General features: G+C 44.1%; 1 long non-coding RNA gene across 1 annotated transcript; it reads right to left on the bottom strand.

The window, feature by feature from the left end:
* Positions 1-69,592: 69,592 nt before the first annotated feature.
* On the bottom strand, positions 69,593-93,170 carry LOC123373626. The gene is made up of 3 exons (XR_006580788.1): positions 93,124-93,170; positions 69,798-69,902; positions 69,593-69,715 (listed from the first exon to the last, which is right to left on the bottom strand). It is a non-coding gene; the product is annotated as an uncharacterized LOC123373626 (long non-coding RNA).
* Between the last annotated feature and the right edge of the window lie 51,009 nt (positions 93,171-144,179).

Below are 144,179 nucleotides of genomic sequence, written 5' to 3'. Positions count from 1 at the left end.
GTTTACAGGTAGAGATTAGCTGAGGGAATGGAGTGGCCAGAAGGAGAAATCCATTAAATTGAGTGTTCTCCACAGAAAAACATTGAGAGCCTACACTACAAAGAGAAAGAAACAACACCTAAGAAAGCAAAAGGAATATCATCCACAGATAGCAGTTTAGGTGTAATTTTGGAGACCTTCTAGCACAGGATGCAAGTGGCACTGTGATCTATGACCTTACATTATTTAGATCTATACATTAGCAGAGTTAAACCCTAATTTTACGTCTTGAGGTACGGTGAAAACATTCAGACACATCAGATTTGCAGAAACAAAGACCAATTCCAGACAACATGGAAACTCAGATTATTTAGGATCCCAAAAGCTGGAGTTCACCTGTACTGAATAAAGTATTTAAATATTTTGCTCTAAAATATATATTTCCATTTATAAACTTTCTTTTCAATAAAATGTTTCTTACTTATTATCCTCTCTCTCTCAGAATCTTCAGCAAGTATTTCAGATACTAACTCAATAGCTTCAAAACAGATGCTAAAGAATTTAATAAGACTATAGCTATGGAAAAGGGAAGTTACAATAGTTCCTTACAATAGATGGGAGAATACACAGATTTCTTGCTCAAGTCTGCTTTGCCTGTCTTCCAGACATGCTATGTTTGTTTTCCTCACCCATTCCTGCAAGTGATTTATTTCTATTTGTTCCATGAAAACTCAACCTGGCAAAGGTTCACACCAGAGGCACTCACACGACTATCAGAAAGCACATTGTGGCCTGGCTCTATTTGCACCTATCCTGATGTGACTCCCTTGACTTCACTGGAGCTATGCTTGGTTTACAATGGTAGAGTGGAATGAAGCCCTGTATGACTTGGCTAGTGTGGCATACATCTAAAGTATTGAATTGCAGATGTCAAATACTCAAAGGACACAATTAGCCTTCAATCCATATGCTGAAGATGTTCACAGAAACACAACAAAATATTTTGGAACAGCAAAAACATTGACACAAATCAGTCTGTTCATGGGCAATTCAAAAGGGCCTAATAATGGCACCTACGGAAGTCAATGGAAATATTGCAGTTGACTTTGATGGACACTGGATCTGGCTGAAATGGAACAAAGGGATAAATTCATTGAATAAATTGCATGTGAATTAACTGCCCAACTCTAATCTTTACCAGTTTAGCCATACTCTTTGCCATAACTCAGAGCTGCTCAGAGCTGAATTAGATCTCAAAGATTAGCGGTTTATTTGTCACTTTTAAAGAGCTAGCCGGGAGAGGCTGGGAGCAGGAGTCCATTTATAGCTTGATTTGGGGCTATTTTTGCAAATGAATTAACCCACCTCTGCTTTTTAAATGAATAATTAGCTAGTTAATTGAATAACCTGGTAATTCAATGGGGAATGGTTATGATTTCTCAGTGGTGGGAATTTTTGCTGCTGTACTGTGTGTTCCAGAGAAATCCTGCAAAACGAAAACAAAACAAAAGGCGAAAAAACCCTATCTGCAAAGATTTACAGCACACTCAGACAGCTTTGGGGAAAGTGTGTGAATCCAATGATCATCACACTTGTAAAACACAAGCAGATGGCACACCTGTTCTCATCTTGCTGTGAATATGCATTTACATTCTAGAAAAATGTACACATGCACAGAACTGTTCCTAAGGGCATGACCCAAAGCCCATTCAAATCAACAGAAAGATTACCACTGACTTGAAATGGGCTTTGAATCAGTCCCTGGACACACAAGTTGTACCCACTTCTAGATTTTCTGTGTTTCTATATATGACAGTGCTGATTCTTAAAAAGACTCCAATATTGCAGGTACAATTAATTGTGCCAGTGGTTCTATCTGTTTTGACACATACTGCTCACGCAAAAGGTTTCTGAACCTTTCATGGATCTGGTCTGTTTTGAGATTTTAATGAGACTTGAAACCCAGGTGAATTTCTTCAGGCTTTGAACTTCATTGTGAACATTTCATACAGCTCTAATATTTATTCCTGGGAGGAGCGAATTGTCTCATGCAGCTCGACAGCAATCCCAGAGGCCAAGTGAGGAGATGCAAGAGAGTTCAATCCAGTTCTCCTTGGAAAATTTGGTGGAAGTAATGATTTTAAAACAAGGAATGGATAAAAGAAGTTTGCATAACACAAGACAACGTGGCCTTTTCTCTTCAGTTTTGCCCAAGTTTCTAACAGCATCTGATCCAAAAGTATTCAGAGACTCAAAAAACTTAAATAACCCAGAAATAAAGATATTATTGATTACAGTTAGGATCAGAAGCAAAATGTACCACATATTAGAATGGTATCAGAGAACAAGCTTCTGCCCACTTTGCAGAAGAGAGGTCCAGATGAGTTCCTGGACTTTGGGCTGCTTATCCATACAGGATTTGAACTGCAAATGTTTGGAGATTTTGCCATCCCTAATTAACATGGTGGGGACCAGAGATGTGTGAGACATAGCCCCCCGTCCCTCCCAGCAAAAAAAAAAGTGTGAAGCCACAATACACCTGTGCCTTATACCGGAGAAAACTAGTCTGAAGAGGGAGTGAGAAGTAAAACCTCAAACTCTTTAAAAATAAAAATGTAGAGGAAAGTTTCTGTCTCTCCTTTGAAATTTTGCAGCAGGGAAAGCTGGATTTGGTTAGTTTATGTTACCCTTCTGCCAGGTGAAGCCAGCAGCAGCAAGGGCCAGGTTCAACATCTAGGGGTTCCTTTTCACTATTACAACACAAAACCGGCCTGAGCCCCCATCCAGTGACCTGGGGCAATTACGCACCATCCCCTGGGCACCTCTAAGAGGCAATACTTCCCCTCTCACAAGCACAAAGTCTGAGTGTAGCAAAAACTTTTAATAAAAGGAGGGAATTAACTCAGCATTAATTTGGGAAAACACCGCAACTAGGGTTCATAAACATAAACCATGAGCAAAAAACTGCAAAGTAAGTTGGGCAGTGTGCTTTTCCCCTCAGAGTCTTGAGTCCAGCAACCCCAAAGTCCCTTTTATGTGCCCATCTCTGTACCCCACTCACAGTTGCAGCCCCAGAGTTCTGAAGTTCATCCGCAGAGTTCACCTCCCACCATAGATGGAAGGGGGGTAAAAAGGCACCTTACACACTCCACTACTAGGGCATTCACTTGTTGCCCCACCGGCCTCTCTGTAGGGCTCTGCTCTGGTCCTCTTCACCAGCCACCCTGCTAGCTGCTCACCACACTTCTCCATCAGCCACCTTGCTTGTCACTTGCTGCGCCTCTCCACCAGCTGCCTGGTCGCCAAGATGTCTTCAGGGCCCACCACTGAACACACTCTCAGTGATTTCAGCTGTTAGTGGGGGAGCCTCACTGCTGGTGCATACTGGGCAGTCTCTTGAAATAGAGACATTGTCCCAAAGTAGATCTAATACTTAGACCTGGGTATCAGTGATTTCAGCTCTGCAGTATGTAACAAGACTCAATTGAGTCTAAATTATCTCTTTTATTATACCATGGAAAGAAGAAGGGTCAAATGGTGTCTAGGACCCTTAAACAGGGCCCGGCACAGGCACCCACCCTCTCTCTCTCAACTCATGGGCTTTGGAACCCATGTCCCCTGCCTAGTAAGTACCATTCAGTTGATGGTGAGTCCCTCCATCGGGGTATGCCAGGTATAGTTCTGCTGCCCTCGGTTCACACGATAAGGATAACAAGGAGTCCGGTGGCACCTTAAAGACTAACAGATTTATTTGGGCATAAGCTTTCATGGGTAAAAAACTTCTCTTCTTCAGATGCATGCTCAAATAAATCTGTTAGTTTTTAAGGTGCCACCGGACTCCTTGTTGTTTTTGTGGATACAGACTAACATGGCTACTCCCTGTTACTTGATACAATAAGGATAACAACCCTTTATTACTCCTGCCCCAATAACAAGGAGATAGGGGATCCAACACCAGCCACAAGTCATCACTTGGGCAAGCAATCCCATCATGCTGAGCACCTAGGCAGGGTGGGTGTGTCCATGCAAACAAGATCAGCTCCTGAAGTCCTTTTCCACAGCTCACCACTAGATGTCAGGGGAGAGCTCATTCAGGCTCTGATTACATCTAGGTAATAAGCAGTAGTGTGTGTACATTTAACTTGAACAGAATTCATGGCATGATAAGGACAAAAAGAAACTCCGGGGACTAATTGCTTCACTGCAGGGAACTGATGCTTCTTAAATTGCTTAGCACCTGGATTTTAAATCAGCCCCCACTCACTACTAATTAATGCTGATGCTCAGTTGCACTTGGTAGCAAAACTACAGTTAGAAAGGGAGTGTTTTCAAATACAGGCAGCATGTTGGCATTGGTGGTTTATTTAAAGAAACATGCTCATTGTGGATTATTACTTTCAAGTGGCAAGTAGCTAAAATTTGGGCTACAGATGATTACACTGAAAATCAAATAGACAAATGCAGCTAAAGGGTAACACAGGAAACTGTAAATATTTTTCCCCAACTTTGTTTTCACTATGTATTATGGATATCATTATAGCTTGATTTGTCCATTATGATGACTAAGAGCAAGTGGCATTCCCACCCTATTTCAAATGACCTTATAAAGTGTGTGTCAACTTCAGATTTATCTCCTTTTTGAGGCTTGGCATACCGGGTATCTCAAATAGTAGTAAAAGGACATAATAAACCGCTCACACTTTCAAATTTTGCTAACACAACAAACTTTTGGTCAGCTTCTCATGCAATGCCCCATCTGTTCATAATTTCAGGGTTTAAGGTGAAGTTACAGCAGAACCACAACTTCCAATATGGAACCCTCTTTCTTATTCAGTGCATTCTCTCTGTGGTTATCTTTGAGTCCTATCAATGAGCTTTGATGACTGAACCATGCTCTTTATTTGTACATTAAGCAAGTTAAATATGGAGGTCAATGGAGGAGAATAAATATAAACACATACATTGTTACATAATATTACACAGTCAGTTTGCTAGCTATAACTTTAGTAATGCTGGAAAAACATATGCAACTCTTAAGGTCTAGTTTTCAAAGGTGCTGAGCACCTGCAACCCCAACTGAAATCAATTAGAGCTGAGGTGCACAGCAACCCTGAAAATCAGACACATAGTGACAGTACTTAAAGTGTGGATATGGGGGTGGGGGAGTTGTAAGGGGTCATAATCCCAGAAACAGACATTTTTTAAAAAATCATGCTGGTCGCTGAGAGGTGCCCTTTAAGCACAGTCTTACCAAAGTTGCTGTTTATGATAGACACCCCACCCCCACACACATACTTTAAGCACTGTTTAATAGCCAGGAATATCTGAATGACTCCTCCATCACCTGTTCACCAAAAAACTAAACCAAAGAGCAAACAGGACAGCAAATGAGTGAACAGGCTAGTTTCAATTGGACCATCCAGGGTATGAAGCACTGACTAACTCAAAGTAAAATAGAGACAGATTATCAATCCAAATACTTAAATCTTTCAGAGATTAATAAATGCAAGGATGATTCAGAAAAGATAAATGTTGACAATTCTTTAGAAACAACGATCTCAGACAAGTACTGTACCAGTGTCATATAATATCAAAAATAGGAAAGAGTCAAAAGATCAAGTGGGAGGAATATTCAATATTAATTAAATGAAAGGCACATCTCTATGCACAGAATAATGACTTAAATGAGTTTTTTTATCACACAAGCCAGTACATTGTGAAATATAAGGAGAGGAGGGCCTCGGGAAGGAATTACATAGAGAAATAGAAGTCTATGGTTATGGGAAGGTTTGTGTGCTCCACTAAGTGTAAAAATGGGACCCAGGGAATTATAAACCAGTCAGCCTACTTGGAAAGGTACCAAACACATTTTTAAACAATCATTTGTAAGCACCTATAGGTTTTATAGGATTATAAGGAATAGCCAGCATGGATTTGTCTAGAACAAGTCATGTCAAACTAGGCTAATTTCCTTCTTTGACAGGGTTATTGGTCTAGTGTATAGGAGGGAAGCAGTAAACATGATAAATCTTGATTTTTAGTAAGGCTTTTGACATAGCCCTATATGACAATCTCATAAGCAAACTAGGAAAATGTGGTCTAGATGAAATTACTATAAATTGGGTGCACAACAGGTTGAAAGACCTTACTCAACAAGTAGTTATCAATGGTTCACTGTCAGACTGGGAGGGCTAAATTAGTGGGGCTGTATAGGAGTCAGGCTTCTATTCAGTACTATTCAATATTTTCATTGATGACTTGGATAATAGAGTGAAGAATATGCTTATAATATTTGCAGATGACACCAAGCAGGTAGGCAGTGCAAGCACTTTGCAGGACAGGATTAGAATTCAAAATGTCTGTGACAAATTGGAGAATTGGCCTAAAGTCAACAAGATGAAATTCAATAAAAAAAAATGCAAAGTACTTCACATAGGAAGGGAAAAATCAAATGCATACCTACAAAATGGGGAATAACTGGATAGGTGGGAGTGCTGCTGAAAAGGATCTGGAAGGTATAGCAGATCACAAATTGAATATGAGGCAAAAGCATGATCCAGTTGCAAAACAGGCTAATATCATTCTGGGGTATATTAACGGGGGTGTCATATGTAAGATACAGGAAGCAATTGTCTTGACCTACTCAGCACTAGTGAGGCCTTAGCTTGACTACTGTGACCAGTTCTGAATGCCACACTTTAAGAAAGATGTGGACAAATTGGAGAGTCCAGAGGAGAGCAACAAAGGTGACAAAAGGTTTAGAAAACTGGACCTATGAGGAAAGGTTAAAAAAACTGGGCATAATTAGTCCTGAGAAAAGAAGACTGAAGGGGACCTGATAACAGACTTCAAATATGCTAAGGCCTGTTATAAAGGGGATGGTGATCAATTGTTCTCCATGTCCACAGGTAAAACAAGAAGGAATGGGCTTAATCTGCAGCAAGGAGATTTAGGTTAGATATTAGCAAAAGCTTTCTAACTATAGGCATAGTTCAACTCTGAAATAAGTTTCCAAAGGAGGATTGTAGAATTCCTATCACTGAAAGTTTTTAAAAACAAGTTGGACAAGCATCTGTCAGGGATGGTCTAGGTTTCCTTGGTCCTGCCTCAGCGTAGGGGGCTGGACTTGATGAGATCTCAAGTTCCCTTCCAGCCCTACGTTTCTAAAACTGATGTATGGTAAGAAAGAGAAAAACAGAGAAAATCTTAGCATATAAAAAATAACTATTTTGACAAGTCTTTAGGGCATAAATCTGAGAGCTTAATAAATATTAGTTAAACAAAAGAACCCTGTGTGTAAGGAGCCTATATATAAGTAACACACACAAACAGCAAAAGATAATGGGCCTCTCTCATAGGGTCACCATCTCAGAGCACCCCCTCATAGCATGCGGTGGCTCTGCAAGTAACCCATCCTCAGTTTCCCCTGCTCAGAGCTCCTCAAGACTATTTCTCTAACACTCTTAGGCTAATACCTTCCATTTCACAGGATAATTTCTGAATATTTTCACACCTCAAATCACAACAAAAAGCTCAATACCATAATTGAAAAGGTTCAGGCTTCATCTTCTTCTGTGACTCCAGGCTCTTTGTCAGTCTCAAGCATCCTTCAGACAGCTTTCAGGCTCATCCCCCGAGTCCCCTCCCACAGTTCAACAGTTCAAATAAAGCAATAATGCAAACAGCGTCCACCCCTCCCAGGTTTGATGAAAGGCTCAAATTCCTGCTGGGTACTTCCCATCTTCCTGCCACTTGTATGGGACAGTGGTCACAGGGGTGCTTCCCTTGGCCTTCCCCTTGCTCCAAAGCCGACTCCTCCCACTACTCAGGCCTCCTGGCTTTTGGCCTGTCTCCCTAGTCCCAGACTCCCTTGCTCACTCTCAGGCTGTGAGAGCCCCATGTTTGTGCGCTCTCTGCCTCTTTTCTGACTAACTCTCAGACTTAACTCACCCAGTCTCCTTCCCTTTAGGGCCCACGTGTCTTCTCTTAAGCCCAACAGGGGCTCAGCTGACTAGTGACAGGTACAGTGTTCCACAGGCACCAACTTTCAGCTTTCCCCAGGGGTGCTCCACCCCCGCTTGGCCCTGAGGCTATGCCCCCACTGCGATCCTTCCCCAAGGCTCCACCTTCATTCTGCCTCTTCCCACTCTCATCCCACCTCTTCCCACCCTCGGTCTGTTCCCTCCCCCAACCACATCCATCCTCGCTCTGCCTCTTCCTGCCCCCACTCCTCCTCCTCCTCACCCAGTGCCTCCTGTCCACTGCCAAACAGCTGATCGGCAGTGGTCAGGAAGCACTGGGGAGAAAGGGGGAGGAGCTGATCGGCGGGTGGCTGGGGGGTGCTGAGCAGCCACTATTTTTTTTCCGTGGGTGCTCTAGCCCAAGAGCACCCATGGAGTTGATGCCTATGCATTCTTCCCTCTTAACAGGCCAATTCCATCCTGCCACAGTCATATTTTTTTCTGTTACATCAGGAATAACTCCAGCCATGGGTCCAGTTCCGATCCCATTTATGCTCATGTAACCAAACTGCCTTCAAGGGAGTTACTCTTGATTTGCACCAATCATAGTCAGATAAGAAACCAACTTCACCTGTGTTCCAGATGGCGTTTCAAAGCAGGCAGATGACCTTCAACCAATTCTCCTGTGAAAAATGGGGAATGCATTGGCCTTAGGATCTACTCTCCAACTGGGGTAGAGAAGGTCAAAGAAATGGCTTCTGGGAAGTACATAAGAATGGCCATGTTGGGTCAGACCAATGGTCCATCTACCCTGGTATCCTGTCTTCTGACAGTGGCCAGGGCCAGGTGCTTCAGGGGAAATGAACGGAACAGGGCAATTTTTCAGTGATTCATCCCCTGTCGTCCAGTCCCAACTTCTGTCACTCACTCATCTATTTAAAATTTCCCTGACTTTTAAGGCAGTGAGTTGTGGAAATCTGTATAGCAATCACACATTCAGATGAACTTTAGCTACGATACAGCAGGCTCACCAATGTTAAGTTTGAGTGTTAACAAGTACCACACGCATATGCTATGAACCTAGCTAAAAGTGTGCATTTCCAGGGGTCAGACCCAGAGCCCACTGAAATCATTGAGATTCTTTCTATTAATTTCCATGGGCTTTTGAGAATGCCATAGACTTTAAAAATTATGGATTGGACATGTTCACTATGCAATTTCCATATGTTCCCAGTTAACTCAAACATTTGTTTCACCCTTTGCACTGTTCCTCCATGTAGGCTAATCACTGATTGATGCTAGCTTTCACACTTTCACCATTTTCACGATACCAAGTGTAGCAGGGTGGACCCCTGCTCCTGGTTTGAAGGGGTTTAAAAGCGGCCTGGGAGGGTTTGAGAGCTGCTGCTCTCAAAGCTGGGCTGATTGGGGAAGTAGCCGCAGCTGGGCCACACCCCAATCAGGCCACAGCTGGCCCCTATAAAAGGCTGTGAGCCAGGAGCCCAGTCAGTCTCTCTCTGTTTCTAGAGGGAGATGGGCCTGGCTGCAGGGAACTGCGACAAGGTACCTAGGGTGAAGCAGGGCTGGGGAAAGGCAGAGGAGCTGGGGAAGCTCCAGCCTGGAAGGCCCCAGGTTGCGGCCTAGCATAGGGCAAAAGGTACTGGGGCTTGCAGGGGGCAACCTAGGGGTAGGCCAAGGCAGCAGGTCCAAACTCCCTTTGCTGATGATGAGTACTGGACACTGCAGTCTGCCCCAGCGAATGGGAGCTAGATAGAGACTGGGCAGTAGCCAATACTGAGGCGAAGTGGGGATAGTAGGGTGGGGGTTCCCCTGGGAAGGGGAAACCCAGTTTAAGGTTAAAGGGGCACCGGGGTCCTGGGAGGGACACAGGGCCAGTAGAAAACAGGTGGATCACTGGCCTGCAGAGGGCACTCCCGGGCTGGAAAGAGCTAATTCCCCAGAGTCACCAGCAGGAGGCGCCGCAGGGGTGAGTCGAACCCGTTACACCAAGTTAGGGGAAAAAAGCAACTTAGCATTTTTTTCTAAATATGGGGAAAGTGTAATTATTTTTCATTCAGACTTAACTCATAATGGGTCTGATCTAATGACCACTGAAGTCAATCAGGAGTCTTCCATTTGCTTCAAGTATGTGACTGGCCCAAATTTTGCACAGGCTTTAGGACAAAAAAAAGACTGAAAAAATTGAATCCTGCATAGAAAGTTACATACCAACAGGTGAGTGTTTTGGAAAGGTCAGATGGGGCAGAACAGAATTATAATAGAAACAATTTTGCAGTTATAACTATAAAAAGTTAAGACACTTTGAACTGTTATACTTTTATTTCTCTGCAATTATTTCTTTTTTACAAGGAAGGTTCAGAAACCTCAAAAGCAGCAAGTAAAATAATAATGCCCCAAATGCTGAACACAAGGTGCAATGAGATGTAAAGTCAGATATGTTCGTGTTCAGTGCACCTTTTTACCCAGTGTGCTGGACAGTAAGAATATAGTGCAGAGGGGGCCTAAACCTTACTTCCATCCAGTGCAGAAGACTACACCTACAATGAAATTTCCAAGAGCTGGCTAATTTGGAGTGTTTCACTCTTGGGGTGAACTGTAGACACCTGGGAGATGATTTCTAGAAGTTCCATGCACCCACAAATCCAATTGAAGTCAATAGGAGTTGCAGGTGCTTGGCTTCTCTGAAAATTAGGCCTAGGATGTCTCAAGTTGGGCACCCAAAGGCAACCAATGGCCAAAACTAATGGCCATTTTAGACACTTTGGCTTTTAGCCTTTCTTGTGCCCATGCATAAACTCCAAATTGTCACTCATTGCCGAATGGACCAAGGCTTGAATATTTTGTTTCCCCAAATGTGCTACAGTATCAGAATTAACCTACCACGGAGGTTTCTTTGTTTTAAATCACAGGATCATGTGACCTGGCTTCAGTCAGTGCCTGGGCAGTCAATAGAATTTGGGATTACAGTGTATTAGCCTTTGCAGTGATCAAAGGTGTAAGACCATTTAGGTCAACCAAATGGATTTGTTTTGCCGGTCCAAGCTATACATGCACACCCATGTATGTCTATATATAAAACCATCTGTATAGCTATCAGGGGCCACACACAATTTTATAATGTATAAAAATTATACACACACATTGAAAAATATATTGACATTGATTTGTTTATTTCTTTCATTTTTTTCCCTTTTACAGCACCATGCTGAGCTTGAAGAGATAACAAGGACTCAGTCACATTCACAGCCTCAGCATAAAAGAGCCCAAAAAGAATAATTTAAGCTTCTCTTGAGTGAGATCATTTAATGAATCTTCTAGATGTTAAGAGGTTTTATACGCTTTTTTAAAAAAAAATCATTTCCCAAATGCAGTGCCATGATATTGCCTCTGAGAGCTAAAAGATAAAGTGATACACATATGCTGAACACATGGATATGAAGGCAGTGGTTACCTTGGCAACGACAACCATGTAAAAACCTTCCTTTGCTAAATTAGAACACTGAATATTGGAGAAAGTATATTTTTTCAGTCTTGCTTGCAAAATAAATTATTATATTTTATTCCCATATTTTCAGATCTTAGCCTTGCTGTAGTTAATCCATGCTTGGTTTATCTCGAAGTTGTAAGTCACACCCAATCTTGTAGCACTGGTGTTCTATTGATTTCTTAATTCAACGTTTTTTTTTCTCTAATCCAAATAAAGTTGCAAAGGTATTTGGACAGAATGAACTTCCCTCCATACTCTACTTTTTATTATTAATTATTATTGTTATTAATATTAATATTCAAATAACTCATACATTGCAATATATTTGAAAATAAACTTTACTTCCTTTGAAAGGTTTATTGGCAAAACACTCCTAAATATAAAGATGCATTTAACATAAATATACTATAGAGAGAGATTTTAAAGCAATTATGGGTAAGATTTTCCAAAGCACCTAAGTGGATCAGGAGCAGAAATCCAAATCAAAGTCAGTTTGTGCTCCCAAGTCACTTAGGTGCTTTTGAATATCATACCCGACAACCTAGGGAAAAGTTGTTCCTCTCCTAACTCAACCACCTAGAGAGAATAAGGTACCCCAAATAAGCATATATGATGTAACTGGGGACAGAGTGAGTGGGGAAGAGAAGGATCCTTGATTCCACCCCTCCAGAGTGCTGGCCAGCAGGCCAGCCACAATGAACAGGGAGTAGTCTACTGCTGGCCAAGGGCAGTAGCTAATTACTGCCCCCTTGGAGCAAGATGGGAACCAAAGAACAAATTTATGCCTCTTACAGTCACCGAATTTATTCCCCATTGTGCTCCTGGAACAGTGTAACTATGAGTTGCCCCTTCCTCAGGGCAGATTTGAGGTTACTAAATAGGTTTTAGAAACCAAGTACAGGCATCAATTCACTAAAATTTGTATTAATGCTTCCATCTTATGATCATGTAAATTACTTATGATAATCCTGCTTCTGTTTTGTATGGTATAAACAGCAGCTATGATAATCTCACATTATTTATGATGCTATCATTCATTCATGGACATGTTAAAGTACCATATTAGCATGTACGTTCTGGCCAGCTTGATTTGTTGATAGACAAAGGAATAACAGGGTTACATCTTTTAACTTAATTGCCAGATTTACATTTTTACCTTAATTGTTTATTGTATTGTAATTTGCTTTCATTATGTTCTACAGCATACCAAGTGTCTTGGGAGGGAGATGCTTTATGAATACAATTATAGTATGCTAATTATTAATGATTATTAATAAGTTTTAGTCACAAAATCATGGTTACAGAATCATCCTAATTATGAGCTAGATAAGCCTGAGACATGTTTTAACTGCTTTGTTGTCTCATATCATAGCTAGAGAGACAGAGGGTCATCATGTCCAGCCATGGCTCTTAGACAACTCAAAGCCACACCAGTTAGGGGGCTTAAACATAAGGAAAAAACACACACCAATTTATAACGACCACTGCAATAATGAGCTGCAGGCAGATCCCCATGCAGCCCAGAGTATCCACTTTGGGGGTGGAGTGGGCAGGATGTGGCTAGCCCCCTCTAGCTTCATGGAGGTAACATGCAGGCCTGGGGAAGAGCTACATCCACAGATGTGTGGGAGGTGCACCTGCATGATGTCACAGCTCTTACATAAGAGAACCTCAGTGTGGGCAAGTGCCCATGGGAGGCCTACGTACAGGGAGTGGTCATGGGAAAGGGGCCTCAGCAGAGAGAGTATTGCCTGTAATACACTTTGGTACCTCAGCAGAGATGATGTTATCTGAGGTGGGGTCTTCGTACCTCTGTGGAGATGGTGTTCCCTGTGGTCAGGCCACACTAGAGATGGCACTAATAATCGGATTTTTGTGCAGTAAAGAAGTTGTTTCTGATGAGGCCCTGCCACCTATGCAGGGAGGGAGGGTTGGTACTGGATTTCACTTTGAGGCCTCGATGCTTGAATGGAGAAGGTGAAGCCTTTGAGCCTCCACCGATTTAAAGGGAACCATGCTCAGCAGTAACAGCCTGCCTGTCCCATATGCCTGCCTGTAGTGAGGCGGTGTGGTTCCCCACTGCCCCAGAGAGGGACGAGTCCTTCCAGACGCTGGAGTGGGCGGAGCTAGGGAGCTCTGAGCCCACCCCTCAGAGGGTCAGGCAGTGCCCGGAAGTATAAAGGCTCAACTTCAAAACTTACTTGGGAGACAGCCACCAGGGAGGCCAGACTCCTCCAGCCTAGACCGTGACTGGGAAGCCCCCACGGCCCATGGTGCACCCAAGACTGGCCCAACCTGCCCTGTGCCCACTACCCAGAGGAGTTGCTGGGCCTGCCCCACACCACATACCTGGAGGCAGGGCCGGCTCCAGGGTTTTTGCCGCCCCAAGCAGCAAAAAGAAAAAGCCACAATCGCAATCTGCAGCTCTACCGCCGCTGCTTCAGTCTTCGGCAGCTGGTCCTTCGCTCTGAGAGGGAGTGAGGGACCCGCCACCAAATTGCCGCCGAAGACCCGGACGTGCCGCCCCTCACTGTTGGCCGCCCCAAGCAGCTGCTTGCTGGGCTGGTACCTGGAGCCTGCCCCACACCAGCTACCAGGAGGAGTTTCCGGGCCTACCTCTCACCAGCTACCCCAAGGAACTCATGGTACTGGATCCCCCCGGAGGACACCGCCGCGACCCAGATACCATAAGAGGGGGAGTCTGGAAGTAGCCCGGAGGCAGCCGACCCTGGTCTGGCTGCAGCACTGCTAGAGCCCATTTCAGTGTGTTGTGGCCAGGAGCCCCACTGACTCAGCAACGGGTCTTCTGCTGCTGCTAGGGCCCTGGGCTGGGACGCAGTGGAGTGGGAGGGCCTGTGTCCCCGCTGCCACCCAACTCGCGGGTGGCAGTCTCCCCCTCTCCCAGGCCTTTTGGAGGCCTGGGCTTATTGCTACTGTTTGTACTACCGCTGCTGCCCCTGACTGAGCGCCTGACTCATTGTTGCCCCACCGTGACCAAGGGCCTGGGCTTATTGCTACTGTTTGTACTGCTACTGCTCAGCCCCTGCCTGAGGGCCTGAGAGCCTGATTCATTGTGGCACCGCCCTGACCTAGGACCCAGGCTTACTCTGCTTATTTTTGCTTCCATAAGGGCCACCGAGGGAGACTCCCATGGCCGGACTAATTCCCCCAAGACATCAACAGTGCGTAGTGAGGTGGTGTGGTTCCCCGCCGCCCAGGAGAGGGACGAGCCCCCGGCTAATCTCTCTACACAGCCGTGTTGTTCATTCTTGATAAAGCTGCAGCCTTGTTTTCTCCCCTAAAACAAGTCTGTGTTGCTCACTCATGGAGTTCAGTTGGCAGCACACAATGCCATCAAATTTTGCGATACAAGCATAAAATTTGATGAACTGACTCTCCACTACTCCTGTTGCCAAGACGTGTGTGAATGTACTGTCAGTATCAGTTTAAAACTTTCTTATTTCCAATTTTTCATCAATTAGCAACTGTTTATAAATCTTGTTTTGTCGGTGTGTTTACTTGATCAGACATCATATTATTATGCCATTTAGCCCAGAGTTAACCCTTTGTGACTACGAGGCTCAATTACTGTAATTTCCATCCACCGGTGCTCATCTGCTGGTTGTGGATTGTGCAGAATGCAGCAACAAGTCTGCTGGCACGTTTGAGCCACCGTAAGATATGTTACACAGTCTATATAGGATGATCTTATGCTGACGAAAGGAAGGTGTACAGGGTAACAAAATCTGAAAGCAACAGCTTATATCAAAATTTTAATGGTCTCTGTAGGTCAAAAGAAAATCCTGGGGGCTACTATAGAATGTCATTTACAATAACCAATGCAATGGAGACTAAGATGGAGTTCCATGCTCATCAGAATAATTAGTGCCAGCTTCCTGGTACAATTGTAAAAGCAACAGCTGTTAATTCATCTTGAAAGCCCTTCAGAGAATCTTTTCCTACCCCTACACTACATAGAAACGTTAAGTACGTTAATAGCTGTTAGCGTCCACCAGCCTGCAAATCAGAAGTACCAATGTTTGTATATATGATCAACATTTGATGTAATCATATGGTAGCAGAAAAAGCTGCCCAACCATAAAACTGAATACTGTTTGTGCTTTTTATTTGTTTTGCACATGTACTGTGCTTTTCATCTAAGGATTTAATGTAGCTTTGTAACACTAATTAACCCTCAAAGCCCCACTGTAACCTAGTTAAGTTTGTTTATCCAAGGTCAAACAGCAAATTAGTGGTAGAGTTGAAAATACATCCCAGATTCTAGATTCCCTATTGTCATCATCATGGCAAATCCCAAAGGGATATTGCTTCTTTGGAGATTGATCTCTGGCTAGGTCTTTACGGTGGTCTACCTGGATATTCAGTTTATGTCTGTGACGGGTTGAATCACAGAACCCCCCTTGGAATTTGCCAAGTGATGTGCCAAGACCACTTCTGCCCCTGCTTTCCTTCCCTGTCAGCTTAGGACTTCAGTGCCCTGCCTGGTTTGAGCCAGACTCGCTATCCTGCTGCAAACCCAGACACAGGTCTGAATCATGTCCCCTAACAGCTGTAGGCTTACCTGAAAGCAGCTAACAGAAGTGTTCTTGTCTTTAACACTCAGATGCCCAACTCTCAATGGGGTCTAAACCCAAATAAATCCGTTTTACCCTGTATAAAGATTATACCCTGTATAAAGGTATACTCATAAATGGTTTGCCCTCTATAACACTGATAGAGAGATATGCACAGCTGTTTGCCCACCCAGGTATTAACACATACTCTGAGTTAATTAATAAGTAAAAAGTGATTTTATTAAATACAGAAAGTAGGGTTTAAGTGGGTCCAAGTAGTAACAGACAGAACAAAGTAAGTCACCATGCAAAATAAAATAAAACACGCAAATCTATGTCTAATCAAACTGAATACAGATAATCTCACCCTCAGAGATGCTTCAGTAATTTTTTTCCTCAGACTGGACACCTTCCAGGCCTGGGCACAATTCTTTCCCCTGGTACAGCTCTTGTTCCAGCTTAGGTGGTAGCTAGGGGATTCTCCATGATGGCTCCTCTTTGTTCTGTTCCACCCCTTTATATATCTTTTGCATAAAGCACTAATCCTTTGTCCCTCTGGGTCTCTCCCCCCCCCCCCCTTCTCAATGGAAAAGCACTAGGTTAAAGATGGATTCCAGTTCAGGTGTGACATGATCACATGTTACTGTAAGACCCCAAGCCTTCATTCCTCCCAGCCTGACTCACAGGAAGGCCTGCCTGCAAACAGAGCCATCCACAGGTCAACTGGCCTGGTTGATGGGAGCCATCAAGATTCCCAACAACCATTAGTGGCTGTAATCGGTTGCGCCGGGGCTCGACCCTCCTGTCGGCAGGAGGGGAGCCACACCGACTCGCTCCTTGTCTCCCCTAGCTGGCTGAGCAACAGGAAACAGTCTTAGAATGCTCAGGCCCTTCGGTACAGGGGCTGAGCGGCAGTGCAGAACAATAAGCTCAGGCCCTTGGCTGCAGGGGCCGGGCAGCAAATAGTCACTAAGCTCAGGCCCTTGGCTGCAGGGGCCGGGCAGCAAATAGTCACTAAGCTCAGGCCCTCTGAAGCAGGGGTGAGCAGCAAATAGTCACTGAGCTCAGGCCCTGTGAAGCAGGGGTGAGCAGCAAATAGTCACTGAGCTCAGGCCCTGTGAAGCAGGGGTGAGCAGCAAATAGTCAATGATCTCAGGCCCTGTGAAGCAGGGGTGAGCAGCAATTAGTCAATGATCTCAGGCCCTGTGAAGCAGGGGTGAGCAGCAATCAGTCAATGAGCTCAGGCCCTGTGAAGCAGGGGTGAGCAGCAAATAGTCACTAAGCTCAGGCCCTCTGAAGCAGGGGTGAGCAGCAACAGTAGGCGTATAGGCCCAGGTCCTTACACCTGGGTGAGGGGGAAAACTGCCACCCGTGAGTGGGGTGGCAGGGGGGACACAGGCCCGCCCACTCCACTGTGTCCCAGCCCGGGGCCCTAGCAGCGGCTATCACTGCCGCTGGGCAGTGGGGTCCTGACCGCAACACACTGACATCGGGACCTCTGCTTCTGTAGCCTGACAGGGGTCGGCTACCCCCGGGCTACTGTCCATATCCCCCTCAGGGCCTACCTCATCGGTCGCATCGGATCCAGGCCAGTCTAACTGCATAGGCTCCTCGGGACCAGGGCTTGGTGGCAGGTCCGGCAGCTCCTCCGGGAAGTCCGGCCCGGCGCGGTCAGGTGGCTCCTCCGGGTAACAGCAGGGACGGGGAAACTCCGGCGGCTCCTCTTCGTACCGGGCGCGGGGGAGTTCCAGCGGCCCCTCTGGGTACCGGTCACGGGGAAGCTCCAGGGGTTCCTCGTCGTACTGGGTGCGAGGAAGCTCCGGCCAGTCAGGGCAGCTGCCTCGGGCCCTGGAGGGTTCCCAGTCAGGAGCTCCCGCCGGCACGTCTGCTCTCGGCGGTGGCTGGGCTCTGACTGAGCTCTGGCTGCCAGCTTTTCTACTTCCTGTCCCGCCCCGTGACTTCCAGGGGGTGGGGACAGGTGGTGGTAGCTCCACCCACTTGGGTGTCTGGGAGGGAGCTCCCTCTGCTGGGCAGGAGGGGAGCCACACCGACTCACTACAGTGGCCCACACTTTGCATAATTACAATAGGCCCTCAGAGTTATATTTCATATTTCTAGTTTCAGATACAAGAGTGATACATTTATACAGATAGAATGACCACACTCAGTAGATTATAAACTTTGTAATGATATCTTACAAGAGACCTTTTGCATGAAGCATATTCCAGTTACATTATATTCACTCATTAGCATATTTTTATAAAATCATATAGAGTGCAACATCACAAGGTCCATCACTGACACTCTTTTCATGCCACTGATCACCAGCTGTGAAGCAGCACTCCTTGGTAAATGTGCTTTGGAATTCATTGGTCTTCCATCCTAATAATATATCGGTACTAAGAAAGCCTCTGAAACCGAACTAGTGCTTATGGAGGGGGTTGCTGGGTTCAGCTTTGAATATCCTAATTTCTGATCTTGCTTCGCTTATAACTACTGAAGAACACTGAAGCTAATCCTCTTCTCCTTTTACACCCCCCACGGTACCTGAGAGGGGGAATTTATCTCCATCCATTGTGCTTAAAGTAGTTTTTATTCAACTAATTTATTAGAAATGGCCTTAACTTTCTGTTTTCTACTTTTGTTGATGTCCCAATGTTCTATTTAATATTCTACGCAATAATTCTCAACCTGTATTTCTTTCATGAGCACATTCTTTTTGCCAGTTCCACAGAGAATAATTAGAAACATAATAGGTCAACAATTTCTACCAAAGAACAAAACACTATTCCTGAGTGAAAATATGAACAGACCACTGTACTGTTAAAAAGGGCAGAGCAACACTAGAGACTATGAGAATGATTCTGGTCTCCTTTATACCAACATCATTCCAACTTCAGAACATTGTTTCTGGTTTACACTTCAGAAAGAGATGTTTTCCAGATAATATTGTCCTCACTCCATCTTTATTCTTTCACTGAAAAGAAATGGCTTCTAAAGCTAGCCAGCCTAAATGCCTCATAAAAAAGACTTCTTTTAGGAAATCATTTAAATCACCAGAGTTGTTCCCTCATGGCTTCCCGAACAAGTCTGCATTTACGCCATGCATCTGTGGGCTTTGCTGTAGTCAGGGAGATGCTCTGCCAAACCTGGGATTGGGTGTCTACACCCTACTGCAGTTTAATTAAAACTTGTTTATGTGCTTAATTGCCCCCACAGTCCAGCCAGTCGAAGCATTCAGCATATGCATCCAGGATTAACTCAGTGTTGATGTTTAGAACCAGTTTAAAACTTTTCAACAGAACACTTTTCCATATGAAAACACAGTTTCCTTGACTCTGAATCAATTTTCAGGAATGCTTCCAATTTTGATGACATTTTTATGAGAAAAACTTAAAGAAACTCATTTTGATTTTCTTGCTTCTTTAAATAATGTCAAATCATTTCATTTATCTAATGTCAAAAGTTTTCGTTCCAACTTTGTTTTGATGCATTTTGAGTCAACTTTTATATTATATTATATTAAACTATTAATTTTATATTCTATTTAATAGAATATAAAAAGTCTAAAAGAAATAGTTCAATGTTCTTGAAGCAAAACAATTTAATATCTAAATGAAACCTTTTGATTGTTCTGAATCACAATTTTTCAGAATTTTCATTCTACGAGAAATTTTCTTACAGTTCAGATTTTTTTTTTAATTTTTCCTGTGGAATGGAAATTCCAGTTTTCAACCAGCTCAGTTCATGTCACTTTGCAGTTCAGCTTTAAGGCAGAAAAGATTAGGAAGACAGCAAGTTAGCTGAACAGCTTGTGGTGTGTTCAGAAGTTATAACTACAAGCGCTAGGCATTCATTAACAGGCAGATGAGTGTCACTGATCTAGCAATTATCGGAGTCGCATGTAGCATGTTTGCATATTGAAGGTTTCTACCTATCCTTTGTAATATATGCAATTTATTTGTAAGTGTGCATTTCATCTGCACATGGCCAAGCTAGTCTGTCTTTGCCTCATATCTGACACATGCTACTCATATGTCGGGGAGGTGGAGGGGAAGGGACAGGAGGGTGAGAGAGAGAGTTAGTTGTTTTTAAATAGTTATGCAAGAGGTTAACATAACAAATATCAGTTTTGCTTAGGTCATCTATACTCTGTCATTCTTTTGAAACTGCTGAAATCAATCCCTACAATATTATTTAGTGCTTTGTCCAGCTTACTTTTACCAGGCAATGGGATTCCACCACTTTACATCTAGAAGGATTATCTGGGATTCAGCCTAAATTTTCCCTTTTTTTAAAAATGTCATCCCATTACTCCTAGCTCTACCCCATTGTGCTGCATAAATAATTCCACTGAACTGCTGGTGTTACACCCCGCAGATATACATAGAGGATAATTTTCTATCTCCATCCTAACAGTCATCTCTTGGCCACACTGTATACACTGTATGTATCGTATTACATGTCTGAGGCTCATTCTCCACTGCCTGGTACTTGATGCATTGTGGCAGCATTCCAGGCAGTGTGGTCTAAAGGGCAGGGCACTGATTCAGGAGATCCTCAGCCCTGCCTCTTACCTGCTGTATGACAGTGGCGAAATCACTTCATCATTCTGTTTCCTTTCTCACCTTTTTCCCTCTTGTCTATTTAGATTATCAAGTCAGGGCAGGGACTGTATGTCACTATCTGTTTGTACCGCACCTAGCACAATGGGGGCCCAATCTCATTGCTGCTGCTGGAATATGAAGGGTAGTAATTTGTCATCATTGTGCACCCACTTTACTCCTGTATAAATGACAACGCAAGGTTCAGGGCAGTGAAGAATTACGCCATTTAGATACATACATAGCTCATATTGCACTCACTACATTTTTAAAAATAAATACAATAGATTACTGTAGATGGTTTAAAAACACCCACCACATTGCTCCTTATCTAATCTCCCTCTGTAAGCCAACATACTTACTTTAGATAATACATTATGAAAATGAATACTTTTTATCTCTTGGATTTTTGTTTTCTTTTTGTTATACAGAAGATCTTCCCTATAGACCTCCCTAATATAAGCTTTTTGGTGCCACTAAAGGGGATATTACTACCAAAATCACTTCAGCAGGCCACCCCTTAGGAGAATGCTTTCAAGACATTAGGATTCCAGCAGAATGAGAAAAGATCAAGTAATCATAAAATTAAAAAGACCTATGAGTCTTAATGGGAAAACCTTGTAATTAATGTTTTAGTTCGATGGTAAATTCTTAATCTTACAAACAAGGTTTTAAGAGTTTAAGTATGTATAATTGATATTGCAGTCTGGAGAGTGTATCAGATCTTCTTAATCCCCACTTTTTGTCTTCTGCATTTTAAATAATTCAAGGACTTTGAAACTCCAGAGTACTTTCTTTGTGTTGTAAGACATCTCACTCCATGGGGTTTCCAGTTTAGGGTTCCTTCTATGTGTACGGCGACAAAATCTTTATTTAAGTCTTAAGATGAGCATAAAATAAAACTACAAGTTTGACGCACAGACTCACACCCCATCCCACCCCCATCAGTGTACCTTTATGGCATTTGGACTAAATATTGCTCAGCTACATCTGCTGTTCCAGTGGGCATTGTGGCTGGACTCAAAGTTTTCAACAATGCATGGCTTCCATCTGTTTACACGAAAACTATAATGCACCTAGTGCTAGGCACATAAAGTTTGACAGGTAAACCCAATTTCCATTTCAGTGATTTTAACCTATAGGAGTATCCACCAAAGTCAGTAAATAGCAATCCCTGCCATGTGACATGGGTTAGCCTTTTGTAACCCTAACCCTAGTCACATGACTGGGCCCAGGAAATTAAGAGCCATCTTTTATGCAAGACATTTAGCCAGTGGTTATATGCCATAAATTATTAAAATACTTACCCAAGTTCCAAAGGGATAATAAAATTCTCAGACCTTCTGGACCATTATAATAATGGCAATCATATAAGAAAGAGAAAACAGAATGTTCCCAGTGTGTATCTAAGACTAGAAAATAAACAAAATATTGTATTATATTGCACTGTTTGAGAAATGAGATCATGTATATAAGATGTGTCTTGTAATGGGTACATGCACTGTCATTTCCTTATATTTGGGTGATTAGACATATAAGTCTAAATCTCATAATAGAGGTTGTTTTGTGAATTAATTTATTAGCTTTGGCTGAACTCCTGAAATACTATTTATTTGTGTTACTGAAGCAACTAGAATGAGAAGTAGTGGGTTTTAGCCCACAAAAGCTTATGCTCAGATAAATTTGTTTGTTTCTAAGGTGCCACAAGTACTCCTCATTCTTTTTGCTGATACAGACTAACACGGCTACCACTCTGAAGCAACTAGAGGCCCCAACCAAGATCAAAGCCCCATTGTGCCAGGTGCCGCACAAACATATTGTCAGAGAGAGTCCCTGCCTCAAAGACCTCACAGTGTAAATGGACAAGACAGACAAAGGTGGGGAAGAATAGGAACTCAGGTATTCTGAATCCTAACCAGTGCTCCATCCACCAGAAACAGCTACACCCAGTTTGGACCTTTTACTTCTAAACATGATCCATCTTGTGTTTAACTGAAACTACATGGGGCATTTAGAAATCACTTAGGCTCAGAGTCTATTATTCTTGCATAAAGGATCTAGAAGACAAAACAATATGTGAAGTAAATTAGTTTGGGAGATGACTTGGATTTGCACTTTATATCAAGCAGAATAGAAACTGAAGTTAAATACTGGGGGGAGAAAGGGAAAAGAAAGAAAAAGGAGAAAGATACCAGATAAAGTCAGTCGTATCATATTTTAGCAACTATGTGTAGCTGCTTGTTAGCAGAGATCTGCTTTCCAACAGCAAATAATAAAATTAAGCTTTGTGTGCTGTTAATGAAATGCAAATTAAAATTGGGTGCACATTAATGCAAAGAGTTGAATATCCATTTAATCAGATCCTCCCTGCAGGGCCCAATGATAAAAATGACAGAAGAATTGCATTACTAATTCTGGACTTGTCACTTCTCGTACATACTTACCTTGTAAACGAACCGTACTGTGGCACCTGGCTGCTGGGCTGAAGGTTTATGTTGATTAAGGCAACAGGAGCTTGTGGGGTAACCCTCCTGGGGATGAAGCTCAGTCTGGGAAGCCTGAAACGGGGGGGACATTAATGTAAATTGAATTATTTGGCTGCTGAGATGCTCAGGGGAAAAATAAAACATTCAAGAGCAATATAGGGGTACTCAACTTGTGGCCTAGTGATAGTAGTCTCTACTACTAGATAGCTGATCCAGGCCAAGGGCCTGAATTCTCTCTGTTAGATCGGCAAGGGATAGAAGTGCTGCCAAACTCATGAGTTGTATAATCTACCTTGTCTATCTTCCATCCTGGAACATCATTACTGAAACTCTGCCCCTTCCTAGGCCTCTCTGTTTCTTTACACCACTTTCTTCTGCTTAACTCCTAAACCACACTGAGAGAAACTTTCCAAGAAATAAAAGGGCAAAGGCCTCTTTGATGTAGATTTTCTGTATTAATCCTCATGACAAGAGGGCCCTTAACCCTATTTAATAGATAAAATGTCATGTGGCAGGGGAAGAAAACAGAAACTCTGAGGAGTGATGCTATATTCTATTATACTGCCTCACATGGTGACAGCCCAGCCTCATGAATTTTGATCTGTCATGACAGCTAAATGCATTCCCAATCTCTTAGTGCTGAGACTGCACATTTGCATTTCTTCCTAAGTCACAATAATGCAATTCTGTTCAGATCAGTACCAACAGCTGGACTGGCTTCTAAGGAAACTCCTCTTACACTGAAGTAGAATGAAAATCCCAAATTATTCTACTTCATTATCATGGGAAAAATGGCTCTTCTGTTGGAGCAAATCCTACCTCCTCCATCTGCTTTCTTGGACTGGAACTGGTATAGTTTTGCTGAGCCAGCCTGGGCAGATGCACAGCCCTGATACAGCACATCACTCTGCTCCTTGCATGGAGCCAGAGGACAAGCCTGAGCAGGACAGGGCCATGTGGTTCAAAGAGGAGTGGAATGGAGAAGCAGTCTAGGGGTGAGATGGTCACCCCAGTTACACCCACTTTGCCACTTTAAGTGCCACAAAGTGGCTCTAAAAGCTGTGTATCTAGACAGAGAAGAATTTCCTCCAGGACAGGCACTGCTGACAACAGCTATATGGCTGCTTTTCAAGAACCCCCTCACAAGTCCTGGCTCAGAGGGCATGAGTGGTGTCCAGAAGGGGGGCCACACCATGTGTCACTGCAGAGATTCCAGACAGCAACCGGAGCAACTCCAGCAGGCCACTGTAACTTAGATAGGCTCTCAAAGCTTTCTTAGTTATGCTGGGGGCCTCTCCAACACCGGCCATATTCCAGGATCTGGAGGGTGCATAGGTGAGAGTTAAAGCCACTTTAGCACACTTTCCTGAGTGGAGTTCTGTGCTGCACCCATTAGGGTATGTCTACACAGTAGCTGGGATTGTAATTCCTAGTGAAGGTGGACATATGTGTGCTAACTCTGCTCGAGCTAGGGTGGTAAAAACAGCAGTGTGGCCACGGCAGCAAGGCAGAGGCGCAGGCTAGCCACCAGCATACAATCCTGCCTGGGTAGATACCGATGCTGCCATATCCATACTTCTATTTTTAGGTACTAAGCTAGCAAGTGTGTGCCTATCTGCACTGGGAATTACAACATCACAGCTACTGGGAAGATTCAGCAAAGAACCTCACCACTGCAAAGGCTACTCCAACAATTGAGGTAGAGTAATCTCTGCAGAAAGGCACTGCTGCCACTCCAGAGTCTCAAGGATGGGGATCACCTAGGCAAAGGCGGTGTGTGTGTGCAAACACTGTCTGCTCCCATGGTCTTCTTCACCAGTTCATCACTAGATGCCGCAGAAAAGCTCATTCAGACACTGCTCACATAGACTGGTCAGGTCAGATCCTGACATGGTTGCTTTGTGATGCTCAGGGGGCACAAGGGAGCCTTACAGCTTGCCTAAGTGGCCAGCTGGGATTCCCATCCCTGATGATTTAGAGCTGGCATAGGCATCTCTTCACCCTCACCTTTAAGAACTCCCAGCATAAGAGGCATGCCATGGAGGGAGGGAAACGATGTGTCGCAAGTACACTGCACTCCACTGATCTCAGGCTTCTAAAGCAGCCTCTTAGACACCACTGCAGGCAGCCATAAATTAGGGATATTAACCAGCCCAGGTCATTGGGCAAAAGGAGGGATTAGAGCCATCAGTATCTTGTTTGGGTCCCATGTATAGCACAGCCTCAGGCAGACATTAGGATCAGATCACCATGAATTTGTTCTGTGGAAAAAAACAAAACAAAAAGTTGCTATAAAAGGTTCCTTTCCAGTGCGGATCTAACATAAAGCATAAAACCTGGCATTTCAGAGTCACAATTCAGGCTGTAATTCATAGCATTGTGTCTAGTTAGTGCATAGAGGTGAAGCCAGCATCTCATACTCTTCCATGATTTCCTTCACATTTCTGCAAATATCTCCCAGACAGATCGCTGTGCAAATTACAGATACAGTCAGCCTGGTTTTTAACTCTAACTCTCTACCCTTGCTTGAGTAGTTTAAGTGTAACATTTAATCTTACATAGACATATATTTTGTATCTGCATTTCATCGTGCTTGTGTGTGTGTGTGTGTGTGTGTGTGTGTGTGTGTGTGTGTGTGTTTTATTTATAGGTTACCTACTGTATCATACACTTAAAAAAACCTCCTTAATTACAGGTCAGATAAATACATAATTACAGATCTTATGACAAATGTATTATTTACTCACTAGACTATAATTACAATCTTTTCATGCAGTGTATTATTTACTGGATTGTCCATAATGGCTTTTTTAGAGCTTATTGTGTAAAAACCTGTTTATAGTATTTTTTTTAGTTCAAGGGTCATTGATCAAATAGAGCACAACATCTTCCTAGAATGCATTCTTGTTTATCAGTTTCAGTTTTCTGCAGTAGGTTCTGTGAGCCGGGATGATAAAAATCAGAATTTTTTAATCAGATTTTTTCACTTACACTGGAAATTGTATTTAAATTAAATACACTTTTTAAAAATAAGCCTATTTAAAATTAAATTTGAAATTAAGATAATCTATATTAAGGCCTAAATTTACCATAATCATTTAAGTTAATATCCTGCATACAATTTTAGAGAATTAAAGGGTACTGCTTCAATAGTTATATACAGAAAACGTCTTTAACTTTTGTCAACTCAAGCTTTATAAATATGTCACAAGGTCATGTAAAGCATTAAGTATCTATATTTTTTTCAGTCTTTACAATGGACCAAATACTGATATATTTTTTCCCCAAATATCAATACTGTATTGGCAATTGCTGTTGTGCACAAAAGCTTTTGTCTTAAGCACTTTGGGTGTCAGTTTTGCTAGCAGACACAGAGAGAATAGTTTCTTCATTCGTAAGCAGGTTTGGTGCCTAACTCCCATTGATGTCAATGGGAATGTCACAGGGTTCCTTCACCGCTAGGCTGCCTCCTCCTGGCCGCTCTCAGGATTACCTTTTTCCAGGTCTGACACCCAATTCTGCTGCTCTCTGCATGCACCCCTGCCTTTTCCCCCCATTTTCTGCAATTCCGGGTGCTGTCCCTTCGTGGCTTGGCCCTTCAGCCAGGTCACTATGTGTTTTCCCCCTTTCAGGGTATCAACGTCCCTCTGCACACACTGTCTCCGGCAGTCTTCCCATCCACTGCCCAGACTGTGCCACTTCCCCACTGGTTGGCAGGGGAACCATGGCCTGCCCTCTACTCATGGTTCCAGCTCAGGGATGCTTTAATCAGAAGCCAAGATCTACACAGTTTTAAACCTTGCTGCCCTTTCCCTGAGCCTTTTCCTATCCCTCTCCCCAAGGTTTCCTTCCTTCCCTCTCTTACATCCAGAGAGTGGCTACAGGCTCCATCACTGCAGCCCCCTTTCTGCTGCCAGCTTCCTGGCTCAATACAAGGAGTCAGGAGTGCCAGAACAGGGAGAGCCAGGGTCCATGGTCCCATCACTTTTACCTGTCTTAAGGGCGAGTGAAATGGGGTAGGGGGAAGAGGGTGGAGAGGAGCGAGCGGGAGCAGGACCTCAGGGGAAGAGGCAGTGTGAGGACAGGGTCGTGGTTCAAATGCCATTATTCCCCCCACTTCTAGGGAGCTTCCAGTGCTCCTGGGCTCCATCATCATTTAGGAGATTACTTAGGCTACCTAATTCCCCTCACTTGTGGCCATTTCTCAGCCTCATTAATCCTTTCTAAACTAGTGTGGGGTTAGGCACCCAACTGATTCAAGCCCTTTTGAAATCCCCACTAGGCTAATAGCTATAGCTCTATGTGCCCAAATACCTCTGACACTCTGGCCCATGGTGACCAGAAATAATCCATCAATTCACTAACTAGAGTTACTCACTTTGGCCTGGTCTACACTAGGACTTTAAATCGAATTTAGCAGCGTTAATTCGAATTAACCGCTCAACCGTCCACACTAGGAAGCCGTTTAATTCGACCTAGAGGGCTCTTTAGTTCGAATTCGGTACTCCACCCCGACGAGGGGAGTAGCGCTAAATTCGACATGGCTATCTCGAATTAGGCTAGGTGTGGATGCAAATCGAACTTACTAGCTCTGGGAGCTATCCCACAGTGCACCATTCTGTTGACGCTCTGGACAGCAGTCCAAGCTTGGATTCTCTGACCAGCCCCACAGGAAACGACCCGGGAAAATTTGAATTCCTTTTCCTGTCTGGGCACTTTGAATCTCATGTCCTGGTTGGACATCGGGGCGAGCTCAGCAGCACCTGCAACGATGCAGAGCTCTCCAGCAGAGGAGTCCATGCAATCCCAGAATAGAAAGAGGTTCCCCAGCATGGACAGACCGTGAAGTCCTGGATCTGATCGCTGTGTGGGGCGATGAGTCTGTGCTTTCGGAGCTGCGCTCCAACAAACGGAATGCAAAGACCTACGAGAAGGTCTCCAAAGCCATGAGAGACAGAGGATACAGCCGGGATACAATGCAGTGCCGCGTGAAAATCAAGGACCTGAGACAAGGCTACCAAAAAGTCAGAGCGGCAAACGGACGCTCCGGAGCACAGCCCCAGACATGCCGCTTCTACGAGGCACTGCATGCCATTCTAGGTGGGTCTGCCACCACTGCCCCACCAGTGACCGTGGACTCTGAGTATGGGATAGTGTCGAGGGGCAGTTCCTCGGCGATGTTCGCCGATGGGGAAGATGAGGAAGGGTTTGTGGAGGACGACGCAGGCGACAGCGCTTACAATACCGCTTTCCCCGACAGCCAGGATCTCTTCATCACCCTCACAGAGATCCCCTACCAACCCTCCCCGGCCGTTAACCCGGACTCAGAATCAGGGGAAGGATCAGTCGGTAAGTGCTATAAACATGGAAACATTTATTTTTTCAAAAACAGGAATAAAAAATATGTAAAAACTATATAAAAACTTTTCCTTAACAAACTATATAAAGAGAAGGTCCACACATATAGGGATGGAACAGAAATCCTCTTGGGACACTTCCACTAAGCTCTCGTAGAGGTGCTCGAAAAGTCTCCGCAGGAGGTTCCTGGGGAGAGGTGCCTTATTTGGTGCTCCGTGGAAGCACACTCTTCCGCGCCAGGCCATCCTAATGTACAGCGGAATCATTGCCTCGACCAGCATGGCAGCATACGGTCCTGGTCTGTGCAGGGATTCTCGCAGCATCCTCTCTCTCTCTCTCTCCGAGTGACCCGCCTCAGGGTAATCTCGTTCGGCGACTGCTGCATCTAATTAGGGCAATTAGTGTACTGTTACTATTGTGAATGCTTGACTTTTACTTTGCATAGCAATGACCTTCGTTTATCAGCCACGTGTTGGAGGTCGCAGAGGAAAAGCATACAGTGATCTTTCCCGGCCACAGCCGCGAGGGGCTGGAACAGGGTCAGACTTTATGCTTTACAGATTGCCTTCAGCGGGAGGGCACAGCTATCCATTAACTGTTAAGCAGCCTATAGTGTAGTGCTTACCAGGCCTGGCTGCTACACGGATTCAGCTGTACCGCCCCGCTTGTCCGATCTCCTGTGCAAGACCGCAGCCAATGAAAGCGTATTCCGAAATCTTGAACTTGTCCTGAGAGCTCGTGAGACTAGGTGCCCTGTATGGTCTTGTTCACAGAAACTGACTAGACTGTGTTCAGTGTTCGCAAACATGTATCTTTTCAAGGAAATCACTTCCTTTTTCCCATCACACAGCTGCGGCTCTTTCACGAACTGCCCCGGCATCCCCCTCACAGAGGCTGGCGCAGATTAGGCGGCGAAAGAAAAAGACTAGGGACGACATGTTCTCTAAACTGATGGCTTGCTCCAGAGCCGAGGCGGCCGAGCAGAGACAGTGGAGGGAGACCCTATGTCAGCACCAGCGCTCACACAGCGAACGGGAGGACAGGTGGCGGCAGGAAGACCAGCGGCGGCAGGAAGACCAGCAGGCGACTCAAACACTGCTTGGGCTAATGAGGGAGCAAACGGACACGCTCCGGCGCCTTGTAGATGTTCTGCAGGACCGCAGGCAGGAGCAGAGAGCCCCCCTGAACTGTATCTGCAACCGCCTTCCCCCGCCACAAAGTCCTGTCCCCCCCTCACCAAAAATCACAAGAAGGAGGGGCGCTAGGGGCCGTGAAAACTGTCACTCCACCCCAGCAGAGCGCTCATGTACCAAACAGCTCTCATTCCCTAAAGTATGAGAAGTGCTTCCCTTCCTGGATCACCCAGTCCCAAATCCAAGTTTCATCCCCCCACTGTGTAGTTGAGTATTAAAAGTAGTTTGTTGTTATTCACTGTTTCCGTCACGTTTTCCTTGTCAGAAGACTTTGTGTGAAGGGGGGGAGGGGTTTTTTAATTGCATAGGAGAGCCTCCATTACCAGGGTACAGACTTGGGGGCAGGATCAACAGCAGGACACACACAGACTGCAGTCACTAGGCACTAGGGTCATTCTGGGAGGTGAATGCTGCCCCGGGTCAGTCTGTGAGGTGTATGCTGCCCCAGGGTCCGAGCGCCTGGCATCCACAAATGGCAAGGCAGGCTGCCCTTACCATGCCCTTCCCCCCTAGCCACGAGCCTCTCCGATGCCCTGAGCCCCAGCAAGAGCCCTCATCCACGGACACATACTCACCCTTCCCACACACCCCTCACCCCTTCCTACGCCCCAACCCCCAGTCCAGAGCCTGCATCCAAACTCCGTCCCAAAGACGGCACCCCTCACCCCTTCCTGCAAACCCACCCCTTCCTGCACACCCACCTGCAACCGTCCTCCCCCCAGAGACCGCTGTAGGAGCAGGAGCCTGTCATTCCTCTAGTGTAGAAGCGGTCTGGACATCAGTGCACACCGTACCCACCACAGTCCGCGTCCATGTTTCAACCCTTGAACAGGAATTCATAATTAAAGAAAACTTTATTAATAATCAGTGTTCCATTAAAGTTATTTTAAAACGTGTGTTGGAAGGGGGGAAACCTGGAGAACGGGGTATGTAACCGCAGATCGAAGTCAACAGTCACTGAAACAGGCTCAGGTTCACCTTCTCTGTAAATCAACTGGAGAGTCATAGGTTACCCTGCTCTCCGAGGAACCTATCTTTCAAAGCCTCCCGGATGCACAGCGCTTCCCGCCGGGATCTTCTATCGGCACGGCTGTCTGGCTGAGCGTAATCAGCAGCCAGGCGATTGGCCTCAACCTCCCATCCAGCCATAAAGGTCTCCCCCTTGCTCTCACAAAGATTGTGGAGCACACAGCAAGCAGCAATAACAATGGGGATATTTTTTTCGCTGAGGTCCGAGCGAGTCAGTAAGCTCCGCCATCTCCCCTTGAGACGTCCGAAAGCACACTCCCCCACCATTCTGCACTTGCTCAGCCGGTAGTTGAAGAGCTCCTTCTCACTGTCCAAGGCGCCTGTATAGGGCTTCATGAGCCAGGGCATTAGCGGGTAGGCTGGGTCCCCGAGGATCACTGTAGGCATCTGCACATCCCCAACTGTTACTTTGTGGTCCAGGAAGAAAGTTCCTGCCTGGAGGCGTTTAAACAGACCAGAGTTCCTGAACACACGCATGTCATGAACCTTGCCCGGCCACCCAACATAGATGTTGGTAAAACGTCCCCTATGGTCCACCAGTGCTTGCAGCACCATAGAAAAGTAGCCCTTTCGGTTAATGTACTCGCTGGCCTGGTGGGCCGGTCCCAGGATAGGGATCTGAGTCCCATCTATAGCCCCACAGCAGTTTGGGAATCCCATCGCGCCGAAGCCATCTATGACGACCTGGACGTTTCCCAGGGTCACTACCTTTGAGAATAGTTGCTCAACGATTGCGTGGGCTACTTGAATCACAGCAAGCCCTACGGTAGATTTGCCCACGCCAAAGTGGTTCGCTACTGACCGGTAGCTGTCTGGCGTTGCAAGTTTCCAGAGGGCTATGGCCACTCGCTTCTGCACAGTCAGGGCTGCTCGCATCCGGGTGTCCTGGCGCTTCAGGGCAGGGGACAGCAAGTCACAGAGTTCAAGGAAAGTGAAGTTCCGCAGCCTGAAGTTCCGCAGCCACTGTGATTCATCCCAGACCTGCAGCACTATGCGGTCCCACCAGTCCGTGCTTGTTTCCCGTGCCCAGAATCGCCGTTCCACACCATGAACTTGACCCATTGCCACCATGATCTCCACTGCGCGGCGTACCCTGCTTTGTGACAGGTCTGCGCCACTCTGTGACTTCCTGTCCTCACCGCGCTGCCGGAGCCTCCTCGCCCGATTTCTCAGCAGCTGACTGTGGAAGAGGTGGACGATAAGGTGCGAGGAGTTGACAACGGCCATAAGTGCAGCGATGATCGCAGCGGGCTCCATGCTCGCAGTGCTGTGGCGTCCGAGCTGTAAACGACCAGAGAAGGGCGCGAACAGATTTCCCGCCGGCGCTTTCAAGGAGAGAGGGCGGGAGTGACGGTTCAATGATGACAGTTACCCAAAACCACCCTCGACACATTTTTTCACCCAGCAGGCATTGGGGGCTCTACCCAGCATTCCAATGGGCAGCGGGGACTGCGGGAACTGTGGGATAGCTTCCCACAGTGCAACGCTTCCAAAGTCGACGCTGGCCCCGTTACTGTGGACTCAGACAGTCGAATTAGTGTATTTAGTGTGGATACACAACTTCGACTTCATAAGGTCGATTCCACAAATTCGAATTAAGTAGATTCGAAATAGTCTTGTAGTGTAGACGTACCCTTTGTTTAATAAATCAGTTACTGTTAAATGCAAGGTATGTTTTGATAAACTTACTTTTTTCCTTTGTGTATGCAAGTTAGTTTTATTTAAATAAGAAAAATTATAAAATGTTGGTTTTGTACATTCTTAACTGAATTTCAATTTGCATTGAAATGCAGCTTGACACAAATTTCTAATAAACAATCTAGTAAATAAGAAATGTGTCATTCACCGTTTTTTAACATAATAAAAGCGTAAAAATTAGAGCTAAGTGAAATTTTTTCAGTGATTAAAAAATGTATTAAAATGCATTTTTCATGGCACTGAAACAATTAATGAATTTGGGTCAAATTTGGTGAACAGCTTTGTCCGAAAAAAGCAAAAATTTCAAATAGTTTATTCAGAAAAACTATACAAACCATTTTGAAATTTTTATTTTAATGAAAAGTCAAATGGAAATGACATTTTCTAAACAAAAAATGTCAAAAATGTTGTTTCAATTGAACATACGAAGAGTTTTGTTTCAATCCAAATGAGGTGGGTTTTTTGGTGGGGGGAAGGGTGCAGGGGGTCATTTCAATGAGAAAAAAAATCTGTTTTGATTTGAAATAAACCTATGTTTTGGGTGGGGGGAATAGGGAGAGGGGACTTTTTTGTTCTGCCAACAAACCAAAAAAAAGCAATTATTATTCACTCATCTCTATTAAAACTTAAGACTGAATAAACGTATGTTAAGCTACATAATTGCTTCAATAAATGTGTATACATACAGTGTATCCTCCTGGTTAGCAAAAAATACCACCAAATTTAGTGCAAAGGCCATATTTGGTTGCTAGTCAACTTGTTTAAATGGTTAACAGACAATGAGAGTGAACCTTTCTAAAGTACAAATGCAAAACAAGATTAAAAATCAATTATTTAAATCAAGGTTTCCTGCTTGTTAGTTTAAATTACTATTAAAATCAGTGATTTAAATATATCCACCCTGGTGTGAGCAAAGAAAAGTCTGTTTGAATTGTTACCAAAATATATACCACTCAATTATTTGACTGTTTTAAAAATTAGGCCCTAAGTCTGCAAATAGTTATATTGGTGCTTACCTTGACACATAAGTAGTTCCATTGACTTGAATAGTTAATTTCTTACCCCCTACCATTATATCTTTTTTAACTTTGTAATTATATCACGTAACCCTCTAAAGCATTGTAGGATACTGCTTGTACAAGAGGCCCTATATGAAGTTGTATGGCAGCAAATTGATTTGTACAGTGGCCCTGCTGTAATGCACTCTCAGATCTTAAATAACAGAGGCAACTGAGATGCGCTAAACAACCAATAGGAGATTTAGGGAAACGCCCTATGTTTGTATCTAAAATACAGTTCCATCAAGACTTTTGTATTCAATTTGGTAGAAGTCATTAGATAGTCTGTGACTATTATGGTAACAATGTGGTTAATTCAGTGGATATTCAGAATTCCAGCCTCATTTCCAATTATGATGTTTTCTCATTAAGCAGCTTGTATTCCATTCAATTCATGTCACTAGGGAAATGGCCCAATGACTACTCCCATGTGTATCTCCCATTAGCACTAACCTTTATTTTCCCCTAGCTGCCCATGCACACCTATCATAAGTGCCAATGTGTGGTCTCCTCAAATAATCCATCTCATATTAGCACAAACATATAGTCTCTCCACACTGCCCATGTATTAGCTGCTGAGAGCTATGCACATTCTCCCACAGTGCCCATACATAAATCCCATTGAGACTAATGCCCATCTCCCTACATTGACCATAAGTATCACACTTTTTATGGGGAAGGTTTATCCAAACCAATCTGAAACTTAAAATAGAATCAGGTTCAATTTGCAAGGTGCACTAATGTGCTGATCTGTTTGTCCCTGGTTGATAGAAATTAAAGACTGGTTCTGCAGGGAGGAGGGGGAAGAGATAAGAACTGGCTCAAATATAAATCTAAACACTAGAATGTGAAAATAAGCCGACATTAAGATTTGGAATAGTTCAGAAAATACTCTCCTACTTTTTCCTTTAAGTCCTCCCTCCTCCAGTATTACCTCAATCATTGCTTCTATCTCACAAGTAAATAGTTCTGGTGCTCTCTGCTGGGCCAGCTGCTGTCTTCAGAGCTCTCCTAGAAAAACTGCCTGGGGCAAATTACTAATAAGCAGGGGATACATTTATAATTTTTCCAGTATGAAAAAGGGAAAGTGGGTTTCTCCTTTAGTCCTTAAAAGTGGGGAACACTGGGTGGTTTGGGGTTTACATAACTCTTCAGTCAATTTTGGTGTACACAAAACCAAGGGACAGTACAACTCCAGGTCCCATTTTATCCAGACTTCCAAAGTTCTGAAAGAAGGATTTAAAAGAATGGTTGTAATTCTGTTCCATCTCCAACACTGACCCAGGAATAGTTAAATAGTGAGTAATGGAGGTACTGCATACGCTGAAAATGGCTTGAATTTCTTCCTAATTTCTCCATGACTCCATTTAAAGCTACAGCAGATGCTGTAAGTTACCAATGCAACACATTTTTAAATGACATTGTTTAACCTTCATCTTTAATTATTTTGCCATTGCTCAGAAAAAGATACCTACGGTACAATCACTCAGTTCCTTTCACAATCATAATGTCTGCTGGAGGCCAACTGACAGGCTGATGTGATAGTCAGTGGTGCGTCTCTTTGAAGTTAATCAAACCAATACCTACACCCCAGAAATTGTGGGTTGAACTTCAAAAGATTGCAGAGAAAATCACAGGGTCCTGAGGGAGAAAAAGTATGATGGATGACAAAGAGTGGTCCGGTTAGATAATTATGTAAATGGTCACAAAACTGTCTGTGAAAAGCCAAGACGCTGAAGGGAGAGCTATCATAAAAATGAATTAACTTGATCTGAAACACAAGTAATCATGAAATTTGCAGAGAGATCATGTCTTTTGCAATTTAATAAAAAGCAATGACCATCGCAGCTTATTTTCTCCATGTATTAGCTTTTAAAAATTCACAGAACCATCTCTGAGTTACAGAGTTATCATAACTTCTACTATTTCACCTTTGGCCCATTTATCAGATGAGTGCAGTTACATGCCTGACCTCCCTCTCGTGTATCTAAGGACATTTACCAGATAGCCCACTAGATCAATCCCATGATTATCCCCTCCTGTGCAAACACCCATGACAAGGCTCAGGGAAGGAGGAAAAGTTTGAGGTTCCCCTCAGGGTGTCTTCCCCAGATTATTCCAATGAGGTCAGCAGAATTTCCCCTCTCCCCATGCTCACAGAATCTGCACGAGGGGTTGTCTTTAAGAGTCATGAAGATCTTGAGGGAACAGTTTAAGACATGGGGTCTCTTATGGGGAGGCCCTGTGCCTCTGTAGTGACTCTGGAGTCCCTGTTCTCCTCACCTGGTCCTTTGAAGACTAGGAGCCATTGTAGCCAAGCAACTCTCTGTCACAGCCAGGTTATGGTTAGCCAGACCTAACAAAGGCAAAATCTACAGTCATGAGACTGGAGTCAAGAGTCAGCTGGGCCTGGATACCATGAGGTCAGAAGCAGGAGGCACACTGGAGATCAAAACCACAAGTCAGGAACCAGAATTAGGCCAGGTCAGGATACAAAGCAGGTGAAAAGCAGAAGACAAACCAGAGGTCAAGAACCACAAGTCAGATGCTAGGAGTCAAGCCTGGGGAGCAAGAGTAGTAGTGGGACACAAAAGGCACACAGTCCGGAGCCCTGGTGTTCAAACAGCTTCCTGTTCCTGCTGCTGGTTTAAGTAGGGCCAGTGGGCGAATCAGCCACTCTGGGACTCCACAGTTGCACCTCAGGGATGTAGCCTCACATAGGGCTGGGCTTCACAGGTCTTGGGTAAGCTATTGCTAGCAGGCTGCAGGGGGAGAGTTGGAGCGCAGCTGTGCCCATAACCCAGGTTTGCGATCCATGGGTCATAATAGTCCCCAGGCTGGGTCTTCTCCCAACACCCTTTTAAAGTGGTGCCAAACCACTGAGGTGCTCTGCAGGCTACATTAACATTCCCGACTATTTCTCAGTGTTGCGGGGGGGAGGGCAAAGGGCTGGTCTACACCTTCCAAGAGGGACAGTGACATGGACAAAGGAGGAGGTTTCAACACTGCCTCAGAATTCGATTGCTGTGTTAGCACCCAATCTAAGGAGCTCGTATTTTAATCCATTACTATCAGCTATTTGCTAGGCAGCTGATGGGCTGAGATCACTACGTATTACACTAACCATAGTCATGCTGCTATTGACCTGTACTCCCCAGGTGTCCAGGGGAGAGAAAGAGCTCAGTGGTTTGAGCATTGCCCTGCTAAACCCAGGGCTGTGAGTTCAATCCTTGAGGGAGCCACCTAGGAATCTGGGGCAAAATCAGTACTTGGTCCTGCTAGTGAAGGCAGGGGGCTGGGCTCAACTCAATGACCTTTCAGGGTCCCTTCCAGTTCTATGAGATAGGTATATCTCCATATATTATTATTGTCTGTTGTATCCACCTGTTGTCCCTCCTCATATACTTAGATTGTGAGCCCTTTGGGGAAGGGACCATCTTTTCACTAAAAGAAGTGTGTACAGTTTCTAGCAAAATAACCCTCAACCCCTGAGTGGGGCCCTCTGAGCTGCAGCCATGCAAATAAATAATAGGAATTAATAATCCATGTACAGAATCTCCTCAGTGTATGGCTTCCCATAAAGTGGTCAGGCCCACAGTGTGAAATCGTGTAAGGGAATTACTTGAACTATGAGAATCTGACTCCATGGCTTGTTAGCATCCTGCCCAACAAGCCACATATACAAAATGAAAAGCCTTGAAACAAAGCTAAGTTGCAGAATGGGGGTCAGTGGGAAGATAAATCACAACTTGGTGACTAATCTGTCCTCTTTCTGCAAGCTGTAAATCTGGGAGAAAGATGAGGAGGGTCATGGCACAAATGGTAAATCTCATAGTTTGTCACCGGCTCACAGGAAAGAAAATATTAAAACACAAATATGTCATATTAATAAAAAATGATTTTAGATGCTTACCATTCTTTTTAATGAATATTAATGAAATGATTTTAAAAAGAGGATGTCGGCCTGTTAGCCTTCTGTTTAAAAATGAAGCAACTGACAGCAAATAATAAGAGCAGTTCGGGCTCCAGACACTTGGTCTCTATTCACCATGGGGAATTTGAATGGTTGTGGAAGCAAAGCTACTATAGCTACACAGAGTGAGGCCCAGGGAGACAGCATGTTAGGGGCCCAGTCCAATACACACTGATCTCCAGGAGATCTAGAACAAGCCCAGCTCTTTTTATCCATTTAGGCCCAGATCCAGCTCTCAGTGAGTTCAATAGGAGCTGAGCAGATCACTGAGGAAAGAGAGATCCTTCAGTTTCAGGATGCATGGCTGTCCCACTCAAGGAGGAGCTCTGGGAGAGTGACAATTCCTTCCCTTCTCCCTTGTTGCTCTGAAGGGAAAAAAGTTGTGACATCCTTTTCCGTGAGTATCTTACTACCCTCTTTGCTCCTTCTTCCTTTCACTCCCTCTACTTGTTTCGAGAAGGTATCAGATCCACAGCCATTTCTCACCCCGCTGCCTAAACTTCCGTCAGCAAGAGTGCTACACAACCAGGCAGAGGAGTGGCTGAATTCCTCCCCCTTAGTCTTTTGTGTAGCTGCATACGGCCCGGGCATAATCTTGCCCTTAATAATCCAATAATGGATCTCCACAAAGGCCTAACCCTGATGTCTATAAGAATGTTTTACCACTGGCTTCAATGGAAGCAGGAGCAGGCTCCAATAGCCTTATCATGCAAATACTAAAATATATAAGTAGCTTTACTCACATATGTAAAATTAATCTGGTAGTTACATGTTTACAAGGTCCAGCACATTGAAAGGATTTCCATTTCCATGCCATGTACTTTGATGTTTCAGAATTGTGATTGAAAATATACCAGGCACCACCCAACTATTCATGCTATTTTCATTTAAAATATTTTCTATTCAATAGATCAGCGGAATCAGTATCGATAACAATAGTTCCAGGAGGTATGTACATCTTCTGACTGGCTCCTAGCTGAACTAAAAACTCCTCCAAAAGTCCAGGTCCTCCTCCCATACCTAGGCAGTTGTTTTTCTGGCCTATTCCAAAAGCCCTGAGCTTTACAGTTTTGTGAAGGAGCTTTGGCAGGTATTTTTGGCAGGCCTCTTGCTGAAAGAGCTTAAGAGAGAGTCAAATTCTTCAGACACTCAGAATATACATTCCTGACCTTGACAGAAAGGGTGAAATGAGAACCAAGAGAAAGTGATGTCATAATCTTGGACAGTTTAGGCATCAAAAACAGCTTTACCTAGAGCCAGTACTGCTAAGGCTGTTTTGTTTTGGGCAGCCATATGCTCTTTTATGAGCACTTTAACAGCTTCAGTATGTCCATAGGAGGAACCCTGACCACAACCTTATAAAACAGCTATGCCCAGGCCAAGTATAGCCACAGAGATCCTGCAATTGTTACCTGCTCCTATCACCTTCTTTTTCTTGGAAATCTTTGTTGTCTCTACAAAACATTGCTCTCATCTCTGACTCTAGACAATCAGATGGAAGGGAAGATGGTTTTGCATGTAATGGCCTGGTAATCTGTAGCTGTTGTTGGGTACTTGGTTTTGCAGCACATGGACCTGACATAACTAGGGTCAGTCATTGAAAAGCTTTGTGGAAGAAAGGATCTGAATAAAGAGAATGGTCAACTGGTGCACAAGTGGTGGGAGATATTTTCAGGCAGTAAAGGGCCAATGGAAACAGGCACAAAGGGCACAGTGGAAGACGACTACAAAGAGAGTGTTAGGCAGATGGAATGATGAGCACAAGAGGAAATGTGAGCAGTGGTGTTGACACAGTTACACAAAGCCTTGGAGGAAGAGACTGGAAGCTCAAAAGCTAAAGGGAAGCCACTCTGGATTTTTAGTGCTTGAGGGAAAGCAGCTGCTTCGTCAGCAAATCATGGGCACCATGAAGGGGAGAGCTCCAAGTGACCATTTGTAAACAGACCTCTTGGGGCTGTGTCTGGAGATTAGTGCCATTCAGGTCCGATGCCCCTTTCCTTGCCCAATGGCTTCTCTTTCTCTGGGACACAGGGTGCTCCTTCTTCATGACTTAGTCCTCTGGCCAGGTCACTATAGTCCTCTCCTTCTCAGGTATTAAAGTCCCACTGGACAAGCATCTGAGGCAGTCTGCTCTCCACTGCCTGGTCAGTGCCACTTCCGTAGCGGCTGGTAGGGGAACACGGTAGCCCACCCTCTACTCCAGATTCCAATCCAGGGATCCTATACCTGGCCACTGTGGAGTGCTTTCCCTCAGACACTGTTGCTCTTTCCCTGGACTCCTTCCTACAGCTTCTGGCTCCCCCACTTCTCTGGGTTTACCAGCTCAAACTTCCTCCTCCCAGGGAGTAACTGCAGACAACTGAACTCTGTAGCCTCAAACACATCTCCGTAATCCCAAAGAGTGACTGTACCCTACTTCTCTTGCAGCCCGTTTTCTGCTGTCAACTTACTGGCTTTATACTATCCCTGCCTGTTCGTCCCCAGCTGGGCTCCATCTTCAATCAGTCCTTCAACCCCTGGCTCTTCTCTAGATGTAGCCTAGCCTAGCATATCCACCTTAGCTCACCTGGCCACCTTAACCTCACACCCCACCACAAAACCACTGACCAAGATTTAATAATGGCCCATCACAGTGGTGATATGATTTACCCATTAGGAAAGAGCTGGGATGGCTGTCACACTCTGATAAAATGTTATTTAATGGTAGCCAATATAACCACAAGTTGTCCAAAAAAAAATAACCCAACATAACAGAACCTTTATTTAAACCAGAACTGGATTCCAGCTACCTACGGTAACATTAAATAGATGAATAGACATAATAAAATAATGTATAATGGTTCAAATACACACACACACACACACACACACACACACAAAAACTTAATACTAAGTTTACTTAACTAAATATAACCTTCTAAATAAATATATCTATATCTATCTCTGTATGCACAGGCTATTATTATTATTATCATCCATTCCCAAAAAGTTCTCACTGGATGCTGTCTAATGCCCAAGTCAGTTTTTGATCTTTAAGTGTCTCTCATGACTTCCTGAAGGGATGGCCTCAACTCCAGTGATGTTTGCTTGAGAGGCTTCACGTTAGATTAGACCCTCAGGATCTGAAGGACCTTTGGTTCTCCTGTTTTGGATCTCCAGGACCACATGAGTCAATGACAGGAGACAACCAGAACTGACGATCAGGAACAAACAGGAATGTATGATCAGGAACACACCATCAAACATGGACTTGACTTGAACAGCCAGCTTTAAACCAAAGAGACCTTATTTTGCTGAAGCATCCAAATTGTTTTGCCTCAAAATCAGCCTGGAGAAAACTGTGGTGTTGCATCAATCATCTTCACCACTCCATGCCAAATCCCCTTGCATATCCATTAGTGGAACTCAACTAAAGCAAGTTGACAATTCTACCTATCTCAGCAGTAACATCTCCAATGATGGATAGGTTTGCTGGCAAGACAAAATTACCAACTTGGAGGTTCTCCAAAAATCTAATGCCACAAGCATCAAGGCCATGCTGATAAAAGTCCACCTACGCTGGGCTGGACACATCATTAGGATGCCTGAACATTGATTCTCCAGAAAAATTTTCTATGGAGAATTGGCACAAGGACAACGGAAACCAGGCTGCCCCAGAAAGCGCTACAAGGATAGCATCAAGAATAGTATACACTTTGGTGCAATAAAACCAGATGATCTCAAGAAGGCTGTGTCCAATAGATCAACATGGTGACACACAACACTCAGAGTTTTCCAAACCTTTGAAGAGGACAGAAATAATCGACTGTTAGCTACAAGGGAAAAGCATCATACTACTGCTATTACTACCAAGTTGTTCACCAATGACTTTGTCAGCTTGATCTGCTCACAAGCATGCTCATCACGCTTTGGACTTCAGAGTCACTCTAGAATCCACAAAAAGAGAGAGCATGAAAATGTCATCATCGAACCGATGGACTACACGAAGTGAAAAAGTGTCTGTCCTGCTCAACCTCAGTCTCGCCACTTATTCTTGGTTTCTCTCAGTCCCAGTTTCTCTCTTTCCCTCCCCCTGTTTCTATCCATTTCTCTCTCTTAGGCTTTCTGCTGCCTTCCTCTGTCTCTCCACTGTCCCTCTCTTCTCCAGCTGACACTTCCGTTCCCCCTGAAGAGAAGGACCACCTCCTCTCACTTTCTCAGAAGGAGGGGCTAACTCCTCATCACAGAAAAATTACAGTACATTCACCCTGAACACACCCTAAATTATATTTCCCCATACAGGATTGAGTCATTACACATTCAACTTTCCCACACAGGCAAGATTAATGTGAGGCTTTTGCTGTGGGGTGTAACCTCTTGAAAACTGAAGGTCCCACTCAGCAGATTAAAATACAGTCTTAAGGGGTGGAAGGAGTCCCTTACTGAAGATTGCAAAGAATTTGGTAAGAAGGATGCATTTTGCACCCCTCCTGGCTTAGGTGTCTAGTTCTGTTAATAAATAGACCACCGTTGGCCTTGGTCATATGGTGAATTTATGAAGCTTGGCAGGACTGCTTTAATACCAAGGCTGTCATATTATATGCTAACAGCAAAACCAAAGTTTTAATCAGGCAATAAGCATTACCACAACCTGCTTCCATTGCATATTTGGCAGCCCTGCAGAGGAGACTAGTTTTATGGCCTGGTATTACATTCCCATAGCACATAGAACACACTTGTAGCAATACTGGCCCTTGGAAGGAAAAAGAAAGTGGCTAAGGTATATAATGGGATACCTCTTTAACTGGAGCAGTAGGTTATCCCATACTAGCTTCTAGGCAAAAGTGTGTTCTGACAACATTGGCACTGCGTAAGTTTATTACAACCAGTTTGTCAAAACTGCATTTAACACAGGCCTCAAGAAAAATCAAATAATAAATCCTAGTAATAATAATAATGGGTGAGATTTTCAAAGGAGTGGAAGTTGTCCAGTTCTCACTAAAACTCAATGAGATTTGGGCACATAACTCTCACAGGTTCTTGGATGATCCCAGCTAAGGTATATTTACAAAAGCCTGATGTGACTGCTGAGGGTGTTGTGATGTCATAGCTTTCAGTACAGCGGTAACACACACTGCCTTGTGTTCTGTAGAAACGCTGAAACTTACAAGTTCCTTGTTCCCTACAGAGCTTACTCTAGGTGCTGGCTCTTTTGGAATCTGGAGCATCAGTCCAATTAGGCCTGGAGACTTTATTTTATTATTATTTTGATAGAGGAAATATTTTGAATTATGGGTGGATGAGTGGGCAATGGAGCTGAAGTGTCACCCATTCCTTTAGCTGGACAAAAAACAGAGCTGTCAATGTTTTCCCATCACTAGTAGCTGTGAACCTGGAGTTCTTCTAGCTCTTTGCAGGATCTATGTGCTTTAACCTCTCTTTTCTGCTTAGATAGTTTAAAACAGAGGCCGTTTTTTTTTTCAAAAATGGGAGCATAATATTAAACTCCTAGATCCATATTTAGGTACCATGGGCGAAATTTTCAAAAAGCACCTGTGGGGTTAGGTGTTGAAAAGTATTTAGGTACCTAAAGATGCACATAGGTGCCTACTGGGCTTTTCAAATGTATCTAACTCCCCTTGATGTCAAAGGGAGTTAGGCATCTAGGCACTTTGGAAAAATCTCACTAGGCACCTATTTGCTCCTTTATGTGCCTGAATACCTTAAAAGCCTGGCCCCATCTCACTGAGTTTAATGTGAAGCTGCTGGGAGCTCAGCGCTTTTGAAAATCAGGGCAATTAGTTAGATGCAGAAATATGAGCTCTTACTTTTGACAAACCTGGACAACTTTTACTCTTTTCAAAGAGGTTTCACAGTCCTGCTCAATACCCTGCCATCTTGTATACAGGAAAGGACAGCTTTCATTTTAGAGCAGCTGGTCTGGCCAGGGCCACTCCGAATATTCAAAGGAAGTTAGGGGTGTTGGAGGCTTCAAGTGAATTACACAGTGGCCCCTCAGACAAACCATTGCAATGGTAGTCAGAGCCCCTGGCTTAATGCCCAGTTCCTCCCACCTGCAAAATTGCAAATATATACCCTTAAATGAGTTAGGAAGCAGGAAGGGAGGGTTCACTACAGTGTATATGCCACATTATTTCCTTGCCTGATTGTCTTTGCACCCTTAAATCCACATCTCAAATTCTTTCCCTTACACTTGGCATGCAATTCAACACAGGGTTACTACCAGCAAGGAGCTTCTCTGAAGACTTCAGTAAATGCTCTGAATGCAGAACTGTGCCGATTTCCAGTAAGCTGACATCTGCTCCATCATGTAAAAACCAGACTTAACAAGACCAACCTCAATTCATTTTAAAGACTTGTTTGAAGATCCCATTTTAGACCTCATGTTGTAGATTTCACTTCCTTGACTACTTAACATGCACATTGGAGCCTCCAACACTGAGCCATATAGATTTGTCTTTGTCTTTTGTGTTAATTATTAGCTGCTGCAGAGCTGTCTCTGTGGGTGAACGCACACAGAAACAAAGGCGGCAAGGTTGTAAAACCTTTTATCTCTATCAGGGCACATTATTTGATAAGGTGCTAAGCTAATAGTAACGCATGTCAAATTGTGTTTAGACAGATCACTGTGCTGGGAATTGGAGGTTATATTTGCCTGTGGAAACCAGCACCTGGAGGAGCAAAGCGAAATTCATACCAATATTCACAGCGCTATGCAAACTGCAAACCCTCGCAAAGTGGTTATTTTACAAATGGCTCCGACTAGGATAATGAGGCTCTGTTATTTCATTTGCCTGGTGCCTACCCCTCTGAACTTCAATCATTCGTATTCTCATAGAAGCAGTTAAAACAAGAAAGGGAATATGGTACAGTGAGCAATGTAATATGATGTCAAAAATGTACAATTTGCACATTCAAAAGTGGATTTGGGGGCCTTTAATTTTTGGGTGATGCTGTAAAGGCGGCTGTTTTTTCAGCATACGTTTAATGCCTGACCTCAGGAAAATCAGGGACCTATCAGAGGTCTCAGGTTGGGCACCCAAATCTTTTGAAAATGTCAGAGCTTCAACAGAACCATATAATACAGGCAGGATATTGTGCATTGATATACAATGCAAAGAAATCTAAAGTCATGTTAATGGGGACTATAGGGACAGAAATCAAAATTGAAGAAGAGAAACTGGAGAAGGTGGACAATTTTACATATCTTGAAAGTACCATCATCCAAGATGGTACTAGTTCCAAGGAAATAAGAAGAAGAATCAGGAAGGCAAATGCTGTATTTGGAAGACTCAAAAACATCTGGCAACTCAAAAACATCTCCCTCACGACAAAACTGAATGTGTACAAAGCAATTGTTATCGCCATCACAACATATGGCAGTGAGACATGGCAATTTACCAAGAAAGATACGCAAAAGCTGGATGCATTTCTTCGCAAATGTCTGAGAAGAACATTGGGAATAGCATACAGAGATAGGAAGACGAATGAAGAAGTCAGAAAAATAACTGGACAAGGCACCCTCTCACAAATAATCTACAAAAGAAGACATCAGTGGCTGGGACATGTGCTGAGAATAGAAAAAGAACACTTACCAAATACCGCCCTTGAATGGAAGCCAGAAACTGCCAGAAGAAAGAGAGGAAGACCACGAATAACATGGAAACTAACAGTTCTGAATGACATCATGCACCTTATCATGAAACGGTAAGATTTGGAGAGAAGGGCAGTTGACAGGCAAGGATGGCAAATGTGGGTAGCCTAATATGCAGCAAAGCATGGGATTGATTAAGGTCTAAGGTAGGGATTGTGCTTGTCATTTCTAAACAAAAGGGTGTGGTAGATTTAAAAACACTCATTTATAACTTCCAAGGGGTTCACCCTGGCCGTTATTGCTCTTGTTCCTTCTTACCTAATACAACTGCACTAAGTGCAGAGGTGGTTGCATGGAAGAGAATTGCTGGATAGGAAGCTAACAGAAAATATTGATTCCCCTCAATTTTTAATGGCTGATACTGGCAGTCCGCCTGCCTGCCTGCTGAGAACACTGTCACCCATCCTCGGGAGACTATCTTTGCCCACCCACTTAGAATGATGCCTCAGTATTTCCATAATGAATGCTGCACATGCTCTCCTGCCATTTCATTCAAGGTATTTGTCATAGAAAAATGTTTAGGGGGTTGAAGTGACACAAAGAATGACCCCAAATGCTTGGTTTCTAATTTGCACATAGCTTACAATCTTGATTAGCTGAAAGTCATTGGGGCCAGTGAATAGATTTAGATCATCAGGATTTCAGGTAATCAAAGATATTTTCAGCATAATTAATAGATGTTGGGGCAGGGGAGCATAACCCTGTTTTACAAACAAAGTTTTGGATAACTGAAGTTCAAGTAATCAGTACACAAATACAAAACAAGGTTTAGGTTACTTTTCTTCTTTCACCTTCTGACCCCATGGGAATCCGGTGATGACAGCTACTACTTCCCCTCTGCCAGAAGTTGCCCTTAAAGAGAAATATCAGATTAGATTTACACAACTGGCAGGCATATGCCTGGGTGCTGGTGTTTCTATATGTTAGAGATTAACTTGAGCTTCAAAATTCAGATCCACATTCCGAGCAGCCCAAAATTGAAAGGTTTTCAGATCCAGGGCTGTTACAAAGGCAGGCACCATTTAGGCACCATCTCGGTTCTGGCTTCCAACACCCCCAGAATTCAATTTCAAGTAAGCAGGATCTTAGGTTTTACACCGCATCTAAAAGAAGAAACTTCCAGCAGAACAGCATCTCCTAACCCTATCTATGAGCATTAGTTCAGCACCAGCTCCATAAGAGGATAGCACCTATTGACTCAGCAACACCACTTCCTTTCCTTGGGGGTTTCCTATCCAAGTATTGATCCAGCTCAGGCCTGCTTAGCTTGTTATCAAGCTAATGAGAACCCAAATATATACAGCAACAGGCTCAGTTGTGCTTTTTCTGTGCAACCACTAGGATCAGCCAAAGCTGGAGGCAGGATACAAGGCCTGAATGATCAACAGTCTGTGCCAACACAGCAAATCTTATGTTTGTTATATCAGTTTATGTTCTGCATTCAAGTCCACAGACACAGTATCAGAGTTAAAAAAGTAGAAGAATGACAAGATTCTGGGTGGGAAATGGCTGATCTGTTAAGGGGGGTTGTGGAACCAATTTTCATTACCAGAAAAACCTTTAGAGGTCCTGTGAGTCAGCTACAAGGACAGGAGGCGTGGACTGAACAAATACTTCTAATGGATAGGCTTTTACTCTCTCTTTTTTTAAACTATCAGTATGGTAAAACATCTGTGTTCCCAACCCAGGGAAGCACAGCTCAATGTCACCTTCCTATCTGTGAAATCTCTCAAGGAAAAACCCAATGGCTTTTGATAGATCTCATGAGAATGTATTTTCTTCCCTGGAGAGTTGACTAAGATTAAGATAGCATCACCATTTTTGCTTTTCATATCAGGGTTTGATGGCTGCCCATGTATCCCTCTTGCAACAGGCCCTTGGAACCTAAGGAAAATCGGGTGGGGCATGGAAGAGAAACAACCTGGCTTTAAGAATGTTGTTCTCTGTAAAGTCAATTGCATATAACAACACGTTTGAGAGGGATGTGCCAGGACTGGAAATGCTCAGGTGCTTGGCACTGTGATCAGATGCATTGAGGTTACCAGTGGCCAAGGTTGATCTCAAACATCTTAAACCTGAGAGTCCCTTCATATGAAAAATGGGAGATAAAGAAACAGGAACCGTAAATTTGGAGAGGGAAGGAAGAGGCCATGAAGTTTTCACAATAGAGACAGGAGCTGATTTTCTGCCTGGTGAGACATGGGTCTGCCCTGTCAATGGCAGATGGAGAGGGAGTTTAGGGCAGTGGTCAGAAATTTGCAGAGGCAGGCAATGTTCATTTGGAAAGGAAGATTTCATCTGTCTGGCAAGACTAAGTGGACTGAAGCTTCCAGCACAGATATAGATGGGTCTCTTCAGTGTCATGGCAGGAGCAGGGAGAATTGGGTGCCAAAAGCTTGAGGAGCGCTTCAGAGTGTGGGGTCCAGATCAGCTGTTCAGTGTTTGTCCGCCATTGGCTATAAAGTAGTAGTATGTAGCATCTTGCAGAAATGGCTGTTCTAGGGAAGATGTCAAATTGGTGGAGGTGGGCATCCCCCAAACCGCCAAATCTGACCACTCCCAAAGTCCAAATGCAGCTTGGGCCCATCCCTTCAAACGAGCAGGTAAGTGAACATACGCACATTACATTGGATGGGTAGATGCAGGTAGCAGCAATTAATAGTAATATCTTGCACTTATAGAGTACTGTGACTCTAGCTTTACAAAAGAAGGCAAGTATCATTATCCCCATTCTATCGCTGGGGAAAGTGAGGCACAATGAAGTGAAGTGACTTGTCTAAGCTCATCAAGCAGGCCTGTGTCAGAGCCAGGAATAGAGCCAGTACAGAAACAGGAACAGGTTCTTAAGTCCCTCCGCAGTGTTCTATCCAACAGCACACCACTCAGATTTAATAAGAAGCCTAGAGCACTTGTCTTTGCCCTGCTCCTATGTAATATAAAGCTGCTTTAACATATACTAACTCCATGCTCTAACTCCTTATTAGTCTTAGGATGGTAAATACAAAGTGAAAACATTGAGACAAAGTGTCAAGAATGATTTCTTCCCAATTTGATTATAATTACATCACTAGCCTTGATGTTATAACATTTAAATATATTTTCCCAACCTTACTGAGATGAGCTCGGATAGTTTCTAAACCAGGTAATGCATCTTTAACTCAGAGGAGCATGGCACTCAGCAAGAGGATGCAAATGAGACCAAACAGAGCAGACTTGATAGAGAAACCTCGTCCACCCACAAAGATGGGTTATGCATGTCACATTTTCCACTCTACTTCTCTTAAACATGTTTTTCACATTCTACTGCTAAAAATAACTCGGTGTTACATTAGAAAAGGAGCAGCAGCAGAAATCAGTACGTGCAGGCAATTTATTTTTTTTTAAAGAGGGCAGCATTTTATCTGTGGTGTTGCAGACTTCTTTAGGGTAACCACAGCTGTTCAACAGCAATACTATATTTGAAAGATGAGACTGATAGACTGTGCGCGCACACTTGTGTGTGTGTACTGAGCTTGATTCTGCCCGCACAGTGTAAATCTGGAATAACTTGATGAGGTTACATTAGGCTAAACTAGTCTGAGGGCCAAATCAGGCAGAATATATATATTTTTTCCACACACACACACTCATATACACACAAACAAGCATTTATTCATAACTGTTTAATGGAACATGCAATAATTGTACAAGTTACCATGCTGAAAGACTACTGCAAAATTGGGATATTCTCTGAAGGCAAAAACACTACAAACAGACTCATCTAAGCAGTGTCTGCTCTCTCATTTTCAGTGTCACCATTATAAGACAGTAACAACAGTAAAGAGGGAATTATAATAAACAACATTTTTTGTGTAGCCATCTCAAAGCACTTTGAGAAACATTAATTAAGCCTCACTGTGAAGTCAGATGTTACTCCTACTCCAGTTGAAGCATCATTCCAATGATTAAGAAAGCAAGGCTAACCCACTACTAATATAATAGAAGGCACACCAGTCTCCAATAGAGTATGTATGTGTGCATCTAGGAAGGCCAAGTACAATTGTTATTATGCACTAAGTATTTATGTATATTCCTGTTTATACTATGTAGCTTGTTTAACATTTCCGGGAGACGGCCAATAGAGAAATTATCAAACATCAATACAGTCACATATATTTAAATAATAAAAGCTTTTATAGCAAAAGTCACCAAACAGTGCCACCTGCTGTAGACTGCACATTACTGCTTTGTAGCCCCATGCTTTGTGATTCTCAATTACCTTGAACTCACAGGTTAAAATATTACATAGCTAAACCAATTCATTCAAATTAGAAACTGAAGAGCTATATGGAGACGAAAGGAACAAAGAAACAAGCAAACATCATTCAACTGAGCTTTGCTGGAATCAGAAAGATATAAGGTCTATTGTGCCTTTCTGCTGTTGTAGTGTCTCCTGGACCTTTGAATAGGCAATAGTCTGCGTACAGAAATCATAATGCAAACATAGATACGTACACTCCAAGTAAATGCCTATAGAACTGTAGTTCACAATCAGCTAATTAATACAAGGGAAATGTTCCAACTGAGAGTGGAAGAGGAGATCTCTCTGGTTACCAGATTAAAGGCTTTGTAGTTGAGGAAACAGAACAAATCAGGCCAGCACCATCAGCTCCCATAGAAGTCAATGGCAAAAAACCCAAAGTCCTGCAGTGTATAAAGGATCAGAGCATTACTTCAGGGCAGTTGTTCTCAGTCTTTCCCACACCAGGACCTGCCTCCCATCTAGCCAGGGCCTAGCCTTGAATCCACACCCATTTAGCAACCCAGAGTAGGGTGATTGCAACCCTCCCAAGACCTCTTTGCCACTCCCAGGTAGAGAATCCATGGTCTAAAATAAATTCATAAATCCAACATGACTCCTCACATCATTCCTAATGTAACAAGGGTATTTACATTGAGGATTAATCCATAAATGCTTTAAGAGTTCATACAAAGAGGTCCTTACAGCTGAATCTCCCATTTCCATGATCATGAGCCTATTTGGACTGAACATGTCTTTGGTACTTCAGCTCAGGAGATGTACTTTCATACTATACCAATGCTATCACAGGGGTTAGAAACCAAGGGGACAAATATCTGTGGCAAACTGTACAGAAGTGTCTTATTTTGATCCCCCAGCTGCTGTGGTGATAAGAACAAGAAAAAAATAATCATAAGAATGAGACACAGAGAAGTTAAGGCCCTCCACATTTTTTTAAATATTCACAAATTTTAGGTGACATAATTATTGAGTGCCCAATTCGAGGTACCTTGATTTTCAGAGCTGTTGCACCCACAACTCAGCAGCAAGTTAATAGGAGCAGCAGTCACTGATTTACTCTGAAAATCAACTCCCAGTTGTTCAGTAGGATCTGAGCTGGGCAACCAACACTTCTGGCATCCAAAAATTACAGCTGCTTTTGAAAATGTGAGTGAGGCAGTGCAGCTTAATGGATAGAGCACTGAACTAGGACTTAGAGGACCTGGGTTCTGTTTCCAGCTCTGCTACTCTCCTGTGGGCAGAGCTTGGGGAAGTCACTTCATCTCTTTATGTCTCAGTTTCCCCATCTATAAAATGGGGTTAATGATACCAACCTCCTTTTGTAAAGTACTTTGAGCTCTATAGATGAAACATGCTACATAAGAGCTAGTGATGATGATGATGATTAAATTACTTGCCCAAGTGATCCAATGAGTCCATAACAAAGCTAGGAACAGAACTCACATCTCCTTGCACAGTGCCACAGCTAGATACCACAGGTTCAAATCCCACCAGGGAAGACATCTTTTTCAAGCTACACAAATTGTATTCGTTAATTGAGTGGATGCTTTTTGCATCCAGCCTAGGTCCTATCTTTTCTAGATAGATACTAAAGATTCTGCAGCACTTTTCATAAGACTAGAGGTTTGGAGCTATTTCCCAGGGCCAAACTTTCCTTCTCCCCCTTTCCTGTTGTGCAGTGTTCTGTATGCCAACTGGTTGCCAGCTATATCTCCGAGGTGGCTGCAGTACAGTGGTACAGTAAGTACATACTGTAGTTCATGAAACACTGCTATCCTTTGGGAGGAGAGGCGCTATATAAATATAAATGGTTGTTATTCCCAGGGATGAGGGGATGTTGATGCTACCACATCTCTTGGCAATTTTTCACTCACATGGCCACGCAACTTTTACTTTTGTAAAAACAGGTTAATTAAATACAGATTGATTTACATTTTTTAATTCACAATGAAATTAAAGTGAAAAACGTCATGTCACAGGTGAACCTCTATTAAAAGCCAAAGAGGCCGTGATAGGAATGAAAAGTACCCATCTTAATTACTTTTGCATTTACAGTGCCACATTCTTACACAGCGATATTGTTCTCCTCTAGTGTGAACTCCGTTCTTAGGAACGGTGCTGGACTACAGCACTGGACACTAGAAAGTCTGATTCTCATTTACACAAGGGTCCTTTCACACTGCTCTGACAGTGTAAATGGACCTTAAAGCACGTGTAAATGGTATTTATGCCTACTCTGCCAGAGCTGCATAGAGGGGTTGGACTATAAATGAGCCCTGAAGTCTTCTTTTTATTCACAGAACGGATTGTCCAGTCGAAGGCCAAGCCTTCCCAATTTACCAGGCCAGTGCACGCTGAATCTCCTCTTAACGGTGCTCCCCAGGAAGTAAAAATACCTCTTAGGTCAAAGAAAACCTTCTTTCAGAACCCCAGCTGTGTAGGTGTCTGGATTAACAGTTTGACTCTCCAGGGGCACTTTATAAGTAAAACAAACTGACACAAAGACAGACTTTGCACAGGATTCTAAACACTTGCCTTATTTATTCAGGTGGCATGAGAAACACACAGACCTAAACAAAATGACAAACACACCTGTATGCATTTCCTTGCCCAGTTTCCTTACCCCTCTCTTCAGGATTAGGGCAGCCTTATGGAGAGTCCAGAGTCTTTCTCCTACACATGCCTCTTCTTCAGAATCACAGCATCTCTCTCGCTGTGCATAAAATTTCTCTAAAATGGCCAGCGAGAGCCTTTTTTAAAATAAACTCCGATCCTCTTTATCAAATGAGTCCCAGTCAGCTTCATCAGGTGATCAAAGTCCCTCACTGAGTGATCCATTGCTTAGTTACCAACCTCTGAGCAGCCTGGTTCTTTGGGACAGAGATGGTCCTATTTGAATAGAGTACCATGGGGGTTTATTAACCTTCTATTAGTAGCCTTGTGCCACCATCCCTTGGAATTGCAGTCCAACATAAATATAAAAAGCCTGAGAAGGCAAGAAGCTCCATATTCAAAATGGAGTTTTCAATCTGACACTAATACATATAAAGACACCCCAGTACCAAGCAGAATTCAGAAGTTCTACATAGAAATTGTTCCCCGTGGAGTCACACCAGCAGGGAATTTGACCCCCTTTTCTCCTTCACTTTCCATACTCACTTTCCTGATGCCTATAAAAATCATCTCCTTGAACCAATACACACTCTTTCCCTAACAGGTGTCCTAATTTTCACTTTGAAAAGCTAATCATCCTAATATACTTTAGTGAACCTACAATGAATGGTAGGTATATTTAGGAAGCTTGTGAGCCTGATGCTGCTCTCACACCTAATTTACTCTGGTGCAATTCCATTGACTTCAACTGAGGAAATCCTGATTAACACCATCACAAAGGAGATTAGAATCAGTTCCTATGAGTATCCGATACAAGAGATGGAATGGATCAGCCTGCGTGTGCATTAATGTGTTGTACCTATTTTAAGCATTGTTTCTCTTTGACCAGAATGTGGGCCATACCATCTGCAGTCTCTCCTTGTTCCTGTGACATGGAGCCTAAATTTAGTCCAGGATTGGAAAATGCACTTGTGAAATTCAAATTCTGCATTGTAGCCAACCCTCCTAAACTTGCCTGAAAACCATTGCTAGGCCTCCTCTATGGCCTGGTCTACACTAGGCGTTTAAATCGGTTTTAGGAGCCTAAAACCGATTTAACGCCACAGCCGTCCACACTAGGAGGCACCTTATATCGATTTTAATGGCTCTTTAAATCGGTTTCTGTACTCCTGCCCGACGAGAGGAGTAGCGCTAATATCGGTATTAACATATCGGAATAGGGTTAGTGTGGCCGCAATCGACGGTATTGGCCTCCGGGAGCTATCCCACAGTGCACCACTGACCGCTCTGGACAGCATTCTCAACTCGGATGCACTGGCCAGGTAGACAGGAAAAGCCCCGCGAACTTTTGAAATTCATTTCCTGCTTCGACAGCGTGGAGAGCTCATCATCACAGGTGACCACGCACAGCTCATCAGCACAGTTAACAATGCAGTCTCCTGAGAATCGAAAAAGAGCCCCAGCATGGACCGCTCGGGAGGTAATGGATCTGATCGCTATATGGGGAGAGGATTCAGTGCTAACAGAACTGCGTTCCAAAAGACGAAATGAAAAAGTATTTGAAAGAATTTCTAAGGCTATGACGGATAAAGGCCACAGCAGGGACTCCGTGCAGTGCAGAGTGAAAGTTAAGGAGCTCAGACAAGCCTACCAGAAAACCAAAGAAGCAAACGGAAGGTCCGGGGCAGGTCGAAAAACATGCCGCTTCTATGATGACCTGCATGCAATTTTAGGGGGCTGCGCCACAAGTACCCCACCCCTGACCGTGGATTCCGAGGTGGGGGTTGTAATCTCTGCCATGTCAGACGGGGAAGATGAAGAGGAAGAAGAAGAGGAAGACCTCGCAGAGAGCACACAGCACTCCGTGACCCCCAGCAGCCAGGAGCTTTTTATCACCCTGACGGAATTACCCTGCTCCCAGCCCTCACAAGCAACTATTCCAGAGAATGACGCCATGGAAGGGAGCTCTGGTGAGTGTACCTTTGCAAATAGCAAACAGTGTTTTTTAAGCAAGCCTTTTTTAATGATTGATTTGCCCTGAGGACTTGGGACGCATTCGCAGACAGTATAGTTACTTAGAAAAGTTTGTTAACATGTCCGGGGATTGAGAGGAAATCCTCCAGGGACATCTCGATGAAGCGCTCCTGTAGGTACTCCAGAAGCCTTTGCAGAAGGTTTCTGGGCAAGGCATCCTTGTTCCGCCCACCATGGTAGGACACTTTACCATGCCATGCATGTAGCAAGTAATCAGGTATCATTGCGTGGCAAAGCATAGCGGCGTATGGTCCCGGTGACTGCTGGCATTCAAGAAGCATCCGCTCTTTATCTTGTTCTGTTATCCTCAGCAAAGTGATATCGTTCAGGATAACCTGGTTAGAAATCAGGAATTTAAGTAAGGGGGGTGGCCATTTTTCTACTGGGTTCGTGGAATGCAGCAGCTTAAAAAAAACACTTTCCTGCACGTAGCGAAGCGGGGGGAGGGGAGGAGTGAAATGCCGATGATCTTTTCTGTTTGGTCATCGGCGAGGCGATCTTCCCCAAGCTACCGGACAAGCAGTGGGTGGGGGGGAGGGGGAAGGTTGTTGATTAGCAGGGAGCTAGCGTGGTATTAGCCATGCGTTGGGGGGGAGGGGTAAATCACTGAGACAGTGGCTTACCATGGCCGCATGCAAGCTGAATCCTGATGCCTGGACCTGTGTCTGAGATCTGTAACCCAAGAGCTGCAAGCAGGCACTATTAAGATGAAAAATGCGACCTTGTAGGGAAATCACATGTGCTATGTAAGGTGAATAGTGCTTTTCACTGTGAAAGAGTATAACCATTGTTCTGTAAAATGTATCTTTCTAAATATTTATCTCCCTCATGCAGCTGCAAATTTTTCAAGCGTCCCTCCTCCATCCCAAAGGCTAGCACAGATAAGGCGGAGGAAAAAGAAGACGCGAGATGAGATGTTCTCGGATATTATGGAAGTTACACGCAATGAAAGAGGTCATCTGAATGAGTGGAAGGACGTGGTTTCAAATTACAGGAAAGAGGCCAGTGAACGTGAGGACAGGAGGGACAACCGAGATGAGAGGTGGCGGCAGGAAGACCGGCAGGAAAATCAGCGGTTGCGGCAGGAAGATCAGCGGTGGCGGGATGCAACTCTGGGGCTGCTGCGTGATCAAACTGACATGCTCCGGCGTCTTGTGGAGCTTCAGGAACGGCAGCAGGATCACGGAGTGCCGCTGCAGCCCCTGTATAACCACCCTCCCCCCTCACCATGTTCCTTAGCCTCCTCACCCAGACGTGTAAGAACGCGTGGGGGGAGGCTCCGTGCACCCGCCCACTCCACCCCCGTGGACAGCCCAACCAGAAGGATGTCGTTACTCTGAATTTTTTTTTTAATGGCCTTCTCCATCCCTCCTTTCCTCCTCCCAAAGCACACCCTTACTTCTCTCCCTCTTTTTATAATGAATCAATAAAGAATTCATGCTTTTTAAATGAGAGTGACTTTATTTGCATAAGTAAGCTGTACTCGAAGGGGGAGGGGGAGTTGCTTACAGGGACTGAGTCAATCAAGGGGGTTGGGTGTTCATCAACAAACACAGCAGTCACACTGTACCCTGGCCATTGATGAAGCTCGTTTTCAAAGCTTCTCTGATGCGCACCGCTTCCTGGTGTGCTCTTCTAATCTCCCTGGTGTCTGGCTGCGCGTAATCAGCGGCCAGGTGATTTGCCTCAGCCTCCCACCCCGCCATAAAGGTCTCCCCCTTACTCTCACAGAGATTGTGGAGAATACAGCAAGCAGCAATAACATAGGGGACATTGGTTTGGCTGAGGTCTGAGCGAGTCAGTAATGTGCGCCAGCGCGCCTTTAAACGGCCAAATGCACATTCCACCACCATTCTGCACTTGCTCAGCCTGTAATTGAACAGATCCTGACCACTGTCCAGGCTGCCTGTGTATGGCTTCATGAGCCATGGCATCAAGGGGTAGGCTGGGTCCCCCAGGATAACGACAGGCATTTCAACATCCCCAACTGTTATTTTCTGGTCTGGGAAGTAAGTCCCTTGCTGCAGCCGTTTAAACAGAGTAGTGCTTCTGAATACGCGAGCGTCATGAACCCTCCCTGGCCATCCCGCGTGGATGTTTGTGAAACGTCCCTTGTGATCCACCAGTGCTTGCAGCACCATTGAAAAGTACCCCTTCCGGTTTACGTACTGGGTGCCCTGGTGCTGCGGTGCCAAGATAGGGATATGGGTTCCATCTATCGCCCCCCCACAGTTAGGGAATCCCATTGCAGCAAAGCCATCCACTATGGCCTGCACGTTTCCCAGAGTCACAACCTTTCGTAGCAGCAGCTTAGTGATTGCTTTGGCTACTTGCATCACAGCAGCCCCCACAGTAGATTTTCCAACTCCAAATTGATTCCCGACTGACCGGTAGCTGTCTGGCGTTGCAAGCTTCCACAGGGCTATCGCCACTCGCTTCTCTACTGTGAGGGCTGCTCTCATCTTGGTATTATGGCGTTTCAGGGCAGGGGCAAGCAAGTCACAAAGTTCCATGAAAGTGCCCTTACGCATGCGAAAGTTTCGCAGCCACTGGGAATCGTCCCACACCTGCAACACAATGCGGTCCCACCAGTCAGTGCTTGTTTCCCGGGCCCAAAATCGGCGTTCAATGGATAGAATCTGCCCCATTACCATCAGGATCTCCAAAGCGCCGGGGCCCGCGGTTTGAGATAATTCTGTGTCCACGTCCTCATCACTGTCATCGCCGCGCTGCCGTATCCGCCTCTTACTCGCCTCGGTTCGAAGGTCCTGGTTCAGCATATACTGCACGAGAGTGCGCGAGGTGTTTAAAACATCCACGATTGCGGTATGGAGCTGAGCAGGGTCCATGCTTGCTGTGCTATGGCGTCTGCACGGTTCACCAAGCAAAAAAGGCGCGAAACGGTTGTCTGCCGCTGTCAGCGAGGGAGGGAGGGGTGAGGCTGTACCCAGAACCACCCGCGAAAATGATTTTTGCCCCATCAGGCACTGGGATCTCAACCCGGAAATGCCAAGGGGCGGGGGAGGCTGCGGGAACTATGGGATAGCTACGGGATAGCTACCCACAGTGCAACGCTTCAGAAATCGACGCTAGCCTCGGACCATGGACGCACACCACCGATTTAATGTGTTTAGTGTGGCCGCGCGCACTCGATTTTATAAAATCTGTTTTACAAAACCGGTTTATGCAAATTCGGAATAGTCCCGTAGTGTAGACGTACCCAATGTCTCCTTATGGACAAAGTATGGTTCAGAAGATGTTGCATCACACTGGGAGTAGGGTAACCTAGGTTCTATTGCTGTCTGTGCCACTGACTTTTTGTGTGGCCTTGCCCAAGTTATTTAACTTCTCTAATCCTCAATTACCCCTTCTGTAAAATGGGGAGGATCATAATGATATTTACTTATCTTTGTAAAACAACATGAAATCTACAGCTGAAAACTGCTCAGCAGTATTATTATGCCCTATGTTTATGGCATACTATATTACTCACTGAAGGAACATGTTCTTTCCATTTGGAATTTCCAGACTCTGGCTCTTGATGATCACATCCAGCTGTGGATAGCAGACAACCAATCTCTCGTCACTTACACCCTGGTCCATGCAATCCAATATTGACCTGAGACATAAGACATCTACAAAGTCTCTTGCGGGTGGAAGGTCATTCTACATCTTATTGTTACTCAACGTTATTTTATTTTTCAATGTTTTAAAAATCTCTATAGTCTCTGTGCACGTGTGCAACTGTAAACAGTACAAAACATAACAGTAGGCTTCCCACATAACAGATGCCATTATACACAGTACAACTACTCTGCACAACCTTAGGTGAAAAGGCTAAGTAAACAGCTGGGCTTTGCATGGTGTCCTGAAGATTAACAAGTGCTGACTGTGCTGGGCCAACAGAGCAGTGGATCCCAGAGGCAAGGCTTCACCTTTAAATAAACTTGCTACCCCTATTCAGATCTAAGGACTGTTAGCGCAAGTAATCTGCAGAGGTTTCTCTGACCTATTATATGCCACCAAAGCTCCTTGAGACTACAGGAGCAATCCAGGATCCAAAAATACTTCATCCCTGGATGAAGGGAGAGTAAATCTCTCTGACAATGAGAGCGGGCAATATCTTTGCCAGACTCTCTAGATGCTTTCATCAACGCACCACCATCAACTCCACCTTTTGTGAGCTGAGCCTCAGCCCCCTCACTCTTCAAATCCCTGTGTTGGCCACATGCCTTGAAGAAGAGATGTGAAGAAGCATGTAATCAGCATAGTGATGGCATCGCTGCCCAAACCACCTCACTACCTCTCCAAGTGCCTGACATACACATTCAACAGGAAGGGTTGTAGAACAGGACTGTAATGGAGTCCTTGGAGGGCCAGGTGGTGTAGTGGGTATACTCATGAGAGTGGGCATACTCATCAGACCTCTTAGCAAGAAAGCCTCTTATTACCTCTTAGCAAGAAAGCCTTTCAGAAATTCCTCACCCGAGGATGGGTTTAACTTCACATCGGGTTTGCATTGTCCTTGCCCTCTTCTTATCAGAGGGGGTGTGAGATTGGAATGTGGCTTATGCCCTTCCTGCAACAGCGGCAGTCGGTAGGGGAACCCAGGCCCTCCCACTCCACCGGGCTCTGATCCCAGGCCTATGAGGGTCAACAGTGTCCAGCACCCTGGAGTCACTTCGGAGTTGCCATCCCTGGGTCACTTCCTACCATCCATCTCAACCCATAGCTCCAAGTCCAACATAAGATAACAAAAGAAAAAGAAAAGATGACTAAACTTTCAGCCCCATCTGGGCTCAGCATGCAGTCCTACTCCTCACTGGGAGGCTTCTTTGGCACCCTTGTCCAGAAGCCCTCAGGGTAGGTCTGTCTTCCTGCCCAGGCTCTTGCTCCTGAGCTGGATTGCTCCCTTTTAAGCTTCCTCTCCAGTTGGAGCATGCTCTGCAGGTCTGGAAGGGTGGTGCTAGCTGGGCCCAGTGTTGTCCTTTAACCCTTTCAGGCCCAGTGTGGGATTTGTACACCCCATCACAAGAACCCAACTGAGCACTGCCCAAAAGGGTACTTGGGGTGAATGAGCAATTACCCAAACACCACATGCAGTGATCTCTTTGTTAGGAAAGAACATAAAAAGAGTGGCATCTTTTGATGAGGAAAGAACAGAGCCATTCAACTATATGTGGGGTTGAGAGCTGTGCCAACAAAACTTCATGGCTAGCGGTGTCTGGTGCTGTATTGAGAACTGTGTTGGAATTGCATGCTATCACTTTAAGAGTGAGGGATTCCCTGTTCCAGCTTGTAGGCTAGGGGGCTCTTTCAAGAATGTGTGATCAGAGTCAGTCTGGAAAAAGCCAACCTAAAATGAGGTAGAGTGAGTTGCGCCTCTCTGCCTTAGGGCAGGTCTACACTATGGGGGAAAATCGATATAAGATACGCAACTTCAGCTACGTGAATAACGTAGCTGAAGTCGAAGTATCTGATATCGAATTACTTACCGTCCTCACGGCGCGGGATCGACGTCCGCGGCTCCCCATGTCGACTCCACTACCGCCGTTCGCGTTGGTGGAGTTACAGAGTCGACATGAGCGTGTTCAGGGATCGATATATCGCGTCTAGATGAGACGCGATATATCGATCCCCGAGAAATCGATTGCTACCCGCCGATACAGCGGGTAGTGAAGACGTACCCTAAGGAAGTAGCCTGCTTTGGATCTCTCTGGTTTTGTTTCTTGTGTTATTATTGTTCTAGATTCTTCAAATAAAAGTAGTGTTACCTTTCAACCTTCCAGAAAGAGTATTTTATGTTTTGATCTAACTTCCCTGTTTGTATGCCATGAATATAATAGTATCAAAGGCATTTGGCAGGTTCAAAAGAACTGGGACCTTTGGTTGGTCAGTTGCCCCTAGTGGCTCTTCATCTTCTCATGACAAATGCACAACTTGTGTCTCAAGCTCTGTCTGCTTAATTTGTTTATGGCTTAGCTTTTTCTCTCGGTGCCAATGCACTGTTTGAAAAATAAATATGAAATCCTGTAAATTTACAGACAGATAATTGGCAGCTAGGGTGCACAATCAACCGCAGTAAATTAACTGTTTAAGCCATAAATCAAGTTTATGATTTGCACTGTTAATTTAATTGTTAAAAATGTGCATTTTAATAGTAAGTAGCAGTTGAAAGAAACCAATTTAACAGTGACAGATAGTTTCTAGCCATAAACAGTATTAAAATACTGAATTTAAACAGCAAACTCCTGTCCAATTGTTGTAGACAGATATCACAGAGTGTGATCTTAAAATTCCAAATTAATTGTTTATTTCAACAAGGTTTTTTTCTTTTCTTCTTTGAAATGAGGCAATTACCTAACTTTGAGGACTGTTTTCATGTGACTATATACAAAGGAGCTCATGTTAAACAGGAAATACCAAGGAAGGACCTAGTTCAACTCCATCTTCCGACAGAAGACCAAGAAGAGAATTTCTTAATGACAGAACAGTTGCTCTTCTGAGAGGCACAAGTATAAGGAATGGGAATGCAGCAGAAACCATGAGGAAGTCAGTTTTCCAGAACAGCCTAATTACAGACATGAGGAAACGTGTGTATACCATTTGCAGAGATACACGCTTATTGGACAAAATGGAAAACTACTTAGGAGTTCATGAGCTGCAGAAAAGCTTCCACCACTGGGAATTTCCAAAGCCTGTTCCTTCTGTGTAAGATCTATTGATGGCAAAGAAACAGCAGCAGCCTACACGCAGTGTGATCAGTACATGTGCCAAAGATGCAGAAAGCTATGCAGTTGCTGTAAATTGTAATGCTATTGCCTCCTTCTTAAGTTCAACTAATGATTGCAATGGTGTTAGCAAGTTCTTTGTAGTGACTGCCCAATGTCTAGAGTCTAAATGCCATTAAAAAGGATTTTACTCAGCCTCTGCAAATTCCATACAGAAGTCTTTGTATCTGAATAGTCCACATTAAAAATTTAAGTTTTCTATACTGAAACACAGATGTGCATATATTACACTCTGTGGTGTCAATCACCTCACACATGCCTCCCAAGTAAATAGAAACAACAGTAACAATCTCTCTCTCTTCCTCCCCCCACCCCTTTCAAACTTCCAGCCTAGAAGAGAAGTCGCTTGGTTAATATATATAAGAGGTTTTCTTTACGTTTGTCTGTGAGTAGAAATGCCTATGGGGAAGTTGAGCCAAAGAGATAAGATTTGCATTTGCATTGAAAGTGTTGAGTGGTCATTCTTATCTCTAGTCGGAGTGAATTCCATAGGCTAGGTCCAGCTCTATGAAAGTTCTGTCTCCTGCACTCACTGGCCAGAGCTTTCTCGGGAAGGGTGGTTTCAGTCCTAGATACGATGAGCTGCAGTTATTGAGCTCTGAGGTCTCCAACATGTGGCTCACTGAAGCCAGATCTGAGCTGTTAGTATGGGGTACATATTCTTGGGTAGCTGCAGAGAGAAAGCATTTTCTGCTGCCTTGGCTATTTGCAATGAGGAGTCCAACAGGAGCCCCAAGCTGCAAAGCAGCTTACCAATCTGTAGAGAGATGCCTCAGTATAGGGGGAAATCCTGGATAAGAATTGTTTAATTAGTTCATCCCTCATCTGCCCATGATCCCCCACCCCACACTCCATACCACCACCAAAAAGGGGAACAGAGTATTACCAGCTTCCAGGCTGAAGTTGAAACTCACCTGGCTCTCTCAGAAGGGAGCAGGACGCAGGAGATATCCCCTGGATTCCAGCCTATAAGCCACCTTTGAGATTCTAGGGGCCAAGACTATATGCAAGCTGTTGTCAGACTGTGTAGCAAGTGCTTCATTTGCCTGAATAGTCACTGCACTTCCAATCCCTGACCCCTTGCTCCAAGTTATGAAAGGTGACACTGGATAAAAACATGTTATACTCTGGCCTATTAAAATGAACTCTCCATTCCTCAACTCTTTCCCTCTCTCTCCCTCCTCTTCTACTCTCTTCCCTGCTTCCTCTCCGTTCCCCCTTCTGCCCTTCTCCGCTCCGCCCCCCTTTCCTTTTTTTCTTCTCTCTCTTTTCTCCTGCTTCTGCTTTCTCTCTTTCTTTTTTCTTCCTCTACTCTTCTTTTTATCCACCCCATCCCATCTGAGGCTCTTTCCCTTCTCCTATCCTCCTCTCTTTCTGCCTTCCCCTCCTATTCATCCCCACTCCTTTTCTTCTTGGTTCTCTTTAGCACATTTGTAACAGGGTTTTTATATTCTCTGTAGGCGGCATGGCACATACACACACCCTCCATTCAGCAGAGGGCAGCATTACACACAAACATTGTGGGAGGTTGAAGGAGGCGCACAAATCTTGCCTATTTATTGTTCAGATGATTTTGATTAAACTCACAGTAGATGTGGTGGCAAGTGTCAAAAACCCATCACCATTCCATTTTGATTACATTTGCACTCCTTCAGTTTGTTCCTACAGTTAATGCTAACACAGATCTTCAAGCTAGAAAATGTGCAGATGTGCATACTGGAAGTGATGGCATGCAAATCTGCACACTTGCAGTATTTTATACAATAACCTGAAAAGCCACTTTCATTGGGAATAGTTGGGGAAGGGGGGGAAATGACACCATTGAACATTGTGGGCTTGATTCTGATCTCAGTTACAGCAATTTTACACTGGAGACTTCAATGAAGTTATTTCTGATTACACCAGTGTAGCTTACATTGGCATCAAGCCAATGAAAGACATTTCAGAGGGTTTATTGAGTCCTAAATCAAGTTTACCGTTTGTACCATAAGGCAAACACAAGCATTAAAATTGTTCTTTTACAATGATAAACAACACTTTATCTTGAAATGGCCCAACTTGACATTGGTAAAGACTATTTTCAACCAAAAACCTGACTCAGGCTAATCAGCTAATAATAAATTGTGTTGCAACTATTAGATCAATGAGTTACATTGCTAACATCAGTAGGGAAAAAAGCTTTTGGTGCTTACACAAAATCTGCTTGAGAACAACATTTTGAAGCACAAATTGCATCATTTAATATAAGTGTTTGGAGAAGCCCAATATTTACAATTACTGCTGTTAGATCAGAATGCACATTTGACAAAACTATCTTTAACAAATATGGGGTAGGACAGAATCTGACTTTAGTGTGCCTACCTCAATGTTGAGAAAATTTGATTTCAAGTAATGAAAAAGACCACCATTATTCATAATGTTCTACTGAACACTGTTTTACCTTGAAAGCAAACCAAAGTTTTCCTTTTATTTTTAAATCTTTAATTACAGCTAGTGGGAAATTTTCTCTCAAAATTAAGTTTGGCACAAAAACAAGGTTGAGGAAAGAAATGGTGAACATTGTCATGAAAAATATTTTATTTTTTCTGGGAAGCCTTTAGGACCAAATCCCTGCTTGTGGAAATCAGTATAGCACCATTGACGTCAATGGAGCTATGCTGATGTACACCAGTTGAGGCTACACCTAATGGTTTAAATAATGGGTAGAAATCAATGTAAGATCTTCAAGATCATTGCCAGTTTTAGGCTGTTGATTTAAGAAATATGAAGCAACTAAATAGCTCACGCAGTAGACTGGATATCTTAGGCCCCAGTTAACACTTTATCCCTATTCAACAAAGCACTGCAAGCCAGATTTCCAAAGGCACCTCAATCCTATTGATTTTAAGCATGTGGTTAAGTGTTTTGCTGAATAGGAATGGACTTACGCATCTACTTAAATATTTTGCTGAATTGGGGCCTTAGAGAAGACTAATAAAATAACAGGGACCAGAAATTATATTTTTGACTCCTTCTCTTGGAGGTTTTCCTATACTTAGACCTTAGGCATGGGAAATAATCAAATAAAAAGCCATCCCACCATTGGAGAATATAAGCCAGATAGAAGCATCAATGTTTAATTCTCATTTCCAAGGATATAATATCGGGCTGAATCATTCTCTTGTAACATGGCTACATCTTATTTATTTGTGAAATTTTCATTCCTCCCTTCCCATTTACTGAATGTACAAGGATAGTTTAAGGAGGGGGAAAGTTCACTTTTCACACCAGCCTCTCCTATTAGTAATTTGGGACAAACAGTTAAAGGCAAAAGCTTAGTTTTTCAGTTTGACAGAGCAGTGTAATTTTACCTCAAAGACACTGCAGTTCTGATTCCACATTTGCCAGCAGTGTTTGCTCTTATGGAAATCAAAATCATGTCATCCAAACATTGTCCTTCCCCAGAGGATTTTTATTTAAATCTGACGTTTTCTATATTCCAGGCCGTTCCTCATTCCAAAAGAATATTCAAAATGCTAGGTCTAATCTATAAAGCTTTGACATATTTTAGCACAGGCTTCATTGTGATATTCTTCAGGGTCCCCTTTATTACGGCAATCCTAATTACTGTCAGTTTGAGGCATAGGAGATTGACTAAAGAAGCAGCACCTTTTGGCAAGAATGCCGTGTGTTCTCAATACAGAGAAACACCTATATTTATTTTCATGCTTTCTTGAATTTATAACACCTGAGAAGGAATGGAAATGTCTCATTTTTCAGTGTAGCCAATTATTTTAGTTTATTAGCCATTTATTGTGTGATGTTATGATTAATCAATAGGTTATATTATATATATTAATTGTATGTTAATTAAAATTAATTTGTAGGATTATAAAAGTATAAGATCGATCAGTATTTAGAGGAACCAAGTATTAGACATGAGTAAGACAAGCTGAAACGCAAGAATCTGTAGGTTGAGGCCTGCAAGACTTTAGCTTAGCCATTTTAGGCCTTGGAGACAAGAAATGATGATGTAAGTGACTGGAAAATAACCCAATGCCATAAGATTATGGAAAAAGAGGTACCAAGTAGTAATATTGCACAAAATTACCCAGAAGATTAATATTAGATTATAAAAATACTGTAAAGGCGCATCTATCTCGGATGTGTGTCTTAATCACGGGATACAGGTTGTGCATCAATGCTAATGAGAATAAAGGGAACTTGCACAGCCTATAGAAAATTGGGGTCCCTTAAGTTTCCAGGGGACACAGACCAATAAGAGAAAAGAGGGTTTGACACTTTTATGGACATGCCCAGAATGTAGGTATAGACAGAATCACATTATAAAAAAGGGATGCCCAGAATGGGAAAATTGAGCTTCCTCTGGGAGACTCCAGCAGAAACCATCCCTCTACTGATGATCAAGCCATGAGAGACCCATCAGACCTTAACACTGTTATTAAGGATGTGAGTATAACTATATTTGTAACTTGTGCATAGGTCTGTACAGAATTTCTATATGGTTGGGTAGTCATAACTTTAATTGTAACTTTAATAAAAATTGTAAAACAATCTAGACCTTGCATTGGTCTGTGTGGTCACTACCTTTGGTCTTTATCTGTTCCTAGAGACTAAGGGCTTGGCTACACTTGCAAGTTGCAGCGCTGGTAGAGGCTTTCCAGCGCTGCAATTAGTAACCGTCCACACCTGCAAGGCACATCCAGCGCTGCAACTCCCTGGCTGCAGCGCTGGCTGTACACCTGGCCAGGTTGGGGTGTAGCGATTGCAGCGCTGGTGATCCAGCGCTGCTCATCAAGTGTGGACACACACCAGCGCTTTTATTGGCCTCCAGGGAATAAGGAGATATCCCAGAATGCTTTTAACTAAATTACTCCCTTTGTTTTGTTATGCAGCCTCTCTTTGTTTTGTTGTGAACCTCCGGAGGAGCTCCGTTTCGCTCCGTTTCTACCGGAGCTGCTTATCAGCTCCTGTTTGCTGTGATCAATCTGTGAACAATCAAATGAGATCCTCCTCCCTGTTGTGAACGAGCTCTGTGGAGCATCTCCGTTGCCGCTGCTGCTATCTAAAAAACAAACAAAGCTCCTGTTTGCTGTGATCATCTGTACCTGGCTGTAAACAATCAAATGAGAGGCAGGCAGGGAAACAGCGGGGAGTCGTGTTGCCTGCATGCTGTTTGCAATTAAGAGTTAAGACTAAGGGGTCGGAAAAATGTTCTGATTTTTCAAGTCAGGAAGCTAACACACAGTGTTGGCTCCAAAAATCCACTCTCTCTTTCCCCCCGCTCCCTGTCACACTAGACCCCACTCCACCCCCCTCTTTTGAAAAGCACGTTGCGGCCACTTGAATGCTGGGATAGCTGCCCATAATGCATCACTCCCAACAGCGCTGGAAATGCTGCAAATGTGGCCACACACCAGCGCTGGTAGCTGTGAGTGTGGCCACACACCAGCGCTGCTCCTACACAGCTGGATGACCAGCGCTGCAAACTACCAGTGCTGCAAACTGTAAGTGTAGCCAAGCCCTAACTCTGAAGCAAGTAGCAGAGGTGACTTTCACTCTGTTAAGCTTGAAACTGTAGCCACCAGAGCTGAACCCACAGTGGTGTAATACCACATTACACAATTCACTTTAAATAAAATAAAAGGCTACACCAGCAAAATTATATCTCCCCTTTCCCCAGCCAAATTTAACAAGCTTTTATTTTGTTTCCTAAATAAATAAATAAATACTAGTTTGTAAAAAGCGACACAGGAGAGCACCTTATTTTGAAATGTGCACCTGGATACACTCAGCACATGGGCACACTCCTGATGATATGACTCAGCTTTAGGCAGTGTTGTCTAGTGGGCAGGGCCCTAGACGGGGAGTCAAGAGACCTGGATTCTATTCTCTACTCCTCCATTAACTTTGAGCAAGTCATTCATTGCTCTGAGATCTCCATTACCATAGTATCTGAGCACCTCACAATCCTTTAATGTGTTCATAGTCACAAAACCCCTTTAGGTCGGGCAGCACAGTTATCTTCGTTGTCTAGATGGGGAACAAAGGCACAGGTAGACTAAGGCCTGATGTCACACAGAAAGAATGTGTCAAAGTGGGGAATTGCACCTAGGTCTCAAGTACCAGATTAGCAACTCAACTGCTGAATCATCCCTTCTTCTCTGGGCCTCTGTGTCCCCACCCACTTTTTTTTGTCCTGTCCATTTAGACTGGATTAACTCTTCAGTGGACACCGGAAGGCTAAAAACAAAGCACAGTGAGGTAAACTGTGCTCATTTTACGCAGGAAAGCAGCCCCTTTGATATTAATGTGGCAACTCGTGAGAATAAGGAGGGCCAGAATTAACCCTTGATATTATTAACTAATTATTATCAACATAATCTAGAAGCATGGGCCAGGACCCCATTGTGCTAGGCACTGTACAAATTATCTTCCATTCCAGATTATTATGAAGAGAGCTATGTGGTCTGAGCATTGTGTGAACTGAAGTCTAACCCTATCTATGGCATCAATCCTGCAGACACCTGTCCACATACTTAACTTTTCACCTGAGTCATTCCACTGAAGTTCTATTGCCTATTGTCACCTTGCAGAGTGCATGTGTTTGTCTGATGAGGGTCTAACAGTTGACAATGGCTCCCTCTGCAGTTTTGGACAAGCCATTTTCACTCAAAAATGGTTCTATTTTCCAGCAATGTCAGGTTTTGTGCAAAATGAGCTCATTTTCAGAAATGTTGAGGGTTTTGCATTTCACACACACTTATTACTAATACTGCTAATAGGTACTTATACTACAGGTTGCTTTGAGAGGATTAAGCAGTTAAAAGCCTTTGGAGATGAAAAATGCTATGGGTCAGAATCCAGCTGTAGCTGCCAAGGTGCGAATTCCCCTGGCAAAGGGGAATTCTTACCTGCCATAAAGCTGGTAGATATGGCTCCTATGTCGACCACCACCACAATCCAGTATAAGGGATGTGGGAAACTGTGTACTATGTGGATAGGCAGAATGTGCAGCAGAGGTCTGTACCACAACACCAGTTCAAACCTGGCATAAGGTCACTTAGGGATCACAGCCAGCTATTTTAAGTTGTCCTTTGGCTGCTCTAACTTATGTTGGACCAAGGCTCCATGATGCTCTCTGTAGGTGCACTGAGAGAGTCTGGATCTATAAATATTTGTATTATTACTATTGCCATAGTTTTCTATTTTATTATAGTTTCTATGAGCAGCATAAATTTGTACATCATTTTATTTGTAGGTCATTTGAATGGAACAGACTTTTTGATATACTCTAAAGCTCACTGCTGTCCTTCCATAGTCATGTAAGTTTTAGAGACATATAAAATCAGTTAAGCAAATAGAAATGGGAAAGGTGGCAGCTTGTTTACAGTTTTCCACAATGTTGTGTTACATCAGGTTGCAGCAATACATCGTGAGTCTGATTATCCCAGAGCCAGGTTTATGGTTTCAAAGCGCAGCAGAGAACATGTTTTCAGAAACATGCACCGGACTTAAGCTTTTTAACATTTTACAGAAGAGTTGGAATGACAAAGTTTGAGCATACTGCAGCAAAGATCTGTACGGTTAAGCCCATATGTCCACTGAAGGCAGAACAAAGGATTCTGTACCTAAGTTTTACTAAACTAGGGCTGTGATTCCCAGCTCACATAGACATACTCATGCTAGCTTGATGAAAGCTAGCACAAGTATTAATAGCAGTGTAGCAGTGGTAGCACAGGCAGCAGCACAGCTTTGCTGTGTCAAGTACGTACCCGCAGGTTTGTACTCTGCCTGGCTAAGCCGTCCTGTTGCTGCCACTACCCATACTACCGCAGCTACGCTACTATTTATACTGGCACTAGCTCTCAAGCTAGTGAGAGCACGTGTACGCAAGCTGGGAATCACATCTCTAGCTCATAGCGTAGATGTTGTTTTTGTTGTTTTTGTGGGGGTTTTTTATGAAACATCTTATTTTTGTTCAGCTCTGTTAAAAACGCTCATTACTGAGTGTTGAAAGGCATGTTGCTTTAATAGACTTGGAAGGCTCTTTATTACATAGATACATAAATAGAGATGAAGTTTTACCCTCTTCCCTAAAGAGAACTGATGCATTTGCCCCCAGGTCTCTGGTTCATAGTGAGTAGTCAATGTATTTATATGAGTAATAGGAGGGGATTATACATGTAGATGGATTTACAAAATGCCAAACCTGGCAAGCTTCTGAAATTATAACAGCCTAATGCATGAGGAGTGATATACTCTACAATGTGCGAAATGTCAAGCTGTGGAAAAAACTATTCCAGAAAGTAGCTCTAAGTTAAGCACAGAGTTCACTTCTCTTGTCACTTGATCCTCTCCTTAGAATTAAGAACTGAACTTACCATTTTGAAACATGTAGAGTAGCAGTTAAAAAAAAAAAAGAAGAATCCACCACAAGAATGTTCATATTAGGGGATTTTCTGCCTTTACGAGAGTTTAAGAGATTGTCAGAGGTCAAACAGGATAGAACATCCCTGCTGAGCCACTTCTCTGAAGACAGTCTGTGGAATGGTGTAGGTGTGCTTGCTCTCTATGGCTATTCAGAGAGAACAAAAAAAAAGGGAAAAAGGAAAAAAGACAAACTTGTTCAATATTGACTCCCCTTATATCTCAATAATAAAGGACTCATTTCCAAATATTTGAGTTTATTTTTTTGTTAGCGAAGTGTACTGCATCTTTCCAGCAATATCCATGTAATTAATTATTGCACTTAGGACCATCCAGGCATGCTAATTTGCTCTTGGTTAAATTAAACTTGCTTTACACAGAAGCACACAGCTTTTTTTTTTTTCTTTTCATGACATTGAAAATGATGAGATTTGCAGAGCCAGTAGTTCCAAAGGTTCTTTTCAATGAAAAGCTGTGTAGAAACAGAAATAAAAAATACACACCAAATATATAACCTTCAAAAAGAACTTTCAGAACACCTGTTACACACCTACCTCCTTTTGGTGTAAATGGTCTTTCATCGGAAGCCACCATTGTCCTGCTGGTACCCCGTGGCAGGAGGTTCAATCTGATGATGCAAAGTAGAAATGTGGCTCCCTCTGGAATGCAAGAAAGAGCCAAAGACTTTGCAAGTTGTTGTAAGGTCCAGTCAGGGGCAGCTCCAGGCACCAGCACACCAAGTGCGTGCCTGGGGCGGCAAGCCACGGGGGGCAGCCTGCTGGTTGCCGTGAGGGCATCAGTCAGGCTGCCTTTGGCGGCATGCCTGCGGGAGGTCCGCTGGTCCCACAGTTTCAGCGGTAATTCAGCGGCGGGTACGCCGAAGGCGCGGGACCTCCCGCAGGCGCGCCGCCGAAAGCAGACTGACTGCCGTGCTTGGGGCGGCAAAATACATAGAGCTGCCCCTGGGCCCAGTGTTATTTTTTAGAAAAATAACAAAACCTATTCTGCACCAGATTTGAATGTCTCTGCTTTCTCATGCAGTCAAAGGTAAGCTGAATTATTTGATTCCTAGGCCCTATTTCTGTTAAAGAAATTCATGCTTAATGACATCAGTGCACTGGTGCAAAGCAATGCACTTTACTTTCCAGTCTGATTAAGATGCACCACGGTATGCCCCACATGTGCCTGTGCAGTGCATTCACATTAGAGTGTTGCACTGGGGATAACTACATTTACTTACATGTATGTGAATGTCCTTAATGCAGATTCATAGATGCAAGGCCAGAAGGGATCCTGGGATTATCAAGTCTGACATCCTACATAACACAGACCATAGGATTTCCCTGAATTAATTCTGATTTGAACTACACAACATTTTTTATTTAAATCTTGATTTCAATTTGTCCAGAGATGGAGAGTCCACCACAGATTGTGTTAAGTTGATCCAATGGTTAATTACCCTCCCTGTTAAAAATTTGCACCACATTTCTAGTCTGAATTTGTCTATCTTCAGCTTCCAGCCACTGGATCTTGTTATAGCTTTGACTGCTAGATTGAAGAGCTCTCTATTCTCAAATTTCTGGTGCCGTGTAGGTACTTATGGACTGTTATCAGGTTACTCCTGAACCTTCTCTTTGATAAACTAAACAGATCAAGCTCCTTAGTCTCTCTCTAAAAGGCATGTGTCCCAGTTCTTAAATTATTCTCATGGCTCTTGTTCAAACCCTCTCCAATTCACCAATATCCTTCTTGAACTGTGAACATCAGAACACGACACAGTATCGCTGTAGTAGTCGCACCAGTGCCAAACACAGAGGTAATACAGACAGGGGCCTAGTCTCACATCAAGACAGCAGCTTCCTAGCCAATTGTTCATTAGTCTTTTCTTACAATGGATTTATGCCACCTTTAACACTGGTTTTCATGAGGTACTCCTCTCTTGGGATTGTGATTAGGCTTAACACATGCTTAACTGCTTTCCTGAATAGGCATGAATTTAAGCACATGCTTAATTGCTTTCCTGAATTGGGGTCCTTATTCATTAATCCTCATATGCAGCACTCCGGTGTGATAGGTAGGGTAGGTAGGTAATATCTCCATATTATAGATAGGGAGACTAAGGAAGCAAGGTTAAGGGCCCAGCCTGCTAGTCATTGAACATGCTGAAATCAATGAGATATAAGGGCGCTCAGTGTCTCCCATCACTAAACGTGATTAATGTTTTAGCCCTATCTGACACATCCAAGATTACAGGAGGAGTCACTGTCAGAGCAGGGATTAACCTTCTGTAATTCCTGGCTCCCACTCCCATGCTTAGATTCTTATACGGTGCCCATCCCTGCAGAGAAAGGTTCAAGCTGACAGTTCTGCTTTAGTTAACAATGAGTGTGTGGATCCCCAAACATTCAGAGGTTCCATTAAGTCTGGAGTGTCGAACCTTCCCCAAACTATCTGCAACACATGGATCTGCTAAGATGGGCTGGAAATCTTGGTAGGACAGACTCTCTGACAAGACTTCCAGCACCCTACTTGTAGGCAGGCCAGAAATACTGCAAGAAAGATTGGCCTCATTGCAATGTTCAGTTCCAGTCCTGGCCCATACCCACAACTGCAGAGACCAGTGAACACACCACACTAAAAATGCAGGCCAAATCCCAAATGAACATTTTTTTAAGCTCCAGAAAGTTCTGGTTCAAGACAGAAAGTTCACTCCATGCCTGAATCATTCTGACCATCCCTACTTTCAACACATCATTTAAACCCTCATTTACTAATCCTGCTGCAGCTGTGGCTCTCTCTCTTTCTGGTTTTTCTAGTTTCTGGTATAGGGTTTGAAAATTACCTGCGTCTTCATGAGATGGATGCAGTGTAAAAGAAATTTCAGCGCTATCTGTCCCCTAAGAACAGAGCCCACTATGCCTCTGCTGGCTCATGTAGCTGGTAAAGTTTGAAATTTCAGATGAGTGAATCTTATCTAGATCAGGCAGATTTGCTGTGTAAACAGCTTGGTCCCAAATTGAAGAAGAGTGGAGGTTATTAAACACAGCTAGTACTGTGGCCAGATTTATGACCTTGCACACCAGGAACATAAAAGATCACCTCCAAACCAAATAGAGCTGGGCAGACTATGCAGAGCAAATAATTTATCCAATGAGTTCAGCTCCCCCCATATGCCTCCCCCCAACACACACACACACACACACACACACCTTTTGTTTGTTTGTGAATTCTCTTTATTTTGTAGGAGTGTGTTCACTGTTTGATGACTAGTTGATGCAAATATATTTCAGCCTATGGATTTCTCATGCATTATTTGCCATGACCAACATTTTGAGTATTTGCTAGCAATCCCGTGCCACTCGTCATCTAAAGCAGATGACATTGGTTCTATTCCCTTATTAGATGACTCCCAAATTCACAAAGAACTTACAAGATAGCTGCATACACACTTCCAATGAAAATAAAAATGCAAATTCAGAAGCACATTCAGGAAACTGTCTCTTTCTGCTTATACTTTTGGGAACAAAAATTGGCTCTTACACACATTTGGGGGAAAACAGAATAAAAAGGTCATTGAAAACCACTGAATCAAATGCAGGTTTCACTGCAGTGATTGTGTATAAATCATCCAGTATTTGTAGTATTCACCCAGTGGTAGCATCAAACAAAACAATCAAGAAACCTCACAATGGAAAATTTCCAACCTATCAGGCCATGTCTGGACTGTGTGTTAACCCCTCCATTGCTACAGGACTATTGTGTATCAGCAGTTGGTGAATAATTCATAATTAATCATTTAATTTAGGACAAATTTCACTCATTTCCTGCTCCCATACTGTCTGCTAAGATAAATACATTTGAGAAAATAGCAGTAACTAGTAGTACTACTAGTAGTAGCAACGGTATTGCAGTAAGACCTGGAAGCTCCAATCATGATAAAAGACCCCATTGTGGTAGGCACTGCACAAACACATAAGAGCTGTTACAATTATTTGTTGAATAATTTCTGCAAAATAGCCTGTAGCTTTGTTGCGAGTATTTGAAATTTGGCCTGCTTTGATTGGACACACAGGTCACATGGCATTGATTATGTTATCAGATGATTAACTCTAAGAATCAAGTTTCTGTTTGAATATTTGAAATAATATAATAACAAATTTGAATTCTGATATTTACTTCAAATTCACCTTTTCAACAAACATTCCTGCTGGCAAACTCATTTACTAAAGAATTTTCCTGCCAAGTGACCACAAGACGGTCACAAATTCCATCTGAATGAATTCATTTAAAGACGGCAATGAATACCACTCTGGCAACTCATTTCACAGAATGCACTCACAGATAAATGCATGAAAGTACATCTGCTTTCACTGGAGAACATTTTCTTAGCCATAATTTCTCCAGTTCAATGGGATGTACAAGGTAGAAAACACTGTGGAAAGAGAGTTTTTTAAAAACCAAATGAACAGGCACACTATAGCATCATACACTTTCTTGCATAACTTTATTGCACTAGGAAATGCACTTTTCCAAAGTACTATCTGGCCAGCTCACAAATAGACAGCAGCAATATTCCATCAAAGCCCTTCATTCCTGCACTAGCAGGACCTGGGAGCATTGCAGAAACAGAATGTCACAGCCCCAATGGGGTGGAAATGGATTGCTTCATGTCACCAGTGAAGGCTAGTGACCACAGGAAGTTGGTAGGCAAATCTAGCGCATAAGGGCCTTGCCTGAAGGCAGTGTAAAGTATTGAATACAGATCATTACATGTCTGAATCAAAACAGTGTAGAGGAAGCCTGTCTTACATGGATGCCACTCTGTGTCACTCTTCGGCAACCCCTCTAGCTGGTACAAGAGCAGGGCCCATGGGCTCCCTTCTTGACCATCAGGACAGCTGTCATGATGCAGTGCCTTGCAGGTAGTAGGAGCAAAGCAGAAGAATGGATAGAAAGGCTTGGAGGAGTCTCCAGGCGGAAAATAAACCATGATTAATTAATATGTAGGGTTCTAGTCTGTTCTGATGCACTATGGTGATGGCTGATTTAGAAAGGCATAGTAATAGCAAGTCATATAATGCTGATCTGACTGGAGGCTCATTGTGAGAGAATATAGTACAGTGGTGAACTGGCAAGGACGCCTACTAAACGGTTAATTTGTGGAATTCTGCTGTTTCCACAAACAGCTACAAACAATGCCCTGCCCTAAGGATAAAATCAGCCCCTGAGAGTATGTTCTGATGTTGTGGTGCTCCTAAGTGGTATGTGATTCCTGGAGCATGCTGTCACTCGAAATCCTGCTGGGGAGCCTTGGGACTGGAGTTCACTCTGTTATTTTCCTAACTTGCCTCCAGACTGTTAATTATTTGGGCTGCAAATATAGGTCTACTACGATTTAATGGGCCCTATTCTGTTCTCCGTTAACTCCATGCATGCCCATTGTGTCAGTGGCAGAATTCAGCCCACAGAGTGTACAAATGCAAACACACAGTACACCCTTTGTAAGATCTGGCATGTCTTGTCTCTTAGTACTTTATAGGAGGCTTGTCATGACGGGGGGTGGGGGGGGAAACAACCTACAAACTGCTAGAACAATTCAGTTGACTCTTAATGTGAATGGTACTGTAATAGTAATACAATCTGCACCCAGATTATTGGATGGTTAGAGCTCTAGCTGTAATTGAATAAAGGCAGCCTAGAGAAGCCAGAGATTTAAAAACAAAAAACCACAGCTCCCCAGTAAAGCTGAAGCTCTTCCAGTAATTCTACCTTTGAGCAAGCTTTTAAAATTAAAATTAAATGAATTTACAGCATGTCATTATTCCTAGACCTTATGGAGTGTATACTTTACTGCCTACAGAGACAGTTTCAATCATATTCAGCATTAAGTTGAATTAGTGTCCCAGAGTGCCAGCTCCCCTCCTCCTTTTAGACAGGTCTCTATTTAGGCACAAGGTCAAAAATGGAGATGAGCCGCATGCTGCTTTTGAGTCCCTCATCTGCCTATTAAGGGTGGATCTTGAGTTTTATGACTGTGAGGCTTATGTCAGCCAACCATCATTAATTTAATTTATTAGGGGGAACAGTGAATGATATGATGGAAATAATGTATAGCCAAGCTACTCTGACAGTGCCCTATCTGCTTATTATAGGCAAACCTGTTCTAGTCAGTACACCTGCACTGGAAGCCAATCTTTCCCTGTGGGATCACTTAGCATGCAGTTGTTTTTGGTATTTCTTATCTTCCCCATGATCAAAACTTTCCATTCCCTTCTCTTAGCAAATGTCTCTCCACAATCTGTTCCAACGTGTCTTCCTTCAATCTCTGTTTTTCTTTTCCTGGCTTTCTCTTTGGGGGAGATTTTATTCTTTTATAGCCGTTAGGACTTTGTTTCATTTGCTTGCATGTGATTTGGAATAAACTTATGAACTTTGTTTTTCAGTCTGTTTTGTGATCCTAATGCAAGACTTTGAATTAGTGTGTCTGTCTGGAGGCATAATGCTAACCAGCCCTTTCCCTACTTATATCACGCCGTCAGAATTATTAATATTTGTTTTCTGTACAATCTTATTTCACAAACATGCTCTTTCTGAAGTCATTAGTCGTTTGTTCACCAAATTGGACAATAGGAATGTCTGTGGTACACTTAACCTATTTTCTTCAGATGCAGATTCAGATTTTCTTCAGATGCAGACATTATGTCAATGAGAATTACAATTCAGCCAGTATATTAAAAAAAAAAAAAAAAAAAGGATAAAATGAAAGAATCACTCATACTAAAAGTGCTGATCATACATTTCCACAGTGACTAAGTTTGAAGAACAGGATCTGTACATCTGATTATTAGTGTAACATATTTTAAAGTGCACAATCCTTCCAGGTATCTTAACCCAGAATTCTTTGGTCCTTTATTAAAATTTATAAAATTAACTTTAATATTTAGATGGAGACTTTTATTTATCGCTTTTAGGGCTTGTCTACATGAGGGCATCCAGGAAAATTAATCCAAACTAACTAAAGATATGAATTTGAAGAGGATTAGATAAACCACATTAAATACCTGTCATTTCATTGACTTCTATGATTTACCCTAGAGTCAGAGTGAACAGAATCAGGCTCAGACTTGTTACTATCATATGCTTTATGCCATAACACATGAAGGATGTGGTCACAGCACACCTGGTGGCTAAGCTTTGTGACTTTGTCCTCATCCACAACCATTTCAGATTTGGGGACAACTTATACCTTCAAGTCAGTGGCACTGCTGTGGGTACCCGCATGGCCCCACAGTATGCCAACGTTTTTATGGCTGACTTAGAACAATGCTTCCTCAGCTCTCGTCCCCTAGCGCCCCTCCTCTACTTGAGCTACATTGATGACATCTTCATCATATGGACCCACAGAGAGAAGGCCCTTGAAGAATTCCACCTGGATTTCAACAATTTCCACCCCACCATCAACCTCAGCCTGGACCAGTCCACACAAGAGATCCACTTCCTGGACACTACAGTGCAAATAAGTGATGATCACATAAACATCACCCTATATCGTAAACCTACTGACTGCTACACTTACCTACATGCCTCCAGCTTCCATCCAGGACACATCACATGATCCATTGTTTACAGACAAGCCCTAAGATACAACAGAATTTGCTCCAATCCCTCAGACAGAGACAAACACCTATAAGATCTTTTTCAAGCATTCTTAAAACTACAATACCCACCTAGGGAAGTAAGGAAACAGAATGACAGAGCGAGACGGGTACCCAGAAATCTCCTACTACAGGACAGACCCAACAAGGAAAACAACAGAACACCACTGGCCATCACGTACTGCCCCCAGCTAACACCGCTCCACCGGATTATCAACAATCTACAACCTATTCTGGAAAACGATCCCTCACTCTCACAGACCTTGGGAGGCAGGCCAGTCCTCGCTTGCAGACAACCCCGCAAACTGAAACAAATATTCACCAGCAACTACACACCACACCACAGAAACACCAACCCAGGAACCAATCCCTGTAGCAAACTTCGTTGCCTACTCTGTCCCCATATCTACTCTAGTGACACCATCAGAGGACCCAACCACATCAGCCACACCATCAAGGGCTCATTCACCTGCATTTGTCTACTAACGTTATATATGCCATCATGTGCCAGCAATGCCCTTCTGCCATGTACATTGGCCAAACTGGATAGTCCCTACGTAAAAGAATAAATGGACACAAATCAGATATCAGGAATGGTAAGATACAAAAGCCAGTAGGTGAACACTTCAATCTCCCTGGACATTCTATAACAGATTTAAAAGTAACTATTCTTGAACAAAAAAACTTCAGAAACAGACTTCAAAGAGAAACAGCAGAACTCAAATTCATTTGCAAATTTAACACCATTAATTTGGGCTTGAATAGGGACTGGGAGTAGCTGGCTCTTTACAAAAGCAGCTTTGCCTCTCCTGGTATTGACACCTCCTCAGCTATTATTGGGAGTGGACTACATCCACCCTGATCTAACTGGCCCTGTCAACACTGGTTCCCCACTTGTGAGGTAACTCCCTTCTCTTCATGTGTCATTATATAATGCCTGCATCCGTAATTTTCACTCCATGCATCTGAAGAAGTGAGGTATTTTTATCCACGAAAGCTTATGCCCAAATAAATTAGTCTTTGAGATGCCACCAGACTCCTTGTTGTTTTTGTGGATACAGACTAACACAGCTATCTCCTGATACTTGACATGAAGGATGGGATTTTCCAGAGCATTCAGCATTGATCTAACTCTGTTGCTGTTGAAATCAATGGTAAAACTGCCATTTCCTTCAAATAAGAGAGAAGTTAGGCCAACACTGAATACTTTGAACAATCCCACCCTAAAACATATAAAGACATCAGATGAACAAAATATGTAACTTAAATGATTGCCCCATACAGACCCTCTATAAATTTACTCCAGTCTAACCTCTTAGGCTCCATCGATACTGACACCTTGCATTGTTGCACTAGCATCATTGCAGCTTCACCGGTGCTGGCGAGCTGGAGCACTCTTGTAGTAGACTGGGCACAGACATTTTCACTGCTACATTGCACAACCACGTTCAAAAAAGGGTCTTGATGACATGATGGTAAAAAGGCCAGCAACCAGTCTGCCCTTGCACTTGTGTCGATCCTAGTGTTTGAGTGCAAGTGCAACAGAGAGAAGTTTTCTCAAAATTCTCCACATAGGCAAGGTCGCACTGATAGGAGGAGTCATTAGGATAAACATACTCATGGCATCTTAATGGTATTTTGGGGGCCATCAGAGGGCTCACAAGTCCAAACCATGATCATTCAGGTGTTAACAGGCATGTCACTTTCCCCATTTGCCCACTGGTATTTTGTTAGCACATCAGAGGCTGCACCTCTTGTTTGTAAAATATAAAACCTTCAGGGTAGCAATGTGTCCCAAGCCACTGGTGTCCTAATACTTCAGTAATGGTCTTTCAGTCACCATCTTCATTTTCTATTGTCGAGAATCATCTTTCACCTGATTCTGCATTTCTGAACTGCAAAAATGCTAATGCTTGGACAGCATTAATGGCTGAATTCCTGAAAAGACCACAGGAGTACTTAAGATTTATAGTTAGACCTTGAACAGGTATCTTTTAATGATAAGACCTTGCTGACATTTCTATCCATTTGTCATTAAAGATTATCCTCACTATTATCCCCAGCTTTTATTCTTGCGAATAAATTGTGGAAGCAAAAATGTTTTAATAATTTAATTTTTTACAGTATACTATACATTTCAAAATCAATAACATTTTATTCTAGGGTCACACAAGTCAGTAATATATAAAATGTTTTCTTTTTTTAAAAAGCTCCAGTTGTGCTTTTACTATAACACAGGAGAACAAAAAACGGTACCCCTTTAATATCCAAAAGAGACCATCCAAGTTGATTCATTCATGCCTATTAAGTAAGTTTCTTAAAATATTTTTTTGGGAGGGGGGGGAGAAGGGTGTTTCCTTTACAAAAAAGTTAGTGCTCATTAAAGGTGCCAGATTGACTCCATTGAAAACTAAAATCTTCTAGTCATTTACAAGAGAGGGAAAGTGTAAACAGCAGCAGAGCAAGTTTCCTTTCACTCTCCCCTACCAGCCAGCCTCAGCCTCAATCTGGAGGAACCAGCTCTAGAAGTGGGAGGAGAGTTCAGTCTACACACCCTGTTCAATCAAGATTATCATCAAGGGGCTGATTCACCCACAAACAGAACCCAGGCTCAGAGACTTTCCTGGCAGAATGTCTTCCAGGAATTAGTGGTCTTACCCATCTGCAAACGCTGTTTGATGTAGAAGTGATCAGAGAAGCCAGGAGATGAACTACTTCAGTATCTCTTCCAGACAACCTTCACCATCAGGGTTCTTGTGGAGGCCTGGCCACATTTTGAAGCAATGGTCAACACCACTATGTCGCCTCCCCTGGGGTGAATATCCATCTTGGGAAGAAAAAAAAACAGGAGTACTTGTGGCACCTTAAAGACTAACAAATTTATTGTAGCATGAGCTTTCGTGAGCTAAAGCTCACTTCTTCGGATGCATAGAATGGAACACACAGACAGGAGATATTTATACATACAGAGAACATGAAAAGGTGGAAGTATGCATACCAACAGGCAGAGTCTAATCAATTGAGATGAGCTATTGATTATTGATTAGACTCTGCCTGTTGGTATGCATACTTCCACCTTTTCATGTTCTCTGTATGTATAAATATCTCCTGTCTGTGTGTTCCATTCTATGCATCCGAAGAAGTGAGCTTTAGCTCACGAAAGCTCATGCTACAATAAATTTGTTAGTCTTTAAGGTGCCACAAGTACTCCTGTTTTTTTTGCGGATACAGACTAACACGGCTGCTACTCTGAATCCCATCTTGGGAAGCTGCATCTGTGAGCAGGCCAGGAGCAAACTGTGCTCCCCTTCGCCCCTAGGCCTGAATCTGGGTGAAAGGGTTCCATATTAGAGATTAAATAAATGTTTTCAAAGCAGAATGTATGGATAGTGCAGGCTCTGCGGCTATTTGGGATATGTGAAATCAGGAGACTAAGATATTTCCGTTAATAATATTTCCATATTGGCAACAGAGTCAGTCTTATCTAGCCAGCAGTGGACAAACTTGAGGCTGAGATGAGTGTGAATTATTTGGAAATAGCTACATGTGAAATAATGTGTGTCCATGGCCATTTAAAATGATTTACAGCTTTCTAATAGCACAACAGTATGGTTCCAGTGCTTAAAATAGCACGAAGACTCATTTCCTTTCAATCACCCTTGCTTGTAGTATAGTGTACTCTTACTACCACTAAATTACATGGGAAGCCCTCCCAGCATTCAGGTTCTTAGCGTCCCATTGCACCCATAAAGAAATATGCTGGTCAAATCTGAAGAAATGAGCAACTAGTCAACAGGGGCTAGCTGAGAAAAGTGTTTCCTATGAGCCTTTAGCAACTAGAGTCCCAATCCAAAAAGTCTACTGAAGTCAATGAAAGGGGTCCCATTGGTTTTAATGGGATTTGGATCAGGGCATAGAAGCTTACACATTATAAGCATAACTCCTTCCCTAACCTGCATTGTTTCCACCCCACCATGCATCAAAAAGGAAATAAACCCAACTGAGAATGCAAACAATGCATATTATAACAATGTCATACATGTGGCCTGGGATACCTGATTCACTCTTAACCAGTCACATTGACTTCAACGGGTTCGGACCAGGCCCTACATAGAGAGGAGAATGCTGTTATTATTTATTCCTCATAGTCCAGCAGCACCTAGAAACTTCAGGCTTCATTGTATAAGCACTGTGCAAACACATAAGGAGAGAGAGTCCCTGCCCTAAAGAGCGCACACTCTAAAAAGACAGACAAAGAGTGAGAGAAAGGAAGTCATGTCATTCCAATCTTACATTTGGGGAACTGAGGCAGAGAGAGTCGAGGCACTTGCTTTGGCTGAGGCACATTAGCACTGCTGCTAGGAGCACTAGGGAGGCACTAGCACTGCTGCTGCCCTTGCTGTAGCTGCTCTGTGGATAAATGGAGGACTCCAATTCCCAGGGCTGACAAGCCAAAACCTGTCACTAAATTCACATCAAAGGCAGGAGGCTTTACTATTGAAAATGAGGCCTTCAGTACTCTGAAGATTTGTCCTATTTTCACCAGTATTGTAGCTGCACCAGTGCTAACACTTACTGTAGACAGGCAAGGATGCTATTGCACCTGTTTTGAGCGGGGATCAAGGGCACTGATGACAATTGTGGCTTAGGACAATTTTTCCTCTGTGCACCGGGGTTAGCACAGGTGGAGCTGCACAGACAATTGAACATCCCACAGCAGATGAGGCCTGGGGAAATTCAAGAGGAACTCTTTCCCTTCTTGCATTTTGGTCCAACTGGTTCTTTCATGTCAAGCAAATCCTTGCATTCTTATCTGTTGCTTCATAACATATATTAACCAGTGATCAAAAGGCATTCAAAAAACCAATGACAACCCTCTCTAAATGAGGCCATGACAAATCTATTAGTCTAAGCTATAAAAATTAAGTCATCCACTGGGGGAGAAGTATTAATCAGCTTTGTTGGCAAATCTTCTCGGATATTTATTTTGAAAATTAAAACAAATCATTCAAACTAAATATTGCGGCACCATCATAGGCACATTAAAATGTGTGCATTATGCATCACTCTCCCTGCTTCACCTCTTCGTATGATCAGCCTAAAAAGCAAACATGGTTTTTAAAGCCACTTCTTTATGGTGTGCCATGACAGCTGATTAATAACAGCAGTTCCAGGAGCTGAAAGTTTAGTAACCCAAGCTAGAAAATTCAATCTTATTCTCACATAGATGGGCAAAGGAGAAAAAAGGGAAAAAAAGCTGCAAGAAACAGAGCTATTACTAACACCAGCTGGAATCATCGCCTTAACATCATAACAATATTCCTTACATGTTCTGATTTTTCCATGGTCAACCCTCCTAAGTGTAGTTCTTAAGCATGAAGGTGTTATACCAAGCAGCCTTGACTCTGCAGCAGTTAGTGACTAGCCATGTGGCAGAAAGTGGTGTCATTTTTTTTCTAATGAGCAATAAAAACACAAGTATGTTCTAAAGTAAACACGAAAAGGGTTGTTTTCACAGGCAAAAAGCATAGGGTGCTTAACTCACAATAATCTGCACCTTTGAAAAACTCCCCAAAATATTTTGATGAAAGGAAAGGGTGTTTTAAGGAACAATGCTTTTCTATAAAGAAAAGGAACTGGAAAGAAGCCACCAGAATTACTCAAACTCTAGGGCCCAGATTTTCAAAAATACTGTAGGACTCAACTTAACAAGGCAGTGTGGGCTACTGTTTAGTATGCAGGACTAGAAGTCAGAAGATATGGGTTGTATTTCTAGTAATGGCTTCCCAGTTTCCTGTACCCTTTTAATACTGGATTCTTCTCTGTCCCTTCACACAATCTAGCAGCAGTTGATGCAGAGTAGAGCTAGCTGAATGGTTTGTTGCACACAATTTGTTCATTGGGTTTAGTCCTTCTTTGCAAATTATTTGCAAACACATCAAGGTTGTTATTAATATGTTTGTTATTTGTAACTCAAAGGAGGATTGTTTTATTAACATATTTGGGCCTGTGGGCTCTTGTAACCTGCCCATAGTACATGTGTCTGTAAGTATTCAATATTTGGTCTCTATGACTGGTCACCTAAGTCACACGGTAAGGTTTTGGTTCCCCAAGTGGATGGCCTGAAATTTTTACAAACAGAAGCAGTACCTGAAGAAAACATTAGGTGTGAAATCCCTCCAGGACAGGGTGGGGAGAATGTTAGGGAAAAGCCGAAGATGACCAGGTCTAGAACATTCTGAATCTTTTTCCAAGGACAAGCAATATGACTGACTTATTCTGTGGACCCTAGTGTTTTAAAAACAGTTGTGTTTCTTCCTAATTAAGGGAGGGAGAAAATGTAAGCTAGATTTATTGACTGTCTAACAGAATTTACATTCACTTTCCTTGTTACATTCCCACCAAACTATTGTGTATACAGGGTGGCCAGGCACATATACTCCTTTGCACCATGTGTGTTGGTGCCTCCATAGAATGTGGACAACATCTGTATTAATTTTATAAATGTTACATAGATACATAAATATATAGAGAGAGATGTGGATTAGATGGTTATCGTGGTGTGTCTGGCTCTATGGAATCTTGAAGGTTAATTCCAACTGGTGCTTTCCCCAGGAACCTGCCAATTACTCCAATTCAACTGTCTGGGGCTCAAAATGGACAATACAGTGAATCCACTGTTGGAAGACTACATCCGATCCCCTCTGGGGAAATGCATAAGCCAGCTTGCCCAAGGTTAGGAGCCCTGCTGGAAAATTTAGAATATCTTTGGGTGGGTACTCCTGAACAAAGGAAATTTGAAATGGATAAAAGACCGCTGACCAGAGATCAGACTATCAGAAAGACAGAAGTTGCAAGGGTGCAGTCTGCAATGCTAGGGGGTGGCCAGTTCCAGAGGGAGCTCTTTAAACTGGCAAGGAAAGGCCTTTAAGTTTAGGTAAGACAATCTTCAAGTAGGCTGTTATTTTAAGCCTTTGAGCTCTGTGCCCCTTTGGACAAATAAATAATACTTGTTTTGGAGAAATGGTCCTTAGTCACTGCAATTTCAAACTGGTCACAAACTCCTAGAGAGACGTCTGTAGCAGGGGCAAAGTTAGTTGGGCCCACTGAAGGTGACATGGTTGGTAAGCAGATGTGCTGTAGCCTGGCCAGTCCATTCCAACAGTGGGGTGAATTACAGGATTCCACTCAGAGAAATGCAGGTGTAAGCCTATCACTTGGAAAGGCTATCCATGGAGGAAGAGGGCAAAGGAAAGGCTCACCCCTCAACTGTATTAGTGCATGAATACCTCTATGAGCAGGAGTGAAAACTCCTCTGCAAGGGCTTGATTTGAGCTTACTTTCATCAGGAATAATTTCAGTGGGGTTAAACTAGTGCAAGCAAATTGAATCAGAGTCTGGGCCCAGATATTTGTGCAAACAAAAATAGTCACACAGATGGAAAAGCAGGGCCTGATCAAACAGAGACCATTTTAGCCAATATGTTTGTGCATGCACTTTTCCACTATTCATCCAGGCTGTTGCAGAGACTTCTCTGTGGCGTCTACCACTTAGAACAGCCTTCCTATAGCGGTTTCATTCATTTGCCATCTCTTCAAATCTCATCTAGTAACATGTCTTGTTCCCCTTGCTTAGACCACTTAATTTCTCTCTCCTTCTGCTATTATTTAACTCTGTATCTGTATTATCTAACTCTGTGAAGCTTTTTGGGACACTGTTTGTATGAAATGTTTATTGCCAAATAAAGTAATAGTATGCTGCATTGTATTATATCTCTGTCTGGGCTCTTATCTGAAGTCCACTCTCAGAGAGCCAAGATGCATTTGCACACCAAATACAAACAATAATAGAACTCTGATGTGAGCTTTATTTCCAGTTCAACCCTGTGCCCAATAAGCCATCTTATTGTTTCACTGTTTGGCCTACCCTGTGCTATAGCTTTGTGATGGAGTGTAACAGGTCTTTATGGCCCCCTACTGGCTGTTCTACTGCACCCCACCCCAGAAAACACCTCTCTGAGGAAAAGAGCAGCCATTTTGGAAACCAGTGAGATCTGGTCCTTGAACAGCCAGAAGGGCAGGGGACCAGCAACAGCCAATCAAGGACCAGCAGGCTGAAATAAAAGGAACTGCTTGCTGTCAGCTGACAGGAGGGCCCATTGCTGGTCACAGTCAGTGGCAGGAGCCCAGAAGGAACACTGATGTTTTAATTCCAAAGGGTATGTCTACATAGCAATTGGACACTAGCAGCTCCCTGTGCCAGCTGACTCAGGCTTGTGGGGCTCAGGCTAAGGGGCTGGTTAATTTTAGTGTAGATGTTCAGGCTCGGGCTGCAGCCTAACCTCTAGGACCCTCCCACCTCACAGGGTCCTAGAGCCCAGGCCACAACATCTACACCACAGTTAAACAGCCCCTTAGCCTGAGCCGTGTAACCCTGAGTCAGCGGTATGGACAGCCATGGGTTTTTAGTGGCAGTGTAGACATACCGATAGAGAGAATTTAGCCTATCAGGGTGAGAGATTATTTTGTTTATAATTAGCCTTGAACGGCAAGGAACTGCCTCTACTTTGCATTCTTTATACCCTGAAAGGGATTTTGGACTGTGAGACCTTAGCAGCTAGCCAAGTCACAAAAGACCCACAGAGGCAGGCTGTCAGTCCACAGGGAGTACTGTGCTACCATTCTCTTTGGCTATGGAATGTCTCAAATCTTGTGGTTAAGGCACTGGATTGAGACTTAGGAAATCTGGCTTTGGTTCCCAGCTCTACTATGGATGTCTTGTGTGACCTTGGGAAAAAGCAATAAGGTTCTGATTCAGCTACGCACTTGTGTGAGTATTACTGATTTCACGTTAAATGTGCACTCAAGTGGTTAGCTCAATCTCTTGCTGGTCATAATGAGCATCTCTCTGTGCCACAATTCCCCATTAGTAGAAAGGGAATATTTCCTTTCTCCCGCCTGTTGTCTGTCCTATCTATTTAGGTTAGCTCTTTAAATCAGTACTGTCTTAATCCATATCATAGAATCTCAGGGTTGGAAGGGACCTCAGGAGGTCATCTAGTCCAACCCCCTGCTCAAAGCAGGACCAAACCCAACTAAATCATCCCAGCCAGGGCTTTGTCAAGCCTGACCTTAAAAACCTCTAAGGAAGGAGATTCCACTACCTCCCTAGGTAACCCATTCCAGTTCTTCACCACCCTACATGGATATACATCCACTGCCTAGACGAAGGGGGCCCTGATCTCACTTGGAACCTCTCGGTACTACCACAACATAAAAAATTTTCTTCCCAAATAATAGATCTGGCCAACTCCCCCATGGTGTGAAAAAGGAAGGGTTCTTTCATAAGATGTTTGTTGCAAAGACCTGGTGATGGTTTCTTTAAAAATCTCACACAAGTAAGGTAACACTCAATACTACCATAAATTGGGTCTGTTTTAAATTATTGCCCCTGGAGGCTTCATTAATGTTGTCTAATGTCTCTTCCGACTGTTTTAGCTATTCATTTTTTATGCATTCGAAATTCTGAATATACCACATTAGCTTAGCTCATATCTTTTGAAGACATTACTCCCACTTTCCATCATATGTTCTTGTCTGAGATAACTATCTGCAGTTAATATATTGTGAAAAACGAACTTGGTAGAGCTGAATGGAAGTGGATGGACACTGTTTGATACAACAAAGTGTTTTTGATCAACAGCTAAATCATTTTTTTTTTTTGGTTGGGAATGCACTTCACTTTGTGCCTTCCAGAATCCATACGTTTCACCCAGAAATGGCTTGAGTTCCCTTGAAAATAAAAGGCCAATTGCCCTAATGGGTCCAGCTCTTGCCCAGGCTGCAGGCATTAGCTAAGATCTGGCAACCTAGTAGGTGGAGACCAGACCAGTTCACCTGTATGTTACCTATTTTGAGCAAAACTATTAGTCTTATAAGAATGTATTTAGTGTTTAGACTATGAAATGTCTGTAAGTTATAGGCTTTAGATAGTTATTATAGGGTTGGCTACAGGCATTGTCATGGTAAGATCTAGGGTACCAATTGATCTGGGGTAAGTGACTGGTTTCTTGGGATTGGAAGCAACCTGAATGAGGTGTGACTTTTGGTGTAAATGACCATTTGTCACTAAGTCCAGTTTGTCTGGGTGGCAAGATAGACTGGAGAGGACTGTCTGTGACTCCATGGTAAGACTATCACAGTAATCCAAGAGTTCACATTTGTTCCTGGCTTGGTGAAATCAAATTATAGAACACATTCAGGGCCGGCTCCAGACCCCAGCGCGCCAAGCACGCGCTTGGGGCGGCATTTTGCCGGGAGGGTGGCAGGTGGCTCCGGCGGACCTCCCGCAGGCATGACTGCGGATGCTCCGCCGGAGCCGCGGGACCAGCGGACCCTCCGCAGGCAAGTCTACAAGAGATCCCCCGGAGCCGCGGGACCGGCAACCGCCAGCGCGCCCCCCGCGGCGTGCCACCGTACTTGGGGCGGCCAAATTCCTAGAGCCGCCCCTGAACACATCACCACTTTGGGGTGTCTGCCCTGTTTTTGACAGTCCATCCTGACATAGGCACTCATGGTCATGAGTCACTCCAGACAGCGTAATAGCATGTACTTCATTTTGCGCCTTCCAGAATCCATACTTTTCACCCAGAAATGTCATCTGAATTCCCTTGAATATAAAAGACCAACTGCCATATTGGATCACTATCTGTAGATACATCCACTGCTCAAAGACTTTTAAAAGGAGGTCATATATTTTCCTACATTAACTATTGGAAATGGGCTACAGAATAGAACTAGGTCTTATTGTTTTGCCATAAGGTGATATGGGAAAAGATTTGCCTGTTAAAGCCCTGCACCCCAAGTCACCTTAATATTAGCTCAGAGATACAATGTAAACAGTGGTTCTCAAATTGTAGTCCATGGAACACTAGCAGTTCCTAATGGGCCACAGAACCTGATCTTCTGATAAGTGGTAGAGGATTGGAGCATTGGGAAGGGAGGTGAAACTATAAGGGAGAATTTTTGTTATAAGAAATGGACTGTAGTATAAAAATGTTAGACAATTATTGGCCTAAAGCACACTGAATGCAAGACTATTTTTAAGCCATCAGTTCTTTGATCTTACCAAACATTAATGTCCAAATGCCATAGTCCTTGAGATGTTACAACTCCCATTGAAATCAATGAGAGCTTTACTTGCAAAGGCCACTTCAAAGCCCACTGAAGCTAAATAAGTCCTTCCATTGAGTATAATGAGCTTTAAATCAAGCCAGATGGGTCAGATTCTGATGCCCTTACTCATACTGAACAACATCTTGCTCCCAGTTACTTAAATGGACTACTTACAAAGTAAAGTGGTAGTGTGAGCAAAGGTATCCAATTCTGGCCCTAAATAAGGACTGCAGCTCCTGCCTCTGAGAGCAGAGTTTTTAAGAGGATGAAAATAAAGTAACTTTTTACAGTGCAATTAAAATATGGATGCAAAAAAAATGTTAGTGTCTGTAAAACTTATGAGCAAGTTGATTAAAAAAATGACTGTTAGATCTTGCTTGGAGGCACTCTGAACCTGCGGCCAAATGTGTTGTTTTTCCATTATGTGACACAACAGGAAATTAAATGAATGACTCAAGGAAGACCAGCAGCTGTAGCCACTGTACCCAGATCAACAACACAGCAGACGAAGAAGATGAAGTAGCAACCAAAGGAGATAGATTCTGCTTGGTCTTACCAACTCACACAATATAACTGGTTGCATCACTGCTGTTTTTTACTTATATTTAGCATTAGTCAGATAAATTTAGATAACACTTCACAAAATGAGGTTGTTTTGCTGGAATTTCATTTAGAAGAAAAACAGGGGGGAAAGTTCTGACACTGTGAAAACATTCCATTTTGATATTTTTGGAATAATGTTTCAATTTTTTGTTTTGAAATCAGCTTTGAAGTTTTATTTATTATACACACTTCAAAATAAAAAGTCAAATCTAAATGAAATATTTCAATTGACCAGAAACGAAAATATTTTCTCTGTGGAGAATCTTGAAATTTTTGGTTTTCACTGAAATTTGGAACAAATCCAAATTTCGAAATCCTTTGTGAAACAGAACTCAATCTTCCGTACAGCTCTAGCTGTATGATAGTAAAGCCAAGATGCCCAACGCAAGATCTGGTTCCCCTTTGGCTACAGGCTCTACATAAACATACTGAGAGACAGTGCCCCAAAGAGCTTATAGTCTGAATTGCAGAAGTGATGTCAAATCCAAAAATAAAGTATTACTTAATATTTTTATTATTTTTTGTAGGAGCACTTTAAGACTATTCCCTGTGGAGTTTACAATCTGTGACTAATGCCACCGAATGACATATTTAGGAGCACTATGACTATGAAAGGACCATCCAGCACTGACCACGCAGGATACTGCACCCAAGAATGATCACTGGTCTACTGTGATCAGGCAGTTTGGATATTTCCACACATGGGAAGATTTATGCCAGACTGAAAATTCATATCTCTTCACCATATGTAAAGTGTATGCCTGGGAAGATCTGTCAAGTTACAAAGTTCCAGGAGGAAGTGTCCTGTCTCAGACTGCTGTGTTTGGAACTCTCCTTAAATTCAGTGTGAGCTCTCCACAAGAAGGATGTGCAGGATTCGCCTATGAGGTTACATAAAAGACAAGCCATCACTGCTGACAGCTCCTCACTTGCCAGAGAGGACAGTTTTCAGCGTACCATCAAATAGCAGCTAATCCTTGGGTTGCCATTAGTCTGTGTGGTGCCAGCCATATCAAGACATATCAAAAACAATCACCCCTTTCTTAATTCAGTAAACAACAATATAATCAGGTGGCAGTGATGAAAGGGTGTCCTGGGAAAAGCTGGAGAACAGCCACTCACAATTGCCATCAGAAAGGACATTAAAAAAAACCCTGGTCAATAAAAAGGAACAACATATTCCAAAAGAACCTGGAAAGTTTTACAGCAGATCCCTGACTTCAAGGTCCTCCACTGAAACTAGCCTACTGAAGATCTCACTTAAGAGTAATATCTAATATAAAGGACAGAATGTTTTTGTATTCCTCTGTTTTACATTCATCAGACACATGGAAAGGAGTGATCAGCCTCAAAGGGAATTGGTTTTTATTTGGCTGACATTATATATATATATATAAAAGAATATCAGATTCTGAGCATGTGCAGCAGTTGTTTGTTTTAAACACTAGATTTTTCAAGGCTACTATGTTACCATGTAAGGAATAATTTGCTCTGCACATTCATTAACTTAGCAGTGAGAAGGGTAGTCACCTAATGCTGGGGCTAAAGTAAAGACTCCTTTGCACCTTGTAAGGAATGTGGTGTGGTGTTCTGTCCCATCTAGTGGCACTGAGACCTCTTAGAGAGAGAGTTAAATGAGTTTTCTCTACAGCCTTAGCTAAGAGCCAGTTGGTTTTTAGATCATGCAGTAGAGACTCATGCACTAAGCTTCAGAGGTCCCCGTTTCAATCCTGCCCGCCGACGACTGGGGTCTGTCAGCTTTACACAAGGTCAGAAGTAAACATTCCAGTCAGGTTTGTAAGGTACATAGGAGAGGGGCCCCTCTTGCACACATCAGCACACGTTCAAGAGTAATGCCAAAGCCAGCTGGCTGAGGGTACATGCTCAGGTCAGTGAAGTTAGAGTTAAATTCTCAATTATAATGACAGACTGGAGTACAAAAGACCTGGGGCAAGGGCTTCTGTGACTTGCATGTGTGCTAGGGAGCTGGATTATGGAGTTTACACATTTCATTTGCAATTTTTCAGAGCCATTGGACCCACAAGGTCTCTACCAATGAGGAAAAAATAGAATGGCGCAGCACCCAGCAAAGGTACTGAACACGACTGGACTCTTAATGGGGCTAGGATTCCAGACTGGGGAAGGAGGTCAGGGTTCACTAGTACACGTTAGCTAACCCTGACCTCTCTGTGATCTCTCTCCAGTGTAGACATACAGGTTAACATTTTTACTTGGATTTAGCTGGTCAAAATTGACCATTGGCTCATCCCAGAGTCAACTTCAACCAGCTAAATTGAGGTAAAAGGTGTTAAGATGCAGCTACACCTGGGAAAAGATTGTGGTTAGGTGAATCTGGGGTATCTTGAGTCAACGGTTGTCAGAGTGTTGGTTGTTAAAATTTTTGTCATTCAGGGGTGTGAAAATACACTCTCCTGAATGACAAAAAGCACCAGTGTGGACAGCGCTTCAGCGGGAGCCACACTCCCAGCGACAAAGCTACCGCCTCTTGTTGGAGGTGGTTTTATTTTGTCACCAGGAGAGCTGTCTCCCAGCAATAAAGAGCGACTACATAGAGCACCTTACAACGGCGCAGCTACAGCGGCAGAGCCACGCCATTGTAAGATGCATAGTGTAGATATAGCCTGAGGGACACAGTGAGGCTCATCAGGAATAGCCCGCCCGGTGAGCAGTGGGGCAGAAAGAAGCAAGCATTCACATGCTTTGAGTGGCTGGTTGCCTGATTCCACGTGTGAGTGAGAGACACTCCATTAAAATTAAAAACTCTCCCCAACCTTTGCAAACTAAAATGGAATGATTTTATAGACTTCTTCTAGGGACCTGTCATCTGCACAGAAATTAAAACCCCTACTTCCATATGAATGTGACTTTCTCCCTCATAACCCTGGTGGATATACATTTCTCTTTTCCCTGATGTATTGTAAATTAGCATTGCACTATGTAAACCTCAGGTTTTCTGTCCTGCACGGTCAGATGTTGCCTGTGATGATACAAGCCCTGGAGTTTCCAGTGAACCATCTAATGGGGCTGCTGAAATGGAGACATAAATAATTCAGCAAAGGCTCAGAAAGCAGCTAACAAAGACTAATTCACAGGATGGGCAGTACATGCAGCTCATTGCAACACAATGTATGTTTACTAGCAGGAAAAGTGCAGTGGTTCTGTTTAACAAATAACCAAAACTTTTGGGTCATTGTCCAAACTGTCTGAGGTAAAGATGGGTCTGAGCAACACCTAGGGGTGTCCAGAAACAGGCTTCTGACCTATATAAACCTGCAATGAAGTATGGAGTCAGAACTAAACCTCTCCAAAATGTGGGGGGATTTGGAGCTGGGGGTTTGGCTAAAGCCCATCTCTATTGCCAACCTTCTTAGTCTAAAAGACTGGGCTACAGCTCTCACAGGGAAGGGACCCTTGAAACCAGGCTTTTATACTTGTGCCCAGAAGTTTTCCCAGCCATATCATCTTCTTCACATGTAATTTTCACATACAAGTTTTGAGCATGCAAAATACTCAGGCTGGTAGGTATCAATCACATTTGCACAGGTCAAGTTGGGTAATTAATCATCTACCTACTCAATTCTGTATGCAATTTCTGTATGCCAATCTGAGCGATTGAATTTGCCAAACCCTGGGCAAAAACATTATGCATGTAGAAAGCCAGGTCCAAAAAGCCCCTTAGCCCCCAATCCTGCTATCCATGCACAGGAAAAGCTCCTATTTACATCAATCAACATTTTCAAAATCTGTTTTTCACACCCATTATTTATCCATAGGAGTTTTGCCTGTACAATCTTGACTTCAGGATTTGGCCCACAGTTACTGCTTAGTGTAATCTCTCTTATTAAGTGTTTTTAAAAAGCTTGGTTTTTTGTGTGTGATGGGTTGATCACAGAAACCCCCTTGTGACTGCCAAATGATGTGCCAAGACTACTTCTGCCCCTGCTTTCTTGCCCTCGCAGCTTGGGACTTCACTGTCCTGCCTGGTTTGAGCCAGACTCGCTAGCCTGCTGCAAACTCAGATGCAGGTCTGAACCACATCCCCCAACAGCTGCAGGCTTAAACTAAAAGCAGCTTAAGAAGTGTTCCTGTCTTTAACACTCAGATGCACAACTCCCAATAGGGTCTAAACCCAAATAAAGCCATTTTACCCCGTATAAAACTTATACAGGGTAAACACAAATTGTTCGCCCTCTATAACACTGATAGAGAGATATGCACTGCTGTTTGCCCCCCCCCCCCCCCAGGTATTAATACATACTCTGGGTTAATTAATAAGTAAAAAGTGATTTTATTAAATACAGAAAGTAGGATTTAAGTGGTTCCAAGTAATAGCAGACAGAACAAAGTGATTACCAAGCAAAATATAATAGAACATGCAAGTCTATGTCTAATACAGTAAGAAAACTGAGTGCAGATAAAAACCTCACCCTCAGAAGAATTCCAGTAAGCTTCCTTTTACAGACTAGTCTTCTTCTCCAGCTGAAGACAAAATGGAAGGGTCTCCCAGGGGTTTAAATAGTCTTTCTCTTGTGGGCGGAGACCCCCTCCTCTCTCCTATGCAAAGTCCAGCTCCAAGATGGAGTTTTGGAGTCACATGGGCAAGTCACATGTCCATGCCTGACTCAGTTTTTACAGGCAGCACCCATTGTTTACATGCTACCCTGAACGTCCTCAGGTAGACTTCTTATGTGGATTGGAGCCTTCTAAGATTCATTGTCCTTTAAGTGTTTCTTGATTGGGCACTTAATTTGCACATTCCTTTCTCAAGAAGCTGACCAAATGCTTTACAAAGTCTACTTAAAAATCAAGCAAGTACACAGCCAATATTCATAACTTTGAATGCAACAACACATGCATACAAATAGGATGAATAGATTCAGTAGAGCACAACCTTTACAGAGATATGTTACATGGCATATGTAGTATAAAACATATTCCAGTTATGTCATATATACATTCATAAGCATATTTACATAAAGCCTCATGAGGTACACCATCACAATGTGGTCTGGTGACAAGGAGCTGCACATTCCCAGGAAATGAATAGTTCAGACAGCCAGGGCCGGTGCAACCATTTAGACAACCTAGGCAGTCGCCTAGGGCTGGGATTTGGGGGGCGCCATTTTCTTCGGCAGTGACCGCAGCGGCCGGATCTTCGGCCGCCCTGGTCGCCACCGGCATTTAGGCAGAGGGAGCTGGGGCAGGAGAGTGCAAGGAGGGCCGCCTGCAGCAAGTAAGTGTGGGGGCAGCACGCAGGGGAACTCCCTGCCCCAGCTCACCCCTGCTCCGCCTCCTCCCCAAGCACACCATGGCTGCTTCACTTCTCCCACCTCCCAAGCTTGCGGTGCCTAAGCTGATTGGTGGGAGAAGTGAAGCAGCGATGGCGTGCTCGGGGTGCTTGTGCACGGAGCAGGGGTGAGCTGGGGCGGGAGAGTGAGCTCAGGGCTGCGGGTGGGGGGCACCTCAGGGCGGAGGGGGGTAGCTGCCGCAAGAGGGGCACCTCAGGGCGGAGCGGGGAGCTGCCACGGAGTGGGGGTGCCTCAGGGCGGAGGTGCGGGTGGGGGCGCAAGGTGGAAGTTTTGCCTAGGGCGCGAAACATCCTTGCACTGGCCCTGCAGACAGCCAGTCATCTACCAACCCTTATAAAAATCTCAGTTCACACATGTTCAGTCGAGACTTTTGAGAGTTTGACCCTAAATTCTTGGAAGATTCTGTCTTCGCTGAGCCTTCTCCACCCACCTCACAGCTCCTATGTGTCAACCAGACTATATCTGTGCCATTCCCACAGGGTGACTGAGTATACTCTGGCCCAGGGCTTTCTTGCAATTCCTCTCCTAGCTGCCCAGGGGCCATGGAACTGAGAGCAAAGAGTCTGTCTCTCCTGTGCTCTCAACGCTCCTCCTGATGGAGCCCAGGCAATGTGGGGGAGAAGAAAGAAGCAACCTCTAGAATGCAGAGTGGGGAGGAAGAGAGAGGGGGTTCGGCAAAGATGGAAGGTCTGTGGACAGAGGCAGGATCTCAGGGAGGAAATGGGTAAAGAGTCTAGAAGGAAGGGGGTTACGGGCAGAGGTGAAAGTAAGCTGGTACGGGCTGATATGGAAGACCGGTAAGAAAAGAAGACTGACTGAGGGAGGGAGAGAGAAGCCTGCTCCCTGCATAAGAATAGTTTAAACTCAGCTGTTCCCTGATGGTTCAGCCCCCAGGGCTAGGTTTCTGGCATCCTTGTTAATTTCACTCACAGTAGCTGGCAGGAGGGGGTCGAAGGGAGGGTGTGTTTGACCATGGCAGGGGCAGTCCTTTTCTGCCCCCGGGATGAGGGGATCTCTCCATAACATAGGCGGCAGGTTTGTATAATTTTTGGTGGGGCCCAAAATGGTGGTGCCCCCCCCGCTTCCACCCTGTAATCCGATATAAAATGAAGCTACAACGCGTCAGCGCCACAAGATTACAAGGGTCAATTAAAAGTGGAAAGTCAGAAGCAGCACTTGCCTACTTCAATATACAGTATTATATTTTGTTGCACCTGTTGTGATGAAGTGGGAATGTTCTTAATATTTTCTCTGAATACTGTGTGGGTGCCTCAGTTTCCCCTGCAAGATGCCAACTGAAGGTGTTGGGGACAAAGAGATCAGGTGGCCTCCTTGTCCGGAAGAGACACAGAGGCCAGAGGAGGGAGTGTCAGTTTGGAGCTGGCTGGGGAAATGGGGAGAGACTCAGAACTTGGTTCTGGGCTCCCCACCCCGCAAGATGGACCTGACAGAGGGGTTCTGTTTTCTGTACCAACAAGCTCTGCTTAAACTGTGTTCCCATCATCTAATAAACCTTCTGTTTTACAGTCTGGCTGAGAGTCACATCTTACTGCGGAGTTGGGGTGCAGGGTCCTCTGGCTGCCCCAGGACCCCGCCTGGGCGGACTCACTGCGGAAAGTGCATGGTGTGGAAGGGCATGCTGAATGCTCTGAGGTCAGACCCAGGAAGGTGTAAGCTTCTTGCCCTGGAGACAGTCTGCTCAGAGAGGAGGCTCCCCCAGAGTCCTGACTGGCTTTGAAGGAGTGGTTCCAGAGCATCCCAGCATCCCCTTCCACCCCATGCACTTCCCAGAAGTCCGCACAGGCACTAACACTCCCTCCTCTGGCCTTTGTCAAGAAGGCTAACAGCATTTTGGGCTGTATAAGTAGGGGCATTGCCAGCAGATCGAGGGACATGATCATTCTCCTCTATTCAACATTGGTGAGGCCTCATCTAGAGTACTACATGCAGTTTGGGCCCCACATTGCAAGAAGGATGTGGAAAAATTGGAAAATCCAGTGGAGGGCAACAAAAATGATTAGGGGGCTGGAGCACATGACTTATGAGGAGAGGCTGAGGGAACTGGGATGGTTTAGTCTGCAGAAGAGAAGAATGAGGGAGGATTTGATAGCTGCTTTCAACTATCTGATGGGGGGGGTTACAAAGAGGATGGATCTAGACTGTTCTCAGTGGTAGCAGAGGACAGAACAAGGAGTAATGGTCTCAAGTTGCAGTGGGGGAGGTTTAGGTTGGATATTAAGAAAAACTTTTTCACTAGGAGGGTGGTGAAACACTGGAATGGGTTACCTAGGGTGGTGGTGGAATCTCCTTCCTTAGAGGTTTTTAAGGCCCGGCTTGACAAAGCCCTGGCTGGGATGATTTAGTTGGGAATTGGTCCTGCTTTGAGATGAGGTTGGACTAGATGACCTCCTGAGGCCCCTTCTGTTAGGCCTGAATAAAGATGTAGCACAAAACCAGTTGTGCCAACCTGACTGAAGTCAAGCATCTAGAGGTCTCTGGGTAATCCCAGAGTGGAAAATACTGAGAAGCAACATTGTCTCACAAAGCCCTGGGAAACAGTAAGATCAGTGAAGGGGCTGGGACCAGCTGTGTTATGTTGAGAAACACTGTTTGAAGAACTGATAAGACACACAAGCATCTCACAGTTCTGACTCTAACTCCTTGGTTTAGTGTTCGGTGTGTTTTAACTCCCTCGCATTCCTAACCTTTGGCGCTTGTTGAGATATTAACAATTCAATATTGTAGAGACTAGGCATGTGTATATATTAAAAGGTGTCTAATTTCTAGTTGTTAGACAAAGGGGGTGGGTTGCTCTAGTGAATGATCTATGATGTAATAAAACTGTCTATATAAGCTAATACTAAGCTGTAAAGAGGCTGCTGGTTCTCTTCGGATATGAGCTGTTCTTTACTGATGCGTGCACTTGTCAATAAAGAACTTTTTATCGGACCTTGCTGGTGTTGCCTGTCTCTCTGCGGTCAGACAACGAACTTCGCTGTTGGGGTTTGAGTCCCCGACACTTCCAACCCTGATATTCTATGATACTCTAAACTGACCACCAAATTTAAGTTGCGTGTTTTTCCCCTCAGGTGAGGACTCTGGGGCAGGGCTGGGGATAAGGAACTTGGGGTGCAGACAGGCTGCCCCAGGGCTAGGGCCAAAGAGGACTCCCCTCCACCCTCCCTGGCAGCAGCAAGCTCCAGGGGAGGGACCCCTCCTCTCCCCCGCAGTTCACTGCACATGCTCCTAGGTCCCTCTCAGGTCCAGAAAGCCCACTCGCCTCCCCTATGGTGGGTACCGAGGGGGGAGGTTGCCATCACATGTGGCCTCCCCTGCTGCCACCCCTCACCATAGCCTCACTGGGGATGGGGCTGCCCCTTGCCCAGCATGGTGCAGGAGTGGGGACTGCAGGGTGGTAGCTGGGGAGGGGCACAGTATCACAAAATTCACCTAAGCCCCAGCTGCACAGGTCTAGGAAGCTCCCCTCCCCAGTGGTGTAGCCAGGTTCTAACATCAGGGGGAGCGAACACGTAAAAAAAGATGCCAGCCAACATATCCAATTACTAATCAGGTAGTTCTATAACAGGCTGCCCTGGACCCCATCACCCCCTGAAGCACAAGGTAGGGGTAGGCACCACCATGTTGTGCAACAAACACTTGACAAAATTACTGGACTTAGTGATGGACAATGCGGGCAGGTGGGTATTATGTCATTCAATCATTCAACCCATAAAATTGCACACATTTTGCCTCAGTGAAATTAAATATCCAGAGAATTACTGGGCCTGTGATGATGACCAGGGCTTGCTCACCTGTGGCTCCCCCTCCCTGTGCTGTGGAGGCACAGCCAGGCAGGTCTGCATCTGCAGGCAGGCACCCTGCCTCATGTGCAGCTCCCGTGGGCCCTGATAGCCACTAGACTGGGAGCCTCCCGGCCAATGGAATGGGCTGGGCTGGGGGGCGGAAGGCAAAGGGGGAGATTGTAGGGAGCTTTGGAGGAGGGGAGGCAGTGGGGGAGGGGAGTGGGCTGGCACAAAGGGGAGGGCTCTCTGGAGAGGAGTGACAGGGGCACAGGGGTCATTGGGAGTCTCTCGAGGGGGCAGAGGATTGTGTGGGTCTCTGTGGGGCAGGGGGCTGTGATGGGAGGAGCCAGCTGCAACCTGGGTCTGCTCTGTGGGGGGTGTTGCTATAGTCCCCTCAGGAAGCTCCCCCCATCCTGTGTATTTTATACCAGCCCCGGAGTGCCCATTGCTGCTCCTTTCCCCGCCCACGGCTCCATCTGTCTGTCCCCACAACCCCCCAGCTGTGTCCGTCTGTCTGTCCTCACAACCCCCCTGGCTGTGTCCTGGTGTGTGTCTGTCCCACAACCCCCTGGCTGTGTCCTTGTGTCTGCCTGTCCCACAAACCCCAGCTGTGTCTGTCTGGCTGCCCCCACCACCCCCGGCTGTGTGTGTCTGTCCCACAACCCCCCAGCTGTGTCTGTTTGTCCCCACCAACGCCCCCCCCCGGCTGTGTCTTTGTGTCTGTCTGTCCCCACCACCCCCGGCTGTGTGTGTCTGTGCCACAACCCCCCTGGCTGTGTCCTTATGTCTGTCTGTCCCACAACCCCTGGCTGTGTCTGTCTGGCTGCCCCCACCACCCCCGGCTGTGTCTGTCTGTCCCCACCACCCCCCGCTGTGTGTGTCTGTCCCACAACCCCCTGGCTGTGTCATTGTGTCTGTCTGTCCCACAACTCCCCGGCTGTGTCTGGCTGGCTGCCCCCACCACCCCCGGCTGTGCCTATCTGTCCCCCCTGCTGTGTGTGTCTGTCCCACAACCCCCTGGCTGTGTCTGTTTGTCCCCACCAAACCCCCCTCCCCGGCTGTGTCCATGTGTCTGGCTGCCCCCACAGCTCACCGGCTGAGTCTGTCTGACAGGGACAGACCCTGCTGCTCGCTCTGCCCAGGGCTCAGACGCTGCCTGTGGCTCACTCCCCCTCCCTGCTGTGGAGGCGTGGCCAGGCAGCTCCCATTGGCTGGGGTTCCCGGCCAATGGGCTGTGAGCCCAGTCGCTGCTGGGGCCTCTCCTGGGAGCTGCCGCTGCGGTGAGAGCGCCCGGCATTGCGACACGGAGACCCCCGAAGCACAGGGCCTGGGGCCCAAACATTGCTGGAGCTGGGCCCACCTTCAGGATTATTGGTGGGGCCTGGGCCCCACGGGCCCATAGAACTCGCCGCCCCTGCTCTCCAATACTAATATACACAACAAATATAAGCATTTGGCTGCACAGCTTAAATCCAGAGCTAATAAAAGCAGGTGGAAGGGGAAAACTCACTGTCACATTGGTTTCTCGTCTCCTCCCTCCCCCTCCTCCAGCCAGGCTGCAGACAAGGCTCTGCATTCCTCCCCCTCACCCCCCTGGCTCCCTCCCTGGATGGCTGACTGTGGTTTTTGCCTTGGTTACTCACTCCTCGGCAGACCCAGCCCAGCGGCACCTGCTGGCTCTCTGCAGACAGCAGCCCACAGGGGCCAGTTGCTGGGGTCGCTGCTGGTCGATGGCAGGCTGCAGCTGCATTGTTTGTGATACATTCATACACATAAACATACATACAGTATGTATTACTATCCTGTGGGGAGGGCGCCGGTGCCCTTTTGACGGGTCGGGGGGACAGGGAAGACAGTATTTCTGCTGCTCAAGAGGTGAAAGTGAGTCGGTCCGGTCCGGCGTACCGGCAAGAGCCAGTACGTCGTGCTGGACCGCATCGACTTCCACGGCGGGGATTTAAAGGGCTCAGAGCTCCCCGTGGCTGTGGGCAGCCCAGAGCCCTTTGAATCCAGGCCACGGCTGAGATTTAAAGGGCTCAGAGCTCCCCACCACTGTGGGCAACCCAGAGCCCTTTGAATCCCGGCCGCGGCTGGGATTTAAAGGGCTCAAAGCTCCCCGCGGCTGCAGGCAGCCCAGAGCCCTTTGAATCCTGGCCGTGGCTCCGGCGGCTGGGGCAGGGATTTAAAGGGCTCAGAGCTCCCTGCCGCTGCGAGCAGCCCAGAGCCCTTTAAATCCTGGCCGCGGCTGAGATTTAAAGGGCTCAGAGCGGCTGTGGGCAGCCCAGAGCCCTTTAAATCCCGGCCACGGCTCTGGCGGCTGGGCTGGAGCCAGGATTTAAACGGCTTCGGGCTTCAGTCAGTGGCAGGAGCTCTGAGCCCTTTAAATCCCTGCCCCAGCCCCGCAAAGCTCGGGGTTCCCCCTGGCGGCCGGAGCACTGGGCCCTTTAATTTGCCCCTGAGCCCCAGGGGGCTCCCAGCCACCTCTGCAGCTGGGAGCCCCTGGTTGATTTAAAGGCTCTGGGTCTCCCAGCGACAGCTGGTTCCCCAGGGCCTTTAAATCTTGAGAGGCCACGCCTCTTCCGGATGAGGCCACGCCCCCCTCAGGACTCCGGCAGTACCGGTAAGTCCTGTAAATTACTTTCACCCCTGGTTACGGGGCTACGAGCTAAAGGGACAGAAGGTGAGAAATGGTCAGGAGCAGGGGACAGGAGGAGGAGCAGAGGGAATGGGGTGGCAGTAGGAACAGGGAGGGAGTCAAGCAGGAGATAGAGTGATAATAGCAGTAAGGGACAGAGGCTGGGGGAGTCAAAAATGTCAGTAATCTCTAGGCATATTCCCCTCCAGAACTGGAATTGAACCCATTATCCCTGGGTCTCAACATTCCTTTACTGTCTATCAAACAGCCATGAAAGCCACTGGCAAAGTGTGTATCTCCATCACCCTCTACAGGCAGGTCTTCATAGATTATAATAGCCTGCTTCTACTATCAGTTACTCCTTTAGCTCAAGTGATAGGGGACTGTAGTGACTCTGCTGATGACCCATGTTGGGATCATCATGGTTCCACATGATTGCATTTTTTTTAAAAAAAGTTTTTAAAAAAATACATAAGAAATTACATTTTGCAACCCTAATAATGGTATTTTAACATCATTTTTTGTTTTGTTTTTTTAAAGACAAGCTCTCTAAAGTTAGGAAATGCCAGAATTAAGGTTGCCCATGCAGACAGCCAGAAAATCAGTGGTAATTACAGGGTTAGACTGTATGCAAGATGCAAAGTTAAATTATAGGCCAGAAATCTGAAACCCAGAGTGTGATAAATATTCTGAAAAGGTGAATAACTTCCAGCTCACATGGAGGGTTTTGTTGGTAAGGGACAAAATTAAGTATGGACAACTGCCAGGCTGTGTGGACAAGTGGAGAGTTTTGCCTGTACAACTTTCAAGTGTAGCCCAGGCCATGGGCTGCTCTGGCTTCACAGGATGTTACCCAGAAGTAACCAGTCTTATCCAGAATGCTAGGGACACCTCCTCTCATTGCTGCTTTCTTCTTTTTCTCTTCCATTGCAGGCCAAAGTCCCTTTGCTGTTTTGGGGATGTCAGATTACATTAATCAAGCTCCAACTGCTGAGCTTCCATCAGGGAGACAGAGAATTATAAAGCCGTTGGATCACAGGGACATCAAACCCAGTGGTTTCATCAGCTGCTTATGTAAAGACAGAGATCTGCTACAGTCAGCTGAAAACACTGGGTAGGAACCAATATGGCTAATGGAACAAATATCACTGGCAGAACTTTAGTTACAAACAAGCTTATCACAGCTTCTAGGAGCCTTTTTTTGGTGAAATAAGGATAAGGAGTAATGTGACATGACCATGCCATTAACTTCTCAGTACTAGCAATTATTGTACCAATAACTTATCCAGCCCTATCACTTCACTAAATTACCTGTGGTTTGACAGAAGTCTGCTCACAACCTTGTATTATGTGCAGTGTGTATTGTCTATTATTGAAGCCACTAGCAACTCTCTAAACAAGTTCTCCTGCTAAATATATGGCAGCACCTTCCTATGACTAATTATGTCTCGACAAGGGAAGGACTTTACTTTCTTTATTATCTTCAGGCCACAGCATTCCTCAATGTAAAGCATATTCAGTGTGTTCCAAAATAACAGCCCAAGATTCAACCTAAGACAGGGCTGAGAACTGATATCTCACTGTTTACAAATACGGTGGAAAACTGACCCACGAGCAACCCTCTGAGGTTTTTTTTTTTAATCCATCTGTAACACTTAGCATTTATTAAAAGCTTCTCAGAATATTGTCTGATAATAGGCAGACAGACATGGACATTGTCCATGAAGGATTAAAGATACGTCTCTACAACTTGCAGAAGGATAAAACAGGAAATAAAATGAGCAAAAATGCTATTTGTTTCCATTAAATGTCTCCATTGTTTATTATATCAAATATCTAACATACTTTTTTTTTGTTCATATGGTAAAGAGAAGGGCTGGTTGCCCATGATAAGCTGGTAGCTCACAGAGCTCCTTCAAGTGCTTTATAAATTTCTGATTGTCTTCTTTCTCTGTTCAATAAGATCACATTTCCTATTTAAATAGCTGATTGGAGGGTTGGTTTAAAAGTAAGCAATATCTTTCAGTGACTGGCTCTCAGGGGTCACTGCAATAAGTATAGCACTCTATTGGTACTGTGTGAGGAGCCGAATTCTTTGAGTTTAAGAGACATTCATCTACTGCTGTACATGTGCTTTTTGATATTTGAAAAGCTGCTTTTTGCCTTCATGTTCAGAGCCAAAGTTTATTTTCTTAATATATTTCTCCCATCTCTTTCATATGTTGTTCATTTCATTTTGTTAACAAGTTGTCTCAATTTTCAAAAGGGCTTTCAAGGAAAAAGGCTTTGGGGCACTTCTTGTCCTATCTTACAGGAAATCCAAAAGGCAGAATTCTGTTGCCAGCTGCTGATAATCACCACAATTTAGTGAAGATGGCGGGGGAGGGTGGTTATGCCACATTGTGCAATCTGCAAACATCAGGAGCTGTTGTTCCACTGAAGTCAGTGGAGTTACACTGCAGTAAATATGGAATAAGTGAGTTCAAGCGCTGTGTGTTTTAGTTGCTTATCGTAGTGTTCAAAAATCACATGCATCATCCCAAAGCCTTATGAAGTGATTATCGATGTGAAGTATGACTTTCGACAGGAGGATTGTAACGTATCATGCTGGAAATCAGTTTCTGGACAGGAGTGGTCTGGTCTGGGCAGGATCCATTTCAGCCATTTTTTAAGTTAATTGTATGTTAAAATCAAGCATCTGAAATTGCAGAATCCGAGCAATGTGCAGTTGCTTTCCTCTCTTGTTTTCATAGAGCCTAAAGGGGTTTGTCAAGGCATTTTCTAGACAGGCTGGTGGCATGACAAAGGCAGAACTAAATCTTTGTGACTGATCAGGGCTTCACAAGAAGGAGTTGATTGTGTCCTTACAGAACACCCAACTTTTCTGCAGGGCTGAGTGGGCTTCTGTCCTCATTACAGATTACTATCACACCACAGCAGCACCACACGTTTTGATATGCTAGTCACATCCAGTCCTCCATCCATCCAGGGACTGCAATCAGGTACCTGATAATAATGCAAGTCACATCAGCTGGACTGCTGCCGCAGTGCACTGATTCATGCTGGTGCCTTGATGCAAATAACAAGGACACCAGGGCCAGAAGATGTAGGAGCCTGTCTTTATTACACAGATGCTGTTTTCATGCTGGAACTTTCCAGTCTCTCGCCTCTCTTGCAGGTATGCAGTGTATCTACATTCCATCTCCTGGCCTCTGGCAGAACAATGGCACTGTGTAAATACATAATGAATAGCCAGGGTGGTGGGAGGAAGGGCAGGAGCAGGGGGCTTGGGGGAGACAGGAACAAATAGAATTTAATCACTTAGCAGCTAGTGCCTTTTCAATGTTGTGGCACTGTTTCTTACTATAAGTGATCTATTCTCCTTTCATCTTTGCCACTGCATGAAGATTTGTCTAATTGCCATGAGACACAGAAAATACAGAAAGGATGACCATAAACAGTTATTTATTTTGTCAGTAATCAGTATACCTTCCTGTGCAGTTTGACAGACACTAACGTTTCTCTCTGTGCAGGTACCTATACTTACTATGTCATTTTTCTATAGAGTTTGCCTACGAGCACTGTGTTATTTGTAAATTACACAAATGCTTAAAAAAACATGATGATAATAATTACCTAAGTTTATATACAAAGGTTTTTTTCCTGATGTAGCTCAACAACAAAACAGCATGGCTGTATCATCCCACACAACATTCCCAAAGCGCTGTACACACCTTCAATTCAAACAACAGAATAAATAACAAATCAAAGCGGCAGCAAACTACAGTTTTTTTCAGGCTACACTTAAATACAGACACTGACTGGGAAAATCTAACGGATAAAAGGCGGCGCTCAGTCGGGCTGTTCAAAATGTTGTTTTACATTAAACGATTTAGAAAAAAATCATTTTGTTCAGATTTTTCCACAGAATTTTTAGGGCTATTTTTCAACCAAATGAAATAAAGTATTGTTTTTGTTTCCAACAGAAACTCAGTTAAACGTGTGTGGGTTTCCCCTCAGGAAAAGGGAGGAGGAAAAGAAAAAGGAAAAAGAATGGCAGAGGGAGGGAGACATCATTTGTAATGCAAATAATGAACAAGATAATCCAAATTACTATGAAAATTTTCATTTAAACTGAAAAGCCATTTTTGGTCAAAAAATGTCTCAACCACCTCTAGTGCTCAGATGCTATCATTACAAGAGCTAGCCTAATGGCAGCCCAATTCAGTTTGGGGTCTCTAGCAATAATTGACACATAATAATTTTCATAAGCGTCTAAACATAGCTACTTCAGAGTTAAGGGCAGTTGAATTCAACAGAGCGACACCAGTTTACACGGGCTGAGGATACGGTGCTAAGTGCATAAATGCAGAATGGTCCTCCACTGTCATTAGATTCAGATCAGGGCAAAATAAACAGCTGGCCAGTTCAAAATTTTAAAGACTGATGCAAAATATAAATGGAAACATGATCAACCAGTTATGATAGAGAAAGCCCATTCAGACCCTTAAAAGTAAATGAAAGAACCTTGAAATCAATAAGGGATTTTATTGGAGGCCAAAGTAATGTCTTTGAAAACAGGTATAATACAATCTTGGAGGACCTTTAAGAAAGCAGCCATGACATTCCAGTTGTGCTGCATTCTGATCCAAGTTAAATCCCAGTCATGTCCCCCCACAAGATGAAGACTTTCAGTAACACAGACTCCACAGAATGAGACCATTCATAATTAGTTCAAACAGCATTCCCGCAAAGCAAGGCTCCAACTTGGCCTTATTGTGCATATGGCAACAAGGCAATTTAGCTAATAAGTAAACACAGAGAAATCTAGAGAGCACGAGAGCATTATGCCCAACCTTTTATTAGGAGAAGGGCATGCTAGGTAAGAGCAAGATCTCCCCCTCCCTTCTTTTCGGCTGAGGTTGATTACTAAGGGTACATCTATACTTACTGTCCGGGTCGGCGGCTAGTGTTCGACTTCTCGGAGTTCGATATATCGCGTCTAATCTAGACGCGATATATCGAACTCCAAACGCGCTCCCGTCGACTCCGGAACTCCACCACCGCGAACGGCGGTGGCGGAGTCGACGGGGGAGCCGCGGCCTTTGATCCCGCGGCGTCTGGACGGGTGAGTACTTCGAACTAAGGTAGTTCGAGTTCAGCTACGCTATTCGCGTAGCTGAACTTGCGTACCTTAGTTCGACCCCCCCCTTAGTGTAGACCAGGCCAAATTAAGTGTCCCATGTGGAATAGCAGAAATGCATGTTGTGCCTTCCAATGACAGATCCCATAGGAATTATACGGAGCTACTGCAACCTATCAGCCCCCAGCAAACAGGAACAAATCTGGAGCAGAAACCAAAGCACTACACACACTATGGCACAAAGATTTCCCCTCCTGGAAAAGGATTTGCAAGTTGTATGTATGATGTTGTTGCCCCCTTTTGGCCCCAAGCACTTAGTCAACATTCAAGGTCCTGGTGATGTTTTAGATGGGGATAGAAATTGATGATGGAATCTGGTATTTTCTTTGATGCAAACTTGTTTATTTAAGAAGAACGTACAAGGTCCTGCTTCTCCATACACAGGAGGAAAATAATTCTTAGCATACAGTCCCAAACCTAGACCCAAAAGCTCTCACATACTGTGCTCACAGGCTACTGCTTGACTTTCTTGCTTTTTGCCTCTGAGTCTGTCTTTTTGCTGTTCTCCCTTCCCTCACACACATTACCAAAGGCTCTGATTCTGTGGGTGCTCCAGGGCTGGAGCAGCCATAGAAAAAAATAGTGGGTGCTCAGCATCCACCGGCAGCCCCGTCGATCAGCTCCTCCTCCTCCCTCCCAGCACTGCCCGCTGGCCACGAATCAGCTGTTCAGTGTCATTCAGGAGGTGCTGGGAGGGGGTTGGGGAGGAGCAGTAGCAGGGGGAGGGGGCAGAAAGGGGTAGGGGCAGAGTGGGGGCAGGAGCTTGGGGGAAGGGGTGGAGTGGGAGTGGGGGCTGGGGCAGAGCAAGGGTCAAGCCCCTCCTACGCCCTGGGAACTGGGGAAATTGGCGCCTCTGCACATTACTCAAAATGATACTCAGCAAAAGCCCTCCCCACACCCAATCCACAACTTCTGGGTAGGTTCACATAACCCTTTTGTTTTAGGTGAGGGCTGGTGATTAATTTATCCTTAAAGTTATGCTAATTAAATGGTGTATTCACCCCCATCGAGCTCACTGAGGGTGCCCCAATATGGAAGATATATTTGAAATCCCTTTCCTTTTGTTACCATGAAGTAACCCACAGTAATGAATGCTACTCTCCCGATGGAAAAAGTTTCCTTTCATGTAGTGTATTTTTTAAATTGATCTTAATATAGCAGACCAAAGATATCAATATCAGCTGAATCAGTCAGCCCTCCCGTTACACAGGAAGATGCTCCACTGGTCTCCATTCCTGAGACAAGGTTTGGCAGGACAACAGATCATATAGGTTCAAGAGGAGAGATGGGCACAAGCAAATACAAGGCATAAGGTCTGATTCTCCACTCTGTGATGCCAGTTTTACATGTATTGAAATCCATGAAGTAACAGCAGCATGAAATCAGTGTAACAGAGGAGTGAATCAGGCCCTAATCCACAGACACACCAGGTATGTGACTGCATCTACATGAAAGTCGGCATCCAGTGCTAAGAACATGCCAGTTTCCCAGTATGTTTAGCATCTATGATGTGTACACATGTTTGCAAAAGGATCAGTAAAGACTATTTTGCACGCCTTATGCATTCAAACAAAATACTGGCCGAGAAGCAGCAGAAGGATCCAAACTCTAGTTTGTGTGTGTCTCTGCAAAAACTAAAGAAATTATTTATTTTAAAGTGATCCGGGTAATAAATCTCCCACGTACCCCAATCAGAATGCCAAAGACAGCAAAAAGGGACTTGAGAGAGACAGGAATGACTAAGCCTCCTACATTTTACTTGCAGGGGTGGATGAAGCGGTTTGAAAACAGCCTTGATTTACTTCTTCCCAGTTATACCACATTATTAAGTAAATGGCTTCCTAAGTGCCAGTAATGAAGTCTCTGTTGGCAGAAGTCAATTCACAGCCCACAGGCAAGCATCTCAGTTTTACCAGATGCCTTGGGGGTTTAGAGGCAACAAATGCAGTGGGGGGAAAATGTCACATCAAAAGAAAAAAAATAATCAGCAAAACTGCATTTGCTCTTTAAAATATTCCAGTAATGAAGCCTTCTCTCCCTGTATATAATACCTCCTCTCCTCAATCTACAAACATGCTCTGTATACAGAGGAGAAAAGCTATGGAGAAGACAAGACAGGACAGGAATTATTTCACTACTTAGAAGATTCTCTGATGTTTGAGGGATAGGAAAACTCACCCAACTCAAGACACACAGGAGTGTGAGCTAGTGATTAGAGAATGGGACTTGTACTTAGAAGTTCTGAGTTCTTTTCCCAAGTCTGCCATTAATTCCTGGTGTGATCCCGGGTAAATCACTGATGACCCTGCCATCTGTGGCACTGTACAACTTTAACTCCCTTTGAAATTAGTAGGAGCTGATGCTCATCACCTATAAAAATCAGGCCTTGGGAAACATTTTCAAAAGCACCTAGTTGACTTAAGAGGAGAGTGGGGTGGGAAACAGTTTTGAAAAATTGTTCCCATCTTGAATCAGAACAAAAAGTTGAAATCTCTAAAATTTCCATGAACCAAAAATCCAATTGCTTCATTTTCATTATTTTGAAATGTTTCGTGGCAATTTTGACCTTTTTAAAAAAAGATTTTTTTTTACCCTAATTCTCTTAAATTTCTAAACAAAAAGTCACATTGAATCAGAAAACCAGAATGTTTCATTTTGCAAACACTAAAATAGGATTTTGACAATTTTAAACCTTTTGGGTTTTTTCAAAACATTTTTTAGTTGAGAAATTTGTTGAAACAGACTCTTTCCCATGAAAAAAATTTTGGCTTCAAAAACTTGGCATTTCATTGAAAAATTGCCAACCAGCTTTGCTTAGAAGCTTAATTCCCACCGAAACTCAAAGGGCTCTAAGATCCTAAATTACTTTTTGAAAATGTTACTTTCTGTGCCTTAGTTTGCCCATCTATAAATGCACTGATACTATTATTTACCTAACTCACAGCAGTCCTGTGAGATTTAAACAATAAAATGATATCTGCAAGGGTAGATGTCTTTGATACCTAGATCTTGGATGCTCAGATAAAAAGTGAAAAATGCAAAACATTATTTTTATTTCTCTCACATACTTTATAATCTGCCTTTTATAATCAGAACATTAAGGTATACTGCCAGGCCTGGCAAAATAATTTAGTTTTTATATGTACACAACTGTATTAGAAATCAATCTGATTCAGACATGCTGAAAAATGTTGCTTTACTTTAGAACACACCGTGCAGTTAATCGTCCTTGCTCCCTAGTTCCTTCTCCTGGAATGGACTCCAATCTCTGATCTGCTCCTCACTACTAATGTCACCCTTCTTCTGACCTACAGCAAGATATAAATGGGGTATCACGGTCCTTAAATCAAGCCGAGAACTGATACAGCTGCATCAGACCTTCATGTCAGGTTTCCTGTCCTAGTATTATCTCACTCCCTCCTCCACACCACCATCCCAATTATCCCTGAGATCCTTGTGCATATTCTCCCAGGATTCCTGGAACCTGTGTTTCCAAAAAACGATAGTCTGGAGCTGTCTTGAAGTAAGAAAAGCACTGGTCCAAATTTTCCGTGCAAACTGACAATGATTGCAATAGTAGTTGATGCCTCTCAGCGCTCCATCTGGGTCCCCAGTCATTAACACGGCCCCCTCACTCCAAATCTGGCTCTTGCAGCCAATGAAAGCATATGGAGAAGGTCCTATTCTAAAGAACCATAGGGACTTCCATTGTGTCTGAGAGCAAGAGATCTAAACAAGAAAATCTGCTCTTTGATTTTCAGTGCCATTTTGTACACTGGACTCAAAAGTTTTACTGTGCCAACCAACTGGACTCTCTGATAAACCAAGAGAGGTTGGTGGCCTGACCCTCTTGCAGCCAAAAGTGTTGTTAAAGCCAGGGGGATCCATATGGAAGGTGAAATGGCAGCTATTCAAATATGCCTGGCATTTACCATTGAGCAGAAGGCAGGTGAGGGGCATTCACTTAATCATTAAGTACCATTGTTCTGAGGATGTCAGGGCCTGGAAGGCAGACATGATAACTTATTCTACACCCTCCTGAGTCTGCAGCAACAGCCATTCCTGTTGCCACTGTCAAACCATCATATATCCCCAGATGTTCATGCAAGCTGATCTGGTTTCAGGCATCTTACTATGGCCTAAGTGTAGGAATAGTAGCTGTTGGCCTTCGTCGGCAAGAAATTAAGCTGAAAAGGTCACGCCCAGCAAGCTAAATAAAATATTAATACAGTAGTGTGACATGGCTGTGGTGGATGTGGTGCTCATGACAGCGATGGAGAGATATTCCTGAGGTTATCTGGGCATAGTGAGGGCAGTGGAGATGGTCTTCAGACCCAAGCTTTCCCAGAAGCACAGTGAGGTTGGATCTGGTATCTTAGTATGGGCCCCTTTCTGGCAAGCAGCATTAGGCAAGCTTTCTAATGTAGGTCTGCCAGTGCACCTTACCCTGGTCTGCCATTACACCTGCTATTCAAGTCCTGAGCCTTTCTTAGAGAGCTGTATGAGCAGTGAGAAGTGCTTCTCTTGCAGCAGTGTCTCACCTATGCCAGGTTATTGTTATCCTTACGTTATTCCCCAAAACAAGACTGCTGCTCCTAGGGAAATCCACCACAAGAATAGACATGCCTGATTCAATATTTCACAGCTTCTTTGTGAGGTCTTAAGATAGAGTTTCCACAATACTGCACTGTTTCAGGTTAGGGTGACCAGACAGCAAGTGTGAAACAATCAGTGGAGTGAGGATGGGAGGGATAATAGGGTCCTATATAGGACAAAGCCCCTAATATTGGGAAGTCTGGTCCCCCTATTTCAGGTGGATGGATAGGCTACAGGAAAAGACAGATCACACACTAAAGCTTTATGAAGATTTAACCACCAACTAATTAGATCTACTGCAGTAAAACTATAGATGGAAGATTCAAGGCCTCAGAGTCTGAAAGCATTCCCCTATTTATCTGTTGTATTTTTGGTATTTTGTTCCCAGTTTCCCATTCAGAAAAATTTCCTTTGTTCCTACAGCTAAAGTGACCCCAGTTATTCCCCTCCAGAAGTCTTTGTACCAAACAAACACAGAGATTGCTCTGATGTCCAGTCGCCACTTCAGATGCTTGGTATCATATCATTAATCCCTCTTAATGGACTGAAGTGACACAAAATTGTTTACCAAAAGAGGGTGTATGTCTACACAGCAAAGAAAAAACCCGCAGCTGGCCCATGCCAGCTGACTCAGGCTCCCAGGGCTCGGGCTGCAGGGCTATTTCATCGCTGTGTAGACTTCTGGGATCAGCCTGCAACCCAAGCTCTTGGATGCTCCCACCTTGCAAGGTCCTAGACCTCAGACTGTAGCTCAAGCCCAGAAACCTACAATGCAATTAAACAGCCCCTTAGCCTGAGCCCCATGAGCTAGAATCAGCTGGCAGAGGCCCTCTGCAAGGGTCTAATTTCTGTGTAGACCTATGCACAGTGACTAATCTATGGGTAATGAGTCACCAGACTATTTTTAGACTGTGCTATACCCTTCAATTCAAGGCACTGTGCACAGAGGGTGCCACTGAGGTTTGATGCACCAGCTCAGGTGTAATCTTATAATGAAAGAAATGCCTATGCCAGGGTAGTCAATAGGCAGACCATGAGCCAAATCTGAACCAGCTTTTGAACAGACCCCAAATTATTTTTATTTCTTTATTATCATTATTACTTTTGTATTATTTTCTCTGGAGTCTGGACCTTGACTATACATTGACCAAGAAATTTGGACCTTGACAAAAAGTAACTGATTACCCCTGGCCCATACCTAATGCGCTGTCACCTACAGTATGTTAAATGCAACTTAATTCTTTTTTAATAGAAAGAAAAATCTTAATCCTGAATTAATATTAAGAGCCAATTTGTGAAATGTATGTACCAATTTTCTGCCTGCAAAACATGCAGAACCTACCTGCAAACCACACAGTTCGACATGCCTAAATGCACATACATCCATTTGCTCATGCAACTATTACTTTGGTGCACAAATGCTTGTTTGAACACACACAGGATTTGTAGGCACAAGTATGCACTCCCATCTCACAGGTGCAGCTTAGATGCCACTTCTTGAAAGTGTGGCCTTAAAATTCTGACTTAATCCTCAAAAGTGAGGACATTCCCTTGGGATTGGGTATTGCAGGGATCTGCGATTGTGAGAGGTCTAAAGGGGTGTGGATATTTAGAACCAAACATGGGGAGAATTAAAAACAAACTGCAAAACCTTTAATCTCCTGCTTTTGATTACTTTGATGTTTTTCCTACATACTTTTCTATATTTAACGTTCTGTGCAATTTTTGTGACTGGACTAATATAAAAAAAAATTATTGGAGATATACCAATCTTCTAGAACTGGAAGGGACCTTGAAAAGTCATTGAGTCCAGCCCCCTGCCTTTGCTAGACCAGGACCAATTTTTGCCCCAGATCCCTAGGTTGCCCCCTCAAGAATTGAACTTACAATCCTTGGTTTAGCAGGCCAATACTCAAACCACTGAGCTATCTCTCCCCCCATGACATGCTCCTGTGTTTTTGCCCCAGTACTTTTGCAAAGCTTGACATTTTAGAGGGCCTGTTGAAGTTGTTGCTGCTAGTATATTATCACAAAATAAACTGAGAGACCAATGCCAGTGTTAGCTGCTCCATGAAGCATGACATTGGAGGCTGGCTGATTCTGCTTGAGCCTCCAACAGGTGTCTGGTTGACGTTTGTGGCATTAAATATCACACAACTGTCAAATTCATATGGACAAGTGCAAGATTAAGACTCATGCAGTAGCTGAAGGACCAAACCATCCTAGTGTATCAATGTGCTGTCGTGATGCATTTGGTACTGCATCAAACTATGCAGTAGTGCCATGACATGAGTATTTAAACTCTCGACAGATAGTGCACTGCCCAGGATATCTGGGTTTTTTAGGTTCTCTTGCCCCTGTGGAAGGCTGAAACTTGTTCCCTGCTTGCATTTAGTTAATCATTCATATGTTATCAGTGTCAGACAAACAAGGGCTCGTATTTTTCTTTATTCGTATTTTTCTTTATATGCACAGCACAGCCTAGTGCCACAATCCTTACTCTCACTCTGTGACCCAACGTATAGAACATAGGCGTGGGACTTAGAAGATGGGTTCTATTCCTGTCCTGCTAGCTGAGAAACAGTGAGCAAGTCACTTCCCTATGGTCCAGTTGCCCCATCTGTAAAATGGGGATAATTACACTGATCTTTTTGGTCAAGCACTTTGGGATCTACCGATGAAAAGGGCTATATGAGAACTAGATGTTATTACTCACATCAACAAGTGCAGACTCTTGAGAGTAGCTGATTGTCTACTCTGGACAACATGTGATATTTGGTATGAGTGGAGATTGCTGACTTGACTCCTTATTAGACAAGTATCAGAGGGATAGCCGTGTTAGTCTGGATCTGTAAAAGCAGCAAAGAATCCTGTGGCATCTTATAGACTAACAGACGTTTTGCAGCATGAGCCTTCGTGGGTGAATACCCACTTCTTCAGATGCAAGAGTTGCAGCACTCACTCACTTGCATCTGAAGAAGTGGGTATTCACCCACAAAAGCTCATGCTGCAAAACGTCTGTTAGTCTATAAGGTGCCACAGGATTCTTTGCTGCTTATTAGACAAGACACCACAGGAAATGTAAAGTCAGATGGAGAACTACAAAGATAGAAATATGCAGAGCATCTGTATGAAGGGAATAGGGCACTGATTCAATAAGGTACTTACATTTGTTCCAAACTTCGAGCATGTGGGCAGTTCCAACGTTTGGAGTGATATGCACAGTTTGCAGAGGTATAACTGGACTACCCAGGGTCCAGGACAATGGTGAATGAGGCGCAGGGTGTTTTGAGCCCTTCATTTAGTGCACTCCCGCACACAACCCACTCAAACAAAACCAAAAGACACATTCTTCAGTTGCAGCACTCACTGACGTGCAGATCCGGCACACAAGTGCTTTCAGCTTGTATTTTGTTAGCTTTCCAGTGGACACCTTTTATCTAAATGTTTTAAGGAGAGTGGGAGAGCTACCCACTGACACCAAGACTCTTCCACAACGAGCTTCAGGTGCAATGAAGACTTGAATGGTCTGCCCCTGCCCTGTCAAAGTCAATGAGAGTTTTTCCATTAACCTGGCTGGGAGCAGGATGTGGCCCTGCACAGTGCATGGGACAGGGCCACACTATTCCATCAGGAGCTTCAGGAAACCAAGGAAAACATACAGTGCTGTTCAAAGCTCCAGCTCTCCATTTTTGTGAATGCAATTTTACCTATTTCCTGAGGTTTGATACATTGGAGACAACCTGTTTTGCAGCCTTAAAGCCTATGGCAATATGCAAAAGAGACAAGACTCCAGTGAGTAATAGAATACATACATGCATACACGAAGTGTGATGCAGTTTCATGAAATGTGAGCATCATTTGCCTAGAGAGAACACTAAGCATAAATAAATCTATAAAATTACTATTTGACTTTGCATTAAGGAGACATAGCTTCTTTACTGTTAGTGTCGTTTGTGTTGCTGGGATGTAAGTCAGTTAGTGTATAATAGTGGTATGTGGCTGTATAGATGCAAAAAAACCCATTTTAAATAAAAAAAATTTCCTTCCTAAGGGCCTCCTGTGTCATCTAGTCCTTCCCACTGAACTATTACAGGATTGTATCTCGCACTAGAGATTTGTGATTTTGCTACCTATAATTGAAATAAAATCAGTGACAGTACAAACTTTTAACCCAAAAATACCATTGTTTTCTGTTTTAACAGCTTTAAAAAATGTGACTTCTCTAGCAGAACAGCCCAGGGGGAAGTAACAGACCAGACACTCTTTTAAAAAAAACAAAAAAAAAACCTGTCTTTTCTTCATTTTATATTAATGGGATGTAAAGATGTTTTGGAATCATTTTAGATTATATATGTATCAAATGGGAAAAAAATCCACTGCCCACCTGGTATTTGGCAATCACTCCAGTTTTATTCTATGCTATCCTTGTATTTATAAGGCCCTCATCACCTGATTGCATCACAATACCACCTAGCTCTTCTTTGTATAGTACTTTGAAATCTAATGATGAAAAGCACTATACAAAGGAAGTAAGTATCAGTATCCATCCACTAACAAATTTTATCCTTTCAGCAAATCGGCAAGGTAGGGAGGTATCATCCCTATTTTTATGGAGGGGCAACTGAGGCACCTGGTTAATTTAAGTGATTTGCTCAAGGTCTCACCAGGTGTCTATAGGTGAGTCAGAAACTGAACCAGGGCCCCTGAGTCTCAGACCAGTGCCTGGCCCACTAGATCATCATTCTTCCTCCTATTTGCTCTTGTATTCAACTCAGACACAGACAGAAAATGTTCTCAAAACCAAAACGGTGAACATTAAAGTTTGTTTTTTCTCTCTCCCCCTCCCCCTTCTCTCTCACCCATTCTTCAGTGTTAGGATGGAGGTTGTACATTAGGGAGTACCATCAGAGAAGCTCTTTCAGAAATGAAGGATCAAGGTGAGGCAGAGGCTGAAGGATATGCATGCAAAAGAAGTTTAAATTGCTACGCACCAGAAGCCAGTAAATTTCTACAAGCCCAGCTCAGAGACTCTGTATTTGATGAAACATTCTAATAGCAGAGTTCTGCAGAAAACTGCAAAGACTTGGGGGAGGTTTTAGACTCTCCAATAACAAGCAACAATTATCTAGCAGGGAGGCGATAAAAGCATGTAAGAGCCTCTCAGTACCCCAGCGAGACAGCATGAGCCTGGTTCTCCAATGTGTGAAGAATTTTGCCAGGGACAATTCTCATCATGAACCGCGGTCTACGGGCTGCCAGGCCCCCAGCTGCTGGATAACTGTTTGTGCATTATGGTGAATTTCAGATTATTTTCATCTTAGAAGGGTGATGGGAAAAGGCAGAGGAAATTAATTTGAAATTCACCAGAATGCACATAAAACCCTGCAGTGGCTGACAGACTCAGCATAGTTTAAAAAATGTCCCTTGAGAACATTTTGCTCACACATTTGCTTCAATGGGGAAAAACAGCTGTAGGTGGTAAACAAACACCAGACCCACCCCTCCTTCAGCACATCACTTCCTGTTCTAAAAACAAAACCAGCTTCTCAGCCATTGTGAACATCTTGGTATCATTCAAAATGTGCTGATTTTTCACCAAACAGAAAAATGCATTTCATTTCTATCAAAATGAAAAAACATATTTGGTTTTCAATTTGTTGTTTTCCCTTTTCCACTGGCGAAAGGGAAGTTTGTTTCAAATTCAAATGAAAAAATTTGAAGATTAAAAAAAATCATACAATTCCACAAAGGTATTCATAGATTCACGGATGTTAAGGCCAGAAGGGACAATCAGATCATCTAGTCAGACTACCTATAGATCATAGGCCACAGAATTTCAGCCAGTTACCCCTGCGTTGAGCCCAATAACATCTGTTTGACTAAAGCATCTTCCAGAAAGGCATCCAGTCTTGAGCTGAAGACATCTGGAATATTCTCCACTTCCCTTTGTGGTTTATTCCAATGGTATATTCCCCTCAGCATTAAAAATGTGTGCCTTATTTCCCATTTGAAGTTCCGTAGCTTCAGCTTCCAGCCATTGGTTCTTGTTATGCCTTTCTATTATAAAGAGTCATTAGTTATTTAGTACCTAGAATTTTCTCTCAGTGAATGTAACTTATACGTTATAATCATGTCACCTCTCAGTTTTCTTTTTTATAAAATAAGCAAACTGAGCTCTTTAAATCTCTCACTGCAAGGCATTTTCTCCAGCTCTCAAGTCATTTTTGTGGCACTTTTCGCACCCTCTCTAATTTTTAATATCCTTTTCACATTGTGGACAGCAGACCTGCACTCCGTGTTCCAGTGCTGGTCTCACCAATGCTGCATACAGAGGTAAAAAATCACCTGCCCACTTCTATTCACTGTTTATACATCCAAGGATTGCATTATGTTAACACGCTCTGCCGCGAAACTGCATTGGGAGCTTCTGTGGAGCTGCTTGTCCACTATGACCCGTAAATCCTTTTCAGAGTCATTGCTGTCCAGGCCTGAATCCTACTGGAAACACTCCCAATGGATGATGATTCCCCATTGACAACTACTTGTTGAGATCTGTCAGTCAGCCAGCTCTCAGGCCATGTAACGGGTGCTTTATTGGTAGTGTATTGTGCTGTTTTTCAATCAAATGAAAATAGTTTTGTTTCTTTTGAAATTGTTCATGGAAAATAACTGCCATTTTCTTCCACCATGTAAGCTGTTGGTCGGGGCTCAACTCTCCGGCTGGCGGGAGGGGAGCCACACCGACTCGCTTCTTTTCTTCTGCGGGTCCTTTAGGAGTCACAGGGAACAACGTTAGACCGCCAGGCCCTCTGGTGCAGGGGCTGGCCAACAGCAGTTCAAATAGGCCCAGGCCCTCAGGAGCAGGGGCTGGGCAACAGTAGCACAGATAAGCCCTGGCCCCCTGGAGCAGGGCAGGGCAACAGCAGTTCGAATAAGCCCTGGCCCTCTGGAGCAGGGCAGGGCAACAGCAGTTCGAATAAGCCCTGGCCCTCTGGAGCAGGGCAGGGCAACAACAGTTCAGCTAAGCCCTGGCCCTCTGGAGCAGGGCAGGGCAACAACAGTTCAGCTAAGCCCTGGCCCTCTGGAGCAGGGCAGGGCAACAACAGTTCAGCTAAGCCCTGGCCCTCTGGAGCAGGGCAGGGCACCAGCAGTTCAGAGAAGCCCTGGCCCTCTGGAGCAGGGCAGGGCAACAGCAGTTCAGAGAAGCCCTGGCCCTCTGGGGCAGGGGCTTGGGTAACAGCAATCAGTCCTAATAAACCCAGGCCCTCTGGAACAGGGGCTTGGGTAACAGCAACCAATCTCAATAGACCCAGGCCCTCTGGAGCAGGGGCTTGGGTAACAGCAATCAGTCTTAATAGACCCAGGCCCTCTGGAGCAGGGGCTTGGGTAACAGCAATCAGTCTCAATAGACCCAGGCCCTCTGGAGCAGGGGCTTGGGTAACAGCAATCAGTCCCAATATCTGAAGGTTCACAGGTTCAGACCCTCTGGCAGGGGCTGAACACAAGGCACCCAGTCAGTTAGTGGAAGCCCAGGCCCTCAGTCAGGGCGGGGCAACAGCAGTTCAAGTCTATGAGCCCAAGCCCTAGCTCAGGGCGGGGCAGCACCACCCAGAGGGCTCAGACCCTTAGGCAGGGCTGAGCAGCAGTTCAGGTTTATAAGCCCAGGCCCTAGCTCAGGGCGGGCAACAACACACAGAGGGCTCAGACCCTTAGGCAGGGCTGAGCAGCAGTTCAGGTTTATAAGCCCAAGCCCTAGCTCAGGGCGGGCAACAACACACAGAGGGCTCAGACCCTTAGGCAGGGCTGAGCAGCAGTTCAGTTAAGCCTAAGTCTGAGCGCTGGGGAGAGGGGGAGACTGCCACCCGTGAGTGGGGTGGCAGGGGGGACACAGGCCCACCCACTCCACTGTGTCCCAGCCCGGGGCCCTATTAGCGGCTAGCACGGCCGCTGGTCAGTGGGGTCCTGACCGAAACACACCGACATGGGCACCTCGGTGCCTATAGCCTGACAGGGGTCGGCTATCCCCGGGCTACAGTCCATCTCCCCCTCCGTGGGTACCTGCTCCTCGGTCGCCGGGAGATCGGGCCAGTCCATCTGCATGGGCTCCTCGGGACCAGGGCTTGGGGGCAGGTCCGGCAACTCCTGCGGGAAGTCCGGCCCGGCTGCCTCCGACGGCTCCTCTGGGTAACAGCAGGGCGGAAACGGCGGCGGCGGCTCCTCCTCGTACCGGGCGGGTGGAAGTCCTGGCGGCTGCTCCGGGTTCCAATCCCGGGGACGTTCCGCAGGTTCCTCTTCGTACCGGGCGCGGGGCAGTGGAGGCCAGTCCGGGTCGCCGCCTCGGCTCCTGGAGGGTTCCCAGTCCGGAGCTCCCGCCGGCACGTCTGCTCGCGGCGGTGGCTGGCTCCTGACTGAGCTCTGGCGTTCTCCTTTTCTACTTCCTGTCCCGCCCCTTGACTTCCGGGGGGCGGGGACAGGAAGTGGTGGCTCAGCCCAGCTTGGCTTCTGGGAGGGAGCGCCCTCTGCTGGGCAGGAGGGGAGCCACACCGACTCGCTACACACCACTAATCTTTTTATTGTGGTAAGGCCTGGAGATTGCAGCCGAGGACCCATTGTGCTCGGTGCTGCAGTTACACACAGTGAGAGACAGTCCCTGCCTCAAAGAGTTTATCTAAATAGACAAGAGACACAGAGCCAGAAGGGACACGGAGGCACAGAGACATGATATGATTCTCTCAAGGTCACACAACAGGTGAGTGAAGAGCTAGATTAGACTAGAACCCACAAGCCAGATCTCCAGCAAAGTCAGTGGAGTTATGAAAATTCACAGCAGCTGAAGACCTACCCCCTAGTCTCTTGACTGCTAGTCTAGTGTCCTATCCAGAGCCATGCTGCACTTCCCTATCTGTGTTGTAAAAAGGCCGTATTGTTCCACAAACTGAGGTAGATCACTAGTTTGACCCCTAGAAAAATTCTGCTATTACACATGAGATGTCATGCATCATCAGGGCATCCAGTGAATGTTGTTGATTTGTGAGGTGGTTCCCCTTTCCTGACCTCTGTCTGTCCTTGCACTGTGAGCATCTTGGGGCAGAGACAATCCCCATTCCTTCTCATATGTCTTGGTACTCCAAGAATATCATAGGCACTTCCAGAAACAAATAAAAAATAATAAGACTGCCAAGTCCAGGCTTCCCTTTGATCAGGTAAATCACCTAACATCACTGTAAGATGTACCCTCTGGAAACACATAAGTAGACAGGGCTGAGCCCAGTGTTTAGCACTGGTGTTTATGTCACACATAGCAACATAGTTTCTGAACAAGGAGAGGTGATCCACAATCACTCAGGATAGTGAAATTTGGAAAAATGATGTAACCTGTCTGATTACGGCAATCAGAAATTTGGCATATGTTAGCACAATGGCTTACTTTTCCACAAAGGGGTCTTCTGTGAGGCATCCGGTTGCCTGCGTGCAGTGTGAGCAATGACAGAAGCAGGGCGTTGCAGGATGCTGAGATGCACTCTGCTTGCTAGATGGATTTTGCATGTCCTGTTTGCCACCATCAACTCCACCACTCCTATGGGAGCTTGGGCGATTTCACTGTAAACCAAGGTTAATCAAACCTGCAAGAATGGCCTGATCCAGTTCAACAGACTTCTTGTGGGACCTCGAGCATGTCACTTAGTCACTCTATGCATCAGCTCCCCATCTGTAAAGTGGAGATCATAGCAGTGACTTACCTCACAGGGCTGTTGTGGGGGATAAATACATTAAAGATTGTAAGGTGCTTACCATACTAAATACCACAGATAAAAAAGAGACATGATGTTGTGGGACTTTTTTTTTTTTTTTAATTCAGACAGGACCGCTGGAATTCAGAGTTCAAATCCCAAGAGACACCACATTTATGAGTCTTAAAGTTAGCTTAATCTGGAACTACTCTTATAGTTAGAAAGATTTTCCTAATATCTAACCTAAATCTCCCTTGCTGCAGATTAAGCCCATTACTTCTTGTCCTACCTTCAGTGCACATGGAGAACAATTGATCACTGTCCTCTTTAAAACAGCCCTTAATGTATTTGAAGATTGTCATCAGATTCCCCCCCCCGCCCCCCGAAGTCTTTTCTCAAAACTGAACATGCCCAGTTTTTAGGTCAGGTTTTCTAAACCTTTTATCATTTTTGTTGCTGTCCTCTGGACTCTCTCCAGTACTCACAGTACTGCAGCTGAGGTCTCACCAATACCAAATAGAGTAGGACAGTTACCTCCAGTGGTGAGCTGCAGCGGTTCACGCGAACTGGTTGTTAAATTTAGAAACCTTTTTAGAACCGGTTGTTCCAGGACAACCAGGTTCTAAAAAGGTTTTAAATTTAACAAAGCTCGGGCAGCTGTCCACCCGGCCCCAGCTCACCTCCCACTCTCCCCTGAATGCTCCGCCCTCCTTCTCCTCCCCCTCCCCTGCTTCCCGCGAATCAGATGTTCGCGGGAAGCCTGAAACGAGGAGCAGGCAGGTAAGCCAGGCGGGGCGGACGGCGCGTGTGGCCCAGTCCAGCTCCACTTGAGCGGCTCGCCCTGGCCCCGGCCAAGCTCCCCAGCCCGATCCCGACCAAGCACCCCCGGCTCCGGCCCCGCTGCCGGCCGAGCGGCTCCAGCCCGACCCGGCCCGGAGAGTCGGGTCCAGCGGTTCCGGCCGAGCGGCTGGGCACCGGTGCTGGCCCGGGGAGTCGGGCCGAGTGGCTCTGGCCCCGGTGCCGGCCCGGGGAGTCGGGCCGAGCGGCTCCGGCCCCGGAGCCGGCCCAGGGAGTCGGGCCCCGCGGTTCCGGCCAAGCGGCTCGGCCCCAGTGCCGGCCCGGAGAGTTGGGCCCCGCGGTTCCGGCCAAGCGGCTCGGCCCCAGTGCCAGCCCGGAGAGTTGGGCCCCGCGGTTCCGGCCCCGACCTGGGGAGTCGGGCCCCACGGTTCCGGCCCCGGCCTGGGGAGTCGGGCCCTGCGGTTCCGGCCCCAGCGCCGACCCGGGGAGTCGGGCCCCGCGGTTCCGGCCCCGGCCTGGGGAGTCGGGCCCCGCGGTTCCGGCCCCGGCCTGGGGAGTCGGGCCCCGCAGTTCCGGCCCCGGCACCGGCCCGGGGAGTCGGGCCCCACGGCTGCGGCTCCGGCGCCGGCCCGGGAAGTCGGGCCCCGCGGCTGCGGCTGAGCGGTGCCTGCTCTGGTCCAGCCAGGCTCGGGGAGTTGGGCCCCGCGGCGCCGGTCGTGGTTCTGGCGGAGTGGACCCGGTCCCGGCCCCAGGCAGTGTGGTAAGGGGGCAGGGAGGGAGTGGGTTGTGGGGGGGTGGATAGGGGTCAAGGCGGTCAGAGGGCAGGGAACAGGGTGAATGAATGGGGGCAAGGGTCCCGGGGAGCAGACAGGAAAGAGCAGGGTTGGATGAGGTGGGGGGGGGGCACTCAGGGACAGAGAGAAGGGGTGGTTGGATAGGGTAGGGGTTCTGGGGGGGCCATCGAGAATGAGAGGAGGGGTTGGGTGGGGCGACAAGGGGCAGTCAGGGGACAGGGAAGGGGGGGATGGGTCAGGGTCCCGGGGGGGGTGTCAAGGAACATGAGGGGTTGGATGGGGCACGACCCCCCTGGGGCGGGGGGGAGGAGGGAACCGGTTGTTAATATTTTGGCAGCTCATCACTGGTTACCTCCTTTGTCTTAAAGAGACTCCTGTTAATATACTCCACGACATTAGCTTTTTTCATGACTGCATCACATTGTTGACTCATCAAATTTGTGATCCAGTTAAAACTCCAGATCCTTCTGAGCAGTACTACCACCTAGCCAGTTATTTCCCATTTTGCAGTTCAGTTTGATTTTTTTCCCTTCATAAATGAAGTACTTTGTACTTGTTCTTATTGAAGTTCATCTTGCTGAGTTCAGACCAATCCTCCAATTTGTCACGGTCATTTTGAATTCTAATCCAGTCTTCCAGAGTGCTTGCAACCCCTCCCAGCTTGGTGTCATCTGAAAATTTTATAAGCATACTCTCTATTTCATTATCCATGAAAATGTTGAAGAGTTCTGGATCCAGAACTGATCCTGGTGGGACCCCACAAGATATGTCCTCTCAGTTGGGCAGCGAACCATTGCTAACTACTCTTTGAGTATGATTAAGTAGTTGTGCACCCACCTCACAGTAATTTCATCTAGACTGCATTTCCCTAGTTTGCTTATGAGAATGTCATGTGGAGCTATGTCAGAAGCCTTACTAAAATCAAGATTTATCACATGCTTTCCTGAGTAAGTGGTACTACCTTAAATTAGGGGCTCTAAGAGCAAAGGTCCAAACTTCTCTTCAAGGCTTACAACCCTAACAAGGATAGGCAGCTGCAAGATATGGTAGCGATTTCCCTTTCCTTCCAAAGAAACATAGAATCATAGAATGTCAGGGTTGGAAGGGACCTCAGAAGGTCATCTTGTCCAACCCCCTGTTCAAAGCAGGGCCAATTCCCAGACAGATTTTTACCCCAGTTCCCTAAATAGCCCCCTGGAGCAGGGCCAGCTTTAGGACATGCAGGGCCTGATTCAAAAGAGCTGCTGCCAAAATGCCACTGAAGACAGCGATTGAGCTGCCGCCAAAGATAGCAGTGGCAACTCAATCAGTTGCTGCTGTTTCTGGTGGCACTTTGGCAGAGGGTGGGGGGCCCCCTCTTCCAGATGCTGCAGGGCTCTCTTAAGTGGGGGGCCTGATTCCTGGGGATAGAGGGAATTGCCCTAAAGCAGGCCCTGCCCTCAAGAATTGAACTCATAACCCTAGGTTTAGCAGGCCAATGCTCAAACCACTGAGCTATCCCTCCCCCCTAACAGATTAACTTCTTCTTCCCCTTGATGGGAACTAGGCCACATACCCTTCCCATCACTCTGCTCTACCAACAAGACCCTGACTAATGAAGAAATGATATTCATTTTTTCCCACCTCTTCTGCTTCTCTCAAGCTTTCATGGTCAGTTGCATGTGCTGCTTAAATTGTTCCATTTTTTTATCTGCTACTGGACAGTCTCCACCATGCCCAGTAACAATATGGCAGGGGATGGGAATGTCAGTTATCTGTAACCTTCTATTTGTTAGCACAAAATAAAGTTTATTTACAAAAAAAGAAAGAGGCCAAATAAGCAACTTAATGGGCCAGGGATCTACTAAACAGATGGCTGAATGCAACCTCTGGATAACCTCATTTAATCTCCTGACTAGTTTACTGAGCAAATTCAGAGAGGGATACCATGAAAAATGGACAGATTGAGCCAAATGAAAAAGCAAGAATAGGGAAACCGCCGGAGGATATCTGGGCGCAGATGTTGCTAATCCTTTCTGCAAAATAATTGGGGGAAATGACATACTTGACACTGGAGTAGGCCATTAACAGCACAAGGTAACACCTTGAGACATAAAAGAGTCAATTTGCTATTCTAAAGGGGGCAGCAGGCCTACTGACCCCAGATGATAATCTGTTGATTTAACCCCCAGCAAACTCCATAACCAAAATGTAAAGCTTATTTGAAATCTGCAGCCAGGAGATAAAGAACTATGCTCCATGGCTACTCCTGCCTGCACCCGCCACCTTCCTTGCAATTTGGAGTGATAGTAACTCAGGTGCAGTCACTTGCAATTAAAGCCACCACAGGTGTGAAGGTTAACAAGTCCAGACAATGTTAATTGGATAGACAGTGAACACAAGAGGCAGAAAGGGGAGTACATGAGGGGGAATGGTGGCAAAAGAAGTCACGCAAACACTGTGCTCTGTAACCCAAAAAGTTCAGTATATCTGTGTGGTAGTTCTGGTTCCCTGAGAGACCAGGGACAAATCCATCTGGCATTAACAACTCGTGTCTGCTCAGAGATACCTGCATGAATGAGACACATTAAAATGGAGATACAAAGATCTGCCCCACCTTCCCTAGAGAAAACTTAGAAGGTTTGCAAGAGGAGAAGCAGTGTTACTTTTAGAAAGTGCACAAAGCCCAACATGGTCATTGGTAGTGACAAGAGACACAGGCAAGGGTGAAATCCACAATTAGAGAAAAGCACTGAGTGAATAGAACATTTAATAATTATTCTGTGACTCTCCAAGTTCTTTATGAACATTAGTGCATTGAGCCTTACAACTGGGAACAAAAGTCACTGATGCCACATTGTCAGCCAATAAGGCATCAAGCAATGCCAAGATGGGTAACTATCTTGGTAAGCCTCATTTAAAGAGATTATGTGGGAGGATGTATTATCTAATTGCAGCCTTGGTAGGGCAGAAAGCCACCTGCAGTCTAACACAGCTTTGAAAAGCAACAGCATTCCTGCACCATCAAATCAGATAGTTACAACTCACCCATCCATTACTCACCACAAGCGAGTGAACAAGTGCTTTTTGAAGCAAGCATTAGCCCCACTTTTACAGATGGGGAAATTGAGACAGGGAGGAGTTACGTGATTTGAAGTCCATGTCAGAGACACAAGAGCAGAATGCAGGTCACATCCTTAACTCATGACTATCCTTCTCCGTGAAAACTGCAGGTTCTTGTATGAGCAGTCTTACGTACATGGACAACAGCTGAAAGCTAGTCAATTCTCAGCAGATGGGAGAAGGATTTTCTAGGTGTCTAAATATTTCCCTAATCAACAGGAATTTTATGGGGTTTCCTCCCACTGCAAGAGCCACTCTACATGTTGGCAGTTGGCTCTACCACAATGCAAAACTCAGTGGTTATGCTTCAGAGGGCTTCATGCAAACATTTTCTTTGGATTCATACTGCCTGGGTTTTCATTCCGGAACGATCACTGGCTCAGACTTGCTCCAAAATCTGATGAGTACTGGCAAGCCTTTTGTTGGAATTTTGAGTTCATAATAATATACAAAAGCAGGGGAGATTTATGCTGCTACAGTGTTAGCCATTAACATTCTACAAAACGCTACTCTGTAACAATTTAGGCTCTTCTATTTAGACCACAGCATCGGAACCACACAGCTGCCTAGGAGATCTGGACACAATTCTCATTAAGTGCTGTGGCTTTGAAAAATCACACCCATTGATGCACAGAGGACAGCACTTCTGCCTGAACGCAATCTTTCCTTGCCTTTCACAGTTCAATCTTAGGCCCCAACCTTTATTTTTCACGTAATGTAAATAGAGCTATGCATTTTTTAACCTAACTGTGCACAGCTGTATATTTAGAAGAACAAACATTTTCTCTGGTCTATAGTTCAGTTTTAACCCTGCTGCAGAGACCGCTTGGTTTGCTTACAAAAGGTAGCCTACCCTGTGATTATTTATCTCTAGTTTTAGAATTGGACTGGCCAGTTGAGATTCTCATGCATCTTTTAAATTAATTTGCCAATAGCTTCTAACTGCAGAATAAGTATGGTGGCCAAACAAACAAGAGTAAATCAGGAGGTCAAATATTACACAGAAGTGCATGGCATAACAAGGTCAGCCCTGGTGTAAACAAGAGAGGTCTCCAAGGAACCTCCACCAACCTAGAATAGCTGGAGTGCAGTGCACTGCTGCCACCCCTCTGCCTGCTCCAACTAGCTCTTTCTTGCTCCCAGATACACCCTGTCATGCTCATGCACCCTGTCATGCGATTATGCCAGCCAGTGCATTCCTGTACTGCATTCCTGTGCATTTACAGTACAGGAGCTGAAACACAGCCTTGAATTGTGGCCTGTACCTTTGGTACTGAAGATCTGGTGTCCCCAATTTTCTTTATTATTTGAGTTATTGGAGCAGCCAAATCATAGACCAGGGCCCCACTGTGCTAGGTGCTGTACAATACAAAAAGGCTGCCTTTTTGTATTGTTGGAGCTATGGATTTTCCTCTTTCTCCCCAATCTTTTCAAATTCTTCCCCCAGTCAAAAGCAAATTCCCTGACACTTCACTCACTAGCATGGGAGGTGAGTCTGTCCAGTCCATGGATTAGCCAACTGGGCTGCTATGGGAACAAAGAGGCTAATGCAAGTAACTCCCTCAGTGTTGGGTGGGAAAGCTTACAATGCTCCTTCCCTTGGATTCACCTGTTGCCATTTATCCTCAGCTTTCATCAATGGCAATTCAACGTTTTTATTTTTTTTTTAAATAAGAGAACATTTCTAAATAGAGGTGACTTTTCTTGTTTCCCCTGTGCACAGCAAGCCCCATTCATCATTCCTAGTCATTTACACCAGTGCCAAATGCTACCATTGTGGTTTAGTAGAGTTTTACACTCACTTTGCATTCACTTTGGTGTAAATGACACACAAGGTGCGGGTAGTAGTGAACTGGGCCTTACTGCATGCAGGCCTCGGTATATGATGTAGGGAGAGGCCAGGCCAGTTTAGAGGAGCATCATATGGTGGGTGAGTTAAAGTATAAGCTGATGCACAAAACTGCTCTCACTGGAAAGGATTTGCCAAAAAGCTGATGGTTTGTTAGTTTACAGTGCAGAGCTTGCAGCCTTAGTTTACAGTGCAGAGCTTGCAGCAGTAGTCTCTGGCAACTATGGGAGATTTCAAATTAATCTATTTCCATAGATCTCACAACAATTCTAGGCTTCAATTCTGCAATCAGATCCATAGCTGGCAGACCCTACACCCACAAGGAGTCCTACTGAAGTCAATGGGTCTCTGTACAGGTCCATCCATGTGGATCCAATTGCATGGAGTAATAATACATGACTATATACATTACAGTGACATTGCAAGGGTGAGTTAATTTTGTTCAGTGCTTTGAACAAGTAGCTCTTGGTTCTCCGTCCTGTCAGCAGGGAGACGACTGGTACTGAGTCAATAGGAATGATGTAGCTTAAAAGTTACCCAGATGAAATGAAGACGTTAAATACATTTTAAACAGGAGCATCAATTGGGTAAAAACATGTTTCTGGCTGTATTCCATTTTGTCATAAATGAAAAAAGGTTGTTTAAAACAGTGCAGGAGCAAGTGCAATAAGAAGCTACAATGTCTCATGTATGGTATACATCAGTGGTTCACAAACTTTTGTACTGTGACCCCTTTCACATAGCAAGCCTCTGAGTGCAATCCCCCCCCCCCCCACACACACACACTTATAAATTAAAAACACTTTTTTGTATATTTAATACCATTATAAATGCTGGCCGCAAAGCGGGATTTTTGGTAGAGGCAGACAACTCATGACCCCCCCCCCCCATGTAATAACCTCATGACCCCCTGGGGGGTCCTAACCCCCAGTTTGAGAACCCCTGGTATAAATCAACAGGCTGTTGCATACTGACATGTTGAGGAGCATTACTTTTATATGTAGCTGGAAGATGATGCTTCAGGTACAATTAGAAGTGGTTACTCTAATGGAGGAGCAATCAACTGAAGTGAAATGTCATGCCTCCAGTTTGCAAGAAGACTGTCTCTCCTTGGTAATATATGTTGTATCAATTCTGCCTCACAAAATGGAAGCTCTTCCATATACCAGCATAAAGCGAAAAAATACACCAAGACAGGGCAATTTTCAGGTTTAATCCTTCCTTCTCCTATGCTGTCCTCTCTCATCAAGCACTTCCTGAAAGTAGTTCTTTTAAGTTCATAGACATTATCTTAACAATGTGCACACTATATCACCCCCTAGTGGGGAACTATCAGAACATCTCTTTTGCTGCACTTGAGATAGCAAAAATTAAACAACTTGCTCATATAACATTCCATTCTACTCTCAAAGTTTATATCATCATATATATAACTTAACAGCAACTCTTTTTTGGAGGAGACAACTTAACTTGCTTGGCAACTATGATCATTTTTCTCTGGGTTTGGTAGGTTTGTTCTTTCACACCTTAGTATTGTACAAAGTCTCATGCATACCTTGCAAGAGGACTGATGTTGCAGCAAGTGCAAGTATTTCTTGTGATGACGGAAGACTGCATTGCACTTGGTTCATTTGGTGACCTGGTGTTTCCAGACTCTGTTCTGATAGTTATCAGTTGCTTGTCAGTCTGTGTTCCTTCCATGTCCTGCTGATCAAGTCTCATCATCCTCCACAACTATGTTTGTCTTGTGCTCACAGTGGATGCATATATTTACAGTTTCAGTGAAATATATACTCATCCACTGCAATCATGAATGAGGATTTCTCTCAGTAACACATGTAGCTTGCTTCCAAGGACATGATTTTTCCTAAGGAAATAGCCTCTCAGGATCAAGTTTTCCTATTTGTAATTCTGTGAGGTCTTTAGTTTGTCGGTCATAGTAGACTTTGGCCTTTGTAGGATTTGTCTGTTATTCCTACCATTGCTGCCCATTGTAGTAATATTGTGGCTACATGCACCAAGTTATGTATTTGTCATTACATCACTTATTGTATACCAGTCTGCCATTAATACCTTTGTGGCCATGTTACTCCATCCAAGAAGGGCTTGCAATATATTTTCTTTGCTTTTTGCGGCTTTCTTCAATAGCCTTGGCAATTTTACCTGTGGATTTGGCTTTGCCATTTGGTTGTAGGATGGTGACATTGTGATAATACTGAATTCCCATTCCCAGATAAACTACACAAATTCACTGCAAGGGAACTGGAGGTTAATTGTCTGAAATGGCCCATTTTGGCATAGAGTGCCTGCTGAAGTGTTTCATTACTTTGTCTAGGATGGTCAATGCAGTAGCATCTGATAGGAACAGGACGAACTAAAAGTCTGTGTAGTCATCTACAATAATGAGATACTTTATGATGAAGAGGTCCATTCACACTTTGCTCAAAGGTCCGCAGTGTATATTTGTTAACTCTTTTGGCCTGCATTTCCCAAGAGCACAACAGCTATCTAGGGCTCAGATATCTTTGGTCATGTTTGGCCAATATACAGCATTTCAGGCATTCCAGACACAGACTTCTATTCCAGAATGGCTCAGATGTATTCTTGAGTTTCTGTTCTCAATAGTCTGGATATTATCGTTTGATTAACTAAGTCTGATGTTATCCTGTACACTCATCTCATCTTGACAGTTACAGTATTTGTGGGAGGCAGGGGACTTCTCCCTGGGGTTCTGACCATCCTGACAATTGGATGGACATGAGCACTTGTAAATCTTTTGTCTTTTTCAATTTGTTCTCAGATTATTTCCAACCTCTGCCATTTAACTGGCACATAACTGACTTATTGATGCTTCCTGTATGTTTATCAGATTGTGGGTCACATATTCTTGGTCAGTTGTCCTATTTTCATGCTGCATGGCTACTCTGGATAACAAATACGCCATGTACATTTCAATTCCTTTCCTGTAGTGTGCATCTAAATTGTAGCTTTACAGTTTCAGCAGCATGTGATAAAGGCATGTTGGGGCCGCCATCAGCGGCTTTTTCTTTTTAATACTCTTTCCTGGTTTATGGTGACTTTCTACTCTGTTGATGTTCTGCCCCCAAACACACTGGTTGAATTTTTCACATGTGAACATTATTGCAAGACATTCCTTTTCGATCTGGGGGGTATCTTTGTTCCACTGGTCATGGTGACCTTGACGCGAAACCTACTGGCTGCCCATTTTGTGGGAGTGATGCCAATGGTCCTGTCTCCCTGGCATCATGTTGTATGGTGGCCTCTTTGTTCACGTTTTAGTATTTCAGGATGAGATAGCTGGTCACCAGCAGTTTCGTATGTGTGATGGCTGCATTGTGTTGAGGTAAATGTGTATGTTGCATCTTTGTCAAGTAGTTGCCTCAGGGGTTTGCACACTTGCAGCTTGGAAGCTTACAAATTCTAATAGTCTCTGAACTGAATTCATCTCCTTGTGGGGGTATCTACTGCGTTTGTACCTGAAATTTCACATGTAGTTTGAAATTTACATTCTTCTAGCATATTATGATTGTGCCACTGTATAAATTTCATTTGGCTTTGCCAGGTTGCAATTTCACTTTCTTCTTTGGCATAATGCTGAGGAAGCCTTTGTAAACTTAGTACATTCACTGATGCCCTGCTGTTTATTTGGCATACAATTTCCTGTTTGTTTGTGTGCTGCTGGCTTCTCTTTGCATCTGTTGGTAATTTGAACTTTACAAGCCATTTAATTTTGCACTGCACTGATGTCACATACATGCAAAATCTCGTCCTCCAAGTCACTGCTTGCTTTGATACAATGCATTTTCTTCTTTGCTTTTCTTGTCAGCAAGCTTTGGCATAATAATTTCTCTTGCCACAACTATTGCACATGACCCCAAATGCATCTTCACATTTCTCCACAGTACTCATAGGGCTTTCTTTGCATTTTGTTAGTCTCCTCTGCTTTTATTGTAGTGTAGTCTTGTGTTTTCACGTGTTACTTATGTCACTTGGTGAAATATCTGTGTATCTACTCCACTTATTCTCTGTATTTGGATATGAGCTTGTTCACTAATTTTGTGTTATGCTTCATGACATACAACAGAGAAGTTAGATGAAAACAAAATATTATTGATAGAAGATTGCAGTGTAACACTACTTTATTTCTTAGAATTCAGAATGATAACTCGGAAGAACCCCAAAACAGAGAGAGACAAAGCAGGCTACTCCTTAAAGCAGAGACACACAATTTGCCCCAACTTGTTTAGGCTGCTACCTGCAGACTTAACCTCATTGTACACTTCTCTATAGAGCCCTCCATCCTGCAAACAGGCCCAGGAAACTCCCCACGCCTACTCTTAAAGTGAGAGCATGCAATTGTAACAGTCCTCAATAGACCTCACTTTGCACATCTATATCTCTTGGTAGAATTAGAGGGGGCTCTTGAAGCATTCTCATTCCAGCTCCTGCATCTTTCATCCTTAGTACTAACCACAAATTAGTTCATCTTTTAAGATAATTGTGCGAGTCTGCCAATGTTGCCAACTCTCATGATTTTGTGATAAGTCTCATGATAATTATTGTTTTCCTTAAAGCCACAGCTCTTGGAGTCCAGTGGATGTGTGATGATTTCAGCCTTCATTGTTAAAGAAAAAGTAAGCCTTTTGGCTGTGGAGAAAGCTTCAAAATTTGACCCCAATGCATCCTAAAGGCTCAAAAAGCAGAAGGCAAATAAAAACACCAAATCTATTATTTTTACATAATCTCATTATTTTAAAACCAGTCTCATGATGTTTGGTGAGCCTGACTCATGATTTTTGAATATTTGGGAATGGCAATACTGCCCGTATTGCACAGTTTGGCAATATATTGATCTATTGTGTCTCCAGATTCTTGATTAACCTTGTTGAAAAGACATCTTTCATACATGACTTTTTTGAGGGGGAGGGGAGGTTGAAAATGTTTTTGGAGCAATTCTAGAATTTTACCTGGATCCTACTGGTGTGCTGCTGACATATCCAGATACTGTTGGAGCATGTGGCAGCCTTTGCCCACCACAACTGATAGCGTGGTATTCACTGCTGGAGCGTCTCTTACTGGCCACATCTGGGGATTTGCTCTGCGAGGCTGTCATCCCCTCCTGCAGTTGCACTCCATCACTCACTCTGTATCTCGCTTTCTTGGGATGGAGCTGCTGTCACTTTGTGGTTTGGCTCTCCAGCCAGGTCACTGTAATTTCCCTTCCATGGCAGGGGGTTGCATTCTCACACTCTCTCACAACCCACTGCCCCAGGCAGGCTTCTCTTTCGCTGCCCCTTAACAGTGCCACCTCTCCAGTGGCTGGCAGCGGAACCCAGGCCCACCCTCTGTACTGGGTTCTAGTCCAGGGACCCTACAACAAGCAGTCAAGGTCTGCACAGTCCTGAACCTTACTGTTGTATCCCTGGGCTGTTTCCTACCTTCCCTTCTCTCACCCTGAGAGTGACTGCAACCTCACTCTCTGCAGCCCCTCAGCTGCTGTCAGCCACTGGGCTTAATACAGGCCCCTCCTGTTTCTGTCCAGCTGAGCCTCACCTCTAATTAGTCCTTGCTCCCTGGCTCCTCCTCCAGGTGTAGCCTAGGCATTTAATTGGCCCACCTGGCCACCTTAACCACGTCTAGCCTTGCATGGGGTGGATACCAATTCACACATGGCCACCCTTATTTTGTTTTCCTTTTTATCCCACCTTATTGAAATTGTATAGTTTTCCCACTGTGATCTAAAGAATGTCCAGTTGCTGCATTGGGACAGGAATCTAATATGTTGCCATTATGTGTGTGTGTGTGTGTGTGTGTGTGTGTGTGTGTGTGTGTGTGTGTGTGTGTGTGTGTGTGTGTGAGAGAGAGAGAGAGAGAGAGAGACTTAGTTTCTGGTTTCAGATATCTACAAGAGCCAACTCATTGCTGACACCATGCTCTCTGTGAAAGCATAAAAAGAGAGGGCCAAGACAATGCAATATTCATACTTCATTGCTTCCTCTACACTTACTGTCTGCTCTCAGCATGCATAAGAACATAAAAACAGCCATATTGGGTCAGATCAATAGTCCTTCTAGCCCAGTATCCTGTCTCCTGACAGTGGCCAATGCCAGGTGTTTCAGAGGGAATGAAAAGAACAGGGCAATTACTAAGCGATCCATCCCCTGTCATCCACTCCCAGAATCTGGCATTCAGAGGCTAGGGACACCAAGAGCATGGGTTGTATCCTTGACCATCTTGGCTAATACCCATTGATGGACCTAGCCTCCATGAACTTATCTAATTCTTTTTTGAACCCCCTTATAGTTTTGGCCTTCACAACATCCCCTGGCAATGAGTTCCACAGGTTGACTGTGTGTTCTGTGAAGTTTTGTTTGTTTTAAACCTGCTGCCTACTAATTTCATTGGCTGACCCCTGGTTATTGTGTTATGTGAAGGAGTAAATAACACTTCCTTATTCACTTTCTTCACATCAGTAATGATTTTATAGACTTCTAGCATATCCTTGCTTAGTCGTTTCTTTTCCATTCTGAAAAGTCCCAGTCTTTTTAATCTCTCCTCATATGGAAACAGTTTCCAATTATATCTTTTTTGAGATGGGGCAACCAGAACTGCACACAATGTTCAAGATGCGGGCTTACCGTAGATTTATATAGTGGCATTATGATATTTACTGTCTTATTATCAATTCCTTTCCTAATGGTTCCTAACATTGTTAGCTTTTTTGACAGCCACTGCACATAGAGAATTCTATTTTCAGAACATGCTCAATTCCTGCACGTACCCTGCACATTATCATACTATCACACTCTTTATTGGGAAGCTCTCTATTGTCACAGCAGGTACGCCTGCAAAGAGCAGACTCCCTGAAATTTAAATTTGTAGTACACAGAAAACACATGACACTTACATAAGCAATGCCACGGTGGATCAGACCACTGACCGTATAGTTAAGTACCTGTCACCAACAGTAGCTACTACCAAACACTTCAGAAGAAAGTGCAAGAAAACACGAAGTGGGCTTTTATGAGATCAACAGCCCCCACCACACATCTTTCAAGATCCATGGGTGCTACACATGCTTATCACAACATGTGGTGTACTTCATTCAGTGCATTAAATGCCCCAATAACAACTATGTAGGTGAAACCAGACAATCACCGCACTCTCCAATGAACTCAAACAGGAAAATGATAAAAGTAAAAAACACCACATCATCAGTTGGTGAACACTTTTCACAAAGTGATCCCTCTATATATGACCTCTCAGTCCTCATCCTCAAAGGAAACCTGCACAACACTTTACAAAGACAGCCTGGGAGCTTACATTCAGAATGATAACTTTGCTAGACACTAAAAATGATGGTCTTTGGCAATGTCTACACTACAAAATTATGCTGACCTAATTTACGTCAGCATACAGCCACTGCAGTTATTAAATCACTTGTGAGAGCACATGTTCGGCTCCTTGCTCCTGGTGATGATGCACATCACTGAAAAACCTGTACCAATGTATTGTCAGTGTGGGACATTGTGGGACAGCCCTGAAAGCCAGTAACAGTTGACATAAGAAACATAGCACCTACACTGACACGGCATTAACATAATTACATTGACCCTGCCTTTAAGCCACTCGGGGAGGTGGTGTTACTAATTTGGTGTAGAGAGGCACTTACGTTGGCAGGAGTCAAATTTAAGTGGAGACACTTCCACAGCTAGGTTGATGCAAGGCAGCTTACGTTGACCTAACCGTGTAGTGTAGACCAGGTCTTAATAAAGACATTGCATTTATAGCTTATTACAACAATCTGTAACCCACTAGCCCCCTTTTTCATCCGATGACTACAGAGATTTTAATGGCCAATTCACTTTGAATGGTCCCTTAGAACAGTGGCTCTCAACATTTCCAGACTACTGTACCCCTTTCAGTCTGATTCGTCTTGCATACCCGAAGTTTCACCTCACTTAAAAACTACTTGCTTACAAAATCAGACATAAAAATACAAAAGTATCACCCCATACTATTACTAAATGCTTGCTTTCTCATTTAGGCTGTATGAAATTTAGTTTGCACGGACTTCACTAGTGCTTTTTATGTAGTCTGTTGTAACACTATGCAAATATTTAGCTGGGTTGATGTGTCCCCTGGAAGACCTCTGCATACCCCTGGTTGAGAACCACTGCCTTAGAATATGTGCTATTTGTGCTAAACTATCTGTTTGATCTTGTATTTAGCTGTGACACTCTGAATACCTTTCCCAGAGCTGAAGAAGAGTTCTGGGTAGCTGGAACGCTTCTCTCTCACCAACAGAAGCTGATCCAATAAAATATTACCTCACCCACCTTGCCTCTCTGGCCCCAGAGAACAGCTCCAGCAGTAAAAGCTTGGCTTATTCTCTGAAGTTTGAGGGTTTACATCTCCTCCAAAAACCAACTTTATTCTTATATTTACTACTGTTCTTCCAACATTTACTATTATAACTCAATCTCACTATCCCTATAAACAACAAACCTCTCTGTGCTTCCATTTCCCCTCTCACGCATTGTCTTGTCTGTTTAGTTTGTATGCTCTTTGAGGTCAGAGTCGGTTATGAGTGTGAAGAGTGCCTACCACAGTGGGGTGGGGGTGGGGTGTCTGATCTCAGTTGGTGCCTCTAAGCCAGTGATTCTTAACCAGGGTTACACATACCCCTGGGGGTACGCAGAGATCTTCCACGGGGTACATCAACTCATCTAGATATTTGCCTAGTTTAACAGGCTACATAAAAAGCACTAGACAAACTAAAATTCCATACAGACAATGACTTGTTCATACCGCTCTATATAAACTATACACTGAAATGTAGAGTACAATATTTATATTCCAATTGATTTATTTTATAATATGGTAAAAATGAGAAAGTAAGAAATTTTTTCAGTACTAGTGTGCTGTGACACTTTTGTATTTGTATGTCTGATTTTGTAAGCAAGTAGTTTTTAAGTGAGGTGAAACTTGTGTTACACAAGACAAATCAGACTCCAGAAAGGGGTACAGTAGTCTGGAAAGGTTGAGAGCCACTGCTCTAAGCACTATTGTAATTTCAATAAATAGTAACCCTGGAACGTGGACAGCACTAGTGTAAGCATCCTCCCACTGTCTGATCAGTTTGCCTCAACCCTGTTCTAAGGTTGACAAAGTTGTTCAGTCTTCAGTCCTATGCAATTTGTATCCTCTCTACTCAGACTGCCAATAGGTTGCAGTTGTGGTGTGATCCAGACAGATCTTTCCCTTCCAGTGATGTTTTCTAGAAGAAATTCATTTCAGATGAGAAAACTATTTCCATATTTAATGTTGTCATTCTAATTAACTCAAACAGCTACTTTTTTGACAATATTTTGCTATTGTTTTCCACAGGAGGAAGGGAGTATATTCCTCAGAAAGAGGAGCCTCAAAGAGCAATTGAAGTTATATTTGAAAACACTCAGGAAAAGGTGTTTATATTAATCTAAAAGAAAGGGAAAATTCACACCTTGTCCACTTCATTTATAATAGCAGCTTCCTCATTTCATTGGCATATTCCCTTATTTACATTACAGGCTGTTCTTGAAATGACAGAGAACTTTACAGGCTTGCTAAAGGCTTGTTTCTAATAGAGCTGGTCTACAGGGATTTTCAGCTTTAACAGCACTTTGTGCATTTTCCTATGCCATTGCCTCAAACCACAAGAACTTTCTATGTAGTTTTGGATTTGTTTGCACATATAAACACTTTGCCTTGATTTGGGCCAGCAAAGGGTTTTTAAACATTGATTGTTGTCGTTGCTAAGACACAGGTCCTTTGAATGTGATAAAAAAAAAGAGAGAAATGCTTGAACATCTGGTTATCTTCCATAGCTGTCTCCAATGACTATGAAAAGGAGATAAATAATTTTGGAGATGGATCCTGGCAACGTTGCAATAGATTTAGCAATTTCCTTTCTATCTAATTTTCCAGTCTCCACCCCCACATTTAACTCTCTGTATGCTCAAAGTATTCTGCATACTTATTGCAGCCCTACAGACTGCTATAAAAATACCACACTATTCTACAGCTTGTAAATGTTAATAGCATTTTGCAATATTACTATAGAATACCATGGGGAGGGGTTGTTTTTGTTTGGCTGGTTGGTTTGCTTTGTTTTTGGGGTGGGGGGCATTTAAAGGATAAAGAATAAAGTGGCCATAAAATCATAGTTTCTATGCATCTACTTCCACCCAGGAACTACACAGAACAATGGGAAATGTAAATACAGAGAAAAGCTGCTGAGATGCAAATAAGCACATCTGAACCACTGCAAAAGCTTCCCATACCCAAGAGATCATACAAAAAACAGACAAAAGCCATGATCAAGAAATAGGAAGAGAGAAGAGGTGGGGATGGGGAGGGGCACGGGCACATTCTAGGCAACATAATCCACCTCTCTGCAGATTAACATCCAGATACAAATAGCAGGTTAGTTAAATTCTATTTCAAAGTGCACAGATGTAATGCTACACATACACCCAGAGTAATAGCAGTAGCTTCAGAGTTACTCCAGATTTACCCCCAATGTAAAGGAGAGCAGAACCTGGTCCATTTTGTTTTTCCTTCCTTTTGAAACCCTTCTACAACTCTGCAGATAAGAACTCGTTTTGTTTAAATACTGTCTTGTTTTACCACCAAGGCCCAGTCTGTTCCTCAAGTGCAACCATGGTTTTGTGACACTCCCATCTGAACAGCTTAGAGTAAACATGTTTGACTTGTGTCCACACAACTGCTTTTTCCACAGTACAATTAAGTGAGTCCACACTTACCACGTGACAGACTATCCCACATTTGCCTACTGTAGGGTATCTTGCTTCTCTGGCTACATCTATGCTATGATCTGGGGGTATGATGCCCAGCTCACATAGACACACTCAGGCTAGTTCTCATGAGTTTGTGCACTATAAATAATAGTGTGCCACGATAGCACAGGCACAGTGGCACACACTAGCAGCCCCAAGTACATATGCACAGAGTTTGGGTGGGTTTGTGCTCAAGGCAGCTAGTACGTTCCATCGCTGTCTGTGCTTCCATGGCCACATTACTCTTTTTAGCATAGTAGCTCAGATAAGAGCTAGCAAAAGTATGTCTATGCAAGCTAGGAATCACACCCCTAGTTCATAGAGTATATGTAGCCTCCGACGCCTCCAGTGCTGCCCATGGTCAGACAGGATACTGGGCTTGATGGACCATGGGTCTGATTCAGTCTGGCAATTCCTAGGTTCCTAACTGTACTTGAATAATGCCTTTTGGCAAAATCTGAGCAGTTATAGAGGTCATGCACACTGGGGGAATGCACTCCAGGAGACCTAAGAAGTAGAAGACCATACAGGCTTACAAAGGCAGCGTTTGAGGAGAGAAAGGAGGGCAGCTACACTGCCCAGAAAGTGATGAAGTGATTTTTGTGGTTTATCCTGTAATCACTAAGCCACTGGCGAGGCTGGAACTGTTAACTATTAGCCGCCACACAGTTACTGAGTACTAGCTATATTGATTGTTTAGAGCACCAGGCACAATGGGGTCCTGCTCCACGACTGGGGCTTGTAAGCACCACCACCATATAACCAGTAACAACAAACAAACAAACTGGTTGAATACCTCAGTGGTACGTGGGCTGACAACCTTGTGCTACTTTACTTTATGCTCCGTTTACATCATGTGAAGTAGGAATTTTGCAACTGAGCATACCCACTTCCTGTGATCACATCTCTTCTGGTAGGCTGCCAGAGAGACCTGATGGCCCATCAGGCTCCAAGGTAGTATAGCAGTTAGTGTTGTTACTCCATTTTGTTCTGCATGCACTGCCTGCTGTCCCTGGCACAGTGTGTACTGGGCCATCTCATCTCTTTCAGTTCTCGCTCTTATGTAAGTTCCTGGTATTTACAGCAAGTGTGTATTTTTAGGAATGAATTTGATGCTGCATTTTGTATGTCATACTGTCAGTCATTATTTTGTTTGGCTGTTCTACTGATCCCAGCCCAATAGGTCTAAGATTAACGAGGCGTTTATTCGCAATCAAGAAGCTATTTAAAAATATGCTTTTAAGTCCAATGAATTAATTCATACCAAATTAATTACTTAATACCATTTGACCTTCTTCTTTTCCAGGGGATGATTTGTGGGTTGTGGGGTTCTTTTGCCTGAGCAGTGTCCTTGACTGGCAGCTTTCTGTCAAGTATAATGGATGATTATATTCTTTAAACAGTGTTTATGACATCTGATGAAACAGTCACTTGGTGAAGCTCCATATATGGTCAATGTTGGTGCACGTGCTATCATTGCACTTTATCCTCAGTGGATTAACAAAGTAGAGTTGATGTTGCTCACATGCACAAATAAGAGTTGTTCCTTTCACCACTCACAAGTGGATTTTTTATTTAAAAAAATAGAATACCGCAAATATCTGTAACCCAGACTCAATGTTCTTCCACTGTGAGGTCCTTATATAGCAGAGGGGAGACAAAAAAAAAAAGGAAAAAAAAGTAGTCCTCCATTGGATCAAATACAAATACAGATTTATCCTGTCTAGGTGCCAGGGTGTTATCAGTAGAGCTAAGATCCTAGAAGAAAAAAATTGTCCCTATATATTCACGCTGCAGTGAATTTTGATATTTGTTTCATAAATATTCAAGCACTCAAGCATTATTACCATGAATATTGCAAAAAGTGAATTTTTAGACCAATTACTTGCTGAAAGTGAATTTTTAGTTGCATGCATGATTATAAAATTCTCAATTCACAATTGTGTTAGTACATAAGTCCCCCAATAGGGGTCAGAAGTAATGCCACATGACTTATGTAACTAACCAACACTGTCAATTTGAATATTCTAATTTACTGCACAATTTGCAGTATATGTAGTCTACATAGCATACAGTGATACAGTTTCAGTTCCCTGATTGGATTATTTATCTAATTAATGCAGCCTGAATTTTGAATTGTATATTTGATTATATTTGTTATTCACTTTCTATTCGTTACACAAGCCATCAACCAGAAAACAGAAACTGTGCCACATGACTTACTGGTATGTTACACAACACAAATATTTTCAAGAAATATTTAGCAAATGAGCTGTAGAGCAATTATGGAATGATTTTGTGATGAATAAATTCATTGCAATTTTTCAATCTGTTCACAGATAGTGTCACAGAAAAATATGAGTTTTGACAAATTTGTTGTTTTCACTCAGCTATGATCTCCAGGGGCCTAATCCAACTCCTAAAGTAGTATTGACTAAAGTGGGAACTGGATTGGGACCCAGGCTGTGTATATCTGTCTTTTATTACATTACAATAATTCTTCTGTCTTATTCTGCGCCTTCCTTCCAAGGATGTAGAAGCATTTTACAAATAGTCAATCAATCCTCACAATAACAACAGATTTTATAGATGAGGAAACTGAGGCACAAACAGGTTAAGGGATTTGCCTGAGGTCACACAAGCAATCTGTGGTAGAACATTTGTCTCTTTGCCTGGCCTGTGCCTTAGTCAAAAGCCCACCCCTTTTGTATCATAGGTCTGGTAGAGGTAGAATTTAAAAATGTGTCTTTGTAGAGGCTTGTGCTTAACCCAATCCATTAATAGCACAAATGGAATTCACCACATCATTGTCATATAGCATAGCATATATATATATATATGTCATATAGCATAGAATATATATAGGATATAGCATAGGACTGTGAAATAGGGTTGCATTATAGTTACCAAGACCTCCTAACCAACAAGAGTATGGTAACAAAATATTACATCAGCCACAATAAAATATTTACTCTAAAATTAATAGCTTATTCATCAGGTATGTACACTACAAAATGATCTGTCTATACAGTCACTGGGGACTCAAGACAATTGGGACTTCAACTTCTGTATAGTCTATTGTACATTTAATGACCATAATGATCATAATTCTAAATGAGAATAAGACAGAATGTTTGTTTATAATTCTTACCATGTACTAAGAGGTTTAACCTATACTGGCTGCCCGTGAGGGAACTACAGTAACTGTGAGAATTCTGAGGACATCCCAGCCAAGTTTTATCTATTTGACCCTGTTAAAAATGGTAATTATGTTATTTTATATTTGTGAATTATATTATATCCCAGAATAGAGCCTACGGTGCTGAAAATGTATGTTATAACTACTAACTGCAAAGAATTGTGGTGAAGGATATTGTGACTGACCACACTATCTCCGGGCTCTCTGAAACACAAGATATCAGCAGAAGGTGATGGATCTTAACTGCATATCACCTGACTACTTTTAGAAAACTTATCTACATTTTGGAATCATTTTGAGAAGGTTCTATGAGTAATTGTAACTGGGTTTAAAACCCTGACTTACAACTACTCAGACCTAGAGCTTGCTGGGAAATTTCAGTCAAATGTTTTTTGGTCAGAAAATACTGCTTTGTCAAAACTAAGGCTATCTGTGGGGAAATGCCGGTTGCAAAAAACTTCCCATTTCAAAAAATTATGAAAAAAAAATAATAAATTATCCAGCCTGCCTCATCATTTTCTAAATGAAAAAAAAAGCATTTTTTGGTTCCAAACAACTTTTTGTTTAAAATGTTTTAATTTATAGTAAAAGGTCATTTTAAGTAGATAAAATAAAGGTTAAAACAAAACAAAACATTTCAAAATTATTGAAATAATACATTTTGATTGGCTGATCCAATTATTTTTTTCCAATTTTGCCTTCACAAAAATTTGAGATTTTGACTTTTCATCACAATTCAGGTTGGGAAATTTTTTCAGAATGTCAAAAATTCTCACAGTACAGGAAAAACATTTCCCACCCAGCTCTATTCACATCCTACTGCTGACATGGCCTTTCTGCATGTAAGACAGACCAGCTTGGCCTCAGCTAGCTAAATACAGAGTTATTGTATAAAAGGCTGTAAATCAGTGGTTCTCAAACTAGGACTGCCACTTGTTCAGGGAAAGCCCCTGGCGGGCCAGGCCGGTTTGTTTACCTGCCATGTCTGCAGGTTCAGCCAATCACGACTCTCACTGGCTGTGATTCACCGCTCCAGGCCAATGGGGACTCCAGGAAGCAGCGCGGGCCAAGGGACGTGCTGGCCACCCTTCCTGCAGCCCCCATTGGCCTGGAGTCGCGATCGGCTGAACCTGCGGATGCAGCAGGTAAACAAACCAGCCCGACCCGCCAGGGGCTTTCCCTGAACAAGCAGCAGCCCTAGTTTGAGAACTACTGGTGTAAATCACACAATGGTAGCTCGTTAGGTGGTAGTCAGTTTACTTGGCCCTAAGAGAATCCAAGCTGGTGCAATCTATATGCAAAACTGACTGGAAAATAGGTGTAAAACAGATGAGAATCTTAGGCCTTGGCTACACTTGCAAATTTGCAGCGCTGCAGCAGGGTGTGAAAACACACCCTCTCCAGCACTGCAAATTGCGGCGCTGCAAAGCGCCACTGTGATCAAAGCCCCAAGGCTGGGAGCGCGGCTCCCAGCGCTGTATGTTATTCCCCACAGGGAGGTGGAGTACGGACAGCGCTGGGAGAGCTCTCTCCCAGAGCTGGCGCTTTGACTACACTTAGCGCTTCAAAGCGCTGCCGCAGCAGCGCTGCCGCGGCAGTGCTTTGAAGTGCAAGTGTAGCCAAAGCCTTAGATGTGGGTTATTGACTCCAATGTGATTTTGCTAAACTAAAAACTGCATGATCTGGTCCTTGTATCATAAAGTACAACAAACCAAAGACTTGTGCTTTGACATATATACAGTAAGTGAAAATCGTTACAGTAATTTTGAGCTCAGTAAACTTTTTACTATCAGAAGGAGAATGCTACTGTAGCTCCACGGCAATCATTATAATGAAGTCCAAGATCATCTATCAGCAAAACCCATTAAGCTTTATTTTTAGATACACAGAACTATGGTCAACTAGTGAAATATATTTCACTACATTAGTCAGGCTCTTTGGACTCAGTAAACAGATAAATTAACTGATGACATTAAATAATGTATTATATGGAGACTGTTCTCGCTGTGATGAATTTATATCTAAGCCTATCAATGCTGATGTACTTACAAGTCTGTCAGTAATGCTGGGCTAAGCCTTATTTTTAAGGGCTTCAGAGCTAATTATGAGCAAATTTTGAAACTATCTGTAGGTTTGACTACAAATTTGGCTGCTTCTTCATAGACTTTAACACCAGAAGATCTTTTAGTGTGATGTCCTGCATATCACAGGGCACAGAATTTCATCCAGTTTCTCCTGCATTGAGCTCAATTGTATTGTATTCCTGCAACTGAAGTATCTAAAGTTTAGATTCTCTAAAACACTTGAGTGTGCAGTATTGTACTGGAAATCTTCCAAGAATAGGTTTGTGTGGGAAAGCTCGTTGAAAGAGGGAGAGGATTTGACATAAAAAATATCAAGAAAATCTTGTTTCCATTCTGCATCAAAACTTTGAAGTTTTCCATCTAGCTCTCTACCATCCTGAGAGGTTTTGGGTTCTTCCTGCTGCTGACTGAGCTAGAAATACCAAGAAAACAGAGTTTCTCACAGGATTTGGGGTACAAGCTAGAAATGGAAAGACAGAAGTAGATTAAAAAATGAAAAGTAATTTTATAATATTCACATACCTTCTGAACCTCAAGGAGGCTCAGATCAATTTCGTTGTGAATTTTGGGTGGAAATTCAGCTTGGTTCCCTTTTTCTTGCCCAGTTTGCCAAGCCCTATTTGTCAAGCAAGCAGGAGACATAGGCGGCAGGTTTGTATAATTTTTGGTGGGGCCCAAAATGGTGGTGCCCCCCCCCACTCCCGCCCTGTAAGCCGATATAAAATGAAGCTACAGCGCGTCAGTGCCACAAGATTACAAGGTTGGAGAAGGGGTAGGGGGTTCCAGGGGCCAGTCAAGGGACAAGGAGCAGGGGAGGTTGGATGGGGCAGAGGTTCGGAGGGGCAGTCAGGGGACAGGCAGCAATTGGATAGGCATGAGAGTCCAGGGGGTTGATCAGGGGACAGGTAGGGGGTTGGGTCCTGGGGAGAAGTTGGGTGGGGTCTCAGGAGGGGGCAGTTGGGGACAAGGAGAAGGGAGGCTTAGATAGGGGCTGGGGTCCCAAGGGGCAGTTAGGGGCAGTTGTCTCGGGAGTGGGTAACGGGGGACAAGGACCAGTGGTGCTTAGATAGGGGGTGGGGGTCCTGGGGGGCAGTTGGGGCAGGGGTCTGGGGAGGGGGCAATCAGCGGCCAGGGGCTGGGATTCAAAGGGCTCTGAGCTGCTGGCAGCCGCGGGGAGCCCTGAGCCCTTTAAATCCCAGCCGCCGCGGCTGAGATTTAAAGGGCTCTGGGCTCCCCGCTGCTGCTGGCAGCCCAGAGCCCTCTGATTCCCGGCCGCAGCTGGGATTTAAAAGGCTCTGGGCTCCCTGCAGCAGCGGGCAGCCCAGAGCACTCTGATTCCCAGCCGCGGCTGAGATTTAAAGGGCTCTGGGCTCCCCGCTGCTGCCGGCAGCCCAGAGCCCTCTGATTCCCGGCCGCGGCTGGGATTTAAAGGGCTCTGGGCTCCCCGCGGTTGCAGGCAGCCCAGAGCCCTCTGATTCCCAGCCGCGGCTGAGATTTAAAGGGCTCTGGGCTCCC

The sequence above is a fragment of the Mauremys mutica genome, chromosome 7 (assembly GCF_020497125.1).
Source record: "Mauremys mutica isolate MM-2020 ecotype Southern chromosome 7, ASM2049712v1, whole genome shotgun sequence".
Taxonomy (NCBI): domain Eukaryota; kingdom Metazoa; phylum Chordata; order Testudines; family Geoemydidae; genus Mauremys; species Mauremys mutica.
The sequence above is the reverse complement of the archived record's forward strand: the minus strand, read 5'-3'. Positions and strand labels throughout refer to the sequence as shown.